The sequence below is a fragment of the Ochlerotatus camptorhynchus genome, unplaced genomic scaffold (assembly GCF_037179485.1).
Source record: "Ochlerotatus camptorhynchus isolate MF236.1 unplaced genomic scaffold, CSIRO-AGI_Acam_v1.1 ptg000263l, whole genome shotgun sequence".
Classification (NCBI taxonomy): Eukaryota; Metazoa; Arthropoda; class Insecta; order Diptera; family Culicidae; genus Ochlerotatus; species Ochlerotatus camptorhynchus.
The window spans coordinates 139,018-260,913 of NW_027040753.1; the positions used below are offsets into that span (position 1 = coordinate 139,018).

The 121,896-nt window shown below is 40.3% G+C and overlaps 7 protein-coding genes across 11 annotated transcripts; 4 read left to right on the plus strand and 3 right to left on the minus strand.

Annotated features, from left to right (window-relative positions):
* Nucleotides 1–5,130: 5,130 nt before the first annotated feature.
* Nucleotides 5,131–6,525, minus strand: LOC135705254 (chorion transcription factor Cf2-like). Of its 3 annotated transcripts, none has more exons than XM_065226874.1 (3): nucleotides 6,465–6,525; nucleotides 6,300–6,391; nucleotides 5,131–6,218 (listed from the first exon to the last, which is right to left on the minus strand). In XM_065226874.1, exons 2-3 carry the CDS (start codon nucleotides 6,320–6,322, stop codon nucleotides 5,255–5,257), a joined length of 987 nt encoding a protein of 328 aa, XP_065082946.1. In that variant the 5' UTR covers nucleotides 6,323–6,391; nucleotides 6,465–6,525; the 3' UTR covers nucleotides 5,131–5,254. The 3 variants fall into 3 exon arrangements, 2 of the variants coding, with proteins under 2 accessions (XP_065082946.1, XP_065082947.1); XM_065226875.1 differs by having other exon boundaries at nucleotides 6,449–6,467; XR_010517832.1 differs by lacking the exon at nucleotides 6,465–6,525 and having other exon boundaries at nucleotides 6,128–6,218; nucleotides 6,289–6,385.
* Nucleotides 6,526–13,803: 7,278 nt separating this feature from the next.
* Nucleotides 13,804–24,504, plus strand: LOC135705246 (anillin-like). 2 transcript variants are annotated; one of them, XM_065226857.1, is made up of 9 exons: nucleotides 13,804–14,083; nucleotides 14,152–14,481; nucleotides 14,541–16,195; nucleotides 21,761–21,905; nucleotides 22,036–22,176; nucleotides 22,389–22,953; nucleotides 23,018–23,316; nucleotides 23,401–24,026; nucleotides 24,090–24,504. In XM_065226857.1, exons 1-9 carry the CDS (start codon nucleotides 14,066–14,068, stop codon nucleotides 24,205–24,207), a joined length of 3,897 nt encoding a protein of 1,298 aa, XP_065082929.1. In that variant the 5' UTR covers nucleotides 13,804–14,065; the 3' UTR covers nucleotides 24,208–24,504. The 2 variants fall into 2 exon arrangements, with proteins under 2 accessions (XP_065082929.1, XP_065082931.1); XM_065226859.1 differs by lacking the exon at nucleotides 22,036–22,176 and having other exon boundaries at nucleotides 24,090–24,503.
* Nucleotides 24,505–37,246: 12,742 nt separating this feature from the next.
* On the plus strand, nucleotides 37,247–57,202 carry Sc2. Its single transcript, XM_065226872.1, has 5 exons — nucleotides 37,247–37,358; nucleotides 37,419–37,777; nucleotides 56,073–56,289; nucleotides 56,355–56,470; nucleotides 56,541–57,202. Exons 1-5 carry the CDS (start codon nucleotides 37,353–37,355, stop codon nucleotides 56,743–56,745), a joined length of 903 nt encoding a protein of 300 aa, XP_065082944.1. The 5' UTR covers nucleotides 37,247–37,352; the 3' UTR covers nucleotides 56,746–57,202.
* Nucleotides 57,203–65,505: 8,303 nt separating this feature from the next.
* Nucleotides 65,506–69,109, minus strand: Cse1 (chromosome segregation 1). The gene is made up of 6 exons (XM_065226860.1): nucleotides 68,826–69,109; nucleotides 66,956–68,759; nucleotides 66,802–66,893; nucleotides 66,431–66,737; nucleotides 66,198–66,365; nucleotides 65,506–66,134 (listed from the first exon to the last, which is right to left on the minus strand). Exons 1-6 carry the CDS (start codon nucleotides 68,908–68,910, stop codon nucleotides 65,672–65,674), a joined length of 2,919 nt encoding a protein of 972 aa, XP_065082932.1. The 5' UTR covers nucleotides 68,911–69,109; the 3' UTR covers nucleotides 65,506–65,671.
* A 3,477-nt stretch (nucleotides 69,110–72,586) lies between these two features.
* On the plus strand, nucleotides 72,587–84,119 carry Dcps (Decapping enzyme, scavenger). Its single transcript, XM_065226871.1, has 3 exons — nucleotides 72,587–73,351; nucleotides 73,447–73,592; nucleotides 83,499–84,119. Exons 1-3 carry the CDS (start codon nucleotides 72,778–72,780, stop codon nucleotides 84,027–84,029), a joined length of 1,251 nt encoding a protein of 416 aa, XP_065082943.1. The 5' UTR covers nucleotides 72,587–72,777; the 3' UTR covers nucleotides 84,030–84,119.
* Nucleotides 84,056–85,598, plus strand: LOC135705250 (uncharacterized). Its single transcript, XM_065226870.1, has 2 exons — nucleotides 84,056–84,902; nucleotides 84,973–85,598. Exons 1-2 carry the CDS (start codon nucleotides 84,141–84,143, stop codon nucleotides 85,555–85,557), a joined length of 1,347 nt encoding a protein of 448 aa, XP_065082942.1. The 5' UTR covers nucleotides 84,056–84,140; the 3' UTR covers nucleotides 85,558–85,598.
* A 9,437-nt stretch (nucleotides 85,599–95,035) lies between these two features.
* Nucleotides 95,036–121,018, minus strand: Shark (SH2 ankyrin repeat kinase). 2 transcript variants are annotated; one of them, XM_065226861.1, is made up of 7 exons: nucleotides 120,172–121,018; nucleotides 106,713–106,809; nucleotides 105,847–106,331; nucleotides 97,170–98,657; nucleotides 96,393–97,113; nucleotides 96,156–96,327; nucleotides 95,036–96,095 (listed from the first exon to the last, which is right to left on the minus strand). In XM_065226861.1, the coding sequence occupies exons 1-7, from the start codon at nucleotides 120,199–120,201 to the stop codon at nucleotides 95,759–95,761; spliced, it is 3,330 nt and encodes a 1,109-aa protein (XP_065082933.1). In that variant the 5' UTR covers nucleotides 120,202–121,018; the 3' UTR covers nucleotides 95,036–95,758. The 2 variants fall into 2 exon arrangements, with proteins under 2 accessions (XP_065082933.1, XP_065082934.1); XM_065226862.1 differs by lacking the exon at nucleotides 120,172–121,018 and adding an exon at nucleotides 107,164–107,368.
* Between the last annotated feature and the right edge of the window lie 878 nt (nucleotides 121,019–121,896).

Here is a 121,896-nt window from a genome sequence, read left to right on the forward strand (position 1 = left end):
AGAAATAGAAGGATTTTATCAGAAAGCGTTTGGTGTGAGAAATAATGAGAGTTATTAAACTTATCTGATAGTGTTAGTTCAATGATTTTATATTTTCAACGTTTTCTTTAAGACTAGCTTAATATTTAAAAGCAGTTTAAGTGAATTGTCTATTGGAAATGGATTGCAACTCAATCACCCCTATTCTGTATTTCGTTTCGAACGAAATTCTCATACAAAAAAATAGAATAGAATAGGGGTGAATAACTTGTTACATAAATACAGAAATTTTTATAATGCAGATAATCAAGAATAATATTTCTAGAAACATGAGATTCGCAAATAACTTTTAGCAATATGATAACATTTACTAGGATTTGTTCAACATTCAATTAAGACTTTGAACACGTAAATTATTATACATATGATACTTAAAGTTTAAACTACAAAGTGTTGTAAATTAAATCTACTTTTATCAAATTGTGAGCTGATTGCAATGATTAAGCAAAGTGAAATAATACTGTCGTATGTTTAGTCTGTTAATCTTTTAGCAAACAAACACTTATCACTTACCTATAAACAACTTAAATCCTAATCAGCTCATACATAGCACCGAAGTATGGCCCTAATCATGTTTTTTATTGAAGATGTATTCGTTCGCCATTGAATAGGCCAACCCCAGAGAAAGGGCGCCCACCACCGTACCCTGAGCTGCAACACGAAGTTGCATCAGGAACACCGACGTGGACATCCCTCCACGGTTTTTGTACTTGTACGCACCGATACCGCACACGACAGCTAGCCCAGCCAGACCAATCGGCATGAACGGGGATTCACGCGCCTTGCGAGCAAGTTTATCGCCACTGTCTTCCTCCAGGCCGGGATGGTTCACCATTGCCAAAGATCTCTGCATTTTGCAACGAAACGTTTCAGAGTAAGAACGAAATGAAACTGATCAGTTCGATGGGTAACTTATAATAGGTATGAAATACAAATAGTGATAAGAAAACTGAAATTCCATAAAAACGCGAACCTATGTATGCGTATCCCCACCACACTGACCAACAATAATTACGACAGGACGGGACGCATCGTCAGACACGTGTGACGTTTCGTTTCGTCTCCCCTATTCAAGGTCAAATCATAGTAGCTGACGGATCCAAATAAACTTTTAGTCTATTGGGTAGTTACGTCACGGTCTTTTCCCTGCTGCTGTACAGGAACTAGTTCTTTGAGGTCTTAAAACTTACCTGATAAACGGCACGTTCGTAGAAAAGATGCAACCTGCGGCTTCACTGCCGATGGGGGGGAGCTTCGGTGGGGATCGGTGCTTGCAAAAAACGGAGTGATGCAATTTAACCACTTTTGTTTAATGCTCGAACGTTGCCTCTCACGAAGGTGGCTCTCCTTTTCTTGGTTTGACAGGTGACAGCTGCTGGTTCAAAGTTGGTATCTCACTCTCGCATTAGGCATGGATTAAAAAGTAAACAAGTAACTCAGCTCGCACTCGCGGTTGAGACGGTAAAGATTTTTCTGATGTCTATAACACACACACTTGCGTAGTCCCATTTTCAAGTGAGAAGTTTGTTTTCCTCACTTTCGCTTCACCCAAAAATATTGTTTGTTTATTGTTATCCTCACTTTCGGACCATCCATAATCGCACATATAGAAAGGACTAACGAATGACATACAATTTTAGAATGTTTTATTTATAATATCGACTCGCATCTCACCTAAAATTGAGTTAAGTATACAGTGGCTGCCCGATTTTGGTAACACGACATTAGCTATTATATATTTTTATAGTCGCTATATTGAATAATAAATAAATTTTATAGTCTGGTGGATAGAATTTCGGGAACCAATTGAGGTGTCAAATAGGGGAATCAACCTAGCATATCACGACCAACAGCAGAAAGAAAAATATAAGATTTTACGCTTTTACGAACAAAACTTTGGAAACCGTTTTCTCGTGACCTAATACTAAGCTACGCAAACCAACACCATCATGAAAGTTTACCTTATCCGATGATAAATATAGCGAACAAAGTTATAATAGGGGAAATGAATGTAATGTCGGCCTAAATGCCCCTAATTTGGGCCCATACATAAATTCAGCAATCGACTAAATTTTCAATAGCGACCAAAAATATCCATTAGTACCGTCCCAATGACGCGTTTATCTAGATAAAATTGATAAATAGCAGATCTTGATCATGCCATGCCAATATCTTAAACAATTAATAACTATTATAATTACCGATTGGCTGAAAAACGATCTGCTGCAAAGTTGTAGCTGATAAAATGACTTATAATAATCGTTATTGAACTTTTCAACAGGGCAATATGGAAAATGGCAAGAAGACAATGAACACTTATTTTGGATTTCCCATAGTAATTCCCATATTAACTTCAAATGGTTTGTGCCAAGTCATTTTCTTACCAAATGAGTTCACATTTTGGAAAGCTAATGAGGACCCGATTTGGAACCATTTGAGCACTGTGGAGCGAAAATTTCAAATTTTGCATCAGTATAACCTACACACAGCATACGCATACTGGTGATCACAGATCGGTCATCTGGGAGATCCGGAACATCCGTAAAAGTCAGGGTAAAAGTGTTCAATTCGTAAAAATGATTCTAGAGCTCCACGAGTTTTTCTAACTCACTTGTTGTGCTATATTAATGAATTTATATTTAAGACCAGCATGTGCACTCTGCTGACCCCGAGACGGTCCGCTTTTTTTTACGACACTTGTTGTAATGCTGCATGAATGAATTTGGATTTAGAGCCATCATGTACACTTTTCCGGCTATGGAGTGGTTCTCTGGAATATTAAGAATATCCGTAATAGTGGTAAATTCATTTTAAAAAATCCAGAGCTCCGCGAATTTGTGGTGATCCGTTGTTGTGATGAATGAATTTGGATCGGAGACCAAAATGTGTGCTCTAGCGACCAAGGGTGGTCCTCCAGAAGATCCTATACTTACCAATCAGGCTAAGGGCTTGATGTCCTCTGCTGTTCGAAAGAGTCGTCTCCACTCTTCTCGATCGATGGCCACACGTCACCAACCTCGTAGTCGATCCACCTTGCCTGCTGCGCGCATCTTCTCCTTGTACCAGTTGGGCCACTTTCGAGAACCATTTTCACTTGTTCGTCGTTCGGCATTCTAACGACGTGCCCAGCCAACTGTAGTCACCTAATTAACGATAGTGGTTCTCCCAGCAGCTGGTACAATACGTTGTTCATTCGCCTCCTTCTCGTTCCGTCTTCGCAACACTTTCCGTTAAAAAACACCACCGATGATTCGCCGAGAGGCAGATTGTTTTATCCCACACTTGAATAGCAACCCATGGTGCGGTTGCTGCGTTATGGTGGAGGTTCCTAAAACAGCTTTAAGGGGGTTGTAGTGGATGTAATGTCGGCCTAAATGCCCCTAATTTTGGCCCATACATAAATTCAGTAATCGACTAAATTTTCAATAGCGACCAAAAATATCCATTAGTACCGTCGAAATGACGCGTTCATCTAGATAAAATTGATAAATAGCAGATTTTAAACGATGGGCCCAATCTTAGATCCATAGGCCAACATTGGAGCCATTTTCCCTAATACACTTTTTTTTTTAAACTTTATTATAGAAATTTTTAGCCGAAGGCTAGTTCATCTCTTCACATAAAACACAATTCTTCTTGAATTCTGAATATTTCAAAAGGTCATTGGGTATTGATCAATTCTATTCATCTACTTTTTCAATTTGATAACCACGGCTGTGCTAACACATTTCCTGCTATGTTTGCCACATAGGAAGTTTGATAATAGAGGTCCTTATCTAGCGTCTAAAAGGTCAACCAAAACAGAAAATGCTTTTTGCAGTTGAGTTATGAACGCAAGAGAAAAGTATGTGCATGGAAATAATTAGTTTTATGAAAACTATTCGGAGTTTTAAAACATTTCTCGATTACTTTTTCGAAGCGACGTATCAGCTTTTGTAAACAATGCATTTGATAATCGATTTTGCGTAACTGGTAGCTTGTGGTAGCATGCGTGGGCGTAAGTGGTAGCCAAATCGTCGATCAAATGAAACAACAAAAGCAGATACGTTCCTATGAAAAAGTAATCAAGATTTAAATTTTTCAACGTAGATTGATTTTTTTCTTCCTTTAGCTCTTGACTTTCGACGTTTCTTACGCGAGTATTTTACTATTTCTCAGCATACTATTCTTTGAAGCACTTAACCAGTTGTTAGTTGAAATATTTCTATGTCAACCAATGCAAGAATTTGTCGATTGTGTGGCAAGCACAATGATATTTACTCTGCCAGGGAAGTCGAGAAAATATATATTGGGCCTTATTTATCTAAGTCGAGTCGAGCGTCACTTCTGATCACTGGTGAATGTCTATTTTGGTATTACTTCTGTAATACCAAATTAGACCAGTGACCAGAAGCGACGCTCGAAACGACTTACATCATAGGGCCCATGATTTACCTAAAGGGGATTTCTTGCTATGTACAGTCAGGCATGGAAAATCATTTGCATTCATTTCGTGCATTCATTTGCCTCTAATTTTTTTTTTCTTCAACATCATTCCGCAAAATGATGTATAAAGCTTTTGTAGGTTTTGTTATTAGCTATAACTTTTGTTAACAAATCAAATCCTTATCTCTTATGCATGATGAACCAGAGCGAACAGAAGCCACTACTGTTTTCCAGTGAATGTATTTTACATTCACTGAAAAACAGTAATAAGTTATGTCCACTTTAATTCATGATGCATAAGAGATATAGATTTGAGTTATTAGCAAAAGTTGTAGCTTATAATAAAACCTACAAAAGCTCTATACATCATTTTGTGGAATGCTGTTGATGAAAAAAGTTAGAGGCAAATGAATGCACGAAATGAATGCAAATGATTTTCCATGCCTGTGCACAGTCTTTGAAATAGTAATCCGTTCCCATTCATAGCCTAATGTCTATTCTAATGAAAGGATTAACGACACCAACTTTGCCACTTAACCGTTTTTGTACGGTTGTCTACCTTTTTTCATAACTCCAGAATGTTTCGATCTGAGTCAATATGAACAACCATCAAGATGAACCAGGTTACCTATACTACATGACTTGAAAGGCATATTGGACAAAATCTTCAATCACTCCGAAATTTTGTTGATTTATTACACAATTGGTTGTACAGATATTTGTCTACATTTAATCATCTCGTTATTTAAATGTTTATTTTCCGAAGAGCTGTTCCGGCCACCGACTGTACTCACTTTGCATCCTCAGGAGGCTCGTGGAACAAACGTACATGCTTGGTCATGTCTCGTTGCCTGGTGAAAACTCTGGAACAAAACTCGCAATGGAAAATTTCAGACACCGAAGCGGTCGCATTCGGCCCATGGTATCGTTCCTGATGTTTCTGGAAATCTCTACGCTCGGAAAACTTCGCACCGCAATCATTGCACGTGAATGGCAGCGATAGTGTGTGCAGACGGAGATGCTTTTTGAGATTTTTATCCGTTGTGTAAGGCTTCTTGCATATTGGACACTTAACCCCGCCGGACTCAACTATCTTTTGATACTGACTGCTACGTTGTTTTGGAGCTCCATCAATACCTGTGCCATTAACTGCTACACTAGTATTTCCCTTCTTCGATGATGTAGCTGGTAAATCTAACATATTGACAAGCTCTTCCGGAAGTCGTTCCACTGGTAGCACATGTTTAAACTCAGTATCAATATCTATTCTCGATTCTGTTTTAGGCATGTGATTGGAAGAGGACGCTTGTGCTTCATGGTTGGCACGAACTAGCGATCGGGGATGTTCCAAAGGTGCTCGATCCCGCGGATCGTTAGGTAGACGAAACTCGTACCCTAAGGTAGGCTGCATCAATGGGTACATGTACCCAAACCGTCGGTCATCCATTTGGTTTCCGTTGTTTTCGTGGTGATCTGTTTTCTGAACGATTCTGTTTACGTCAGTACGTTTCTGCCTTACAACCCAATCGTTTTTCTTGCAACGATCACAAAAGCGCTGGAATTCTTCCAAAGTAACAGTGCATTTCCAGCAGATTGCACAGGTAAAATCTTCCTGATAGTTGATCTGAACGCCGGTCCACTGGTAGACCTGATTGATTAATTTCTGATTGTGGTTACTTCCTAAGGGGAAAATCGGCACTACTTTTGTCTGCGAAAAGCACAACCGGCAATATGTAGCTGGATTATTATTCGGTCTAGAATGACGAAAATGTCAAATTAATAAAAACCAAGTTCCATCCATTATGGTGATACTACATTGCGTACAGTTAACTTACACATCGCATACATTAACATTCATGCCGATGCGTTCCGGTGGCCGACGGTTATCCAATCAGAAGAATCCTTCGTGTTGATGCTTTTAAATTAACTAAAATTGATTGAAATGAAAATTTATATTGATTAATTTAACTTTTAGTAAACATACGCGAAGAAATATTAACTTTTGTAAACAGTAGCTTGGGTTTTCAGAATTCGAGCCAATGGCTAAATTCCGCTGTCAACCAGTTTGACATTTTATGAGATTTAGTTCGCACGCAGCCAGTTTTGATTGGGGAGGGACTACACGGTAACTTTTATCTGCTATAAATATATCAAGAACAGCGGCCGATAGGCTCCTTCCCGCATAGACGCAAACCATCACTTGACCTTACCGATAATGGTTATAAATTGTTTATAATCCCTCCTAAACTTTAACTGAAATGGTTTTGGAACCTTACATGAACGTTTGTGTGATAATGTTTTAACCTTATGTATTATGGTTTTTAGGAAGCGGACCTTACAAATAATGGGCCGTTAAGAACCATTACCATTCCAAATTCTTGTTTTCTCCATACATTTTCGGAAAGAGAACTATATTAGAACGTTTTTATTTATGGTTTGAAAACATTAATGATTATGGTTATGGTAGTCAGTAAGGTCCATTAATCGTTTTGTATTATCGCTCAACTTTACGTGGAATATATCGCGAACTGATAATTATTAATTTACAGGCAACCAATTGACCACTTTGTCAAGCAGTTTTGGCGTGACTTTCTACCAGCGATTTCACAAAACTGGACCAACTAATTTCTATTTTTTTGTGAAACGCACAAATGTTGGCTACTTTTCTCGAGGTTCTAGAAGAAAAAATCTTAAAATAATGTTTCATTTCAAAGTTCGAGTGGTAGTAAACGTCATTTCATCTGCTCGAATGAAGTGGTTAATTCGCGATATATTCCACATAAAGTTGATCGATGTTACAAAACCATTCATGGGCCTTCGGGAGTGGTCTTATTTTTGGATTATCTATATATCTGAACTGATTGACAGCTGAAATAATCACCCGTAAAAAAATCCAATAAAAATACAATGATTTTCATTGTCATTGTAACCATGTTATTCACTGTCAAAACATTGGACATTTTTGTCTATAACCATAAAATTATAACGAAATTCATGGTTCACATCAATGGAAATTATGGTATTTGAGAAACTTACAGTAAAAAAGGAGGGTTGTTAAGCATTTTAACAATATATAAAAGTGATTTTTCTCAAACAAATTTGATCTCATCACACTAATTTTCGTTGTTTGAGCATTGAATCGTTAAAAATCGAAATCTATTTTTCCTCCCGTACAATAATTTAACAATAATTTTTAATGTACTCGAAATTCAACATTGTAATTTCGTTGTTTAATTATAATTATTTGTTTCGGGCACGCGTTAAAAATCCGGAAGATCATAACCGCTGAGACAATTTTATAAATCTTAATTTTTCTCATCAAGCATATATGGAAGCACTGCAAACCTGATACAGAAAACAAAATATGCCAAGTGGATGATGATTTCAAGCACCTGCGGTGGATAAATTAATCAGGAAAGGTTAATATATTGTCCTCTCCCTACACACCAAAATTTTGATTCAAGTTCCAGCAAAATGAATTGCTGAACTGATCCCAGCAAAACCACATTTCACCGACCATCCCAGTAATTTGAGATATTTTGCTGGAATCTCAGTAAATTGTATTCGATCTGTCAAATTAAGCGTCAGTGCTAGAAAATTCAGTTTCCCTCGTATGTTTGATTCAAGACTGTAATATTCATAGTAAATTTGCTACATTCTAGCATCATTATTTCTTTAAAATGATGTTTACTTATACACCAACAAGTAAGTGCAACATTTTTAACGTTTAATCCTAAAAAAAAATCATGCTGAAATTATGAAAAAAAAAATATATAATTTATCTCTATGCTTGCAGCTCGAAACAAAACTACAACATGAATTGGTCAGAAGACGCGTTTACCTGTTTTATAGAAACCTTACAACAAAATGTATGTTCCAAACACCGTATGCATGATGCCAAATAAACAAGCCTAGAATAAATAACGATATTTAGAAAAAAAAAAGTTAAACGGTTGTGTCCTAGACACGACCGCAGTATGACGTAGAACCACACGAAATTGATATTTTTCATGCATTTTTGACTATTGTACTTTATCTTAAAATTTTCAAGTATTTCAATGTAACGGCGCCGGTGGTGTAGTGGTAAGCGTGATTACCTCTCACCCCAGCAGGCCTGGGTTCAATCCCAGTCGGCGCCGCTGGGATGTTCTGAGGCATAACATCTCTGATCACGCCTTCCTTCGGATGGGAAGTAAAGCCGTTGGTCCCCGGTTCATGAGTTGATGGGTCGATAGGTAGGGTCCAGGTGTGGGAGCTGCCTTCCTGGCACGTCGGTAGCATTGGTGCTCAGCACGGAAAACAAGATCGACGGAAAACCAAAGGAAAAAAAAAAAAGTATTTCAATGTTTCGGTTATGGTTCACTCAAAACAATTTAAACATTTTTCTTGACAAATATATTAATGTGAAATTCCACATGATTTTCATTTGACCACACATAAACAGAATCCACTCAGAAGTAAACATGAAATTTATACGCAAATGAATAGTATATGTGTGGTCACGCATGGTTTTTATATGTACATATATTAAGTATGTGGCCGACACATAGATATTGATTTGTTGATCACGTTGCAACAATTCATGTGTGGAACACATAAAAACTCCAGAACAAGATCCTTAGGATGATCCTCAACAGTCCAGGACCCGAAATTCTGAGGTTCACCGCCTGGCTGGCCTTCAGCCCCTCGAAGAGCGACGAACGGTCTCCTTGGAAAGGTTCAGAGACACCTGTCTGAGATCATACGTGATCTGGCACGTTAGTTAAGTTAGACTCGTAGTTAGGTAGGCTATCAAATTTTTCAATTAAAACAAAACACACCCTCCAAGGGGTATTCTGTAAACTAGATGAAATACGCAAATACTAAATTAGAATATCCAATGAACAAAGATGAAGAGCCAGATAGGCTAATCAATTGAAATGTAAAATCAATGTATACACCATAATCAACAGAAATAACCGAATTTTTACTACTACTACTTTTACAGTCAGTGGTGTGTAATTCATCAACATAATATCATCGAATATGTCTTTCAAGCAATTTTTTTTTCTCAAATTTGAAAGTAATGGTGCGGGAAGAAATTAAGGGAAAAACTTCTGTTTTTACTAATAATTGGGGTTTGTTTAAAATTTATTTCCCGGAAAAAAGTGATCGTCAAACTCCATGTCTTTTTCGGATTATTGTTGAGGGGGGGAGGTTGTTGTGAAGGGGGGAGGGGGTTTACAAACATTTTTTTTCCTCATTGTGTCGCATTCCTCATTGTGGTCACGCCGTGATCCACCTTTAGCCACTGACTTGGTCCTGCTTGCTGCAGGACCAAGTGGCACGCCGTCCGAGGCGACAATGAGCAAAAGCACGACAGCAGCACTGTTTTATATATCTTCAGAATCAAGCAGAACGATGTGCAACCGCACCTGACAGGATTTCACGCCGTTTTTTTTATGAATGGGGCGGAGCAAAAAGTTTCTTTTGTGCAGAATATGTAAAAAAGGATGGACTTTGGATGTTAATATAATTGCATACATAGAGGTACCAGATATGTTTTACAGTCAGTTGTTGGTAATCCATCGAGTGTATGTCTCCTGTTAAGAAATTGTTTTTTGAAAATGTTGGCTCTCCATTATAAAAATTAATTGTTTATACATAATTGTGGATTGTTTAAAATTTATTTCATAAAACAGTGATAAAATTATCATTTGGACATTTTCAAAAGTTTAGTTACTGAAAAATTGGAAAAATATTTATTTCAGAAGGTTCGTAATGTAATATGCTATCAATTGGTGTATTTGGATTTTAATTTAATCTATAAATGACAAAGTTACAAGCGTTCAAAACCTAACACTCCTTCGCCACACATATTTTTTTGATTTGCACCCCAGTATAGTCGACAAAGACGTAGTTCTACGTCAAAATTGTGCACACATTGAATTCCACACTTTTTACATTTTTCATTCCTTCATGCTGTAAAATAATTGCTCCTCCTATTTGCTGCAGCATCAGTAAAATTTTGCTGGTTTTTCAGCAATCTGCGGTCACTTTATTGACAGAACATTTTACTGGTAATCCAGCAAAATTATTTTGCTGAAAGGATTGCTGAACTTCCAGCTCGGCAAAATCCAGCAAAATTTTGCTGGTTTACGGCAACAAAAATTGGGTGTGTACGGAAAAATTTTGTCTTGTCATTAAAATACAATATATCGTATTGTATCTAATAGAGTCTACAGTATACGAATGGGTTATACAAAAAAAAGTAATGGTTTATTTTTATCCGGGTTGTCTTGCTTTTCTTGCAAGACATCTTTAGATTTATTCTGATGCTGCTTTCGTTTATCCTTACCGGTTTCGTATTTAATTTTCTTTGGATTGGTGGTTTTTTATATATTAGGCTTAAATTTAAAAGCACGCACAGTCAATTTCATTGCGTTTGACGTTTACACACTACCGCCATCTGTTTAGTATACTACCCACCACCGTGTACTCAACAGATGGTGGTAATGTTTTTACGACGATATTTTACAGTGAGAAATATTATCTGTTTCTTTGGTAACAAAACACGCCGAAAACGACGCAGAAATCATCGCCATACAAATTCCTATGACGACGATTTCTGCATCGTTTTCGGCGTGTTTTGTATCCAAAGAAACAGATAATATTCAATGTGCTATGTCTGTTTATCTGTGGAATAACAGTATGGAAATTGTATTTTTTTTAAAGTTTCAGGGGGTATAATTGAAGTTCTTTGGATTGGAGGTTTTTTAATACAGGTCCAGAATGTTTTTCTTTCCCGCCATGATGTTTTTTTGCTCGTTTTTTTTTTGTTTTCGAAAATAACAAGTATACACAGAAAAAAAAAGTTGTTGAATATTACATCCAAACTGCTGCAACCAGGTCAATCCATCGGTTGTGTAATATAACGTTGTACGATGTACATCGATTTTGCGAACAAAATTACATCCATTGATGTAATATTGTATCTACTTTTTGCTATTACATCATTATTTCATACATCAACTTGAATTACTTGATCGATATTACATTTTTTTTTGCTGTGTATCTTGTATCGTTCTGAGGTAATTCGCCCGGCTACGTTCACAGAAGCCATTTCGCCCCCATATTTCACCTGCTAGCTTTTGACATTGTCGGTTTCGCCTAAATGTTTACGTTCTTTTTCCTGGTGGTTTGTTACTATATTAACCTTTTGCACTTTTTTGAATTCCACATAAATTCATGTGCTGTGGTGTTTTCACTTATTTTTCATGTACACAGCAAAAAAAATGTAATATCGATCAATGTAATTCAAGCTGATTTATGAAATAATGATGTAATAGCAAAAAGCAGATACAATATTACATTAGTGGATGTAATTTTGTTCGCAAAATCGATGTACATCGTACAACGTTATATTACACAACCGATGGATTGACCTGGTTGCAACAGTTTGGATGTAATATTCAACAATTTTTTTTCTGTGTATTTCGATCAGATTAACAATGTTTGCTTTTGATTACCAACGGGTAATTGCAAGGAATAGTGAAAAGCTTCAAATTATATCTTTCGCCTTGTGTTGATAAAATATGTCTGTTTCGCCCCATCTATGTATATGGGATGAAACGGGCGTAAGAGACAACTCAATTTGTAATACTAAAAAAGTTGGTTTCGCCCTTATGTTTTTTTGCGTTTTTTTGAAGGATATACATTATTTTTCCCAAATGTTTTATCATCGTTTTGTACCATTTCAATAGTAGTAGAACGTAATGCATTAACCTCAGTTTGTTTACACTTGCGACATTCACCGTTATTCCAGCTCTATCTAGAATTTCTCTAAATAGGAAATACTCAATTCTAGTGGCGGGTACACGGTAACCAGCGTAAACACCTCGGTAAACACATAAATGAGTAAAAAATACACATTTTTTATATTCATATGCAGTTGTCAAAAAATGTGAAAATTTCGAGATTTTAAAATGTGTAAAAAAATACACATTTTAAGAATGTAGTATTAGTCAAAAAATTTGTATTTTTATACTCATTAATGGGTAAAAAAAACTTCTGTTTCGTTGATGGACACCATTTGCCTAAGCGAAAAACTTTCACCAATTTTAACAGAAAATGTAGAAACTACGGTCCAAACTGTAAAAGATCAACGGTGGACAAGCTAGAGGGTAAGTGATTTATATTATTTTCATAACTAAGCCCTAGAAAAATAATCATTATTATAGTTCCGGACATTCGTCGTCCGGATCAATCCGAGAATCCAATCAACCTTTATTTTATCATTGACACAAATAAGAAAACTCCGATATTAATAGAAAAAACCATGCGTCCTTATCATATTTAATTTCTTTGAATGATTACTTTTTACACATTTTGCAGTAAAAACCGTTCTTGAAAAATGTGTAAAAAATACACTTCTATTGACGTTTGATGAGTTGACACATAGATGTGTAAACGCAGTTTACACATTTTATGAGTAGACCCCTTTTTTCATGAAATGTGTGAAATTTTACACAATGTGTTTACGCTGGTTAAGCCTGGTACGCAGCTGAAAAGAAAACGGAAAAAGTAATTTTTGAGGATTTTTCCCAAAAGAAAATTTGACAGCTATAGTCTGCTAAATTTTGAGATTATAGCGAGATGTCGTCAAATTGTAAAATCAACACTTATTAGTGTTTATGTTGTTTAAATGCATCCAAAACATCAGTTTTGCAATAAACGCCAACATTACCTAACGGAATAATTGATCAGACCATTATTCCGTAAGGAAAGTGAAATTGCATTCAGAATGCGCCACCTTCATGTCGATCACGATACTAATGTAATCGATCTTTCCTTTACCGATTTCTTTTGAACTGCGTACTGGGTCAAGAAATGCTGAGGAAAAGTAATTTCTTTTGCATTCCGTGTCCTATTGACGAGTGCACGGATGGATTTGAGTTCACTCACTCGACAAAAAGTGACACAACAGCGGGGCCCTGTTTACTAAAAATGAACATATATGTGTTCATTTTTAGTAAACAGGGCCCCGCCGTTGTGTCACTTTTTGTCGAGTGAGTGAACTCAAATCCATCCGTGCACTCGTCAGATTGTCATTACTTTTCAGCTGCGTACCTGGCTTTACCGTGTACTATTCTCCACCTTCATGTTTTTGGACCCCTTGAATTTACGAATATCGCCTCGCATCTCTATTGCAAAAAGAAAATCTACGACCATGGCACTCACACTCTCAAACAATCCGTCGCACACTCATGGGACGAACTACTGCATCTTTTTCTTGCTTACGCTGATGTATATGCTGCGTTTCGTTCTCTCCTAAAAGTTTTTAAATTTTGTTACAAACAGGCAGCCAAATCGAAAGAGTCCGTTGGTGGTTCACGATCGTAGTTTGCTTTGTGGGCGCTGTTTATTAGTGATTTTATTGGAAATTTAGTTATTTTTCGTCTAAACAAAACGATCATTAATCGATCCCGACTGCAGTGAATGTGAAATCCGGGCAGGTGCTTATAAAAACTGTGGGATAGGCGGTATTTTTACGTTTTTGGTTGTAGGTAGAAAAGCGACCGTTGCCGTCTGACTGCATTGATTTGCAAATCTTTGGGGTACAATGGACCCGTTTACACAGGTAAAAATGACGGTTTTGGACTTCTTTTTCAGATTCTAATATGAAAAAGTTTTTTTTTTATTCATTAGAATATATTGGAGAGGGCTGAGAAACGCGCCGCTGCGTTGGGCATTACAAACACATCCAAGTTTCCGTTGTCGCAGCTCAACTACGACATCCCGAGTACATCGTCCTCTTCGGTGGTTCCGAAGTCACCGGGTAAGAAGGCTACTGCTGGCGCAGGAACATACACTAAAACACCGAAAAAGAATTCAACCGCAACAGACCGTAGTCCTAGTCGTCCAAAGGAGACTCCCAATGTTACAAGAGTAGAGACACAACGGAAGTCAAGTTCCGGATCCGGAAAGGATGTGGATGTAGCAGTGGAAATTAATATAACTACTGCCTCTAATGTTCAGGTGCGTATTCAATTGCGTTGAATTAGCGATTTTGATAAAAAGAAAATCGATTTTAACAGGTGGAGGTGGAAGTGGCGGAATGTGAAATAGATTCAAACGGAAAAATTACCCGGAAGGTGGAGGACAAATCAAGGGAAGCTGATGTTAAGAGTTTGATTCGGGACTCCTCCCGAAATCAACTTCAACGAATGGGAACGTTGTACTCGGAATCGCAGGACCTGTCTTCTCCGGTGCATCGCACCGAGGGTAAATTCCATGAAGAATATCCTGTGGGCAAAGAAAACTCCCGACCGAAACAGAAACTGGCAAAGTTAGCAATGCTTGCGGATACCATTAACAACTGGGAAGATGATACTTCCCACCCGGACATTCGACATCATAGAGAAACAGTCCACACGTCCAAGAAGGAAAAGAGTCCAGTTAGACAGAAGAGTCCTGTACAGGAGAGAAGCCCTAAACGGAAAGAGAACTTTCCCAAATTGGTTGGAACAACTCCTAAAAAGTATCCGGCTCCTATTGCCCCTAAATCGATCCTAAGTCCTGCAAAAGGGTCAGAAACAGATGGTGGGAAAGCTGGTACAAAAACTTTAAAGTGGGACCAGAAGGTTATGGATGCTTTGGAGTTACAAGGATTTCAAAGACGAGAATCGACTACCTCGAAGTTGGTGTACGAATACAGAGAGCGATCAAAGCAGGAAAAACAAGAAACTGAGTCAAATGAGAAGGCTCTGGTTCCTATAAAGAAATATAGAGCTCCTGAAGTGCCTGGGGCGGATTCCAGAGAACGTCAAGTCGTCCCGAAGGAACTGACAAAACTCCCGGCGAAGAAGCCTGAAATCAGCAAAGGACTCGTATCGGGGAGGGCAGCAATTTTTGAAAGCTCTAAATCACGCCAATCAATTCTTAGGAATCAAAAAGATCCCGCGGAAATGTCTCTCAAGGAACGCTTGGCTATCTTCGAGAAGAATAAAGGTCAAGCCTTAGTTCCGATCGCTGCCTTCGGAACCTCTCCCTCAATTCGACAGATAACTGGTGACAACTCCTGTGCTCCCAAACCTTCGTCTTCGTGTTTACCGATTCAGGGCGCAGGATTTGGCATCATCCCTAAAGATTCAACCGTGTATCAAAAGCAAAAAATCGACGCTTACAACAAACCGCCAACCACTGAATCTAACGCCACTGGTATGGCCATCAAAAACACCCTTGCGGCACTGATGTCCAACAACAGTACCATTTCGGAGTCCCAAATCGCGGAAGAAACCCGACGTCAACGTCAACAAGAAATGTCAATGCTGCTCAACCGCTTTACGAAACCCACGGATGCCGCCGAGCAGAAGCCAATTCCATGTGCTCCGCCAATGCCTCCAGAGGGTTATCTGACCCTGAGTGCGAAGAAACCATCGCAACGGGATTCGGCCGGCAACAAGAGACGCAGCGGCGAAGAGCACGTCAGTCCAGAGGTACGGTGCGCGTTGGATGATGTCAAGAGAATCCGGGTGGTGGCTCCGAAGGATGGCCGCTTATATCCAACGTTGAGTGATATAGAAAACGCGACGACGACTGAGTCGGAAGATGGGGAGGGTTACGTGACGGCTACCCTGGCAATGGGGGAGGAAGCTGAACGGAACGATAGTCACTATCAGGACTGCTACGGCGAAGAGCAGCAAGAGTACGAAGACGAAGAGGAGCATCCGGTGGATGAGGATGGCGATAGGTATGAAGGGGTTTATCTATTTTTTGGGGGGAAGCCACCGCCGTGTGACAACAATGTGACGTATAGGTCGCTATGGCCAATTTTCAATTTTTTGCATTTTGATATTCAGTACATCAAATAGTAGATATGACGCGGTGTAAAATTTTTTACCCACCGTATTCGGAGTGCTAATGCAGGATTCATTTGACCCATGTGATGTCATATCTATATTTCTACCCTGGTGCAGTATGACCAGTGGTTTTTCCACTGGAAACCTGGCCCTAATACGACCCCCTTCTGTGCTTGAAAATGAAAACGGAAATTCCAACCTCTGTTCCAACTGTCGTATATGATAATTCTGTTCAAGCTGACTAAGCTTAAAAGGACTTGGAATTAATTGGAGATATTTCTTCATATAATAAATCAACGCTATGTTTGTCTCCGTCTTTGTCAACGGCTCAAGTTCGACTAATCTGGTCTTTATTACCGATTGGGTTTTCAGTCTCTTTTCGCATCGTTTCAGGTAGGGTAGAGAACTACTTCGGCCTAATCGCCCATTTTGGGCCTAACGGGCAGAAAACTTCAAATAAATCCATGATTTCAGAGTTAACAAGTCAATTATGCGTTTGGTACGATACTTTAGTTAATTTTCTACCGAACGAAGTCAATGAGAACGCGTGATATGAAGGTTTGCACCCATTATTCCCAAAAACAAAAGAAGCGCTCCGACCGAATCAATTTTTATCTTCATCCGATAGGCCGAAGTGAATTCATAGGCGTTTCAATGCGTTAGGCCGAGTTTGGCTTCAAGAAGCAGTTTTAGACTTTTGACAATATCTCAACAATTAGTTTCTCTTTATCAAATCTTACAGTACGTACGGAAAGGTAAATAAATTTGAAAGTCATCAGTAATAATAACATTCCGTTTGGTGCTAAACTGAGCTAGATTAAGAAAGACTAAGTGCGGGTTGTGCTTAATAGGCCGGAAATGGGGTAGTTAACCCTATTACACATTAAACATACATTGTTCGTAGTAGGATGGATACCACAAGTCTCCCTTCTTGAGAATTTCTAACTTGAAAGTACAAAAGCATGATAATTTCAATAATTTAATACTTTTACTTAAAAAACATTCGAAATCAACCCAGTTGATATCAGCTCCAGCAGATTCCTGCCTAGCTAAGGTGTGTAGTTCTCGATCGTGTGTTGATAGGACTTCTTGCTCGTAACTCCCGACGTAACTTGATCTTCTTCCTCTCGGTTCTGTCATCTGATTTCGGAACGTCCGAGAACCCTTCGAAGCATTTCAGTGCAGTCAAGAAAAATTGCCGCAGCCTATTGAGTCTCATCCGGACCATTTCCGGACAGAATAGATCGAACAACCGCAGCATCCGTTTTCACGTGGCAAGTGCAGTTATCGACAGTTGCCTTCTATACGGGTTGGAGATGACCTGCATCGCAACGGATTAGCTTTTAGCTACGTTAGCACCAGTGTACAACACCTACGTCCGGATTATCTCTGGCCTGCTGCCATCCACGCCCGCTGACGCTGCACGCTGCATGCATAGACGCAGACATCCTGCCTTTCCGCTTCCGTATAACCGCAGCTATCGCAACCAAAACCGCTGCTTTCATCTCGAAGTCATCCAGAAATCAAGGGATCTTCCTCCTCGACGAGGGGAACAGACTCCTCCACATGGCTGCCAACGAAGATCTCCCCCCAGTGGCCAGGGTCCACTGGCATGGAGACAAATACTGGCAAACACCATTTCTGAAATGTTAGGAGAAAAATATCCCACGCACACTCACCGATACACGGACGGATCTCGCTCTCGGGCCGAGGTCGGTATCGGTCTAGCAGGAAACATCACACCAACCAGCTGCATCTTACCGCCGCAATGTTCTGTCTTCTCTGCTGACGCTGCTGCCATCTTCACCGCTGCTACAACGCTATCCGACCGACCGATCCTGGTCCTCGCGGATTTGCACAGCGTCATACAAGTCCTGACATCCGAGGCCCCGACTCATCCCTGGGTAAAGGCGACCATGAAGTCCGCGCCACCAAACACGGTATTCTGCTGGGTTCCGGGGCACTGCGGAATACCAGGCAAGCCTAAAACTGACTTACTGGCTGGAGCAGGACCATCTGCCCCTCGCTATACCAACGAAGTACCGTTACACGATGTCAAGCGCTGGATCGTGAGCAAATTACGGGAAGCTTGGGACGCAGAGTGGGCCCAAAACCGCTCTCTCTTCATCAGACGGATCCAAGGGATGACGAGGAAATGGACAGAACAGTTGAACCAGCGGGATCAGAAGATAGCGTCGCGTTTGAGGACCGGTCACACCAAGATCTCGCACAATTTCGGTGGAACGCCGTTCCACAGGACTTGCGTTGGTTGTAGAACTCCAGCCTCAATCGAGCACATTCTATGTGTATGCCCCCAGTATCAGAACCTATAAAATATTGTATATTTATATAAAATATAAAATATAATATATTATCTTATAGTCAGTTACTCCTGCCGGCCAAAAACAGAAGAAAACTTTCGACGAAGCGATGAAAGTCGAAAACATATGCAACTCTGTTGAATGTTCTCTGCAGTCCGCAAATCGCACCGTACGCTCCATAATTTGTGCGACGTAGAGGCAGTCTTAGCATAAGGTTATTACGAAGCGGTCGGGGTTGAACAATCAGGTTAATTTGCCTCAGGATAGCCTCGCAATCTGTCCTTCCTTGCAGGATATCGGCCACGGTTAGGAGTCCGGAGAAGTTCTAGGTCGATAAGTTGACAACGGCTTTCGTAACTGGGTAATCGAAACGGATCATTCCAAGGCAATCTACGCAACGCAAAACGAAGAAAGCGACGTTGAACAGATTCAATTCTCTCGGCACCGTTGTTGTAGTTTGGGTTCCAAACCGCTGAACAATACTCAAGCGTCGATTGAACAAGCGAAAAATAGAGAGATTTTAGACTGTAGATATCAGTGATGTTTTTAGCTATCCTAAAAATGAACCCTAAAGTTCCTGACGCCTTATCAACAACGTATGCAATGTGTTGCTTGAATGAATGCTGCGAATCCAAGATCACACCCAAGTCTTTCACCTGATTCACGCGATCGATTGTCGAGCCAAGCAGGTCATAGCTAAATATTATCGGTTGTTGTTTTCGTGAGAACGTAATAGCGGAGCATTTGGCTGGGTTCACTACCATTCTGTTTAACCTGCACCAACTAGCAAATACATTCAGTTGACGTTGAAGAAAGTGACAGTCAACAATGGAGCAGATTCTTAGGAAGATTTTGAGGTCATCTGCATATGACAACCGAGGAGCTTCGATGACCAGATGCACGTCGTTGAAATACAGTAAAAATTAACGGTCCCATGTGGCTTCCCTGAGGTATACTTGATGTGGCTGATCTGCAATCTCCTATGGCAACCTTTAGTTGCCGACCGGTAAGATATGATCGAAATCAACTCAGAAGATTACAAGCTGAACATTGCATTAGGTCCTAAGTAACATTGATCGATTCTCTTCGTCGACTTTCTATTTCGTTAATAACTTGAGCACAATTTCGTTTCTTGTTGCATTTGTCGTATTAGATGCTAGATAAAAGTATCATTTATCGTTATGTGTGCTGAAAATTCCTGGGAATGTTTTTACATAGCCGTGGGAATACAAAGAGAAAGTCGACGAAGAGAATCTGTCAATGTTACTTAGGACATAATGCAATGTTCAGCTTGATTATCGCATACACCGAGCCTGCCGAGTTTAGCAATCGCAATAGCATGGTTCAACTTGTCGAATGCTGCGGATATGTTTGAATTAATAACGTCCGTTTGAACCCGATCCGACATGCTTTCGGTTATATACGATGAGAGACAGCAGATTGGTGGTTGTAAAGCGGCCGACAGTAAACCCATGTTGATCAGCAATGGGACAGCAACGGTTCCATAATCACTAGCTCGAATAGCTTCGAAACGGCACTTAACGATGTAATTCCTCGATAGTTATCCACAGCTCGTTTCCTTCCTTTTTTGTGGACGGGAAACATGTGCGCAAATTTCCAGCAAGATGGAAATATGCCACTGGAGCGAGACATTCGGAACAGGCGAAGAAGCGGAATTAACAGCTAGCAATATGTTTCTTCAAAAATACAGATGGAACTCCATCAGGTCTGCATTAACATCAATTGCATCCAGCGTTTGATCATTTACTGGAACGTTCTGGCAGCCAGGTTAATATGGTCGTCAGTTAGTATCTCATTAGTGAATACACTGGCAAACTTTTCGGAAAAAGGTGGCATATATCCTGAACGGTGGCAGCAACTTCTCCGTTGAATTCCATAGACGATGGGAAGCCGGATTCCCTACGTTGCTCGTTCACGTAGTTCCAAAAGGATTTCGGGTGTAGCTTAAGTTTGCGCTGGATGCCTCGTTGGAAACTTGAAAAGCATTCACGACTGACTCGCTGGTACATGTGATTTAGCCTCACATAATGTAGTTTCAGAGGAAGCGTGCGATACTTCGTAAATCTTCTCAATGCTGCTCTCTTGATTGACTTCAACCTACGTAGCTCTCTCGTCTGCCAGGGAGGGTGAGACACTTTGTGGTGAGTTCTTTTCGGGACGTGTCTATCAATGACATATGTCAAGACATGTGAAAAGGTTTGCGCTGCAGCCTCAACGTCATCTGGATCAAGGATGTTCTCCCATACCATGCTAGACAATACATCTATGATGCTACGGTGGTCAGCTTTACGGAAGTCATAAGAAACCGTAGCATGCTGGGTGAAGATCCCTCCACACTGGCAGCAGTACTGCGCTTTTTAAAGGATGCTGCATTGTATTTTAAAGTTTAGTCTTTTTTAATTCCTTTCGGCTGTTGGGACATCTCTGCCTGGTGTGGGCCCTTCCCGGTTCCCCGGAGCTCTATCTTATTCAGATTTTAATGTTGTGTTTAATATGTAGTGTAGATGGACGATCGAGCCAGGAACCAATTTTCGGTTTCGGTCCACCTTTCATGGACGAGATGAACTAGCCTACGGCTAAAAATCTCAAAAATAAAGTTAAAAAAGAGAACCCTTCGAAATCGTCAACATCACCGAGAGATTCTCTTTTACGCTTGTTCGTCCTTGTGGTTGGAAGGTGTAGTACCGATTTATCCCGCGTGGATTTTCAGCTTCTTTGCGCATCGTTTCATGTATTACACACTAAATATAAATTGTTCGAAGTAGGATAGATACCACACCAACCTGGATCGGGTATCAAGATTGGCTCTGTCAATGTTTTTAAAACCAGCCTCACGATGAGGTTCGCACTGGTTCCAACCCGGATAGAAAACAAATTCGCTAGGCGGATTTTATTTTTCACTATGCGGATAGAAAGGCACTTTAGTTACGCATGTCGCCTGAGGGAGGCAACGTTCGCCGGAGGTTTCCGACAACGAATTACAATATTTACTCCGTTGAATGTTAAACGAAAAAAATAGTTATCTAATTTCCATATCAACTTTGACTAATGTTAGGTGGCACCGCAATTCATATCCATTGCAATCCCCTGATCACCTATTTCGTACATTTACAGTTACATGTACTCGGACGAAGAAGAGTCTGATTCCGACGCCAAGAACATCTGCGACGTAAGTCTCGGGCGGGAAATCATGCAGGCAGTGAAGCTGCAGGACCGTCACGCTAGTCACGGTGGAAGACGACAGAGCCAGGACAGAAGGGTATGTACATAAGAGATATTCATTCAAATAGTGTGTACTTCTTTGAGTTCAGTTGGATTTGGTAGTTTTTGGAGCACGTAGGATTGATTTTAACTTGTGCACCCCCCACAATCGATTAAAATTTTTATAGGTACATCCTGGCAACGTAAAGCGGCAGTCCGGATACAGCCAGAACAGCTCGAACAGTGAACTTTCCGGCGTGCTAGACGACATGGATCAGTATCTGGAGGAAGCACTTGACGAGGACGATGAGGGAGAATTCGATACACCAGTAAGGATCACTGATGATAGGATTTTTTCTTCTTATATGTCTGCATACTTTCGCTTTGGGCGCATGACTGTGTGAAACTATCATCCGAGTTTTAAGTGTAAACTCACGATCATTAATCATTGTGGAAACTAACCTATTTAACTGCGAGAATACTAAACCAATTGCATTTTATATTGGTCGAACCATATTCAAATTTTCCTGTTTCCTTTCAGAAAAAATCGTCAATCTCTTCCAATAGTTTCTCATATCAGAAAAATCCACGTCAAAATCAATGGCAGACTATCAATGAGGAAGAAACTGAGGAGAAAAAGGATTCGCAAAAACCATCTCCTCCTACTCAAAAGCAACAGCAGCAGCAGCAACAACAACGCACAGTTGACGAGGGCTTCAGCAGTCCCGTGAAATCCGAGCTCAAGATTAATCCATCAGATGACAACAATATGGTCACACTGGTGCACACAGTCAGCTTCTATCGACGTCAGCAAAATTCAAATAATCCAACACCGGTTAAGAAGACCCTTCGTACGCCAGTGCACACTCGACCAAGCGTAGATTCTACCACAGAGGACTCGGATGATGGCAATTCATGTGCCACTGCGACTGACAGTGAAAATGAATATCTTGTCCAGGAAAAGATCAAAAAGCTCCTGGATGAAGTGTGCAAACAGCAGACAATTATTTCCCAGACTAGCCAAGCGTTGAATCTGTGCGCGGCCACAATAGAGTTTTCTGGCTCAACGGAATCCGTCGAGGGCGAACGTCACCTGTTGGTAGCAAGTAAGTGCCGATTTTCTGTTATTAACGAACGAAATAAATTTAACATAAATTCCTAATTTGTCAGCCCATCGCCGGCAAGCGATCCTCGATGAGGTTCAGCGTCTTCGCGTAGAAGGTTGCATTAGACTACCGGGTGCACCGACGGAAAAGGGCCGGCTCACGGTTAAGGACATTACACTTCCACTGAAGCAGGACTACATTAGGAAACTTGCCTCCGATACCATCAGTGGTCACCATCTGGTTTGTCTCCTCAAGTACAATGATACCGTGTTGGCTACCCAATCCGTTCCTACCTTACCCGGATTGTTATCGGTTCGATTCCCCGATGTGCTACAGCTAGCGAATGTCTATGCTGATTTCAAGGTTCGTAATTATTGTTATAAAAGTATCTACATATGCAGGTCTATTTACTTATCATTGAATGTTTACTATCCCGCTTCGAAACAGATAACAATGGAAATCTACGGCATGACCGCCCAGAGGGAAGTCCTCCCGCACGAGATTAAATATCACATCGCAATGAACAAGAAAGGATCCAGCAAGCTCCATACGCCAAAGGGCGTAAAATCCAACTCACGATTGATAATGCCACCGGTTCAGTCACCAGCCGGTCCCCATGCGGTTCGCACTCCCGCGCTCGTCCAGTATGGTTTCATAATTTTCTCCCTCCGAGAAATTCAACGAACCAACTGGACCTTGAATCCCGTTTCCGGTGTAAGCCCACTTGAGGGAACCGTGCACATGAAAGTAAACTGTGAACTGACGGTCACCGTTGACCATCGAGGTTTCCTCACCATGTTCGAGGATGTGTCCGGATTTGGCGCTTGGCATAGGCGCTGGTGTCGCTTGTATGGTCATGTGCTCAGCTACTGGAAATATCCGGATGATGAGAAGCGTAAAGCTCCGATCGGGAGTATCGATTTGCAGAATTGCTGCACTCAAAAAGTATCAGTTGCACCACGAGATGTGTGCGCTCGATTGAATACCCTACTGTTAGAGTTCCGAAGGGCGGCACAACCTGATGACGTCGATTCATTGGTTTTGGTCAGGCAGGGAAATACTACAATTCAGCGGTAAGTGCAACATTTCTTTCCTATTGGAGCGATTATTGACAACACGATTATATTCTCCTACAGGCACTTGTTGTCAGCAGATACGAAGGAAGAACGAGAGGAATGGTGTGCGCATTTGAACAAAACCTTAGCTCTTCTGAAAGCATGGGGACACTCTAACAATCGGACCACAAGTTGTTGATGAAGGTATGCTCAGAGTTACGTGAGTTTTGTACAGTTCAGTAAATAAGTATTACAACAAGCAGTTTCACATGCCATGCCATGCCATGCATTCATATATATTTTTCGAAGCGATAACATATTCTTTATACTACTTATTAGATAGTATGCGAAATGGAACTTAAAGGAACGCGTTTTGACCGAGTGTGATTGGACCAAATAATAATAACAAATTCATATTACGTAAACATTCACTGACATATAAATATTTAGCCCCCTATTTTCGAAACAATTTACATTCGAACCAAGCAGTTTATTATTTGTTCGTAATTTCTTTTTGTTTACGGTTCTATTTAAACTTGAATATATGTATTTTGTATTGTACTCATTAAAAACGCATTTTTTTTTAAATAGAACAAAAGAAATAGATATTTGGTGGAAGGCGTCAACCGGTTCCGTTCTAATATCACATTAAGGAAGTAATCAATTTCAATTCAACTGAACCGGAAGTACCGGAAATTAACGGAGATCTTAAGAAAACAGCAATGCCCCAGAGTTTTGAAAAAGTTAAAGATCACGACAATTTTTGTAAATGATTCCAGTGAGAATTAAAAAAAGTTCTAAGTCTCAAAATTGACTTCGCCAAAGTTTGTTGTCGTTCAATGTCCAGCATTTTAAATATTTCTGTTAGTTTTAGATCCTAGACAACTTTTCATGTTATGCAATCAAGAAAATTTATCCAGGTTTGAGATCTCATTCTTTCAGGGCTGGTAGCGAGTCACTTTTTAGTGACTTGGTCACTTTTTTCAAGTCAGTCACTAAAAAGTCTCTTTTTTAAGGCCAAGTCACTAAAGTCACTTTTTCTTGTCACTATTTTAAACTTTTTTAAACGTGACTTTATTTCAAGATTGATCATTCTTCTGAATAGGCCTACATTTTATTCTATTTTTTGAACAATTCGAAGTTGACGACCTTGTATAGAGTTTTTTTTTACGTTTAATCGTTCTTCTCTATCTACAGGGTGTCCACTCATTTGGCTAAATAAAGTTCCCTGAGTTTTCCAGGTTTTTCCATAACTTTGGCGGATAATTTCCAGGTTTATAATAAGAATGCTATTTATGAAATGCTTTAAAAATATGTTTTTAACGCAAATGCTTTTAAGACATGACTGTAAATAAACAGCTCTACTATCAAATCCATTAAATGTTGAAGTTGAACACTTTAAAGAGCCTGATTTTATAAAAAAGGTGACATCTTATCCATTTGACAGGTCTTCTGCTCGATTGGAATGACTTTTCCTATGACTTTGACAGACAACACTCTTTTGAACACTTAATTCATTTTAGTAAGTCTAAGATCACAACATTTTTAATGTAGTGACGTTTCGTACTAACAAAAATGTGGAATCTTCAATGAAGTTTTATTGATCTAAAAAATGTTAGATCTAGAGATCTTTAAGGAATTCCAGAGATCTTAAGGGGAAGTCCCCTAAACTTTAGCCCAGACTATTGAATTGGTTTAAAAATCTATATGCGTGAGTTTAGACAAATTCAGAATAGTTCCATGATGTGCTGAAATAAAATCAAGAACCCATAAGATGTTCCGAAAGATTTAGTACAGAGTCCTTCAGAAAATTTATGAAAACTTCAGAAATATTTCTGAATAACTTCACAGGAATCCAGAGAATTCCATGGAAGTTTAAAGGTGTTTACGAGAATTCTATTTATTTTAAAGCAGAACCGAGATCTTCAGTAAAGTTGAGAGTTTTAGGGAAGCTCCGAGAACATCAAGACAAATCAACGAATTAAAGGGCAGTTCAAAAAAATTTCAAGCAAATTGCAGAAACCGGAATTTCCAGAAATTTCGGTTTGCTCAGAGAAAATTTCTGGAACGCAATAAAAATTATATGAACATCCGGAAATTGTGAGAGTATTTCAATTTCAATTTATATCATGGAAATTTCAAGAAATTAAAAAAATGTGAAAATGTAGCTAAGTTGATAAGAGAACATCAACGAAGTTCCATCAATAAAAAAAAATGAGAACTTTTAGCAACCACCGATATTTTTAGGAAATTTCAGAGAACGTCTAAGAAATTTAGATATTTTTAGATTGTTTCATTATATTCAGTGAAGTTCCGAGTACTTCGAGAACGATCAGATAACATAAGAAAAATCACATTAACTTAAGGAAATTTGCAGCGACTTACAAGGAGTTCCTTAGATTTATGGGATATTTCGAAAACTTTAGAAGCATCAGGGAATTATAAGTATATATATCAGAAAATTTACCGGAACATTTGATTAAAATAATTAAAATAAGCATAGAAAACTTCTGGGATGTCTAAGAATTCAGGAAAAATTAGTGATTTAAAGCAAAGTTCCGTAAGCTTTTATAAACTTTATAAAACGTAAGAAAAATTGTAGAACTTCAATCAGTAAATGGTCGTTTAAGGAAATCGAGAAATATTTTGGGCAGTTTTAAAAACATCAGGAAACTCTAGACTATTGAAAAAGTTATGAATTAGTTTCGATAAATTTAACTTCAGACAAACCTTGCGAAGAATTGAAGTATGTTAATTATTTCGCTGCGGAAGCTTAAAAAAGTTGCTGAAATTTCAGAATAACTTCGAAAACTTCAGAGAACTCAAAGAAGTACAGAGATCTTCAGAAACATTTCCAGAACTTCATAAAAGTCTATGGAACTTAAGAAAATATCCGAGAACTTCAGGAACTTTTATGGACATTTCGGGAGCATCTCAAATTAGTTTAGTAAAGCTCCAAAAACAAATCGGAATTTCAGAGGAGTTCAGTTCCATTAGTTTCACTAAATTAGCGGGAAATTTCAAGAAGCTCCCAGATTTTCAGATAACTTTGGAGATGTTAAGAAAATTGTTGAGTTTTTCACATAAGTCCAGAAGTTCACGCAAGCTTAAGCATTTTTAGAACAGTTCAACAAAATTCATAGTAGTACCACCGACGAACCGACGTGACAGCTCATACAAGCTACTTTCAAATTCGTGCCCAAGACGCCATATTTAAAATACGTTAAACACTACCGACATCTACTCATCCGATCGCGTCATACCATGAGCAAGGACACGAACCCACGTACAATTTATGTTGCCTTGGTTTGCGTCTCACCTCGTTTAACAGAACTGATCGCCCGTTTGAAAGTTCGAATCGCTCGTTTGACAATTCGAATTGTGGACAAACGAAATGCTCCTGTGGCATGTCGGTTCATCGGTTCATGAGAATTGCAAACAGTTAAGAGAAGTTTCGAGAACTTCGAGAAAGATATTGATCTCGCTAATAAAGCTCTAAACAACAACGAAATTCAAGAAAGAACAGATATCTCCAGAGCAGGGAAATTATATAAATTTTAAAAAAAGTTTCGAGAAATTAAGTGAATTTTAACACTTTCGAGAAGATTCATTATCGTAAGGAAAATTGTGGAAACCTTAGGAAGTCCGAAAAAGTTTAGAGAAGTTTAAAACAATGATGAGAAGTATTGCGAGCATCAGGCTAGTTTCTCAAACTACAAAAGAACTTCAAGGCAATTTAATTAACTTCAGGAATATTTTGGGAACTTTCAAGTAGTTCTGAAGACCTCAGAATAGTCCATTCCATATTCAACGTAGATTTCTCATGAACATTCGCTTGGAGTTTACTATCTTAGGCTTAGGCTTCACCTGAAGATTAATCCAGAGTTCAATGTGTGAATGAAAATAACTAGGAATATTATTTTATTTATCATTTTAAAATGCATTCTTAGAAAGAAAATGATTAAATTTCTTGAATAATGATAAGATTCCCTGACACTTCCCTTCCAGGTATTTTCAGTAAAAGGGGTTTTCCAGATAGTAGAAGCCATAAACTTTCTATTGAATCTTTCGCTTTAGTGGTTTCTATCTTACATATTTAGGTGTTTATGAGAATCTAATTGAATAAGTCTAAAACATCAAATATTTACATATATTGTATGCCATCAGGACGACTAATTTTCTACCCTTAGGTCACTTTTTTACAACTATAAGTCACTATTTGGTCACTTATTTCTTCAACATGGTCACTAAAATCACTATTTTTGACAGCATTGATCGCTACCAGCCCTGTTCTTTTTAAATTTTTGTCAATCGAAATCTCAGAATCTTATTTTTATTATTTTCTAAATTCTGGATCTTGCATTTCTGTGTAGAGAAGGGATCATGAAAATTGTGATTGCATTAACTTAACTATATTTGGAACTTGTCTCAGGATATCTTTGGCAATTTATCAATTACTTGTTTATTTGTTTCTACATCAACAGACTGGGCTTAGTCAAGAAGTAACAAGCTACAAAGGCCGTGAAGTCCAACTTAATTCCTAATGATTAAAAATATATCACGGAATCTCTGACGGCAGCATCTCGCGTGCCAAGTGAAAATCAAATAAGGAAGCAACACGATTGAAAACCCTTTGTAGCCCATTGATGGCACCATACGAACTATAGTTTGTATGACGAAAAGGTATCCTCAGCATTGCGTTGTTGCGGAGTGCTCGTGGTTGAACGTTAACGTCGATTTGTTGTAGAATAGAAGGACAATCGATTCTGCCCTGTAGAATGTCTGCCACAAACAGGGCCCTTGTCGTATCTATTCGACTCCACAAAGGATCCAGGTGAATTAACTGGCACCGACTTTCATAGCTTGGAAGGCGATGAGGATCCCTCCAGGGCAATCGTCGAAGGACAAACCAGATGAATCGTCGTTGAATAGACTCTACTCTTTGTACATTGGGATTCCATACAGGGCAGCAGTATTCTAACACCGACCGGACGAGGGAGCAGTAAAGCGACTTCAAACAGTAGATGTCCGTGAAACTTTTAGCTAACCTGGAAATGAAGCCGAGCGTTCTGGATGCCTTGTCGATCACGTACGAGATATGCTAACTGTATGTGAGTTGACAATCTAAGATGACTCCCAGATCCTTAATGTGATTCACACTATGTACGTCAACGCATTCTAGGATATAACTGAATGTAATTGGATGTTTCTTCCGTGAGAACGTGATTACTGAAAATTTTGTTGGATTTACAACCATGCGGCTCAGTTGGCACCAATTAGCAAAAGCGTTGAGTTGAAGTTGGAGAAGGTGGCAGTCAGCGATGGCTCGGATTCGGAGATAGATTTTCATGTCGTCTGCGAACGACAGTCGTGGACCGTCGAGGACGAAATTGACGTCGTTGAAATACACAAGATATATCAACGGGCCGAGGTGGCTACCTTGCGGAATACCCGAAGTGGCAGGGAACGAAGGAGATCGGCAGTCGTCGATTGTAACTTCCAACTGACGATCAGATAGATAGGATGCGAACCATCGTAGGAGACTGCCGTTTATACCGAACCTATCTAGTTTGGCGATCGCTATAGGATGGTTCAACTTGTCGAAGGCGGCCGATAAGTCAGTGTAGATGACATCTGTTTACACAGAAGGTTGAAAGCAGTCGACCGCCCTGCCATGAAACCATGCTGGTCTTCTCTCAAGTGCTGCTTGAAGTGAGAGACTGATGGTTCCATAACGACAACCAACTCGAACATTTAGATATGGCACACAACGATGTGATGCCGCGATAGTTGTCGATGTTTATTTTGAATCCCTTCTTATGCACTGGAAACATCTCAGCTGATTTCCAGCAGGAAGGAAACATCCCACTGGAGAGGGACATTTCGAACAGAAGGCAGAGAAGAGCCACCAGGCTATCGATGTGCTGTGTTGCTTGAGAAAGACGGAACGAACTCCGTCAGGTCCAGGCTTAAATGAAGACTTCAGTTGCGAAGCCGCCCTAGTTATCATAGCGAGGTCGATGTTGATAGCTGCCAAATATTGACCAGACATTGGAACATTACTGGCTGCTAGAGAAACGTGCTCGTCAGGTAGGTTATCATCTGAGAATACAGGGGATGAAGCTTCTTCGCCGTTCAGTACCATAGTCGATGGAAGGCCAGACTCCTTTCGTTGCTCATTCACAAAATTCCAAAAAGTTTTCGGGTGAGATCGAAGCTTCCGTTGAACATCTCGTTGATAACGCCGATAACATTGGCGACTGGTTCGTTGATACGCATGATTGAAGACTTTAACATACGGAGTTCACTTGTTTGCCAAGGATGATGATTACCTTGTTTAGGAACTTTTTTCGGAACGTGTCGCTCAATGACGTTAGCCCAAAATATGCGAGAGCGTTCGGGCAGCTGCATTGACATCGGCAGGGACGAGAATCCTGTGCCAGTCCAAATTCGAAAGAAGTTCCCCGATACTGTCGTGGTCAGCATTTCGGAAATCGTAGGAGACCTCTAGGGGGAGGGGGGTTATGGAATGACCTCAGGAATTTGGTTGCCTTCAACTGTAATAACTAAAGGAGGATTGAGTGGAACAGTCTTTATCAACGGAGAAACAGCCATAGACAAATGCGGAGCAGTATCCTGAGCGATGACGAAGCAAAGGTCTAAGCTACGATTGTTCTCATTAACCACGTAGTTGATTTGCTTCAGAGTGGCGATACTGTGATGATCCGAAAGGCTTAAAGCTCCAGAGTGAAATGTAGAACAGTCGTGGTCCGGATACAGGAATCGACCGTAAGATGATCGCCAAGAAATTGCCGGTAGATTGAAGTCGCCAAACTTCCTTGGAATCATCCCAAAATGTTTTCAGTTACTTCCACGGTTTGCCAAGAAATTTTCCCTTCAGAAAACTTGAAGTTCACTCTACAACTATCGTCGTATTCTCAAATTTCACACCATAATTTTCTTTAAAATTCCCTCGGTATATTCCTCTGTAATCTCTTGAAATCGAGAAATCTTCGATTTCTCCTCAAGATTCCTTTACAGTTCACCCTGAAATTGTCTTGAAATTCTTATCAGAATTGTCTTGGAGTCTAGGAAAATTCTTGAAATTCACGGCAAACGGTTTTCTTTTAAAAAATGCTCCCTTCACGTGCTGTCTTTTCCACATTTATATTCGAGGTAATGGCGTTCGGATAGTGACATTCGGATTTAGACTAATATCAAAATGGCGATTCAAATATGGGTCATTCCAGCTCAAGTGGGTACAGAATTTAAAAAAAGGGGTGGTAGATGTCACCGATTTGAGCCAAACTTGGCCAAAACGCTTATTTTAGAATTATGAACAAACGTCAAAAATTTCAACTTTCAGAAGAGATTACTCCACAACCAAATAAGCTATTCGTGATCTTAGAACGTCAATTTGAAGGTTTTTTAAATGTAGATTCTTATAAGTGTACACACATTTTGTTTTTGTTATAGTAACTAGAGTAAACAGACTGATTACCGGCAGGTATCCACATTGTCAAAAAATGGCCTATTTTCACCATGGGTGGGCATTTTTAATTTTTTAATATTTTGGGCTCAAATTTTCACCACACTTTTGGAAAACTCTTCTACTAGATGTGTTTCCAAGAGAAAATGATTTGGACGGAGGTTGGACATAACGATTTATTATCAGAACGTTGGCAGTATGAACGGCGTCGTCGAAGATTATCATCTGGCCGTCATGGATCACTGCTACGACATTTTAGTTTTGACCGAAACATGGCTCAATTATCGAACCATTTCGAACTATGTCTTTGGTGCTGGCTACGAAATATATCGCTGCGATCGAAACACGAATAATAGTAGGAAAACTACTGGGGGAGGCGTCCTTATCGCAGTTAATTCCAAGCTGAAAGCAGAAGTTATCGAGGACGATTCCTGGAACAGGGTTGAACAAGTGTGGGTGGCTATACAACTTGATGATCGTCAATTGCTTCTCTGTGCAGTGTACATTCCTCCAGATCGAACCCGCGACTAGGAGCTTATTGACGCACATTGTCGATCCGTCTTGGCCGCTTCAGACAAAGCAGGCCCTTCCGACGAAGTTATTGTTCTTGGCGATTTTAACCTACCGGACATTGCATGGAGTCCAACCCATAGTGGTTTCTTTTGTCCTGATTACGAGCGTTCATCTTTCCACGTAGGAACCATCCAGCTCCTGGACAGTTATAGTACCGCAATTCTGTCACAAATCAATGGCCTGTTGAATGAAAACAACCGCACCCTGGATCTCTGCTTTGTGAGTGCTCGTGATACAGCTCCTTTCCTCTCCACGGCACCCGAGCCTTTAGTCAAGGAAGTGCATCATCACCTTGCTTTAGTTATCGTGATCGAAAATAATATTGTCAATGATTTCACCAGCACTCCAAACGCTGTGTCATATGACTTTCGTAGAGCTGAGCATCGCAGTATCGTCCATGTGCTGTCTAACCTAGAATGGGAGCATATTCTAGATCCTGTAGACGTCAACATTACTGCACAAACCTTTTCTCACGTCTTGGCATATGTCATTGACAGACACGTTTCCAAAAAGAACATCCATATCGACTCTCGCGTCCCGTGGATGACGAAAGATCTTCGCTCATTGAAAAGAACTAAGAAGGCTGTTCTCAGACGATTTAAACTCCGCACACTGCCACTGAAATGCTACTATGTCAGACTCAACCACGAGTATAAGCGGTTAAGTCGTCTCTGTTTTCAACGCTATCAAAGAAGGATTCAACGGCGGCTAAAATCAAACCCGAAATCCTTCTGGAACTTCGTAAATGAGCAGCGCAGGGAAGTCGGCTTACCCTATTCCATGATTTTTAATGGTGAAACTGCTGGCAAAATCAACAAGACATTTGCAACCTGTTATGAGCCAAATTTGCTAGTGTGTTTGAAGACGACCAACTCTCCGCTAATATCATTACTTCCGCGGCCAGCAATGTTCCTTTGGTCAACCAAACGCTCAGCATGGTCGAAGCTACTACAGATACGATTTCTAGAGCAGCATCTAAACTTAAGACTTCAGCTAAGGCTGGACCCGATGGTGTTCCGTCGATTATTCTTAAAAAGAACATCACTTGTCTTTTAGATCCACTGCGCCGCATATTCCAGCGGCATCTTTCCGTCTTGCTGGAAGACTGCGAATATGTTTCCTGTTCATAAAAAGGGAAGCAAACGCGACGTAAACAACTACCGGGGAATCACGTAGCTGAGTGCTGTATCAAAACTTTTTGAATTGGTTGTCATAGAGTCCCTAAATGCGCATTGCAAGCAATATCTAAGTACAGATCAACACGGATTCATAACTGGGCGTTCCACAACTACGAACCTGCTGTGCCTAACGTCTTACATCACAGACAGTTTGATTGCTCGGACCCAAACGGACGATATCTACACAGATCTTACGGCAGCCTTCGATAAGCTGAACCACGAAATTGCGATCGCTAAGCTTGGTAGGCTAGGGATCGGTGGAAATCTTTTGAGATGGTTTCGTTCATACCTCACGGAGCGCCAATTGATAGTAACTTTGGGTACTTGTCGCTCAGCAAGCTTCTACGCAAAGTCCGGTATACCTCAGGGTAGCCATCTGGGACCATTGGTATTTCTCCTTTACTTCGACGACGTTCACCATGTTATCACAGGGCCACGATTATCGTTTGCAGACGATCTGATAGTTTTTCTGCGCATCCGCTCTCTCGCCGACTGCCGTTCTCTCCAAAATCAGATTGACATCTTGACTGACTGGTGTAGTCTAAACCGACTGGTGGTCAACCCAGCTAAGTGTACAGTTATTACTTTCTCACGCAAGAAACAACCGATTATTTTCAACTACAAACTACTAGACACGACTATCGAACGGGTGCATTGCGTGAAAGACTTAGGCGTTTTCCTAGACTCAAAGCTGACATACTCATGTCGTCGACAAAGCGTCCAGAACGCTTGGCTTTGTCTTCAAGATTACTAAGAACTTCACAGACATTTACTGCTTGGAATCGCTCTATTGCTCTCTCGTACGATCTACGTTGGAATACTGCTCTGCAGTCTGGAACCTGAACTACAATAATGGGGTCGAACGAATTAAATCTGTGCAACGACGTTTTCTTCGCTTCGCGCTCCGTAAGCTGCCTTGGAGATTTCGTCTTCCAAGCTACGAGAATCGCTGCCAATTGATCAATGTCGAGCCCTTACGTATCCGAAGAGATGTTTTCAGAGCCTCAACCGTCGCCGATACTCTGCAAGGAAGAGTCGACTGCGAAGCGATTCTGCAACAAGTGAACATTAATGTTCAACCTCGATCACTACGCAACAGTCTTATGCTGAGACTTCCACTTCTTTGAACTAATTATAGCTTAGGGAGCGCTAGTGTTCAACCGAGTAGCGTTGATGTTCGATTCCCACTTGACACGGAATATGGTTCGCCGAAGATTCTCTGCCTTTTTTGCAGCCCGGAAGCTCTTGACGCCCAACAGCTAAGTGTAAAATTTAAGACTTATACATTTTTGGTAACTTGACAATGCTTTCCTAGTTATTTTCGTTTGTAACTGTAGTAGGGAATTTACGTATTCTCGGCAACCTAAGCAGCGACCTTCTTTCTACAGCCTTTTTCTCTATGGAACGCACACATATGCAGTATTGGTTTGTTTACAATCTTTTGCTGCCAGCTGCTCTAACAATTTCATTCGAAAGAATTGTCAAAAACTGTTTTGAAACGCTTTTACAAAGCTCCAATCTTCTCTAGTGAGAGCGAGTATTGTCGGCAACCAGTTTTTCTTCGGCAACCGTTCCATTTGAACTGAATGTAAATCTGCTGTTCTATTATCGGCAACTCGAAATCAGCTACAATTTGTAGTGCGTGTGTTTTATTTCAAGAAAACCTTGCTAGATTGCTTTTTCTCAGTGGTAAAAATATAGTCAAATTAAAGCTGAAAGCATAAAGAATCGTTTGCATGCATTCAGCGAAGTGTTTTCGTAAGAAAATCCAGTGAAAATAGTGTTTCAATTTGGGTTGCCGAAAATAGTCCGTCATGCCGAAGCCGTCATTTCCCCTATATGTAGTCTGTATAATCTGTACTTTTTTTTTACAACACATCATTGGGACTATTTCTAGTCTGTTGATGCAAACATAACAAATAAACAAATAGATTTTGAGTATGACCAGATGAGTGAGTGGTAGTTTTGTGCTTTTCTAATGAAAAATCAATGCTATTTATTTTTTTCTTGAATTTCTTCACGCCGATGGCACAATAATTTTTTTATGTTATTTTTCACATGTTCTGGGCAGGATTCTCAATATATGAAATCATAACTACCTCATTTATTTACTTCTGTCCATAATGCAATTGTGGTCCTAAACGTGAAAATTTATGATTTTTCGTGATTTTCCAAAATCATGAAAGAAGAGCAGATGCTTTAAGGAGAAGTTAATATCACAAACATTTTTTTTAATCAATCGAAGGACCCACTTCAATTATAAGACCATCGGTTTTTCTTTTAAGATCTGGTCTAGTTGGTGCATGTACAAAAAGTGGGCTTCATTTAAAAGACCCCGGGTATTATTTGCGTTGGAAGACTCAAGCTCAAGGTCTATCTGAAGGTCAATTTTTGTGGGTGGTTTTCTGTCCAAATTTGTGTGATGATGTCAAAGATAAAATATTTTATTCCGTTATTTCCTTCATAAAGAACGCCTAATTCTCGATTACTTTTTCGAAGGGACGTATCAGCTTTTGTAAACAATGCATTTAATCGTTGATTTGGCGTAACTGGTAGCTCGCCCACGCAAGCTAACACTACCGTCAGATAGGGGAAATTTACCCCTACCTGATAGTGGTATTAGTATGCGTGGGCGAGCTATCAGTTACGCGAAACAGACGATCAAATGCTTTGTTTACAATCGTAAATTGAGAATTGCAGAAATCGAAACGATGTCTTTGATGTCGTCGTATTTCTCTAACAATTCCATCGTTGGAACCATTGTTAATCATTGAATTCGTCATTGAATAATTGAGTAATTCCAAAGTAATTCCTAAAATTATTCAAGTAATCGTAATCGTAATCGCCAACACTGGTGATACGCCTTGGAAATACACCCTCGGGATTTTTTATTTGTTGTTCCGCCTTGGTTCTTCGTTCGCAAATTTTGTGAGAGTGGGATTCCCAATAAAAGTAACCATAAAAGAGAGCAGCTTAACAACGACGTGTTCGGGGTATCATCCAAACCATTTGTGGGATAGTTTACCGATCCGGGACGCAGTTCATTTATGGTACTTGATTATTAGGGATTACGCCGTTTTTTGGTCTTCTTTTTGTTCGTTGTTTACACGTGAAATATCCATCGGATGCATTTCAAATAAATCAGGCGTGACTAGATACTATAGAATCAGTACGTTTGGCATATTAAAACAATATAATTCGTTGTTCTAGTGCAAGGCGTAACAACCAGATGCATCATAGAGTTGAAAGTTGGAAATACGACATGTAAAAGGAAACGTTTTTGATGATTTGAAATGATATTCACCCCTATTATGCATTTCTTTCGAAACGAAATTCTCACACAAAAAATAAAAAAAAATTGTATAGGAATTTCGTTTCGAACGAAATACAGAATAGGGGTGATTATCTTCTACTTTTTCGTGTTTATCGAGTAGTTTGTGAACTCAGGCATAACATTTGATAACGGCACAAGAGCATTTGTAAACAAACTTTCTAAGGCCCTTTACACGCGAACCAAAGTACGCCTACGCAAACCAATACCACTTTCGGAAAGGTGATGGTTGCCCCTATCCGATGATGTTGTTGGTTTGCGTGGGCGTACTTTGGTTCGCGTGTAAAGGGCCTTAGAAAGTTTGTTTACAAATGCTCTTGTGCCGTTATCAAATGTTATGCCTGAACTGTTCTCTCTATATGTGGCAAATATGGCTTGTTTACATTTTGGCTCTTCCGTCCCTTAGTCTGCTCTCATTGTTATGATTTCTAGCGTGCCGGACGTTGCGCAGGGGAATCTGGGGAATGGTTTCCGGGCAAATGACAACATACTGGTTTAGGACCTTTTGAAAAGTTACATACAAAATCCACTTGGACACTTTCATGCATACAGGGATGCATCCCTGATCAGCTCTGTTATCCGCCGTTAGTCGCTCAGCCACAACGGCCACAACTGACAATGACAAACGTAAGCAACCAGTTCGTTCACTTTCTCGTTCGTGCTCGACCAGAGAAGTCGTCTTTCGTGCGTCGTGTCAGTCATTAGTGTCTACAGGAGCAATCTACACTTTGGAGTGAAGTCTAAAAAAACAACTACCTACTTATACATTAATCATGGAGGTGAGGAAAGTGATTCCACTTTTACTATTGATAATAAATTATTCGGATTAATTTCCTCAGGTTGAAATTCTGGACGCGAAAAATTCCAAATCCCTCGGAAAGTGCCGTGTACAGGCTGAAACCACAATTAAAGCATTGAAAAATGAAGTTCAAAACCTGAAGCCATCAATGCCTGTTCACCGGCAAGCGCTGCGATCGGAACCCCGTGGAAAAACTTTGAAGGATTCCGATACTCTGCAATCGCTCGGCATTAGCACGGGAGGGAAAATCTACGTGAAAGATTTGGGTCCCCAAATCAGCTGGAAGGGAGTCTTCCTGGCGGAATATGCTGGTCCTATATTTGTGTACCTAATCTTCTACCAGAGACCGTCATTCATCTATGGAAGTGCCGCTGCGAATCCAGTTAGTCTGACCGCCAAGTAAGTAACATTACATACTTATCATAATTGAACGGTGGTAGGTAAAATGAAAAAAAAAACAAGCAGTGAAAACTACTAGCGACAGGAGGGAATTGATTATGCGCATATCATTATCAGTACTGCCTCCAAACGATGCAAAGTCGATTAAAAACGGAAACTCTTTGGCAGAGGTTACTACGGTCTTACAGGCTATCACGCAAACCTCAAGTAAAATGACGATTAAATTGAAGAAGAAGAAAAACATTTGTCTGATAAGATAAAAGTGTACTAAACCCGAAAATTGCAAACATGCATGAAATCCAAGCACTTATAGCGGAAGAAAGTTTTATGCCATCAATGCACTGCCGCTCTTCGCATGTCCGTCCCATAGCGAAAATCGGCAAGCCGAGTAAATTGCGTTTTAAGTTTGCTTCGTACCATTGCTTCTTATGTGATGGGACAACCAATGTGACTGTCTTTCCAAACTTTTTCAGAACAAAGTTGATGAGTTCATCCAGTATTATGAAAATATGGGTAATTAGCTACCATTTGCATTGAAAAACTTAGTTTTGACAAAAACGACTATGGGACTGACATGCGAAGAGCGGCAGTGCAGGTGTCCAATAAAAGTAACACCACAGACAATCAAACCGATCTTTGATCGGTTATATAAAATACAGTCTCTCGACTTAGCTGCCACTCTTTCGCATACAATCAAAACACAACTTTTACATTGGTGCGTGGAACTGATGGAAAACTTACTTTTGGCTACGTCATTCCACACATTTTCGTCAGAAAGCTATGGCTGAATTGAATTGTGGAAATTAGACAATCATCCGAATCAATACGACGTTATGGCAACCTTCGAAGGTATGCAAGAGAGAATTAGGAAGATACATATCGTAATAGCACATATCCTACGTCATATTTGCGTGTAAACAAAACAAAAAAAACTCTAGCACTGACTTGGAATGATGCATAAAAACGATTCTGTATGGCAACAACGAGTTTAGGTACCTGCTCTTTTTTTTTTTCCTGTGATAAATGTTTTACTCGTTGCTAGTTGTATGAGTTAACAGAAAACGTTATGTACGAAAATGCACATGTATCTTCTCACCATGGTTACAAACTGCTTGGCATTTCTTACGTTGAAAAAGGCGATTAAAATTTTTGCTGAAAGAGTCGCTGTTGGTTAAATACACTTATAAGTAGGGGAAATGGCTCTAAGATTGGCCTATGAATCTAAGATTGGGCCCATCGCTAAAAATCTGCTATTTATCAATTTTATCTAGATGAACGCGTCATTGGGACGGTAATAATGGATATTTTTGGTCGCTATTGAAAATTTAGTCAATTGCTGAATTTATGTATGGTCTCAAATTAGGGGCATTACATTACATCCATTTCCCCTATTTATATTATTTATCTTCTTCTTCTTCTTCGCATTTCAAGCTTATATCGCATATTAGCCTATTGCGTGCTCTCAACTTAGTGTTCTAGATGCACTTCCACAGTTATTAATTGAGAGCTTTCGATGCCTGTACCATTTTTGCATTGGTATAATTGTGTGGCAAGGTCCAATCATACTTCTATGCCCAGACCGGACCGGGAATTGAACCCAGCCACCTCCAGCATGGTCTTGCTTTGTAGCTGCACCTTTACCGACTGAGCTAAGGGAGACTATGGTTACATTATTTTAAAGAAATGGATGGATTGTTTTTGCTTCCAAGAGGATAGCTCGTAAAAATGCTTATTGTATAATTACAGTAATTCTACTACTGAAATGACAAGTTCAATTCCAAGATAACAAGTTCAGGGAAGGCCTGCCGAACCTCAGGAAAGTATTGCCAAAGTTCAGGGAAGTTCTGCCAATGTTCAGGGAAGGCCTGTCGATCTTCCGGAAAGTCCTGCCAAAGTTCAGTTAAGTCCTGCCGTAGTTCATGGAAGGCCTGCCGAAGTTCAGGGAAGTTCTGCCATTTCAATTTTTGGAAATCAGGGAAGTCCTGATGAAGTTCAGAATACCTCCATCAAAAAGACTGAAATTATCACAGAATATCCTCAAACACTTGTGAAAATAGAGGAACCTTTTGATTTTAACAATATTTCATCTAGCAATCCCTCCCCATGGACATGGAGGTTGACGGTACTGAAGCAAAGGGTTATGTTTAATTTCTTTATATTTGCAACGATGATGATTTCCCATAGTGACACATATCACCTTCTTAATGCTTCAGTATATCTCAAACGATTAATTCTTGGTTGTTAATAGAACTTCCTTGATGCAATCGGCTGCTTCATGCAGACTGAGCAATTCTGATTATAGTATCAGATTTGTTCTGTATACAGAGGAACTGGGAGGGCTTATTAGAAACTTCTCACCAATAAAGTAATGACCTCATAGTAAATTTTGCATATCAGTTTATTAATATTTTATTTTATTTAAGCATATTATTTTTGTTACAGTCAATTAGCATTAGCATACAATACAAGAGATTTAATATTACTTGCTCGGTTTTGCGTAAAATAATCAATATGTATTTTGCTTGTAATTACCTTTGATTTTTTTTTGTGATTTCAAAATTTTCCTAGTTTGGTTAGAAGTTTCGAAGCTAACACATGTCCACAGGCCTAATAGAAAGATAGACAGACAAAGCGTATCATGAAGAATAGTTGCATGCAGGGTTGCTTCCACTCACTTTCTATAGATAAGTGATTTTCGGAGTTTTGAATTCGTTAGATGTTGTAGTGGAGGTTTGTGTTGTTGGATGCGGGAGGAGATTGGGGGGCGGGTGTTTGACGCATAGAGCCTGTCAATTTCGCTTTCAGAGTGTCGCAGTCAGCGGTTTTATGATTCGTGAGCGCTCGCGATTCGTAGAATCGTTGATTGTGACTGCCAGTGGATTTGGCGGGTTTTGTGTGTCGGACGCTTGCTTTTTGGCCTTTTCTTGTGTCTAACATGTGCAGAGTATCATTATAGCGTTTAATGGTTTTTAGATTCCTGGTTGCGTGAAATATACTTGTGAGAATATCTTTTTGAGATTTTAGTAGTCACGTTTTGTTTGTAGTTTATATGTTATTTCTTTCATGTAATTATCGTAAATAATAGTTATTCAATAATAGATAATTCATCCATATATTCAATAATAAATTTACGAATGACTATAATTTGGATACCTAACAATTGGACAGAATCACTAGCAAGAATAGGTTGTGTTCGCCTTCGAAAATATCGATTCGTTTTTTCAGGGTTGTAGTTTTGGTTTTCATCAGTAGTGGATTTCCCAAGTAACATTGCAAGTTTTATCACGGTTTTAAAGCATGCTACAAGTCTGAATCATACACTCCAAAAAATATGCACGTCCGATCTACGTGAAAACATAGGTAGCTTTCGTCCATACTACTTTTCACGTAACATTTACGTTAATACCATGTAGCCAAAAATATTCCCATTTAGCGGTCAACGTGAACAGTAAGGTAAATATAACGTGATTTCCACTTAAGTTGGAAGCGGTTATCACGTAATGTTTACGTGATTTTGAAATGATATTTACTGGAAAATACTGTTCATCTTACGTTTACGTTCCGTGGTTTCCACTATAATTGGAATGGGTGTGCACGTAATGTTGACGTGATTTTGAAGTGATCTTTACCGGATCTAACAAATACTGTTTTCCAACTGTTGTCCAACTGTTTGTCCAAGAAAAGAATATTTAAACATTGTTAGCATTTTTTTATTAATACATTAAGTATGTCATTGAAACGTTACACGCAGAAAAATTTACCGTCGAAACAAAAATATTTGAGGTAAATTTAAACGTAAACTCAGTTTGTTCTGGCCACAAACATAAACTTGGTTCATTTCAAACGTATTCTATGTTTGAATTCATTGATAATAATGTTTAAAACAAAAATAATGTTACGTTTATTTTAAAAATATTCGTGTTGAAAATAAACGTGAATATTTTTGATTTATTTGGAAACTATATGCGATCAAAAATTAATATGTTTATTTTAAACGTGCTTTTCGAGTTTAAAATAAACAAACATATTTTGAAATTATTTTAGCATTTGAATGCTGCATAAATCAAAATAAAATGGATAGCAAATAAATGGAAATTTCAGCTATTATGGAAAGTCTGTGGATGTTTGGATCCGGGGAGCCGTCGGGGTGGGTGTCCGATCCGATCCAGTTCAGTAAAACCGGTGAAACTTTGTGATATTAGCGTCATTTTTCGTTTCTGACGCTGGTCCTCATACCGGCCTCTTTCTAAGTTTAGTGTTCGGGGATGATCTGTTTTTCTTTCGACGTCGGGTGGATGGTGAGGATGATATGGGGATCGGCATCAGAAACGACGGATTGACGTTAATATTGTGATGTTCCACCGGTTTTGTCGAGCCCTCTACTTTGGTTTCGCCGCTTGCAGGCCGTTTTCGGTTAAGTTTGCCGAATGTAAACAAGAAGGAAAAAAGGACACGCTAAAAATTGATTACCCAGATTATGTATTGTTGAAATAAACATGCTTTTGAATTTAATTTAAACATACATATTTTTGATGAAAACGTATTTTTAATTTACTTTGAACTATTCATATTTTTATTTAATAAACATATATATTTTTAACTTAAATGAACAAAATTTGGTTCCGTGTAATACTAACCATTTCGCTTTTCCAACTTTTAATTGATCATGACAATTCAGATCTCGATTCAGATGCAATATTCGTTTGCACTGTTTACTGTCGAGTCAGACATTTGGAAAATGCCCATAAATTGTATCTTGTAATCCAACCTCTGAAATCGAAATAAATTTAATTAGCAGTGTATGACGGATTTCAAATAAAGCGAAATAATATAAAAATACCTTTAAACAGTTGCAGTATGCAGTTAAGGAATCACTTCTTCCATTAATAAAATCGATGCCGCCATATTGAATCCCTTTTTCATACATGTAAACCACGTAAACTCATTTTACGCAAGCACACCACAATCACTCAACCGCACATAGAAGTTTGATGGGAAAATGTTGTCACATTCATCATCAGCTCCAGTGAACATGACATGATATATTTATCAATTTTACTACCATCATGTAACCATGAAAGTTGAACCATTCGAATGAACTACGTGATTTTTCACGTAGATTGAACGTGTATATGTTGTAGAGTGTACATGATTATCACTTACTTTTTACGTGAAATTCTCTTGGTATCAACGAACATGAATATCACGTAAATTTTATCAAAATGTAATTTAACATTAACGTGAGCCACGTGAAAATGATCGAAGTGGAGGGTTAAAGAGGTTACGTGATTTTTCACGTAGCATTAACGTGAAGATTTTTTAGAGTGTAGTCTGCAGAACCCTCATAAAACCTCAATTGCTACTTGGGTTAGGTAGTATTTTTAGGTCACTATTTAGCTTTTAGCACAACTTTGCTACTACGAATCCACAAAAGACATTAAATTGGAGGCGGATTCTGGTACGGAACTACAGGCTGCTATTCTGAGCAACTTATCTAAATAAAATTAAAAATTACATTCAGGTATTAGTTCGCAAATGTGGATAGTAAGTTAGATATGTTATGGTATGAACTTTTGCAACGTTTTTTTTTTTTTTCATCCAGTTCACTTTAAACAAACAAGTATGAAAGGAGATTGCTTAGAATAAAGATAAAAGTAATAAGCGCAATATTAAACGACATTAAATTTGAATCTGATACGGTAGGCCATATAACAGGGTCGATAACCATTGCAAATCAACCATCTCTACCTGCTTATTTTCCTAACTTTCACTATTATTGCTGTTACTCTGACTATCCCCTATGTTCAACAGCTTTCCTTACTATCCGGTATCGTAAACAGGATTCTTTTGACCCCTGTGGTTATTATTCTGTGATGCCAAATCTATACCTCTACCCTGGTGCAGTATGGACAGCGATTTTTCGCTGGTGACTTGGCCCTATGACCCCCTTCTGTGCTTGAAAATGAAAATGAAAATGAAACAATATTTCATCTAGCAATGGCAAAGATGGGAGATTTCTAAAAAAGTTCAATTCATCTAATTATCTTTAAAAATATCCAGATATATCAGAATACCTCCATCAAAAAGGCTGAAATTTTCACAGAATATCCTCAAATACTTGTGAATCAACTTGTAAAAAATGTGGAACGTTTTGATTTCACTGTAACTTGACTTCTTAATCAACGCTTATTTTTTTTAGTAATTATCTTACGCATACACACATTTGAATTGTTTTTTTTTTTTCACAAATACACGCGTATCCAACATGACTTAGAATTAGCGGTGTTGAGTACTTGGCACTGATGAAGTCTGCAAGTAGTAGACGAAATACGCGTATCTGTCAAAAAATAAGCAATTATAACGGAATTTAAAGGAAATAAACCAACCCACTCAAAGCTCTTCATGAAGGGATTCCGTTAAGAGGTTCGACAAATTTAAAGGATTAGGAATACTCTCAATTCTGCATTTTTTTTTATTTTTTTTTTCAAGCGCTTTCATCAAGGAGTTCTTGCGATAACGCATAGATGGCATTACTGAATAATTATTAAATCCGTTTTCAAGTATCGATAATTTTCGCAGAATATTTCGAATTGAAATACCAGAAAATATCTTATAATATTCATCAATTATTGCAAAGTCAAATATGACCTTTCATACTAAATACTTGTGTTATTGATGAGTAAAGTTAGGGGGTCACTATGATTGTGGTCCTAAAATTGAACTAAGAAAATGGTTTTCAGAATATTTAAACAGTAAACCAATTTTGTAAAAATTGCTAGAGATAGCAATTTTAATTCTTTAATTTTGGACGGAAAACTTTTTTGATTTAGCGTTGCATTATTTAAAAAAATTGATGAAGTGAGTCATTCTAAACCGATCCACTTTCACCTTAATGGGTATCCGTTAATAATTAATGAGTAATAGATCAGGGTGTCTACTCAATCCAAGGAATCAAATTCCCTGAGTTTTCCAGATTTTTCCACGTCGGATGAAAAAAATTCCAGGTGCATACAAATTATAAACATTATTTTTTTTTTCTATTTATCCATCTGGAATCCCTTTTATGTACTTATTGATTTATGTTATTTTCGATTGTTCAAACTTGGGCGTTGGTACTTATAAGTCGGCACAGTAAAAAAGTTATTGAATATTACAGCATAACAGATACACATAGGTTGTTTAATATTAATTTGTACAATTTATGTTTAGTAAATGCACCAATAGTGGAGGTACGTTAGTGCAATGCACAGTGGTACAGAATGCAGATTTAGCTGGAATGATATGTTTTGAGCCTGAAATTGAAACTTTAGACTAAAAGTCTCTTCTATAAAGTTGTTCCTTGTAGTTAGGCCCTCATTTTTATGACAATGAATTCTAGGGTGGTTCTTATTATCATTTAAATCAAATGTCTAACTTTTTTGTTTGAATAAATTAAGGTATACATTATGAAAGTTGAACCATTCGAATGAACTACGTGATTTTTCACGTAGATTGAACGTGTATATGTTGTAGAGTGTACATGATTATCACTTACTTTTTACGTGAAATTCTCTTGGTATCAACGAACATGAATATCACGTAAATTTTATCAAAATGTAATTTAACATTAACGTGAGCCACGTGAAAATGATCGAAGTGGAGGGTTAAAGAGGTTACGTGATTTTTCACGTAGCATTAACGTGAAGATTTTTTAGAGTGTAGTCTGCAGAACCCTCATAAAACCTCAATTGCTACTTGGGTTAGGTAGTATTTTTAGGTCACTATTTAGCTTTTAGCACAACTTTGCTACTACGAATCCACAAAAGACATTAAATTGGAGGCGGATTCTGGTACGGAACTACAGGCTGCTATTCTGAGCAACTTATCTAAATAAAATTAAAAATTACATTCAGGTATTAGTTCGCAAATGTGGATAGTAAGTTAGATATGTTATGGTATGAACTTTTGCAACGTTTTTTTTTTTTTTTCATCCAGTTCACTTTAAACAAACAAGTATGAAAGGAGATTGCTTAGAATAAAGATAAAAGTAATAAGCGCAATATTAAACGACATTAAATTTGAATCTGATACGGTAGGCCATATAACAGGGTCGATAACCATTGCAAATCAACCATCTCTACCTGCTTATTTTCCTAACTTTCACTATTATTGCTGTTACTCTGACTATCCCCTATGTTCAACAGCTTTCCTTACTATCCGGTATCGTAAACAGGATTCTTTTGACCCCTGTGGTTATTATTCTGTGATGCCAAATCTATACCTCTACCCTGGTGCAGTATGGACAGCGATTTTTCGCTGGTGACTTGGCCCTATGACCCCCTTCTGTGCTTGAAAATGAAAATGAAAATGAAACAATATTTCATCTAGCAATGGCAAAGATGGGAGATTTCTAAAAAAGTTCAATTCATCTAATTATCTTTAAAAATATCCAGATATATCAGAATACCTCCATCAAAAAGGCTGAAATTTTCACAGAATATCCTCAAATACTTGTGAATCAACTTGTAAAAAATGTGGAACGTTTTGATGACTTTTTTATTTGAAATTTATCATGAAAGTCATCTTCTAGAGACTTTTAAAACTCTTTAAGACGAATGTTTTATAGCTGAATTTGTTGCCTGTATCTCTTCTAATAAAAAAGATATACTCAAATATAGTAAAAAATATGAATAAATTCAAATTGATTTTATACGAGTTTAAAAAATAACATACCTCCAATTTTTTCATATTATGAAGAATAACATACGCCCTTTCAAATGCTGCAAAAAAACTTTTTTTTTGTTTGCCCCAACCAGAGATATTAACATTTGAAAAGTGTATATTTTTAGTATACAAACGTCAATAACTCTTGATCGGCGAAAGATATTGACAAGCTTTGTGCAGCAAAAAATTGCGCCTTCTTAAGATCTAAAAGTTATCTGAAAACACCTTTGCTGAGAAATTCGAAATAAGAAAAATAGAGCAAAAAAACTGTTTTTTTAAGAGTCACCCTAACTCAATTCAAGAAAATAGCTCTAAATCGGCCAATTTAAGAGATACAAAAAAATTGTTTTCAACGAAGTTGCTTGAAATTAGCTCAGCTATAACTTTGCCCAAGAATGTATACCTTAATTTATTCAAACAAAAAAGTTAGATATTTGATTTTAATGATAATAGGAACCACCCTAGAATTCATTGTCATAAAAATGAGGGCCTAACTATAAGGAACAACTTTGTAGAAGGGACTTTTAGTCTAAAGTTTCAATTTCAGGCTCAAAACATATCATTCCACCTAAATCTGCATTCTGGACCACTGTGCAATGGCGGCTTAGGGAGACTCTATAAGCCACCATAGGGACACATTGCACTAAGTACCTCCACTATTGGTGCATTTATCCTACACATAATTTGCGAAAAGAAATTATATCCATTGGTGTAATATTGTATTTGGTTTTTGCAATCACATTAGTTATTCATACAGTAGCATGCATTAAGTCAATCAATATTACATTCTTGTTTGGTATTTGTGTAGTATTTTTTTAATTCAAGAATATAAATACAAGTAAGAAACCTGTCTATACTATTTCGATAAAACGATATATCAAAATTTCGCTTATAGTTTTACAAATTGATTTGAAATTATTGTTGCTTGCTTGAAGTTTTGAAAATTTCTTTGAACATTTATCTGAAGATCTTGTGATTTCTGTTTTTATGAATTTCTGTTAATAACTTTTGATTTGTTTGTAGTTCCTTTCTCAAGATCTACGAACTACCCTGAAGCTCAAAAAATTTCTCAGTAGATCTCCGATCCTCTCTGAAGCTCAAAAAAAAAATCTATGTGGGCTCTCAGACCTGCTGTCTGGCATGCTTATTCTTATACAATACATACTTCGTATGCTTCCTTTTGACGGTTGCCAGTCTCTCTTTTTCGGCTGTTTCCTTTTTACGACGATTTTGATCCTCCACATACAAATCAGCGAAGAGCGAGCGTGACAAGACTCTCTGAATGAACTTGTTTCGTTCGCACACGTTGTCTTAGCTGTCAGATGCTTGTCAAGTTCAGTGTCCTTAAGAAACGTTTCGAGAAACTGAACGGAACACTTCTTTTGAATTACGAATGAAGTGATAATTGGAAAATTCTCTGAGTGAAACCAAAATTCCCTGAATATTCCAGGTTTTTCCAGAAAAAATAAAATTCCCTGTAAATTCCCGGTTTTCCAGGTTTTTTTCAGGTAGTAGACACCCTGTATATACTCATTAATAGGTAATAGATACTTATCAATGGGTAAAAAAGTTATTCATTAATAAGTTAAGCCACTTTTCTTCAAAATGGGTATTTTTACCCCATTAAGAAGTTCTTTCAAGTTAGCGTGTAGGGGATGGAACTCTCCGATTTGTTCGACACGGAAAATAGTTCGTTACTACTTCCCTGGCGCGAACACGCAATTTTTGTGTTACGTAATATATGAACGAGCCCAAAGTTGCGTGCATGATGTCTATCCTTGTTCTGTGAATCACGCCATCCAAGGCGGTATTAAACAGCAGACACAAAAGCCTCTCATCTTGCCGTAACCTTCTTCGAGAAAACACTCAAGAGTGTCCCGGAAACTCGGACAACACACATCACTCGATCCAGCATCCATTGACCAGTCGCGTCAATTTATCCCGGAATCCGTATTCGTGCATGATCAGCCATATCTGGTCTCAGGTCATGATTGTAGTAGTAATATTAAGTCGTTGCTGTTTCTGGGCTACGCTTTTTTTTGTGGTAATCACAGTGGCAGCAACTTGCTAAAACTCTACACTAGACCCCTTTTATTGATAAATTTTGCTTCTATGAGCCTCTATTTTAAATCAACACACAGACGTTCCTAGGCTATGGTGCCCGTTTGGTCAATGTTGTTTTTGTGCTGATCCAAATAGTTTTGATAATATAATTGCGCATTCTTGTTTTTTTAAAAGGTTGATTTTCGTCCCAGTCTTGTCTTCTGTCGTCACTTATTTTGTCATTTTGTCTTGTGTATTAACCCCCACTTGTCTTGTTTATTGTGTCAACTTGTGTCTATTGTCCTTCCCCATCTGTTACTCTGTCATGACTAATTTCATTGATATATAAAAATAGTAATATCAATTACGGGATAATATGGTTATTTCTCGATTACTTTTTCAAAGGGAAGCACCAGCTCCTGCAAACAATGCATCCGATCGTCGATCCGGCGCCACCGGCAGCTCGCACACGCTTATCAACACCACCAGCAGGTAGAGGAAAATTTCCCCTATCTGATGATAGTGCCAGCACGCGCGGGCGAGCCACCAGTTACGCCAAATCGACGACCAAACGCACCGCCTACAAAAGCCGATACGCTCCCTTGAAAAAGTTATCGAGATTTCTACTAATTAATGAATTATTGACAATTACCTCTCATGATCCTTGGCTCCACTATGATTTTAACTTACCATTTTTTGATTATTTATCAAATACCTCTCCGAGTATATAACGCCCCGATACCTTGTTGGTTTCTGGTCTCATTTGGATTGGTCCTGAATTTGTTTGATATCCTGTTCGAAGTAATTCTTTGAGTTCCAGCTTGTACGTGTCTCACGTCATATGATTCGCCATTCATAAAGATAATGGGTTAAAAGGGAGTAAAACATACATAAAGGTAGATTAGTATTACTTGTACTTGATCCAAACAATAGAAAGATCATTTTGGTGTTAGTAGTTATGTTAGTTTTGATCCGTATTCAGCCCTGCCGGCCCCTCCAGCACTATTTGCAGCAATTGTGATAAGATTATGCGACACTGCTACTACTACTATGTTAGATGTATGACTTGTCAATTCTCGCAACGCAATGTCTTTCAATAAATCACTCAATCAATATGATGTTTGAAAATTTGCTCAAAAGGGCTTTGTTGACACATCATACCTTACCGAAAACTAAAGCACAACAATCCTAATTCTTATTTCAAACCTATCAACATATTTAACACATCTTTCCTAAAACTTCACTTGTTCGTAAGCGCCTGGTTGAAGATATGACTTTCGCTATTGACATTGTCTGTAATTTACAAATACACTAAATAGGAAGATTTATTATACAACTTCATTGGCTAGTCGCCTCCCTAAGCGGACCCCCCGCGTCCTATCTCTTATGTTAATTAACTTTCTGAATTCTATAATTGAAGTTTATTTAATAAATAACTGAAATATCTAATCTACCTACATAACCCATGCTTTTAAACTACAATTTAACGTGTTTCAAGTACTTTTGGCTTTTACATATCTTATCTTATATCTTTGTTCGTCCCAGACAGGGGTTGAAACAGTTGACGTTTTTTACTACACTCGCTTCGTTGTCGTGCGCGACAGTCTGTTTGTATTCGAACACTCATGCTCTACCGTCGTCTCTCTCACACAACACGAGCGGTAGAATAACATTCGAGCTAAAAGAAAATTATCAAAATAGCTATCATATGACATGTGTGATTTCGTTGTAATTCCTCAATTTGGTGTAAATCAAACCATTTCTGATCAGAAATATTACTAATAGGACATCATTGCTTGCTATTTTCAGGATTCACACAAGCACACCATCAGCAGCTCTTATTATGAGAAAAACTAAAACACATACATTCGTGACGGTCTTCGGCGACAGTGTCGTATGACAGAGCCTGTCATACGACATTTTAGTTTGGTACTGTACTATGATAGCTTGCTTTGCAAGTGTCGGAGGCAAAGGCAGTCAATTATCACAGAAAATGTGTCGACTACCGTGACCGCTTACAAGACTGGTCCCAGATGACACCTTCAAGTGACTAAAATGCTTCACTTTGAAGTTAGTTTCCAAGCTAATTTTAAATTGTATATTGTATAGGGTAAATGTTCCAACTACGCTCTCACGCTTCCACTACGTGGCACCACAAAAATACATATGGGTATGTCACAATAGAAGCACACCACAGTGGAAATCCCGAGCCATAGTTCAAACACTTATCCCAAATCAAAATGAAGCACATATAAGATTAGTTACAATACCATGTACAAAAATGATGTTTAACATTGTTTTCTGAGTAATACTTCAATGAAAACAACAATGAAAGCTTGTCACGCAAATATAAGGAGCACTGTTGGGCACTTTCTGAAATATTTCAATAGTATAATTCCCTTGCAAACCCAAATAAATCTATCTGCGTAAAAAATAAATAAAATAAAATAAAAGAAGTAACAAGTGTGATACTATCACTGCTAGACTAGATCTTTGGTTCTCTCATGCAGCGGTTTATCAGAGAGGGGAGCTTAGTAATCCCCATCGCCTGCCCATGTCGCCATTCTATCGCGGCATGAGCCAGCAACGCCGACCATAAACCTACCGTCTCCAACACTCCACTATAAAGCATGAAATTAAGCCCGCCCACCAACAGCAAGGTGCAAAAACTAGCCAAGGGGAGGGTGGAACCAAAATTCCTTGAATATTCCAGGTTTTTCCAGAAAAATAAAATTCCCGGTTTTCCAGGTTTTTCAAGGTAGTAGACACCCTGTACATACTCATTAATGGGTAATAGATACTTATCAATGGGTAAAAAAGTTATTCATTAATAAGTTAAGCCACTTTTCTTCAAAATGGGTATTTTTACCCCATTAAGAAGTTCTTTCAAGTTAGCGTGTAGGGGACGGAACACTCCGATTTGTTCGACACGGAAAATAATTCGTTACTACTTCCCTGGCGCGAAAACGCAATTTTTTGTGTTACGTAATATATGAACGAGCCCAAAGTTGCGTGCATGATGTCTATCCTTGTTCTGTGAATCACGCCATCCTTTTTTTTTTTTTTTTCTTTATTATAGAGATTTTTAGCATGAGGCTAGTTCATCTCTTTTATCACGCCATCCGAGGCGGTATTAAACCGCAGATACAAAAGCCTCTCATCTTGCCGTAACCTTCTTCGAGAAAACACTCAAGAGTGTCCCCGAAACTCGGACAACACACATCACTCGATCCAGCATCCATTGACCAGTCGCGTCAATTTATCCCAAAATCCGTATTCGTGCATGATCAGCCATATCTGGTCTCAGGTCATGATTGTATTAGTAATATTAAGTCGTTGCTGTTTCTGGGCTACGCTTTTGCTTGTTTATTGCTCAAATCTGCATTATCGCGCATTTCAGTCGTTCGTTACATACCAAGTGAAAACGTAATCATGTTTTGTCGCGTAGCGTTATGACTCTGAGCTCGATGACCCTGGACGGAGCGTTTTTGCTTACTGAGCATAAAATTATGGGTTTAATCCCAAGCTCTTTGTCATGCCTCTTAAAATGCATAATCACTAAATAAAATGAATATTTTCTTTCGATAGTCGGCTATAAATAGAGGAAATGGATGTAATGTCGGCCTAAATGCCCCTAATTTGGGCCCATACATAAATTCAGCAATCGACTAAATTTTCAATAGCGCCCAAAACTATTCGTTAGTACCGTCCTAATGACGCGTTCATCTAGATAAAATTGATAAATAGCAGATTTTTAGCGATGGGCCCAATATTAGATCCATAGGCCAACAATAGAGCCTTACTTACCTTACCAATCAGGCTAAGGCCTTGTTGTCCTCTGCTGTCCGAAGAAGTCGTCTCCACTCTACTCGATCCATGGCCACAGTTCGTCAGCCTCGTAGTCTGCGAAGGGTCCGCAGGTCACCTTCTACTTGGTCGATCCACCTTGCCCGCTGCGCGCCTCTTCTTCTTGTTCCTGTTGGGTCGCTTTCTAGAACCATTTTCACTGGGTCGTCGTGCGGCATTCTTACGACGTGCCCAGCCCACCGTAGTCGCCCAATTTTTGCAATGTGGACGATGGATGGTTCTCCCAGCAGCTGGTGCAATTCGTGGTTCATTCGCCTCCTCCACGTTCCGTCATCCATCTGCACTCCACCGTAGATGGTACGCAACACCTTCCGTTCGAAAACACCAAGGGCGCGTTGGTCCTCCACGAGCATAGTCCAGGTCTCGTGGCCGTAAAGGACCACCGGTCTAATCAGCGTCTTGTAGACAGTCAACTTCGTGCGGCGGCGAATTTTATTCAACCGGAGCGTCCTCCGGAGTCCAAAGTAGGCACGATTCCCTGCCATAATGCGTCTTTGAATTTCTCTGCTGGTATCATTTTCGGCGGTCACCAGTGAGCCCAAATACACGAACTCATCGACCACCTCGATTTCGTCACCGTCAATCTGAACTCGGGGTGGGAGGCTAACATTGTCTTCCCTAGAACCTCTTGCTTTCATATATTTTGTCTTTGATGCGTTGATGGCAAGTCCAATCCGTCTAGCTTCAGCCTTCAGTCTGATGTACGTTTCCGCCATCATCTCAAAGTTCCGTGCCATAATGTCAATGTCATCGGCGAAACCAAGGAGCTGGATGGACTTCCTGAATATCGTGCCACTCGTGTCTATCCCAGCTCTTCTGATCACACCTTCTAACGCGATGTTGAACAGCAGACACGAAAGTCCATCACCCTGCCGTAACCCCCTTCGAGATTCAAAGGGACTCGAGAGTGTCCCCGATACTCGAACAACGCACGTCACTCGATCCATCATCGCCTTGACCAATCGCGTCAGTTTATCCGGAAATCCGTACTCGTGCATAATCTGCCATAGCTGATCTCGATCGATTGTGTCGTATGCGGATTTGAAATCGATGAACAAATGATGTGTGGGCACGTTGTATTCGCGGCATTTCTGCAGAACCTGCCGAATCGCGAAAATTTGGTCCGTGGTAGCGCGGGCACCCATGAATCCCGCCTGGTATTGCCCCACGAACTCTCTTGCATATGGTGACAGACGGCGGCATAGAATTTGGGAGAGTACCTTGTAGGCGGCGCTCAGCAGTGTGATCGCGCGGTAGTTGCAGCAATCCAACTTGTCGCCCTTTTTGTAGATTGGGCATACGACACCTTCCATCCACTCCTCCGGTAATATCTCCTCCTCCCAAATCTTGGCAATTACCCAGTGCAGCGCTCTAGCCAGTGCTTCACCACCGTATTTCAATAGCTCACTTGGTAGTTGATCTACACCAGTTGCTTTGTTGTTCTTCAGCCGACCGATCTCCTCCTCAACTTCTTGAAGATCAGGGGCCGGTAGCCTGTCGTCTTCTGCGCGTGCTCCAAGGTCTGTTGCCGTGCCACCTTCGTTTTCTGCTGCTTCACCGTTGAGGTGCTCGTCATAGTACTGCTTCCACCTCTCAATCACCTCACACTCGTTCGTGAGAAGGTTACCGTCCAAGTCCTTGCACATATCGGCTTGCGGCACGTAGCTTTTGCGCGAACTATTTAGCTTCTCGTAGAACTTCCGTGTGTCGTTTACGCGGTACAGATTTTCCATCGCCTCGCGATCTCGATCTTCCTGCTGACGCTTCTTCCTTCGGAAAACCGAGTTTTGTCTGTTCCGCGCTTGTCTGTATCGCTCCACATTCAATCTCGTGCGGTGTTGCAGCATTCTCGCCCGTGCTGCATTCTTCTCCTCTACTAACAGTTTGCATTCGCCATCAAACCAGTCATTTCTTCGGTCCGGGATTGCAGTACCTAGTGCCGCTACAGCAGTACTACCTATGGCTGAACGGATGTCCCTCCAGCCATCTTCAAGAGAAGCTGCGCCAAGCTGCTCTTCCGTGGGTAGTGCAACTTCCAGCTGCTGCGCGTAGTCCTGGGCAACTCCGGTGTCCCGTAGTTGCTCAATGTTGGGTCGTGGCGTTCGACTTCGACGTGTGTTATGCACCGTCGAGAGTTTTGAGCGCATGCATACTGCAACTAGGTAGTGGTCCGAATCTATGTTCGCACTGCGGTGCGTGCGGACGTTGATAATGTCGGAGAAGAATTTCCCGTCGATTAGAACGTGATCGATTTGGTTTTCTGTATGTTGGTCAGGTGATCTCCAGGTGGCTTTGTGGATATCCTTGCGGGGGAAAAAGGTACTTCGAACTACCATACCCCGGGAGGCTGCAAAGTTCACGCATCGTTGGCCGTTGTCGTTCGATACGGCATGCAGGCTGTTTGGCCCGATTGCCGGTCTATACATTGCCTCCCGTCCTACCTGAGCGTTCATGTCGCCGATGACGATTTTGACGTCCCGTTGCGAACAGCCGTCGTACACCTGCTCCAGCTGCGCATAGAACGCTTCTTTCTCGTCGTCGGGTCTCCCTTCGTGTGGGCAGTGCACGTTGATGATGCTGTAGTTGAAGAAACAATAGAGCCATTTCCGCTAATATATATTTAGATTGGAATCAATGTTTACTCCCCAGAATTATCCCTAAAAGTAGTCTGACTGAGATTTTCAAAAGAGTCGTGAGTGTCACTAGTATCCAATCTACGGGTTATTCCGAGATTCGAAGTGACTTTTGACATTAGTGAAGTGAGAAGAGTCACGTCGTGGTGCCACAGAGAAATGTGGCTTTGATTTTCAGCCCGGATGCACAATATAAGATATATTAGCCTTCCGAGGTAAGGAGGAAATGAAGCGTACACTGAGGCAAATAGACTTAAGAATTTCATAAGTTTCAACTTATGAACGACAAATTTGAATTTCATAAGCGTGACTTATGAAAGATTTTTGTCTAACATAGCGTAGCTCTTATAACCTTTTAGCCGTTCCAATTTCTTAAGCGTTAAAAGACGAGTGGTCAATACACGAGCTCCGTTATCTCAACGTCCATGGTTCGGTTCCAGTCTACTCTGGTTTATTATTTTTTTGTCAACATTATTTTTCATAAGGCAATTGAATGAAATTCATACTGATTTCTTGTGGCTAAAATTCATAAGTGTTTCTTATGGAATTCTTACGTTCTTTTGCCTGCGTGTAGGTGAAATTTCCTTCTCTAAATCCATATATAAGGTGTCGCACACCTCTGTACGGAAATTTTTACCGAATGATAAACTGAAATTGTTGTTACGCAGGCGACATGCGTACTTACTTCCAGTGACTACTCATCTGAATGATGTAAAATTGGACGTTCCGAGTTGTTCATGAATGCATCCTGCATACCTTTTTTCCGATTTGAACATAATGAAATGTGATTATACCTTCGAAATCCTGTAAGTTGCTTCCATCTTGACAGCATTCGCATCCAATACTTTCATAAAGTTGGCAATCTTAAACCAAACGAACCTTCCCATTGGGGAAATGGAAGCAAAGTGTGTTTTGTATTTCAACACTCATCACCAAAAAAGAACAAGTTGTACAACATGGCGCGCTCATGTTGGTCTACAGAAAAGCAAACAATTATGATTAAAGTAGATTCGAAACGATGTTACTTATTGATTGCATTATTATTACAGCATCGCTGCCGCTTGCTGGGTCGGTCATTACGCAAAACGGCTGCTCGAGACGGTGTTCGTACATCGGTTCTCCCATGCTACCATGCCGCTGATGAACCTGTTCAAGAACTGCACATACTACTGGGCTTTCGCTGGCTACGTGGCCTACCACGTGAATCACCCTCTGTTCACCGAACCGAACACTGTTGTCATGTACGCTGGCTTGGCCGGATTCATAGTAAGTCAATTATTCAATGCATCATATTCAATCAGGAACTCACCAAGCTATGCCCATTATTTTAGGTCAGTGAGCTAGGCAACTTCTCCATCCATATGCTGTTGAGAAACTTGAGACCAGCTGGCTCGACAGTTCGCAAAATCCCAAAACCAGACGCCAATCCATTGAGTCAACTGTTCAAGTAAGTATTAATTTGATATTTAGATGTAGCTGGAAACCAACCTAACGGTCACCTTATTATTCCCCATTAGTTTCGTGTCCTGCCCCAATTATACGTACGAATTCTTATCCTGGCTGTCGTTTTCGGTGATGACCACCTGTGTCCCAGCGCTGATTTTCACCGCTGCCGGAATGTACCAGATGACGGTGTGGGCCATCGGCAAGCACAAGAACTATAAGAAGGAATTCAAGGAGTACCCGAAGTGCAGAAAGGCTATTCTGCCGTTTGTCCTCTAAATTTACCTGGTTTGATATTAATTCAATTGAGAGAGCATTTATGCGGAACATTCTCTTTGCATTTTGGTGAACGGTTTGGTTTTTCTCTTAAGAATAGTGGCTAAGGCGAGTTTTAAGGTTTAGTGGAGAAATAATAACTGAAATAGGATATGGAAGCAAGGTATGAGAGGTAAATTAATTATTTGAACGAAGTTTCATAAATTATGAAATTCAACATAGTGCTACCATTCTTCATCTAATGGATAATTATCGTTTTTGTTAGTTTAAATTCTAAAAGCCACAAAGATCCTATGACCTAAGATACATCACATTGTAACAAAAAAGAGTGGTGGGTATTTTGTTTCTGCTTTGAAATGTAGAATATTATAGAACTAAGAAGACCTTTTCGTCGTTGGTGATTTTCATAAAATACAAGAATTGCATGACCGTAAAATAAAGCTCATTGGTTACTGTAGCAGATGACATTTGTTTTTATAGTTTGATTTATCACACTTCTCGTAAAGGCTTGTGTCAAAATAATATTTACGCGTAACTTTTCCATGTTCTATGCAATCCTTATGGACCGGGGGATACATAGGGGAACCAGGGGCATTATGAACACCCGGGCAGATTCGACACCCTCTATGTTTTCCAAAACATCAACATTTTTTTTCAATTCAAAGGCAACAGATATTTCATTCCTCTTCTGAATAAGTAATTTATAGAGTGAATTAATTTCAATATTGGAAAAAACGCACAGGCTGCTGTGTGCTGAAAATCATAATTCTCACGCGAGCAGATGACGGTAATTAGACTGCAGTTATCATTTGTTGTGGAATACTCAATTGTTTTTGTTGTTCCCACATATATCGTTGATTAATTTTCGGTAGGTACTTTAAAATAATCAAAAACTAACGATAAAATCTAGGGACACGCAATAACCTTTAACTCCAACGCAGGCAACGGCTGTAATAAAATTAATTCCATTAACTACTGCTTTAATTACATTAATTACACAATATAGAACATTAACTACTTTTTAACTCCATTAATTACAGTTGAAATTTCGTAGTTAATGTACATTAATTACATTTACATTAACACTTTTAATTAAATTAATAACGGATACATAATTTTAATTACCGTCAGTACTACTTCAAAACGCTTTATTTATTTGAAGTACTTTTGATTGCATTTTAACTTCAACGCACGGGTTCTTTGTATTGCGTGCCCCTCGGATAAAAGATCTTCTCCCGTTGGGGTAGACTTTAAGGTGTGTGTGTGTGTGTGTGTGTGTGGCTGTGTGTGTGTGTGTGTTTTTTTTTATAGTAAGGTTTAGGAAAGCTTCAAGAAGCCTGGCCTGTAGTGAAGGTGGCACGGTGTGGTATCCACTAGTTGCCTAGTGCAGCTCCACTAAAACCCATTCCTTACTCTCTCCTCTGCCTGGATCCCCCCGGGACCACTGTGAAGCGACTACTTCGGGGGGTGGCTGTGCTCATGCACTTGTCGTACTCTCAGCGCTAGATGGCGTTGCTAGATCGCTGCTCTTCTCTCCATTTACGCTGCAACTCTGACATAATCTGCGTGACTGCCCCCAAGAGTCCTCCTCTCGACACATTTCATCGACGACATTCTCCACGTTAATGACGGGCATCTCCGTTCGCACTGCCTCGAACCTTGGACAGTCGAAGACCACATGCTCCGGCGTTTCATCGACGTTGCCACACTCCGGACAGAGGGGTGATGCTGCGTGTCCGAACCGATGCAGGTATTTCCTGAAGCAGCCGTGGCCAGACAGGAACTGCGTTAGGTGGAAATTGACTTCTCCGTGTTTTCTGTTCACCCAGGTCGAAAGAATCGGTATTAGTCTATGTGTCCATCTACCGTTCTCCGTCGAGTTCCACTCCTGTTGCCACTTAGCCAATGACTCCACTCTCACAACTTTCCGTACTCTTCCGGCTTCTCTCTGCCTGTAGCACTCGCTGTCGTCCGCCAGGGTGATGCCGATAGGGATCATCCGGCGATAACGCATACTGCTTCCGGCGAGATGGTTCTGTACGCACTCACGACTCGCATGGCCATGAGCCGGAACGTACTGCTCAGTTTCCTTTGGTTCTGCTTCGTTTCCAGCGCTGGAACCCAGGCTGGACCTCCATATCTCAGTATCGATGATGACACGCTGGCCAGAAGACGCCTCTTGCTACTGCTGGGACCAGCGTTGTTCGGCATGATTCTAGCTATCGCGTTGATGGCCTTCGAAGCCTTCTCACAGGCATTTTCGACGTGGCTGTTGAAGTTTAGCCGGTCATCGATCATCACTCCCAGGTATTTTAACACACGCTTCGAGGCTATGGTGTGCTCCCCGACGGTGATTTCTGCCCGCTGTACCGCTTTACAGTTACTGACCAATAACACTTCCGTTTGGTGGTGGGCTATTTGCAGCTTCGCTCCTTTCATCCAGTTACCAATCATGTCGATTGCCTCGGTTGACAACACTTCCACCTCTTCCAGCGTCTCGCCTGTTACCGTCAAGACGACGTCGTCCGCAAAGCCAACGATCTCAACTCCTTTGGGCAGTTTCAGCGTTAGCACGCCGTTGTACATCCCGTTCCAGAGCGCTGGACCAAGGATGGAGCCTTGTGGAACTCCCGCTGTAATCCTAATCGATCTCTGTCCCATGTCTGTCTCGTAGACCAGAACCCGGTTCTGGAAATAACTCCTCAGGATCCTGCACAGGTAGTCAGGGACCCTCATTCTATGCAGTGCTTCGGCGATGGCATCCCAGCTGGCGCTGTTGAACGCATTCTTGACGTTGATCGTTATCACGGCGCAATATCGATCTTCTCTCCGCTTCTGTTTGGACGCCTTTTCAGCTCTCTCGACCACTGACCGAATTGCATCCACCGTCGATCTCCCTTTCCGGAATCCGAACTGCCTCTCCGACAATCCATGCTCACTCTCCGTGTATTTCGTCAGCCTGTTTAGGATGATCCTCTCCAAGAGTTTTCCGAGTGTATCCAGCAGGCATATAGGCCTGTATGATGCTGGATCCCTCGGCGGTTTTCCTGGTTTCGGCAGCAACACTAGCTTCTGTATCTTCCACCTGTCAGGGAAGTGACCCTCGTTCAGGCATTTCTGCAGCACCATCCTGAACATGTCCGGGGATGACTGGATCGCCGCTTTCAACGCTACGTTGGGGATTCCATCCGGACCGGGAGCTTTCTTCACCTTCAATCCTTTCGCCACTGCTACGAGCTCCTCGTTGGTGATTTCGACGTTATCTCCCTCTCCTTCTCCGTACGGTGTAGGTGGCCAGGTTGTTGGGTCGTGCTTCGGGAAAAGTCCTTCCACGATGACTTTCAGCTTCTCTGGGCACATTTCAGCGGGCATCGTTGGACCTCTGATCTTCGCCATCACGACTCGGTATGCGTCGCCCCATGGGTTGGCATCAGCGTCTCGACACAGCTCCTTAAAACAGTTCAACTTGATCTGCTTTATCACTCGTTTAAAAGCGGCCCTGGCCGCTCGAAACACTTCTCTTCGTTCCTCTCTGTCTGCTTTCGTTCTTGCTCTCTGAACACGTCTTCTGGCTCTGAGACAACTAGCGCGGAGAGTGCTAAGTGCCTCGTTCCACCAGTAGACTGGACGCCGTCTGTTATTTGGCTCCAGTTTCCTCGGCATGGTCGTGTCACATGCTCTCACTAACGTTTCTGTCAGCTCGTCCGCATTTAGATCTACGGGACTCCCGTCCACACGAAGTGCCTCAACGAACAAATCCTTGTCGAAAGCTTTCGTCTTCCACTTTCGGTCACAAGTTCTCGTCCTCCGTACTGCCACAGTATTCCGTTGGCCGATGCCATATCGTATCGCCTGATCGTCGCTATGGGTATATCCTTCGCACACTCTCCACTCCATGTTTGCCATCAGCGACGGACTGCAGAAAGTAACGTCGATAATGGATTCTCGGCCATCTCTGCGAAAAATGCTACTGGTGCCTTTATTGGCCAGCATAACTTCCAGTTTTGCCAGAGCTTCCAACAGACTGTGCCCTCTTGCATCGGAACACCTGCTTCACCACTCCACTGCCCAAGCATTGAAGTCTCCTCCGATGACTACCGGTAGTCGTCCGACCAGCTCTTCGGTAAGTCCATCCAGCATCTCGTGGAACTTCTCCATCGTCCATCTGGGGGGTGCGTAACAACTACACATGAAGATTCCGTTGATTTTGGCGATCATGAAGCCTTCGTATGAGCTCGCAACCACTTCTTGAATGGGGTATCTGCCCATAACTTGTATAGCAGCCATCCCAGCTCTATCCGCAACCCAGTTACCGTTATCGGGAGGGACTCGATACGGTTCCGCAATGATTGCAACGTCGCACTTTGTTTCTGTTGTCGACTGCCACAACAGTTGCTGAGCAATGTCGCAATGATTGAGGTTTATTTGGGTTACCTCCATTACTGTTGGCCTGCCATCGCCTTTTTGTATGCTAGGCATTTGAAGCCTCCCGTCGTATGATCGTTACCGTCCTCTTTTTTGCAGAGCATACACCTCGGATGCTTCGTGCAGCCTCTTGCAATATGGCCTTTCTCTCCGCATTTCCTGCACAGATCAGATCTGTCAGGGCCATTGCAGTTTCTCGCCTGGTGACCGAATCCCATACACTTGAAGCATCGCTCCAGTTGCTTGGTAACCCGAGGAGAGTTTTTTTTTTTTTTTTTTTTTTGGCAAGGAGGAAACCTTCAAAAAGGCCATCGTGCCACCGCTTGACGACTGGGCGCACAGTCGCGGTGACACGGTGTGTGGGATTCTTACCGCACTAAAACCTCCTTAGACGCCTTGCCCTTTTCCCCCGGAACCACTTGTCGTATTACTTCGGAGGGGGCCGTGCATTACGCACCTCACTTTACCTCAGCTAATTGGCGCTTCCAGTTCGCTGATCGTCTCGCCAATTTGTGAGCCATTTATCTCCCAGCGTCACGTTCTACTCGGTTATCCCTGGTGGTGGATACAGCCTACTCTGACGGAGAGTTCTCCCGGCTTCGGCTTTCAGTTCGCACTTGTGTGAGCACATTACTACTTTCTAGTTGGTCTTCCCGCCATTTTCGCTGCAGCGCTGACATGATCTGCGTTACTGCTCTGCTGACGGCGTTAAAGGTGCCCTCCTCTCGACACATTTCTTCGACGACATTCTCCGTGCTAAGGGCGAGCATATCCTCTCGCACATCATCAAATCTAGGAGAGTGTGTGTGTGTGTGTGTGTGTGTGTGTGTATTAGGGTGCTTCATTCTGAAAAAAGTGATGAATTTCTGATGGGCCACCCTCCAGTTCGATTCATAGCCCCAAAATATGAACCTGTGCAAAAATTGGTAAAGATTGATGAAGGTTTAGAGGTCGCGCCAATGATTTGAAATTTGTATGGGAATTACTATGGAAGAATTTAAAAAATCGCTTATATCGCTATAACTTTGCTTCTACTTGTCCAAATGTCTAAAAAATTTAGTATGTTATTGCTATGGCAATAAACAAAAAGCCTACAGTTGCTACGCTCAGTTTTGCAGCGTATCAAGAATTATAAAAATGTGAAAAAATGGCAAAATAGGGTAAATTGACAGATGAATATGTACAAGGCAACAACGCCAATTTCATCGCAACAACAACAGGCTTGTTGATCATTGTCATGACAACCACATATTTTTTTTTTTCAACGTTTGGACAACTACAACCAAAGTTAGAGCAATGTAAACGAAAATCAATAATTTCCCATACTAATTCACCAAAATCTCCATACAAAATCCAAATCATTGGCGCGACCTCTAAACCTTCATCAATCTTTACCATTTTTTGCACAGGTTCATATTTTGGGGCTATGAATCGAACTGGAGGGTGGCCTATCAAAAATTCATCACTTTTTTCAAAATGAAACACCCTAGTGTGTATTCCATCTAACCCCCCTTGGCCGGCAGTGTTATTATGCAAGAAATCTCTCTACAATGTCGCATTTATGGGCATTGTAGACAGCTTTAGTCCGTGAATTGCCATAGTGATCTAGGACGAGGCTCACGTCCAAAGTCCACCGAGCGCTCCGTGTGCGAAAAGAGAATGAAAGAAATACGGAAGGGATCAGTTTTTAAGAAGTGACAGTTTCATCAGATTCCTCAACTAACCATACTCAAGCAAAGTAAGAATATACAAGCTATATTGCGACTATATGGTTACTTGGGTACTCATATGGCCGTCAGAATGGTTGATCGGTTGCGAAGTGAAGTATTTCTGAAAGTGATGCGTTATATTTCTCAATGTTTTGATTTTTTTCATAACGTTACCTCAATGTTATATCACATACAAGCAGACACAACACATTGAACATTTATCATTGTAAATCCTACCGCCATCTGTCGTATATACTTTGATGAGCAATACACTCAACAGATGGTTGTAGTGTGTAAACGTCAAACGTTAGGGAATTGATTATGTGCACCACAAATGGCGGTACTAACATAGAGGTAACTCTAAGACCAGAAGGTCCCGAAGAAACGAGCTCAACTTTTTGGCTCAGCTCTGGTACTATCTTCGGTCCCAAGCTAATCGATGCACCCCTCGAAGCATAGGAAAATCCATGAACCCCTCATTTTATCTGTCAAACTTTCATAGCGAATCAAAACAAACATAGTGTAGTACTGGAATTTATACTAGAATGGGATACGTTAATCGTTTGCTTGGGACCAATAGGCTAGTCAAGTAGTGAACCAATTTCAAATCGATAGCTTCGTATTGATTGCTGGTACTACCAACAATCAATACGAAACTAACGATTTTAAATTGGCTCACCACTTTAGTAGCCTATTGGTCCCAAGCAAACGATTAACGTACCCTATTCTAGTTGAAATTCTATTACTACACTATGTTTGTTTTGATTCGCTATGAAAGTTTGACAGATAACATCAGGGGTGTGTGGATTCATGCAGAACATGCAGGGGTGAGTGAAATAGCTTGGGACTGCTTGGGACCGTTGTTCTGGTACTGAGTGAGCCAAAAATAATAATGATTTTCTTCGGGACCCAGTGGTCTTAGAGTTACCTCTATGGTAGGGCGTTGGGGTAGACTTTAAGGTGTGCTGCAAAATCTCGACAGAACATGGCGATATTCCAAATTCTGCTTTGGTCACTCATTTGAGCTAACAGTCATCGTCAAGGCAAACCATGTCAATTGTCAGTGACAATGCTGTAAGTGACGAACATGAGCAGATTTTTGTATTACTTAGCTAAATTTGAAAGGAAATTAAATTACTTGAGCAAAACAATTACATGGAGCCGTTAAAGTGCAGAAACATCTACGATCTACATCTTGTTCTTTTTTAGCTGAACTTATTTTACAATGACTGATTGTAAAAAAAAGTTGTTATTTGAAGGAAGGCATCCAGTCGTAGGTTTGGAAATTGCAGCTATTGTTTACCCCTACCAAGCTATGTGCTCCTGTCATCGTCGACTTGACGATCTCGAGGGGACACGGGTGGGGTAGGGCTACATCAGTTTAGAGCAAATTTTTCAAACATTATTTTTTCTGTTTTTTTTTATTGACTTAAAATTAATAATAACTTCTTTTTACATTGTCTAATATCACTCGAAACAGCAGTAAATATTTTTGGCCAGGTTTTGCCCAAGTTAGTTTTTTGTGCAACGCCAAAAAATCATTCCATCTTGAAACTTATAAAACCCGCTCAAACGTCAATTTATAGCATGCTTTTACATGCTCTGTTAATTTTCCATCCACCGATGCAAAAACAACAGTAATAACAATAAATAACGTCAAACTATAAAGCAATTAATTTTTGAATCTGAAAACTCATCTTAAAGGAGGAGGTGTTGGGAGCCCCCCCCCACGACTGCATCAATTTTGAAGTGTCCAAATCGGGGTGACCCCGGCGTAGTGGTTAACATCCATACCTCTCACGCCAAAGTCACGAGTTCAAATCTCACCCCCGGACAAGTCACGAATGACCCAAGAGTGTTAAAGTGACTATAATAAAAAAAAAAAAAAAGAAGTGTCCATTTCAGAAAAGAGATAGTTTAAAGCAAAAATGCTAACTTTTCTGAAATAAGTTTAAAAATCTTAAAAATGTACTTGCTTTGTTATTGAAGTTTTAACCAGTTAATTTTTTTAACGAGAATTTGTATTTTTTCATAGTTTTATTTTCTGCAAAGGCAATTCAATTTTCAACAACTTTGTCTCATACGTCATTTAGATTTTTTTTAATAATGCGTTTATTTTACCAGGCTCATTTGCTGTAGCTTTGCGGAGCCGATATTCATTGTTTAGATAACAAAATAACTAACGTCAGTAAAGCGGGGGCCGATTACTCGCGACTATCTCGAGGTTAGGTGTAACAAATTGTAACAAATGAATGGCAGGGTAGGGATTGAGAACAACCATTTAGATTAGATGACCCATTTTCTTGCTATGATTTATTGAAAAATATCTAACACGCTATTTTTAAAAATTAGCCATTGTTCAAAATGGCAGAATTTCAGCACAAATTTGATGCATTGCCCCTACACAGAAAGACGAAATAACTCAAAATCGCATTGAATAATACAAACATCATTAGTTAAAATATTTTGGTTTGTTGATTTGTTTGAGAATTGTGTGTACTACCTTCTCACAATACATCGCAACAGTAGCACAATCGCTGACTGAATATATCCAAAATAGTCTAGCTTTTTCACAATAGCCCGCACAAACAAGGAAACTTTCTTTCGGAAAGCCTTACACGTGTCCAGCTAAAAAGTAACACCTAGCATTTTTATTCAAACTCTCACTTACACGATAACACTGATGATACCCTACGGTTTAATGCAGTTGGCTTAAAATTTAGGTATAGGTGAAGAAGAGTGTATGTGGCAATAAACGAAAATCAAGCGCGCGTGAATTGATTGTGTGTTGAAATTCAGGCAATTTGCACCCCACTTTGTGCACAGTACTTTTGCAGCGCTTCCTGGTGTGCCACCGGCAGCGATGCCACCAGCACACCGATCTTACCTGGATTCGATTGGGCCAGCTTGCCGAGATTCTGCACCAGGAACTGACGGGCATTTGCCACTTCTGGCAGGGGATCGATGGGTTTCGCTTGAGCAAAGTTAAGCTGTGAATAGGCGGCCTGATAGCCGGGCACATCTTCGATCTCGATGAACGTATCCCCGTCGATGTTGGATTCGTCCGGTGGGAGTTCGAAGATCTGGATGACCGTCTGCAGCAACTGGGGCCAGAACTTTACGTATGCGTCGGAAAGCAGTTCCGGAGCTTCACACAGCAACTTGGTGATACCGACGGTAGCAATCTTCTGTTCCAGTTCGCCGGAAACTTTGTTGATGTCGGGAATGAAGATGCGTTCGATGACCATGCCAAACATTCTACAGAAAAAAATGTTTTAGTTTGTTATGAACTACATGCAAGGAACTTGAGTAAGGGCTTACGAAGCTTGAATGTTATCAATAAGCTGTACGAGAGCTTGTGCACCAACTCGGGCCGCATACAAACACAGGAAAACGATGAAACTTCGCACAAATTTGGTCGTTTTGGAGGAACTCAATCGTTGGAAGAGCAACGAGAATATCTGACGCATGCTTTGTCCTAGTTCCTCGCTGAAATGTGATGAAAGCAATATTCATTAGCACGAGTAATCGTTAGATTTATTTGAGCAACTTACGATGGATAGTGCAACAGGAGGTTTTGCATCAGGTAGAATCCCTCGTGGTCGTTGCTCTTGGAAGCGATCATCTTCTGGAATACGCCGAGCACACCGTTCAGCTTGCCTTCGGCGCTAATTTGTGGCGAAGCTTGACGAACGAAAGAACACAGTAGTCGGATCAAAGGTGTCACATTGCCTGGTCTCTCCCACAGGGCTGGCGCCAGCAGACATGGGAACAGCGACAGATACGTGTCCGGAATGGCGCTTTTACCCTCACGAATCTCCAGGAACAGCGACAGCATTTGGAATACGTAGGGCATGAATTCTGAATTTTCGGAAAGAAGAAATATATGATAAGCATATTTCGACCTAACTCAGCAGAAATTTACCGAGAACGTCTTGCTGCAGAATGCCTTGGAATACTGGAAACAGAGCCTCTTCGAACGAACTGACCGCATTGGGATCTGCTTTGCAAACGAGCCTGCGAAAAAAAAAAAAACCCTGGTTAAGGGACTAAAAGGTGCAACCATGACTAGAACCTACTTAACCGAGAGCGACAACGTTTCAAACAAATAATGGTTGAAGTGTGGCTTAGAAGGATTTCTGGAAACCACGGTCAGGATCTCCGTCAAACGCGGTAGCACTACAATCATAAACGGAAGCGAAGCTTCCTGTAGTGTATTCAACGTTCGCATAATACACTTCATGATGTATTCATTTTCGTTGGAACCCTGAACGGTGAAAGCAGCAAACAGACCAGTAATTAATTCAGCACTCAGCGGAGCTAGGATTTCCTTGGTAACAATTGGTTTATTGTCCGGTCCTTTCATGGTGAGGATTTTGTCGATTGCACAAGCGGCATAACTATGAACTACAACGTTCCCTGCGGCGAGGTGTTTCGCCACCAGTGGCAGCGTGGCCACAATGATTTGCGGTCCGAGAATCGTTCGGAAGGTCATAATAAATTTGAGAGCATCCGCCTTTAGTACCGGAAGTTCGTTCACGTCGGCTCGCTCCAATTCGGGAATTATTTGCTGTTGGGTGAATTGAGGTAGAGGAACCAGCTCCGATGTTTGAGTGACACCAAGCTTCTGCGTTTGACCTTTGGAAGCCATTGAAGTTACTAGGTAGATTGCGGTGTCCTTGGTCTTCCAATTATTGGCCGGATTTTCGGCGTACTTGGCCAGCAAGACTTGCAAATATTGCCCGAAAATTTCTATTATCTTAGATTCGAAGTTCTGAGAGAGGGTTTTCACCAAATCACATGCAGCTCGGCGTCTTGTTTCCACATCGGATCCCTCAATGTCTCGTCGGATGTACTCCTCGGGATTATCCTCAAACAATTCTTCATCCGACACCCGGAAGTCCATGTTGGGTATGATGACTTTCTCACAGATGCTTGCCAAAACGTTTGGGTCTTCAAACAGATGCCTGTAGTGATTCCTATCGGCAACCGTGCTCAGGAAATTCAACGCATTCGAGACCAACGTGTCGTATTTGGTTTGAATTCCGGTATTGACCAACAACTCCCACACGGCTGTCACAAACTGTGGCATGTAAGGACCGAATTCTTCGTCATATTTCTGAGCATACAGGCAAAGATTTTCGCAAATCTGCGATCGCAAATGCTCCAACACACCCGCATCTTCATCGTCCGATGTTTTCAAGCATGGAATGTCAATTGTTAGCATCCCGTGGAATGCCTTCATCCAGGTATCCATATTATCCTCGAAGAACTCCGGCAAATCTTGAGAGTTCAACGAATAGAACACCTTACACACCAGCACAAGCGACCCGTAGATAATCTTCAATGCTTCTTCATTGTTGGCATGAGCTTCAGCTAGGCCTAAAGTGGCTTGCAACAACTCCGTTAACGGTTTCGCCAGTTTATCTAGCACGAATTTGATTTCCTCCCAGAGTTCTTGCGATTTGAATTCGTACCGATAGCGCTTGAATAGGGAATGAGCCGTCTGGAGGACTCCATTGATAACGTTGAAGTCGCCGGTGGCAAACTTCTCGATCATCTCATCCATCAGCTGGGGCCACTTAAGCGGGAAATCGTACTTTCCTATAATACTCACGGCATCGCTGAGTTGCTTCTGGATAGACAACGGGGATTTCAACATCAGTGGAACGATCATTGTTTTAATACCGTTCCGATCGGATTCAGCCACCTTATCGGGCCCATCGTTCTCCAAGTGATACCCCCAGTTGCGCTTGACAAAATTCTTGAATGCAATTGCAGCTGCCACCCGGATGGTAATATCCACTTGGGAGCGATCGATCAGGTGCAAACAGAGGAGCGGATAATTTTGACTAATTTCGATGCTCTCGATAAAACGCTCCGCTAAAATCCAAAAACATCTTCAATAACAACTCATAAACATAACCTTTTCGAAATAATAGCACTTACCAGGCCGGCGCACTTCGGGATCGGGGCTCAATGTTTGCTGCAGATAGTTGGCGAGACGCTCGAAATTGTTCTCGGTGATTTCCATTGTTGGCGGCGCAGATTTCACCTCGTGGACACGGTTTTCGTGTGGACGAACCACTATAACCTTATTTGCGAAGGTAATTCCGAACGATTACTTTTATTTTAACTGCACAAAAATGCAATCGAATCAATGCTTAACCACAGAATGGCAGAAAATGCAAATTATTGCGTCTGCTGAATGCGATGGTTGCCTCTTTTCTCGGTCAGAACAAACCGGCCGTTGGTCGTGGAAACGAAAAATGACATTTTGCGAATTTACCGCCACTGTGGGTGTCACTGAATTTGCCGAATGCTGTTGTACCCACTGAATTCAGTTACATATGCACTGAAAAGTAAAAGCGAGTAGTTTCTACACTAAGATAAATTCAAGGTATACCTCAATATATCGTAACTGTCACTTTTGACTGCCATCGTCAATATCTACCTAATAACAGTTGAATCATACATAATAATATTACCAATAGATGGCAGATTATCTCATCTGTCCGATGGTGTTATTACTTCGCTTGTTTGAATGATTGTTTGCGAGAAATCGGCGATGGAAGTCAAAAGTGATAGTTACGTTATATCGAGGTATACCTATTATTTTTATGTGTCCCACACATGAATTTCTGCAATGTGATAAACAAATGATATATCTTTGTCGGACACATACACTCAACCTGGTCTATATAAAGTGAGAAATTGTAGGCCTGAATGTATTGGTGCACTTCGTTTTTCACTCGGCTTTCATTCAGCTTCGCACGATTCGATTCTTTCGTTCACTCAATCACTCTTGTAGTGACGTCATAATGTTTATTTCGATCGGCGCTTGTATAGAAATTTTCACGTACAGTTGTATTGGTGCGATATGTGAGAGCGTGTTATTAAATATCGGAGGAAAATACATACACACAAAAAACAAAAATTGTTGCTATAAAAATAATGCATATTCAAAATGAAAGTTTCCCAAATTTCGTTGTTTTAACTGGGAAAATTTTCAAAATGAAAGTTATATCTTTGGTTTGAAAGTTTTTCTTTTCACTTCTGACTTGTTATTTTAAAAGTGCATTATATTTATATAAAAGTTGTTCAGCTATCAAAAATACCTCTTCATAGTAATGTTTTTGGCAGCACTGAACCGATCTCTGAACCCCACTTCATTTGCCGCCAAAATTGAATTTTTGAAAAAAAAAATTGAAGTTTACGGTGGAATCGGTGTTCGAATGCTGCCTCCAGTGATGATAAGTGGCAATCGATGGTGATTCTGCCACTGCAACAGGAAATGATAGGTGAGTTGGAAATTCGTTTTTCTTAGGATCGAACGAGGGATCGATTAAATTTGTTTTTACATCGTAGGTACGTGGTCGGGTCGTTCGGATGGTGGTCAATTCCCGTGGTGGGTGGCGTTCCTTTACTGGTGCTGATGACAAGGATTTTCTGTCTTCACCATTCTGCTGGATATTTCTATGGTGAGTGTCCCACTTTTGTGGTATGCAATGGTTGTATTTCAAAGGCTGTATTTTTGTGTTTGTAGATTCTATATCGTCAGCTCATGGAGAATAAAGTAGCTCCAGCAGGAAGACCTCGTAATGAATGCCGTTTCCATGGAGTGGTATTGGGATTGCCTTGTCAAGGGAACGTTTCCCAAAGCACTCGTCGTCATAACCGCTTTCCTTTTCCTGATGAGTGTGGGCGTCTTAGTGGAATACCTGTATAATGAGAGAGAGAAGGATTAGTATTTTCCATTTAATTCCACTTTTGTTATCGTCGTTTTGAACGATAGAAGCAAGAGGAAAGTTCCGAAATTGCCGTCGACCCGAGGTTGGACCGAATACCTTCCTTTGATTCCTCGGACTAGGACAAAATTTGCAATGGTCATTTTAACTATGTATTGTTTTGTTTTGTTGTTTTTTTTATAAAATATACTCGAAAATATATGAATAAACATTATTTTTAAAAAATCATTCAAATATGAGTTTGGGTACTTTTTTAAATCTTGAAAACTATTAATCTGATAATATTTCAAATTTGAGATAAAAACATATATTGTCATAATAAAAACGACTCCTTTTGAACTGAAACAGTTCGTACTTCATTTTAAAAACATTGGTTTTCCTTTTGACAGTTCTACAATTTGATTCAAAAGCTTCAACTTTTGAATTTAACGAAGACTTAAACTTTTGATTTGACAGTTTACACATTTTTATGATGAATGCTTCGAACTTTCTACCAAAAAGAACCAACGAAAACTTTTAATTCTACCCATGGTATTTTTAATTTTAGTAACGATTATTTTTTGTGTGTAACAAATCGAGGTCAAACTCATTTTGACAGATCTACTTTCATACATTTTTTAGGTTAGTCAGAGGAAAATAATAAACAACTTTACACGGCATTGCTCTCGCTAGTGTGCGTGCGTTAAACGTCAATAATCTCTATAGGATTTTTTATAAGGAATATAGAATTTATGTATGTTACCAAAATTTTTGAATGGTCTACCACTAAATGTTGAGATAATTTATTGATTATTGAATTATCACACTTTATACCATGAAAAAGCAGCCTGTTTGTGAGTTTTTGTCTGTTTTCAAGTAAGGAGTTATGATAAAAAAAAAACAAATCACCAGCTGATATTTCCCGGCGACTTTACAAAATAATATAATCAAGCAAAATCATCATGCAAAATATCTAGGATTCGTTTTCCTTCTTATTTCGCAAATTTTCTTTCGAGTTTTATGACGTCGCCACCATCGTCTACCGCAAAGTTTACATTTTCCCATCTACCAACACATACGTTAGGGCTATAGACACTCAATGACGTTTATATAAGGTCTGGGCCAAAGGGCTTATTGGTGTTAGTGAAATGTGCAAATGCTTATACCATAGAGGTAACTCTAAGACTAGAAGGTCCCGAAATAACGTGCTCAACTTTTTTGCTCAGCTCTGGTACTCTCTTCGGTCCCAAGCTAATCGATTCACCCCTCGAAACATAGGAAAAACCAATAACCCCTCATTTTATCTGTCAAACTTTCATAGCGAATCAAAGCAAACATTGCGTAGTACTAGAATTTCGACTAGAATAGGGTACGTTAATCGTTTGCTTGGGACCAATAGGCTACTAAAGTGGTGAGCCAATTTAAAAGCGTTAGTTTCGTATTGATTGTTGGTATAAAGGCCGGCGCACAATAGATACGTTTTCGGGTTTTTTGACAGTTAGCCCATGCATTATCTGTCAAAAACCTGAAAACGTATCTATTGTGCGCTGGCCTTAACATGTTGCCTACACAGAAACAAAATCTATTGGCAAAAATACTATATTGATGGTTTAAATTAAATACTCCCACCAATAGATTTGTGCAGAAACGAAATTCATTTAATTTTACTATTTTTTCTATCAAAACTACTATGCCGTTTGAGTAAGCATAGTAGTTTTGACAGAATGGTAGTAAATTTGATTATATTTTTAGTCAACTATACTGAAATCATGGTAGATTTAACGGCATTAAGCGTAGTTATATTGAAAATAAGTGTTTTCTGCAAAATAGTATTCCTAACTATGGTCTTTGTTTCAGTGTACGCGCCTGCCACTGGGCTGGGTCCTTCTGCTCATAGGCTCTTTTCACATATTGCTCTAGAAATCTACTTGTACCCACTCACGTAGTTGTCAAATAAAATTGTCATTCGCTTGACAGCCGAGTCGAAGAAAATCCGAGCGTGCGATGCGAGTGACGACGACGGCAAAACGCGCTTTTTCTTGTGGTACCGTGTTTTATTGGATAATTTTGGCTTTAGTTTTGCTTAATTTCTTATAAAATCGCGAAAAAGTTGGTATTAAATTAAGATTGAAGAGTGTAAAAGTGTATTATCTTTGATACCCGTTGTGCTTATCATGCTAGAAGCTGCCAACAAACATCAGAAACCTGATAGCGTCGAAACGAACAATAGCAGCAAAAGCATCAGCCATGTCGAATCACAGCAGCAGCAATCGCGCCGTCAAGGTCAGTCAGCAGCAACAACAGCATCAGCAACAGTCACTTCGCAAGCTAACCCACCGTCGTCCGTAGTAGTGGTGGATGGAAGTAGTAGCAACAGTAATTACGATTTGGCACACTTTGAACCAGTTCGTATTCTGAACAACAACAGTACACACAAAACCGTATCGTTGTTGGGACATTTCGGTAATTTATCTCGCGACAGTTACGCGATCATTGTATTGGAAAAGACGGCCTTCACCGAGGCCCAACTACGAAATAACTCGTGTCGAGAAGTGACGACAGCAGGCACAGACGTCGAGAAATCGACGACGACGACGTCAAGAGAAAGTGAATCCAATAATTCATCCACGATTGCAGAAGAAGCAGCTGGTGAAAGAAGTTTTTTCACAGCCAAATCTCATCTTAGAACGGAATTTATCAACGATATCTACGGCAATTTTCTGTGCGTAACCGATCCGGAAGTAAATCGTAAGTTTCACGTGAGCAATGCAGCTTTATTTCGATGTGGCTCTAATAGTATATATTTGGTCTTTGTTCGGCCGTTCTTTGTTCCGTTTTGCTAGAGCTAAAGGTGACCATAATCTACCCAGCCAGCAAGCAACATATTTCGAAATATTCAGCACACGCGAGATATCTCGTAGAGGAGACGGTGCACGACTATCGAAGCGTGACGTTGCCCCACTTGGAGCAGGAACAGCTGAGCTTGGAGGTAAGTGCGGTATTGATGATAAGATGTGTTATGTAGGCTGATGACCTGCAGCTCTCGAGCTCTCGAGCGGTCAATGGTCATAGGGGAGAAGTCAATCATTCAGATGTTACTCATGAGAGGAAGGCAGTACGTAGGCAAATTACAGTAACCTTGAAGCTGGTATTTAGCAATGTGTATGAATCATACGCACGAGTTGGTTTTCGTGTAGGTACGAGCGAAGAGTTTAATTCGCACTAGCGTTGTTTCGTTCGGTGTTATGTGCTGTGAGGTAATGAAAATTGTCAATACGTGGGCAGATTGCGGCTAGTAGGAGGGAGTTGTCAGTCAATCGCGTTTCAGATAATTGTACTGCAAGCGGTTACTGGAATCATATAATGTTCAAAATACTTTATCATAGTCCCTTACATTAAGAAAAGTTTCTAAATTGATAGGTTCTCGTCGCGAATAAATAACAAATTACAAATTAAAAAAGTCTTACGCGAATATAGAATGTTATGGATCATCTTCGTAGAATTCATATAGGGAGGGGCTTCAGCACACCTTTGCCTTTTATCGTCAGGGAGATAGATGAAGTCCTTGAGCACTAATTTTTTTAATGTAGGTGCATCATATTCTAGAGCATTGCTTTGCAAAAAAATAATACTCTAATACTTCATTTAGTTCCCTGACTAATAGTAAGTGAAGAAATGCCGAAGCCATCATTTCCCTAGGGCCTAGGACAACTCTGAAGATGTCTTATGGGCACCTTCAAACCTTATAGATTAATTAAAGAGACCTTATAGGTCAGCTCCTGACACCTAATATAGGTCTTCTTATAGAATATAAAGGATAAAGGTTTTGGGGTGAGCTCAAATTACTTAAGAGTCAAGATTTGAAATCTTGCTTGCTGTTTTACCGTGACTTCGTGACTTATGTGAGTCGAATTTAGTGTGATTTTCCTGTTGCGAGGCGATTCAGTATTGCTTTTCTTGCATCATGTGGAGTTACAAGCCAGAAGGGCATAACTCGAAACGTAAACAATGACTTCAAACGTCATACCATTTCTCACGTGTCGTAGCACGCCTACGCAAACTAACTACACCGACTGATACAGTAAACTCCGCTCTACCAGATATGGCAGTTAGTTTGCGTGGGTGTATTGTTATTGATGGTTATCGACGTCATTGTTAACGGATTTGAGATAGGCTATTTTGACATGTTATTACTAGAGAGAGGGTCTAGGTTGTTACGCCAGGTATATTTAGAAAAAATCATCAACTAGATCGACGAAATGTCTTTACGTATCTTCACCACTAGTTGTTGAAGGGGATTGTTGTGTTAAATATTTGTGATTCATAAAACTGAATGACAGAACAGACTAGCTAAGGGAACATCATTTGATTTGATGAGAACTTCGTAAACGTTGAGGGAACGTTGTAGATCTTCAAGGAACATCAGGGACCTTTATAGACATTTAGAAAACCTCATAGACGAATTCAGGAAACTGCGTAGGAGTTCTGCAATTTTTTTTTTTATGAAAGTGCAGCGAATTTTGTTGAAGTTTTGCGAATTTGGTAGAAGTTCAGCCAATTTTGTAGAAGTTCACTGAACTTTGCAGAACATCATCGAACTTTGTAGAAATTTGGCGAATTTTAGAGAAATTGTGAATTTAGTAGGATTCTGGAAAGTGATGGAAATGAGAAACTTAGTAGAAACTCTGGGAACCTTGTAGCTTGCGGGAACTGTGTACAAGTTTGGGGAACTTCGTAAAAGTTAGGAAAACATTTTTAAATTAGATAGAACCTCATAAAAGTTCGAGGACCCTCTTTTAATTACAGGGCACTTCGTTGTTTGATGGACTTGATATAGTTCAAGGAATTCCGTAAAAGTTCTGGAACCTTCGTGAAACTTCGAAGCGCAGCGAACTTAGTTGCGAATTCCGAAGCAATTCGAGGAACTTCATAGAAGTGCAGCGATTTTTGAAAAAAAAAACTTCAGGGACCCCAGTAGAATCTCGGCAAACTTTGTAGAAGCTCAGGAAACTTTGTAAAAGTTCAGGGAATTTCGTAAAAGTTTATTTAACTTTTTAGAAGGTGGGTGTTCTGAGATCTTGGTAGAATTAATAGATATTGAAAAATAATAACAATTGAAATTGGAACAAGCTCAGGGATGTTCGTAGAAGTTGAGGAAATTCTCTAGAAGTTGAGGGAATTTTGTTAATGTTCAGGGAACATTTTTTTTAGACTTTATTTTTGAGATTTTGAGTCGTAGGCTAGTTCATCTCGTCCATGAAAGGTGGGGCCTCAGAAGGAGGACCCCCAACAGAGTAGTTTTTACAGTGTTCCTGAAAATTGGTTCCTGGCTCGATCGTACATTTACACAACATTAAAATCTGAATAAGACAGAGCTTCACACCGGGGGAACCGGGAGGGCCCCCACCAGGCAGAGATGTCCCAACAGCCGAAAGGAATTAAAAAAGACTAAACTTTAAAATACAATGCAGCATCCTTTAAAAAACGCATTACTGCTGCCAGTGTGGAGGGATTATCACCCAGCATGTCGCGTATGCTATTTGGAAGCCCGTGGAATTCCCGCAGGCTCTGATACTGAGGCTGAGTTCTACAACCGACGCAAGTCCTGTGGAACGGCGTTCCACCGAAATTGTGCGAGATCTTGGTGTGACCGGTCCTCAAACGCGACGCTATCTTCTGATCCCGCTGGTTCAACTGTTCTGTCCATTTCTTCGTCATTCCTTTGATCCGTCTGATGAAGAGAGAGCGGTTTTGGGCCCACTCTGCGTCCCAAGTTTCCCGTACTTTGCTCACGATCCAGCGCTTGACATCGTGTAACGGTACTTCGTTAGTATAGCGAGGGGCAGATGGTCCTGTCCCAGCCAGAAAGTCAGCTTCAGAGTTGCCTGGTATTACACAGTGCCTCGGAACCCAGCAGAATACCGTGTTTGGTGGCGCGGACTTCATGAGTCGGGGCCTCGGATGTCAGGGCTTGTATGACACTGTGCGAATCCGTGAGGACCAGGATCGGTCGGTTGGAGAGCGTTGTAGCAGTGATGAAGATGGCAGCAGCTTCAGCAGAGAAGACAACATTGCGGCGGTAAGCTGCAGCTGGTTGGTGTGATGTTTCCGGCTAGACCGACCCCGGCTCGAGAGCGAGATGCGTCCGTGTAACAGTGCGTGGGGTATTTTTCTCCTAAAATTTCAGCTACAGTCCTTTTCATAGCCACGGAATTGTCTCCGGCTTTGAACCTGCCCTTAATCCGGCTTTCGATTTTCGGTGATGGTGTTTGCCAGCATTTGTCTCCATGCCAGTTGACCCTGCCCACTGGGGAGAGATTTTCGTTGGCAACCGTGTGGAGGAGTCTGTTCCCCTCGTCGAGGAGGAAGATCCCTTGATTTCCGGGTGTCTTCGAGATGAAAACTTTGGTTGCGATAGTTGCGGTTATACGGAAGCGGAAATGCAGGATGCCTGCGTCGATGCATGCAATCTGGACGTAGGTGTTGTAGATTGGTGCTAACGTAGCTAAAAGCTTATCCGTTGCGATGCAGGTCATCGACTGTCGATAATTGCACTCGCCACGTGAAAACGGATGCTGCGGTTGTTCGATCTATTCTGTCGGGAAATGGTCCGGATGAGATTCACTCGGCTGCGGCAATTTTTCTTGACTGCACTGAAATGCTGTTCAAAGTTGAGGAATCGGTCAACGAGAACTCCCAGAACTCGGATGGTCTTCTTCAGCGGTATGGACTGGTCGTCGATTTTGATCGGTGGTCCGCTAATACTGTGTCGAGAAGGGCAGACATGGCACCTGATGCTTTTAGAGGCTGATAATTCAAAGCCTACTGAGTGGGCCCACCTGGCGACGGCGGAGATTGCCGCTTGGGCTCTCATCCTTGTACGTACTGGCGTGGGTCCGGTGGTGACGATGAGGATGTCGTCGGCGTTGACGAACACATATATCAAGTATAACTTTTCAAAAGGACGTATGTAACATTTGACAGGAAATGAGAAAAATGGGGTAGCAATATTCAGACTGTATTATTAAATCCTATTTAAAAGTTTTTGTTATTTTTCACGATCTGTTGCTGCCAAAAGTTACATACAGGATTGTAGTTTATGATTATTATGAACAATGCTGGGTTTTTGCATACATTAACAGCAAATTTGATAAAATTAAAAGATGCACCATTTTGGTTCTGAACTTCCCACATACACTTTGATTGATTCGTCGTTATAGTACCATGGTTGTTATAAACACCTTGTGAGATGCGTCGATTTGACAGATCGTTTTACACTTGCGTCAGATACACCAGTTTTTATTTGGAAGCAGAAATACGTCGGTCTGCTAACTCTCACAAAGAAATCCGTAATTTTGAGGTACGGAGAAGGAGATCCTTAGTCAGGAGCAGGTTATCTGGAACAAGAGGATAACTGAGGATTAAAATAACGGGATCCTGTATCAGGTAGTGAGTTGTTCGACTCACACAAAGAAGTCCCGGACAAGACAATTCTCGCGTCACTTTTCAAATAGACCAATGTAACATATCCACCATTTTGAGAAAATCGAAGTTGAAGTTCGACAGATTATTATTTTAACTGTTTAAAAACAATACATTTTGCAGTACTATTTTTAATGTAGTCAGTGTATAATAACGTTGAAAATTCAGAAGAAACGTTAAAAATCACAATTTTACTTTGAATTTCATGCTACAACATAGAAAAAACCACATAGGACGTTTTGACAAGTCGAGTTGTACATCGGACATGTTACATTGGACGATTTTTCTCACTGACATAATCAATCAGTGTTACATTGGACGTTTTGTCTACATGATACTAGATTCCCTTTCACAGATTTCAGAGTATAGTACCTAACTTTAGATTGGCCCCGCCTTTGGAAAATGAGCACCAATCATATTAGGCAGTCCGAATGACCGAAGTAACAATCATGTACCCATCATTTCAAACTGTACATTGGACAATTTTTGATCAATGATTATTTTAAATAAATGAAAGTAAATTAGGATGGATGTTTTTTTATCACATACAATGATAGAAGAGCAATAGTTTGTATCGCTTAACTCGATTTGTTTACATTTGTTACATTGGTCTATTTGAAAAGTGACGCGAGAATTTTCCTGTCACCTCAGAAAGTCATGTCAGAAACAAACAAGCAGAGCAGAAATGGGTTTCCTTCCGCTGCTGGAAGCGGAACAGCGAGCGCTGGTGTACGTGTATTCGAAGCTGTTTGAGACGGCTGCCACGAAGACAACGACCGGCGAGACGAAAGATTTTTTGGCGACCATCCACCCCTATTCTCGTTTTCGAACGAATCGAAACGTTCATACAATTCGATTCGTTCGAAAACGAGAATAGGGGTGATCATCTTGGCGTGCGCACCGGTTCGAATTATACCTTTCAGGATAGTCTAAGGGAAATTATGCTGAATCACCATGGTCAATTGACAATTATCATGGAATTCCTATCACGACGGTTTGGGCGCGTTTTGCGTTCAATGAAACGGATGATGTTGAATAGATTTGAACTGCTAACGGAAATTTTCTCCGCAGGAAAAGTCAACCAACGAGAAGCATCATTGTGTATGTTCAGATCCTGTTCTGGAGGCATTTCATTTGCCGGCGAGTTTAGCGAAACGGTTTCAACTTCTTCGTAGTACCCGACGCTGGGAAATTGGGCCATAATCGCCGAAGAAACAGCAAACTGTTGTGACCCTGGTTGTGGATCGTCAAGTTGAGTGGCTGCGTTCAACTACGTTTTTATCATGAATATTAACAAAAACATACCTAGCAGCAGCTGTTTTGCATCAAAATCCATTTTGAATTTATTTGGAAGCAGCACGACGCAACTGCTGATTCAAATTTTCGATTTTCATTTGCGTGTTATTTTCAATTTTTGACAGTTGCGTCATATTGACGGCAATAGGGTGTATCTAAACCTTTTTCAAAACATTGAACACACTCCTTCAAAGTTACTCAAAAGTGAGTAAAAATTTACTCTCTTTCGGTAAAAGTGGAACTACTTTAAAGTGAGTAAACCTATAGTTACTCACTATTGAGTAATGCTAGCATTTGTCAAAATCAGAGTAACTTGTATTCAGTTCTGATATGCGGTAAAACAGCATATCTGAGTAAATGTTACTCAGTTCATGTAAAATTTACCGTTTTCAAAATGAGTAATAAATTGTTATGATATTAATAATATTTATATGAAAAATCAAAACGATAGAACAAATAATTTTATTAAAAGACAAAAGAATCTGCATTTCAATTATGTCCACGACGTCCGATGTATCATCCCATCACATTTTCTAGATAACCCTCTTGTTCCAGTTCCAATTCCGGAGGATGGTTCATAATGATGTGCCGCTTCAATGTTTTGAACCGGGTGTGTAAAGATCCACATTTGGAGTATTGGAACGGTGGTAAATCAGCACTGCTGGTATTGAAATAATGATCATGTTGATTGTGGGATTTTAGTTCTGCTACATATCCTGGAACAAATCTTTGATTCACGGGGAGATGGCAACCAAAACCTTCTAAAAGGATTTAATTAGGTGCTTTAATGTTCAAGTTGATTTATTTTTTTACCTTTTTAACTTAGAGAACGAATCCTAACCTGCAGCCATTTGATCCATTTCTTTCTCCTAAATTTACAAACATGAATGGGAAATCGGAAGTTCCATCACCGACGAGATTTTTCACTTTTGTCCAAGCTTTTGTCACAAGCATTTGACATAAGCACAGTGAGTAAAATTTGTGCAGGATTACTCAAAAGTGAGTAAACATTGTTTTTAAACAAACATAGTAGTAGTTACTCACTTTGCTAAATCAATGTTACTCAGATTTTGACATTTTGTACTAAAATACCAAATTGAGTAGAAGTTACTCACTTTTGAGTAACATTGAGCGAGCGTGAAAGAAGAACACATAGGGCGGTAATTAAATTTATTTTTTCTTAGATGATTAAGTTTTTAAACTTTGTTTCGCAATTACTATAGAGTAAAGCATGAAATTTACAATTGGATAGAGGGAACAACTCGATTTGTTTATTTTTGTGACTTACGTCCTTTTGAAAAGTTATGCTTGATATGTTCTTCGGTAGTTGACTGAAGACTCCGTTCATCGCCACGAGGAACAGGGTAACGGCGATAACCGATCCTTGTGGGACACCCGCGACTCGGAAGTTCTGGATGAAGTGAACGATGGGTTCGTTAAGACCCCAGTCGATTAGTTGCTTAAGGACGAGGGGCGTCCACGTTCTGTTGAAGGCCTTCGATATGTCGAGCGATAGCACTGTCGTAGGCGTTCTTGAGAACTTCCCCTAGGGTTGCGAAATAGGTGGACGTTCCGAAACCTTGTCGGAAAGCGTGCTGTCGGTGATCAAGGAAATTTCCAGCTTCGAGGTGTTGCACCAGTCTTCGATTGACTATACGCTCTAGGACTTTGGTCATACAACATGTTAGCGCTATTGGACGGAACTTGCTGACTTCACGGGTGGCTATCCCGGCTATCCCGGGTGCTATCCCGGCTGACTTCACGGGTGGCTATCCCGGGTGGCTATCCCGGATGGGAACTACCAAGCTTTCCTTCCATACTGCTGGGTACCCGTTAGTGAGCCAGAGCTTGTTGAAGTAGCTGTCCTGGTACCGGTAGCATCTTGAGTAGGGAATATCCGATTTTGTCGGGTCCCGCCGACTTCCCGTAGCTGCAGCGAAGGGCATGCTGCAGTTCCTGCCAAGAGAAAGCTTGGTTTATACCGGTACTGGCGGTGTCGGGGGGTACTATGAAGTCTGCGATGGATGCGGTCGATGGCTTGGTTTTCTGCTTGAATTTGTTGTCATACTTGTCAATGGTTGCGAGCTCGGCGAAGTAGGTAACCGTGGAACCATTAACTTGGACGTGAAGTGGTGTCGTGCGTCGTTTTCCACTAAGGGCGTTGATTCGCTGCCAGAGATCGGCCGAGGATTGCGATGCGTTCATCCCTTCCAGGAACTCCATCCAGCTGGATCGCTTGGCATCACGGATTTCTTGTGGGCTTTGACTGCCTTCTTCGTATCTACATTCCACCAGCGGAGCGCTTTTCTCCCCGTTACGCTGCTGGTCTTGGGGATGGTGGCCGTTGCTGCTTCGTATATGGCGTCCGAGAGGTCCTCGATACTGCCCGGGTTCCACTGTAGTAGTAGAGTCTCCAGAGTGGCCCCGTAGTTTTCCCAATCCGCTTGTTTAATACCGCCATCGCGGCCTCCGTGGTACCGCCGGGACGACATTTTATAATTTATTGGAAATTCGTTCAAGTTTAGTAAACTTGGTAGAACTTTAGTGAATTTCTTTAAAGTTTAGGCAAGTTTTAATTAGGCATGGATAAATCGTAGAAGTTCATTGAGCTTCGTAGAGTAGACAGAATTTTCTACACATTTTCTAAATAATCCACAAGTTCAGAGAACTTTATATAAATTAAAGAAACTACGGATAAGTTAAAGTGATTGGAAAGCAGTTCATGAAATCGAGTATAAGTTCATGAAGCTTTGTGGAAGTATAGGAACCTTCATATAATGTTAGGAAACTTCGTAGAATTTTAGATAATTACGTTGACTCTAGGATTTTCGATAATATATCATTAAAGTCATCTAAATATTTTTCAAGACTGTTCAACGAGTCGTTATCGTTTGCTGCGATACAGCAAATATAGTGATTCAAATTTAACGCCTGAAATCGCAATAGTGTCCGAGATTAACTCTCTGAAAAACTCGAAGTGGCAGTGCAAGTGCCTATGATTTGTGGACGCTGGAAAGTATCACTTTAATATTGTCCTGAGAATTCAATTCCTTTGAAAATATTCTCATAATTTTAATCAAATCTTTCCTCGGGATTCCTAGTATCGTAGAATAGACTAGACTAGATTAGAAAACTCTCTTCAGGAATCCTCCTGAGTCTTTTTCGTTTGAAATTATCCTCAGAAAACCCTATAAATTCTGTTAACAATTATCTATGAATTCTCGCGAAAATTCTCTTGGGATTATTATTAAAATTCACTTGCTATTCTCCTCACGGTCCCCATAAAATTTTACTCAGAATCACGTAGGAATTCTCTTGATGTTGTTTTCACAATTCCCATGGAATTATTCTAAGAATTACCCGGGAATTCAATTCAAAACTTTCTTTCTTCTCCCCATAAATTCCCATATTTTGGAAGAAATCCAATTCTTTTTTTACTAAGTCTGAGACCTTAAAGTTTATATAAATATTTAACTAATTAAAAAAAATGATGCCTAACGCTCCTAACAAATCTCAACGCTCCAGAATCTTAAAAAAATTCTTAATTCATTTTTTTAAATTTTGTTAGTGCAGATTACGGAGTGTTCAAACATTTTCTTACTCCGTGATCTCCATTAATTTGTTCCTAGATCTCATTTAAATCAAGTGAAAAATTTATTATACAATTTCTTAATTTAATCGCTCACTCTTTACCATTCGTTCTAATGAAATGCAGCTCAATAGCGTTCGGCCTAGTGGCCTTAAGGGACTTAGTGGCATTGGTTGACCAAAAGTAAATGATACTTTTGAGATAGGTACTAAGACCAATCAATTTGCATCACTTTTCTGAGCTTGAGAGCCTGAAAATTTACTAAGCAGCTGAGTCATGGGATATTTTTATGGTCACTAGGCGGAACGCTATTGAGCTGTATGGGTCATTAGACCAAATTTTAAAGAGTGAGATCTTAATTAAGAAATTGTTTAAGAAAGCTTCAACGTTGATGTATTCCTTACCATCATTTGAGGATCACTTCCAGTTGACTTACACGCTGCACTGACAGGTTCATAATTATGATTAGCTGATCCAAAATTGCATTTATATCGATTTTAATCTCTGCTATTTCCATTCCATCCATAGTGGTTGTACAACATCCTAGAGCACCGCAAGGAAACGGACCGCATCGTATACGAGGATCCCTCGGAGGAGACCGGTTTCATCCTGCTGCCGGATCTGAAATGGGACGGTAAAACCGTAGAACAACTGTATCTTCTAGCATTGGTTCACCCGAAGGGAATCAAATCGTTGCGTGATCTCACCGCTGACCATTTACCACTGTTGAGAAATCTCAAGGACAGCGGAACCCGAGCAATCAAACAACGGTACGGAATCGACTCCGACCATTTGAGAATCTACGTTCATTATCAACCATCGTTCTATCACTTGCACGTGCATTTCACCTATCTGAAGCACGATCCTCCGGGGATTCACTGCGAGAAGAGTCACCTGCTGACGACAATTATCGAAAATTTAGAGCTCGTGTCGGATTACTACCAGAAAGTAACTCTCTCCTGCGTGCTTAGTGAAACTGATAAACTGTATGTAAAATTGAAGGCAGCTAAGAAGACGGCTGACGAGCAACCCGAAGCCAAACGTGCAAAATTAGAATAGTTATCAATATCAATCGACCGTATTTATAGCCGCATTTCTTAGACATAACAATCATAACCAATCAATCAATCACTCAATCAGTAAACCGTAACTACACCAAGCAGTATAAAAATGCCTGTAGGGAACATTGACCGCCTGCTGATCGAGCTGCGACCGCGGTTGCAAAGTGCCAATTTTTTCATCTGCTTCAGCCGACGCTTCGCGGAGATCAAATCGACCAAAATCGATCTCGACTCGGACCGAATCACCATCAGTACGGAAAACAATGACGAACGGTACGAAATAAGACTGGGAGATTATTTTAAGCTGCATACCCAAACGCTGAGCTCGCTTCTTATCAAGAATAACTATATTTGCTTTCGGATTAACACCAACGAAAACAAGTTCCACTCGGAAGTGCTGGAAATCAATGAGTACAATGCCTGTACGAACCTAAAGCTGGAATGTGCCCTGCAAGTAGCGGTGGATTATAAAATAACTTGTAGCAATTGCGGGAATCCTCTACGGGAGGAATCGATTAGCTTTAAACGCATACTCGAGTTGCCTTCGGACCACATGGACAGTAATGATTGGTACTGTCATCTCCATTCGCACGGTGAAGGGGACACGCAAACTCATGCACACCCAGCTGGTGAAGATTGTTCCTCATCATCAAAGGCGGCACCTCACCCGAACAAGTTTACCCCGTCAGAGACGGATCTGTTATATGGCCCATTCTACGCTTTGTTAGATAGAAAACATTTGGAGCAGGTTCACCTACGAGCGGAACGATTCCTGTATTGCAAACGATGTCTGCAGTTTTTGGGAACGATGAAGCGGAGTGGCTGTGCCAAATTATGGTACGAAAACTTGCGATTCCAGCAGCAGAAGGAGGTGAGTTATTTTTCCGCGGTGTCATATTCTTCCTTTATCTCAAGGTCTTGTTTTTTTCCCCTCAAAACAGGAAGAGCCAAACGAGCCCAAACCTGTACCGCATGGTTTGTTCCGAGTAGATCAATCGTTACCACAATTCCAATATCTAGTCCGCAAAACGGTCAATGACTTCAACTTCATCTCGCACTTGGGGCTTCCGCCCATCTTCAAGCTTATCTTCGAAATGCGGCGCCCCGGACGGGATGGCGAAGTGTTTTTCCTGTTGATGCAAATCATGGACGCCAATTTGAATGTGTTCAAAATACGTAAGAGCGTGGATGCGGATTCGTCCGCATCCGATGAGCAAGCTGATGATCAAGAAGTTAACGAGAAAGTCGAGGACGAGGATGATGAGGTATTTACTCCTATCAGAAAGACTCATCGCAATATACACTTGGACCGGCACAGGGTGATGAAGGTGATGTACAGGTATGAAAAGTACGAACAGCAGCCCATAATCAACTTTTGGCTGCAGGATTATAACGTAGTTAATGTCGAAATATCGGAGCAAATGTTCAAAACAGCCATCCGATACTTAGACAGCAATTCGGACTATGTGCCCGAGTGTTATCGGAATAACTTGGGATTCAATTTGAGCTACTTGGATATTACATAAGGTACATTTTTCGTCTTGAATAGAAAATCCTGATCGTCAAACTGATGTGCGTGCGTGTGTGTGTGTTATCGGTAGAGCTTGAAAGAACGCCCGTTTAGAAGTCGATGGCATTGAACTTTTTTTTCTATCTCATTGAAGGGTCTATTTAAGTAATATTCTTAATTTGGCAATGCGATAGCAACTGTTTAATTGAGCAACCATTCAAGCACCATATACTGGAACACCTTGATTCTATACACATGACACTTTTCACTTTCATCACCGTTTTCTATCAAATTATGACATCTCAATCACGCAAATCAACAACACACCATCGGACAGAGCACAGATTCCCATCTATCTCCGAGAAATCAGCGATGGAAGTGAAATAGGTAGGGGAAATAGATGTAATGTCGGCCTAAATGCCCCTAATATGGGACCATACATAAATTCAGCAATCGACTAAATTTTCAATAGCGACCAAAAATATCAATTAGTACCGTCCCTAGATAAAATTGATAAATAACAGATTTTTAGCGATAGGTCCAATCTTAGGTCCATAGGCCAACATTAGAGCCATTTTCCCTATTTCCAGTATTCAACAATGTTTTCACGTTGGACAGTTTGATTACAATGAATACATTATCAGTTGATACAGCATTGCATCAGCTTGATTCAATCCAGTAAACTTTATGACCAGTCCTGTTTTAAAGCTGTGGTACCTTCGGTTAAAATATGGTGTAATCGATTCAGGATCGAAAACGGGATTACTACGAAAGGCCGAATCACGAAAGACCGATTCACAAAAGGCTGAGTCGGCCGCTCTGCCAAATTTTTCGGCCTTTATTGTTTTTTTTATGGAAAAGAACACTAATAGCCGTTAATGGTGTTTGATGTAATAAATTGCCCTATGCGGCATAACATTATCATTTTTGGCAAAAATGAGTTATACATTGGAATCGATTGTCAAGTGCCATAACTTCATAATAAACAGGAAAAGTTTCCTACTTTGGTCAGAAAATGTCGCGAAAAATAACAAAACTATGTTGTCCCATCCATAAGAGTCAATGTAGAAAAAAAAACTTTAACAGCGTTTTTCTCAGCTTGCTGTTTTCACGAATGGGACAACTATGCTGAAAAGGGCAGTAATCTAATATTTAGAAAATAGTTAAGAAATCTTAGAAATTTGAGATGACTCATAGTTGTTTTACACTCAGGATTTCACAATATACATGCATAGATCTTGACATGTTCGAAAACCCAATCCTAGTTTTTTTTTTTAAATTATTGTTTAATTCATAATCCATCTCAACCTTCTTAAGATGTTGAGACTCCATTAAGAACTTTGAATTAAATCAAAACCCTTCATTTGAACACAATTTCAGGACCGGTCTAGGAATTTTTCGGGTTGGAAAATTTCTCGACTTCCCTGGGCATAGAGTATGATTGTACTTGCCACACAATAATATTTATGCAAAAATGGTACAGGCATCGAAAGCTTTCAATTAAAAACTGTGGAAGTGCATCTAGAATACTAAGTTGAGAGCACACAACAATCTAATATGTGATAAGCAATAAGCTTGAAATGGGAAGAAGACCTAGTGGCGATCGTTTTTGATTACCGAGAAGAAGATCGTGGGTTCTATCCCAGGCAGTGTTCGGAAAATCATTCTCAAATCTCATCATTGAGCCTCCCTGCGAGAATAAACTCGCGTGCGAATGCGGCAAACAAAATTCACACTTGAGATTCTCATGCATATTCACGCACTCACACTCACAACGCCGAAAAATCATTCCAGCTTCAAACTAATAAAAACCAATCAAATGTCAATTGATAGCATGCTTATACATAAAGGGTGTATTCGATAAAAATGACACACCGAAAATCTTCTGTAACTTTTGAACCGTATGAGTAAAAATACCTGAAAATTTGAGTAAATCTTATTCATAGTGTATTTTTTTTACATCTGTCCAGTTTCATAGTTATTCACTAAGAGAAGAGGTGACAATGGGCCGTATGAATAAAAAGAGTTTACTTTACTTTCCCATGCTTTTCTTACGGGAAAAGTAAAGTAAACGCTTTTATTCATACGACCTAATACGGGGGCGAAAATGAACCACTTTTCTGTCAAACGTGAACCAGCTCCTGATTGGCCGATTTCATGTGCGTAAGATAGAGATAGAGATAGATAAAGATAGAGATAGAGAAAGAAATAAAAGAGGAAGAAGCCAATTGTCACCTCTTCCTCTTAGGTTATTCATACAGTAGTTCCAGTCATGTCGTCAAAACAAGAAATTGTCGATGAAAAAAAAATGTGCAATTACAATCAAAACCCAGAGACCTCTCACCGATGGATCACTAAAAAGCTTGGAATTGTAAATACAACTGTGTCTCGTGTGATAAGATCCTTCAAGGAGCGTCTCAGTGTCATTTTCCTGGGCAAGAATATTTCATTGCCAAGTCTAAGTTCGATGTTCTGGAGGATGTCCGAAAGAAGAAATTATCGAAATTTGCAAAGAAGTTCCTGATCTGGCAGGGGATTTGCGTGTGTGGTGAAATAAGCGCTCCCTTCATCACTTCCAGAACAACATGTGAAAAGGGCATACAAGCTTTTTGTAAACAAACCTTTGTAGGCCCTTTTCTCACCAACCGAGGGTCGCCCACGCAAACCAGCAATATCATCGGGAAGGGGAAAGTGTCCTCTACCCGGTGATGTTAAAGGTTTGCGTTGGTGTCATATGGGTGGCGAGAAAAGGGCATAAGAAGGTTTGTTTACAAAAAGCATGTATGCCCTTTTCACATGTTGTTCTGGACTTTCGGAACAATCAACGGTGCTATTTACACGGAAGAGTGCCTTAAGAAGCGTCTCTTGCCATTCATAAGGAAGCATAAAGGATCAACTCTGTTTTGGTCTGATCTAGCATCCTGCCACTACGCTCGAAACATGGTACCGAGCCAACAGAGTCAATTTTGTGCCAAAAGATATGAACCCACCAAATTCACCGGAACTTCGCCCAATTGAAAAATTCTATGCAATTATAAAGACGGAACTTTGCAAACACCCTAAAACTATTAAAACAGAGCTGGAGTTGAAGAACATTTAGGTAAACTGGGAAACACTGGGAAAACCGGTTGTACAACATTTGATGGGTGGAGTGAAAAGGAAGATGCGGGCATTCGGGATGAAACTCATTAGTAGTTTTTCATTCCCTGAAAATTTCAAGAAAATCCGATAATCAGTTTAATTTTGGTGAGTAAATATGTGTGCCATTTTTATCGAACACACCCTTTAGCATTGACATTGTTGAGAACTATTACAAAGGTATTCCTCAAGGGGATATTTAATAGGAACGCTGTTCCAGTGGTAGTGGTTGTTGCTAACTTTGGTTCCTATAATAGTGGAAAGCATTGCTTTCTAATGGGTTCCACTATTATAGGAACACTCAAAGAAGTCAAAATCTGAAGGGAAATCAATCGTTTTCCGTCATTTTTGGGCTAATTTTAAGTTTTAAATATGCAAATTTTTCTATATTTTAGGAGAGCTTCCGGTTTTCGCTCATTATTCCGACACAACCCCCATGCCGCAACTATAGGTACATCACTATTACTGGAACATTTACCCTAAATTACTATGATTTTTCAAATATTTACATGGGAATTGCACTTCGTAACTTCAACTGCCATTTTCTCAATGCCTACTTTTTCCATATGGGACTGATATGGGATTATTTATGGCAGTATAAATCTTCTCGAAAACTATAGCGCCGCAACGCTTTCTCGAATTAATCATGTAGTTAACGAAAACAAGCGTAATTTGAACCTCTACTTCGTGAGCACGCAGGTCAACGCTCCATTCCACGGCTCCTTGTCCACTAATGAAGTCAGTTCCGCACCACGAATCGACGAATATCGTGCTGTGGTTTTTTATGACTTCCGTAATACTGACCACTGCAGCATTATAGATGTGTTGTATGTATCCTGATGAATGTGGGCGTCTTAGTGGAATACCTGTATAATGAGAGAGAGAAGGATTAGTATTTTCCATTTAATTCCACTACTTTATTTGCTTATCCTTGACAGATACGCGTATTTCGTCTACAATGTGCAGACTTCTTCAGTGTCTTGTACCGGGAGTCGAGTATTAGTACAAGACACTGAAGAAGTCTGCACATTGTAGACGAAATACGCGTATCTGTCAAGGATAAGCAAATAAAGTAGTGGAATTAAATGGAAAATACTAATCCTTCTCTCTCTCATTATTGTGTTGTATGTGTTGACAGACACTTCCCGAAAAGAACTCATCGCAACGTTTCTCACCCTTCCTGACAGACGAGTTAGCTACGTAGGTTGAAGTCAATCAAGAAAGCATCATTGAGAAGATTCACGAAATATCGCACGCTTTCTCTAAAACTTCACTATGTGAGGCTGAATCACGTGTGACCAGCAAGTCAGTCGTCAATGCTTTTCAAGTTTCCAACTTGGCATCCAGCGCAAACTTAAGCTACATCCGAAATCATTTTGGAACTACGTGAACGAGCAACCCAGGGAGTCCAGCTTCCCATCGTCTATGGAATTCAACGGAGGAGATGCTTCCACCCCTGAGGGTATATGCCGCCTTTTTTCCGACAAGGTTGCGAGTGTATTCACCAATGAGATATTAAGTAACGACCATGTTACCCAGGCGACCAGGAACGTTCCAGTAAATGGTCAAACGTTTGATGTTAACATTGAGATAATTTCCAATGCCGTGACTCTGCTCAAATTGTCCTTCAACCCTGATGGAGCTCCATCTGTATTTTTGAAGAAACACATTGCTAGCTTGTTAATTCCGCTTCATCGCCTAGGTATTCTGCATGTCTCTCTCTCTAGTGGCATATTTTCATCTTGCTGGAAATTTGCGCACATAGGGTAGAGAACTACTTCGGCCTAATCGCCCATTTTGGGCCTAACGAGCAGAAAACTTCAAATAAATCCATGATTTCAGAGTTAACAAATCAATTATGCGTTTGGTACGATACTTTAGCTAATAAGCTACCGAAAAAAGTCAATGAGAACGCGTGATATGAAGGTTTGCACCGATATTTCCCAAAAACAAAAGGACCGCTCCGACCGAATCAATTTTTATCTTCATCCGATAGGCCGAGGTGAATTCATTGTCGTTTCAATGGCCAATGGCGTTTCAATGCGTTAGGCCGAGTTTGGTTTCACTTTATCAAATGTACAGAAAGGTAAATAAATTTGGAAGCCATCAGTAAAAATAACATTCTGTTTCGTGCTAAACTGCGCTAGATTAAGAAATACTAAATGCGGGTTGTAGTTAATAGGCCGGAAATGGGGCCTCCCTTAGCTTAGTCGGTAAAGGCGCAGCTACAAAGCAAGACCATGCTGGAGGTGGCTGGGTTCAATTCCCGGTCCGGTCTAGGAATTTTTCGGGTTGGAAAATTTCTCGACTTCCCTGGGCATAGAAGTATGATTGGACTTGCCACACAATTATACCAATGCAAAAATGGTACAGGCATCGAAAGCTCTCAATTAATAACTGTGGAAGTGCATCTAGAACACTAAGTTGAGAGCACGCAATAAGCTAATATGCGATATGCAATAAGCTTGAAATGCGAAGAAGAAGAAAGAAGAATGGGGTAGTTAACCCTATATCCTGTCCACAGAAAGTTAGGCACACTGAGGCAAACAGACTTAAGAATTTCATAAGGCTCGACTTATGAACGACACATATGAATTTCATAAGTGCGACATATGAAAGATTTTCGTCTAACATAACCCTAATAAAAAATAACCATAAACGAACGCTAACCCTAATCATTGAAATATTCCACAAATGGTTTGGATGATACCCAGAACACGTCGTTAAGCAAATTAACCATACAATTTTTATTAGGGAAGGTTGCTCTTATACGCCTTTAGCCATTTCATTCACCCAAGCGTCGACAGACGAGTGGTCCAGACATAGGACCCGTAATCTCAACGTCCATGGTTCGGTTCCAGTCTGCTCCGTTTTATTACTTTTTTGTCGACATTATTTTTCATAAGGCAAATCTATGAAATTCATATCGATTTCTTGTGACTAAAATTCATAAGTGGTTCTTAAGTAATTCTTACGTTCTTTTGCCTCGGTGCAAACGAGCCATGGATAACTTTCAAGGAATTATCAGTGCTGCTAAATGCTGAATTTACCTAGCCACCTGATGTCAGTATCAGTTCAAACAGTTAGAATATCAATATCATTCGCCTCAATGTCAGTGTGCAAATGACATTGAAATCGTAAAGGAACCACTGATATTCAAAGTTCTGCCGCATTTTTTCTTATATACGCCTGCTAATCGAGTACCGATCTTTAGAAAACTAATCAGAAATCTAGTCAGTAATATTAAAACTATGCAACGGATATACAAAAAAGTTGATTTTTTGAAATAAAAGTAAGATTTTCATCTTTTCCCTAGTGATATTCATATGGATAACAATATCAAAGCCTGATATTATGCTTACCAAGAATATCAGTGTCAAACATGCTTGCAAATGCTCATTACAGCTAAAATGCTATTTTTCGGATTTATGATGCTATGAAATATTTTAATGATAATTATTATTTACAAGATGCAAGAAGAGAAGGTAAAGTGTGTGTATGACACAAAAAACCTGTCAATTTAGCTTTTAGAGGGTCACAATAGCTATTAGCTGTAATTATGAGCAAACGCAGGACATCTTAAAATTTTACCGACATCTACTGTCTAAAGTCTCTCTATTGTTCCCTTGTACGATTGACGCTTGAGTATTGTTCTGCGGTTTTCACACTAGAAAACGGTACCGAGAGAAACGATTCTGTTCAACGTCACTTTTTTCGTTCGCTTGGAATGATCCGTTTTGGCTACCCAGCTACGAAAGCCGTTGTCAACTTAGATCCATTCCGGACTAGAATGGACACTTGCCGAGCCTTGACCATCGCCGATATCCTACAGGGAAGGATAGATTACGAAGCTATCCTGAGGCAAATCGACCTGTATGTTTAATCCCAACCACTTCGTAACAACTTCATGCTAAGGCAACCTTTGCGTCGCACGAACGATTTGCGGGCTACAACGAGTGTTCAACAGAGTCGCATCTGTCTTCGACTTTAATTTCACCCGTGATGCGCAACGTCGAAAAAAAAAATCCGTTTTTGCTGGCAGGAGTTACTGACTATAAGATTAATGTTTTTATGTTATTACCATGCTTTAATAAACTTTCTTTTTTGACGTAGGAGTACGTCTGTGATTTCTATATGGGGGTACACTTTGTGAAAACCAAAAATGGAACATGTAACAAAATTATGAAAGATTTTGAACGTTAATAGCTCAACTGCCCCTGGACCAATTTCAATAATTTTATCACCAATCGATCAGATATGTTTCTACGCATCTGTTAAATTTAAGATTTTATCATTTTTCAAAACTGTTGCTTTGATAATTAAAAATTATCACCGATTGCCTGCGAAAAGCGATTTCCCTAACACAGATTTCAAAGTTGAATTCCATCCGGTATCTCCAAACGGTGTTTATTCAATCACCGCGTGGTGAGTGGTGGTGTTCTCCAGTATACAACGAAAGGCTGCCTGCAAATAGCGAACTGCAGCCCACATGAGCATCCATAGAAGGAGGAAGAAGCCGTACCGCTATTAATCGGAATCAGTAGCTCTTCGTGAGTTGCTGTGGGCCATCTATGTCAAGCGCGTCATAGTAAAGAGTATAAACAGAGAGAACCCCGCCTAAATTCCTGTTCCTACACAAAAGACAAGCTCCTGCTGCAGTTAACTAATAAGAATTATTATATAAGACCACGTAGTCCTACGTCACCATTGCGTACAACCCCATAGGGCTGTCCCTTGTAGTTTCTTTTTTAAATTTTATTTGAATGTATTTGACATGTATATGATTCCCTTGCGCTGAACTGGCTGGCTTGACCTACCGCAAGGGCTCAGTAAGGGTTCCTACTTGTAGCGACCTGAAGCTAAGTGCTAGTTCCACAGTGACAATATCACATCATTAAGTTTTACTAAATTGTTGTACTAACCCTTCATTTCGATGATTGTATGATTGCCGAAATGGGTTAGTGATGTGATATTGTTTATACAAGCTGAGCAGTGCGTGGGGCTATGCAGTGTTCAGCTTGTATTATTTTCTTTGTTTTATTGCAAGTATAACGGTTTTCTCTTTTTGTTGTTTTCTATGTCACATTACAAACCATATCAAATGTATTACGGACCGAGCGCTCTTTCGGATGCTGAGCGGACTGTCATCTGCACGAGGAGCGATTTTAATCCGCCCAGTTTTGAAGACATTCCGGAGCGAGGATCCATTGATGGACGTTGCATATCCAGAAACATATTACAACAAGAGAAGGAAGTAGGATTGAAGGTAAACAAGGAGTACATAGGAACGTCGAAAACTGTAAGTATACTCCGATCTATTCTAGTACTCTTGTATAAAACCTATTGTAAACTGGCTAGATCGTAGTCGTCGTCGCCGGTCATGTGAGGATTGGCAGATCCGTGATCACAAATGATAAAGCACACAAGGTTCTCAAATTAAATATATTGCACGGGTTGGGTCGCACAGAGGGTTGATTAGATTTAAATTGCTTTGAAATACCCGCATGAACGATAACTATAAGGAGTGCATACAACCTATTCGGGTTATCATCCCAACAATATTCGGTACGGTGGCACGATTTTTTGGTATCGTTCATGTATGGTGCTCGTTTATTAAGGCAGCTATAAACCCAAAGCTGGTTCACACAATTCGTCATAAGGGTCGCTGACGCTCATTGCACGCTCTTTCGTTCTCCGGCTGATTGAATGGATGACGGAGTTTGACAGCGGGAGGGCGAGAGGGATGACGGGTTCACTGGGTCTTACATATTTACATCTCATTGATGGCTATTCAGTACACGGTGTCCCTTTTACAAATTTATTTCTGATAGGTAAATCACAGTTTAAAACTCACTAATAATCTCCTTCAATCTCTTTTAATTTCTTTTTCATTGACGGTGTGATGTAATCGATGCGCTATGTGACGAGAGCGCAAACAAGACGAGGCCATTGATCAACGATACGATAATAACTTATGCGCTTTTCACACAAAACCTACCCAACCCTTTTCCTTTCTACAATCCCTGAGCAGCTTGTTCACCATAAGTGTACCTCGCAGAACTTTTTTAACCCCCATGGGTAAAGATGCTGTGTTGCTAACTCCTGTCCCCTTCCCTGGTGTATTTTGGATGGTGTGAATATTCATATCGGTGACATGGCCCTTGACCCCCTTGTACATCATAAAATGAAAATAAAAATGAAATATAGTTGACATGTATATGATTAACATCATTGGGACTACAGCCAGCCTGTTAAATACGAATTGAAACAAAAATGTTTGCAGTTGCTTTCGACTGGTAAATAATTTGGAAGGGATTATTTCAAATTGGCTGTGATATCTGCGAAATTAACGCCGATTAACTTTTTCCTGTTATTATTATATGAATAGATACAATACATTTTCTTTCTTTCTTGACTACAAAACATCATTTCCTCTGGTTAGGTATGGAAATCCTACTGGTCTCTTTAAAAAGCATTCATCCTACATATAGCCTACAATATAGCACTTTCAGAGAAATCTCATCCAAATCATTAAAATCATATCCGGTTACTTTCCACGACACTCAATTAAAAGAAGGCACATAAAACAAGAAACAAGACTCCGAATAGAATAAATATAATGCTTGTAATGGCTTGGAGCGAGTTCGCGACTGTTGGAATATTTTGTTTGTAGCTAGGTAGATAGCTGGGTCGATTTCCGTTCTTTTAGAATAAAAGGAATGGTGTGTTAGTATCGGTAGAGGTATTCTATCTGATTCTTTCGATTTTATATCGGAGTATGAACCATGAGCAATTATTAATGGTTGGTTGTTTGATGTAATGGCAAATAAATACGCTTCGACTAAGACAATAATTAACGTGTTCAACAGACAATCAAAACAACAATTGACACTTTCCAGCTCGGCTTCTGTCTTTGTCAGAGTGTTAATGGTTTCCCTTGAAATGTTAGAGAAGGAGGTAATATCTTGACCTCAGTACGTACATTGTAACATGCATGCAAATAACTGTAATACTTTAAAACTGCCTGTCCAAAAACAATAGCAATACGTCCGTTTAGCACACGTAGTGTATACTAGCAGTTAATAGTTGGCATTGATTTCTTTTCCGCTCTGAACCAGTTCCTGGATGTTCTGGTACTCAATATCGTCGGTGAAGAATCGGGTCAGAAATTTAAATGTCGGCCTGCTCTTCGGATTGTAGTTCCAGCAGTTTTTCATGATGTCGAACACCTTATCCGGGCATATGTCCGGTTGAGAGAGCCGTTGACCGTTCTCAATCAGTTTGATCACGTCCACTCCCTTCATGTCGTGGTACGGTGGGGCACCGAGCGAATACATTTCCCACAGCGTAACCCCGAAGGACCAAACATCGCTAGCGTGGGAAAAGGTTCCAAAATTGAAACTTTCCGGTGCATACCTGGAGAAAAAAGAATCCGTCAGGATTTTGAAGTTGGCTGCATACTGGCAAAGCACTTACCATTTGATGGGCCACTTTCCGCCCTGGCTAGCATGATAGTAATCGTTCCCGGCACCAATTGCCCGCGACAGGCCAAAGTCGGATATCTTGGCCTGGTAGCGAGACGCTAGCAAAATGTTTCGAGCTGCCATGTCCCGATGAACAAAGTGGTGCTGTTCGAGATATTGCATTCCTGAAGAAAAAGAAACGGATACGATAATGTATTGCAATGATCGGTAGTGCGGAGCAGTTACTCACCACATGCAATCTGCGCAGCCCAGATGATCAATTCATGCTTCGGACTAATCGTATTCTTGTTGGCAATGATGTAGTCCAACATCGAACCCTGCGGTACCAACTCCTCGACCATCATCAGCGGTGGTCCCTTGCAAATACCGATCAGCTTCACAATGCAGTGGTGTCTAAGTCGGATCATAACGCTAGCCTCTCGCAGGAAATCCGCCCGATTTCGTTTACCCTGGCTCTCGACCAGCTGTTTGATGGCAATTGACGTAAACTCGGACGGTTCTTGTCCTCCCGGGATGAGTTGGTCCGTGCCGGGTTCCAGCTGACACGGTCTCAGCAAGCCCTGATAAACATATCCGAATTCACCACGTCCCAGTATTTTCTGAGTCAGGATACACTCCTTGGGAATGAAGTAGTTGGGTCGATTGGATATACTGCGGTTCAGTCGCATATGCAGTCGGTCATCTTCGTCCTGTTGCTGTTGGATAATGGAAAGGAATTCGGAATCGCCACTTTGAATGCTGTCGCGACTGACTGTAGACATGTTGGAATCCAACCGGTCGAAAGCACCACCCGAACGGAATGCTGCTAGCAAAGCAGGAGGTGGACTGATCGGTGATGTACATTCTACCGTTGAAATGCTAGTGGCAAAGACCGGAACGTTCCGAGTGGCGATGTAGTTAGTTGCCGTAGGTGGTTTCATCGGTGTGCTGTTGGAGTCTATCGGGGGGAGCTGTGGATAAACCCATGGTTATTTGTGTTATTATTATTGTTAATAGAATAATGTACCTGAACAGGAGGATTCGGAGCCGGGGTCGCTGGCGGTGCATCGATGAAATAAATTTCCTCATTACTATTGTCCAGCTGACTTTCGCCGTAGATGTTCTTATCGCTTTCGACGAAATAATCTATCGAAGGGTTCATATCATTCGCAGTTGCTTCTGAAGATCTTCTCGAACCGAGTGCACTGTGCAACGGAGGGCTCCCGACGGGTTGTACGTTATTGTTATTGATACTGTCGACGTTACGGCTGGACGGAACGGCGGGTGGTTCGCCAAAGTCGATATCCACGATGGCACAATTATTGGGCGGGGATTGGTACACTGCATCGGATTGGTCTGAATGACTTGCTGGAAGGGCGAAATCCGACGAAAATGATAATTGTTGCAAGACTTTGTCCGAACTGATTTGTTCAATCAGACTATCTCGGTTCAGTTGGCTGTCGGGTTCTACCGGAAGCTTTTGTTTGATTTTACTTTTCCTCAAGCTTTTCATACCATCGATGATGATATTTTTCTTTTTCTTCAGAGTCGAACTATTGGATTTGGATTTGTTTTCGTCAATGTTCGGTGAAGACTTGGGTGTGGAAGTTCTTTCGGGACTGCGATCAAAAAGCCCAACCTTGTTCATCTGCTGCAGGATACTGTCATTTGGCACCGAAAGATTCCGAGCTGGCACTGCCGGATGCGCTGGTTTGTGGAGACTGTTGTCGCTTAACTTGCGGAAATATGACGTGGTTCCATTGTTGCCTGAGTTGGCTAGCTGAACTGGAGTTGAGCTAGCTCCCGGGCTAGTTGTTGCTTTATGTTTTGTTTTTGGTATCGTAGAAAACAGAGGAATGGGTGGTTTGGGCTTCGGAGGAACCGGATGTTTGAGGTTGGTTTGAAGTCCATCTGAAAACCTACTGTAGTGTTCAATCAGATGTTCCAAAGAGGGCATGTAAGGTCCATCGTCTATGTAGAGGTAATTTTGATTCCTTCGGATGATGAAATGCTTCGCTTCGTTCTCGTATAGCAACGTGAGAACATCAACGCCATGCTTGGTTGAGTATCGCACTAGATACACTCCAGACGGGTCATGTTGTTCGCTTTCATCAGGTCTCGGGTCGTTTTCCTTGTTTTCCTTTCCCGGGGAAGAAGGCGTTAGTTTCTTGGTATGCTCCTTCAGGCTCTCCATCGCAATCTGCCTCTCCAAGGTGCCATGGTACCACTGGCTTTTGTGGGTGCTTGCCGGCGGAGGTGCATAGTTTGTCAAGAAGTCTACCACCGCAGCATGACCTTTCTCTTTGGCCAAATCCACCGGCAGTTCTCCGTAGCTGGTTCGAGGCATATGAGGAACGCGCAGTGCTAGCAGTTCCTGAACGGTTTCCAAGTTGCCATTGGCAGCTGCTTCATGTAGTGGCACCCATCCGGTTTCTTTGTTCCGTGCTTGCACGTTGGTTCCCGCGTTTATCAACAGGCGAGCCATCTCCAATCCTGTCGATTTGCGGCAGGCGTACTGGAACGGAAGAAGGTGATGACGATTATATTTGGGGTTGTTGGAAAACATGGAGCGAAATTGCCGAGTGGGTAGGCTTAGAAAGCTCTCAATTACAGGGCTGTTACAATAAGTGCGAATTGCGCGATATTCGCGGATTTGAACTTTCATTCGTGAAAATCGTGGAAACATTAAATGATGTGCTATCATAAAAATTACGGAATTAATTTTAATGGCGCGAATCGTGTATGGCAATTTTTAGGAAAAATTATCACGATTTTCTTCACGATATTATGATGTACAGAGTAGTGATACCAACATTCCAGTTTAAACTGAATTCTTCCAGTTTTTTTGGACGCATCCAGCCAAACAGTTAAAGTTTAAAATCTTCCAGTTTTTTGAGAATTTATCCATTATTAATAGCAAAATATTTTGAAGTATGATTATTAGTAAGATGCTTACACTTTAAATATTTATATTGGAATTTAAATCTGGAAATGTAGTATCTAATTCAAATGCAATATTGCAATTGAAATCTGAAAAATGCGTGGTAATGCTAATGGTGACGATCAAGCTCACTTCATGGCAACGGGTAAGGCGTGCTATGTCACAGCATCGACACGCATATTTTGCATATTATGTCAAAGTTAACCTAATTTTATGTTGAGAACTTTTTTTTTTGCTAGTTCGTTTATTTACTAGGCTCAGTCGTGTGTGACATTTTGCGGAGCTAAAATCAGTAATGTTTGAATTTACATTTTAAATAGCAGTAGTTCTAGGTTAGTATTGGGTACCAATTACTCGTGGCGGGCTCGAGGTTAATGGGTAACAATTTCGATTGGAAGGAGCTAGGTAGGAAGCTGGTTTCTGAAGCCTCCTTCAGATACTACTCTCGGACGGTTGACCAAATCCTGGCTGGGCAAGGGCAAGTAGCACAGGAACAGGAGGATAATAAGACTGGGACACAATGGCGGGAAATTGTTTGGAAAGGAGGGGATGGTCACATCAAACTCTAACATCAGACAAACAAAGGAATTCGTAGATCGCTTGCATGTAGGGAAGATCACGTGTTCCCAATACATCTCTTACTTCACGGAAGGGTTGTCTACCTCGGGCCACTAGGGTATCCAACAGTCGTGCTCTGGAGGCGTCATTACTCGGGCAATACCAAACTGGGTGATCGATGTCATCATAACCGGTTCTGCACCTACATATATTGCTGTCAACGAGGTTTATTTTATAGAGATGTGCGTCTAGCGAGTAGTGGTTGGACATAAGTCTTGACATCACTCGAATGAATCCCCGACTTACATCCAGACCTTTGAACCACGCTTTCGAAGAAACATTTGGAATAATGGAATGTAACCACCGCCCAAGAGAATTACTTGTCCAATTGTTTTGCCAACTTAAAAGAGAACTCTGACGTACTAATGGGAAAAATTCATCATGTGAAATTCTTCTATCATAAATCTCGCCTTGTTGTGCGCCCACCTTTGCGAGAGAGTCTGCCTTCTCATTGCCTGGGATTGAGCAATGTGAGGGGACCCATACAAAGGTAATCATATATGATCTTTCGACCAAACCAAACCAGCAAACTCATCTGCTCCCTTACTTTTGAAAGGAAATAAGATGAATGCCTACCTTGTTTCATCGACCGAATAGCCTCAATCGAACTGAGACTATCCGAGAAGATGAAGTAATGGTCTATGGGCATATCGGAAATCATCCCCAATGCGAAGTTGATTGCTGCTAGCTCAGCAACATAAACGGAACAAGGTTCCTGAAGTTTCCGAAAGGCGGTTGAGTATTCATTGAATACGCCGAAGCCAGTGGTTCTATCAATGCGTGATCCATCAGTGAAAAATCTTCTATTGCAATTGACTTGTTGGTACTTTTCAGCAAAAATGCGGGGAATTGAGATAGGTCGAAGTTGATCTGGAACTCCTTGAATAGCCTGTTTCGTGGAGAGATCATAGTCAATGGGGGAACTGTAGTTAGTAAAGCATACACGAGAGGGGTTATAGCAAGGAAGGCTAATATCCGATGACATATAATTAAGATAGATTCGCACGAACCTAGACTGGATGCTCAATTCGAGCATTTCTTCGAAGTTTTCAATCACAAGGTTGTTACTGACACTAAATTTTATTAATATTCTTAATGAGAGCTCCCAGAAACGGTTCTGCAGGGGTTTTACGCCCGCTAGGATCTCTAGGCTCATATTGTGAGAACTTGTAACAAATGAGTATGTTTCAGAACAGTGAAACCATCTAAAATCTTGCCGTCAATAATGTATCTCTGTTCTTTATCTTTTAATATTATTTGAAATTATCGGAGCTTCTTATGCCTTCGTTATTTTCTCTTGTGAATTTATTTAATGAAATCGAAGTAATATTTTAGCAGATTCGTATGCAGGATGTTTACTCATTCTGCTAAATGTCGCTAACCGCTGACAACTAGTAGAGCTGTAAAAACGAAGAAAAGAAACGCGTTGATTGAGTGTGACCTCGTATTATTTTTCGTCTACGTAAATTGTTAAAAATTCATAATTGTTTGATTTTACTTTGAACTTTGATGATCTCAATCATTCAAATCATATGTTATTTACTATTAATAACTTCAATGGGACACATAATTCCCAACTACATAACCTCACTCTCTTGAGGCCTGCTAAGTGGATAAGGCCCACTGTTTTGTAAGATTTGCATTTCAAATACATTTTGCAATATATTAAACTAAACATTGTAACATTTTAGCTTTGAAGCGTAATAAGTAGCTCTCAAACATCAGTGGATGCATTTTCTTTGGCCTCCGGCGAAAACAACTATATTTCCAAAAACGATTTCATGACAATCAGTTTTGCAATCAAAACCATTCAATGTTTTTTCCTTGATTTGTTTTCCGTCGATCTTGTTTTCTGTGCTGAGCACCAATGCTACCGACGCCAGGGAGGCAGCTCCCACACCTGGACCCTACCTATTGACCCATCAACTCATGAACCGGGGACCAACGAGTTTACTTCCCTTAACATCATCAGAGATGTTATGCCTCAGAACATCCCGGCGGCGCCGACTGGGATTGAACCCAGGCCTGCTGAGGTGAGAGGTAATCACGCTTACCACTACACCACCGGTGCCGCTAACCTTTCAAAGTTGAAGTTTAACATTTACGTTTCATAAAATATCAAAGCCTTAAAGTTTCGAACTTTAAGTCCGGTCTCTAGAAACTTTTCAAAGTGCCAAAATCTCAGAATTATAACAATGAAATATCAGATTAATTTAGCTCGCAACCTAAAATTTAAAAATTCGGCATTTCAAATATGTTTGTTAATTTTGGAACTTAAAAAGTTCACGTTCCCTATCCGAGCCCTAATCTTCTCTCTAAGGGGGGCTCCATGTTTGGAATATTTAATTTTAAATAAAACACCCTGAACCCGAGGGACGATCAACTTCATTCAGCTGAATTGTAAATAAAGGGTGTCCACGATGAAATTGCCACACACAAAATTGATTCGCAAAATTCGAGTTTTCATCCGATTGCCATCAAATTTTCAGGGATTGAGAAATAACTATTAAACTTCATTTTACCATTTTACTCGTATTTTATTTACAGTCCATACGCAAATGCCCGCACCTTGGCCTTAACCCCGGCCATAAGATTCTGCACAACCTGTGAATCAACCGTTTTTTGCATGTAAACCCATACTTTCTTCAGTTCCTCGACTGTCTTCACTACCTTAGGTCGTTTAAGAAGGTGCTGCTTCATAATCGCCCAGTACTTCTCGATGGGGCGGAGCTCCGGAGTGTTGGGAGGGTTGAACATTTTCGGCACGAAATTGACCTTATTGTCCGCATACCACTTCAGCACGTCCTTGGAGTAGTGGCATGAGGCCAAATCCGGCCAGAAGATTGTTGGGACGTTGTGGGCCTTCAGGAGAGGAAGCAGCCGCTTCTGGAGGCACTCTTTTATGTACACCTGTCCGTTAATCGTGTCCTGGGTCACGAAAGGTGCACTCCGCTTCCCGCACGTGCAGATGGCTTGCCAAACCAGGAATTTCTTCGCAAATTTGGACATCTTCTGAGTGCGGACATGCTCCGGAACGCTGAACTTATCCTTGGCCGTGAAAAACAGGTTGCCGGGGATCTGTTTGAAGTCGGCCTTCACATATGTTTCGTCGTCCATGATGCAGCATTCAACTTTCGTCAGCATGTTGAGGTACAACTTCCTGGCACGGGTTTTGGCGGACTTGTTCTGCTTCTCGTCGCGATTAGGGGCCTTTTGTACCTTGAACGTTCGAAGCCCAGCCTTAGTTTTGGCCTTCTGGACAAAACTTCGGCTTAGGTGCAGCTTCTTAGCCACATCCCTAACGGAGGCGTTCGGATTTCGGTTGAAGGCCCCAACTACGCGGTTGTGATTTTTGGTGTTGTACGGAATACTTTTTCCTTCACTTCTGGGCTTCCGATCGGTGGTCAACCGTTCCTCGAACCGCTTAATCACTCGCGACACCGTGGAATTCGCGATTCCCAACGTTTTAGCGATGGAACGATGCGAGAGATCCTTGTTCTCGTGATGAATGCGCAAGATTTTATCACGCACGAGCTGTTCTTTCGACTCCATTTCCGCGAGTTTTGATCACAGGACTTTAAAACTTGCAGGATGTAAATAATGCACTATGAACTAGATCCACCCAAATTTTCATTAAATTATACCCAACGGTTAAAAAGTTAGAGCAATTTCATAGTGTGGCAATTTCATCGTGGACACCCTTTATAGGGTGTCCCACATCAAATTGTATCACCGAAAAAACGCTGTAGAAAATTAACCGTTGCCTATTTTCTCTTGAAAATTTGGGTAGAAGTCGTTTAGAGTGTATTGTTTACACTGTATTTTTATCGCTGTCAGTTTTTCGAAAGTTGGAAAAAATGGCGTCACCCGAAAAGCAACGTCACGAATTGATTTTGCGCAAGTACCTGGAAAATCCTCAACTCTCTCATCGGGACATCGGAAAACAACTCGGAGTCCTGCAGTCAACGGTGAGTCGTATGATTAAACATTACTACGAAACTCTGAGCATCGAACGGAAGGAAAAATGCGGTCAGAATGGATGTTCTAATAGTGATCAGGATCACAAACGTGTCGTGAAAGCGTTTAAGCGGAATCCCAATGTTTCGGTAAGGGATGTGGCCAAAAAGTTGCGTTCAGAGAGCCAAGGACTGGGAGGGACTCGAGGGGGGCGACACATCTAAATCTCAATTCTAGATGCTCAAAAAATCTCACACTAGCGAATCAATCTTCGAAAAATCATCTTTCAATTCTCGCATCTACTTGCATCGTGCTTCATCTTTTTGCAGGAAATCTTCAAAATCGACATAAATCTTCGTTTTATCTACTCAGCGTACGTGCAGCTAGCCACAGCAAAACAATCTTTTCTGCATCGTAGATAGAGTCGCCCCCCTCGGAGGGACTGCATACGTACAAAGTGCAGAAGGCTCCAAATCGTGACGAACGGGAAATTACGGTGGGAAAGTCACGGGCCCGGAAACGTACACCCAGATGCTGACGAAGCCTTACTATCTCATCATGGATGATGCAGGCCAATGACAAGGTCTATACCAACAGCAGCGTTTGACAGTAGGCAGCATGTCCAGGGCTCAAATCGTTTATTTTGCTGTGCTGGGCCCGCTGTAACGGTATAATATGTTGCCTACGCGCCTGCCACTGGGCTGGGATGATGAGACTTACGTCATGGCGGACTTCCGGCAGCTTCCGTACTGTTCTTCTCCGCCCAGCACAGTTTTGATGTTCCGGAGGAAGTAAGGAAGCAGAAACTTTCAAAGTTTGCCCAGAAATACATGATTTGGCAAGTGATCTGCTCATGTGGCAAACGGAGTGCGCCGTTCGTGACTACCGGGACTGTAAACGGGGAGATCTACCTCAAGGACTGTCTACAGAAGCGTCTGCTTCCTCTGTTGAAGCAACACGAGCGCCCTACGATCTTCTGGCCGGATCTAGCTTCGTGTCACTATTCAAATGTTGTCCTGTGTACGAAGCCAACAGGGTCGCTTTCGTATCCAAGGATAATAGGCTTAACTGATTCAATTGAAGGTAATTTCTGTAGTTTTCATTAAAAAATATTGATTCTGTTGAAATGGGAACAATGCACTAACTTATTTTAACGTATATTTCTTTCAATTGGGTTCTTTAATTTTGAAAAATGTATAGTTTTTTAGACATCATCTGAAAGAGCTTCGTTTTCGGAGCACAGCGATATTTTTTTCGAACCCACACACGTTTATCTCGATTTTTAAATCAAGATTTAAAGCAAAATAATAACTTCGCTATTTGACACTAAACTAACAAACTGAAAGCTCGCTTCCATACAAAGTGACACCGAGGGGCGCTAATAAGGTGATTTTTTGCAAATGTAATCGTACTTATTTAAAATAGTTCCAGTGTACCAAAATTGATGAAATTTTGGGTTTGGGTTTCATTTTTAATGCAGATTACGAATATGCATTTACCTCAATACCCTTAAAGAACCCAATTAGTAGAAATGATTCGAAACATTATTCGTGATTTTCTCAGATTCAACTTTTAGAACATGGGACAGATATGCGTAGAACGGCAGTATACATAACCGTTGTAAACTCACATTGATAAACTTGCGATGTTTGCAGTTAATTTTATCAATAAAAAAACGTAAAAAATGCTTTTATTCGGAGTAAGATTGCCACTAAACTTGAGAAAAATCTAACCTGAAAATTCGCTCCTAAGTTCTGTTAAAAACGTAAACAAAGTTCCTGCTTAGTGCGCTTAGAGATATTTAGCAACTATAAACGAGTTTCTGGCCGTAAGAGCTGGACCAAAGAGAACTTGGCTGCGGCCCTAAAAGCAGTGGATACCGTAACATCTTTAAAACGAGCTGCTACCGTGCACGGAATTTCACAGAACACGTTAAAGCGGCATCACATGCTTGTTATGCCAATCAGGGCCGCATGTAGCCTAGTCGGTATTATAAAGCCGGACCGGTCGAGGAAAATCTCTCTACTTTCCTGGGCGTAGAGTATAATTGTGCTTGCCACACAATATACAAATTCATGCATTGGTTGGCATATAAAACTGGTGCATCTAGAACACTAAGTTGAGAGCCGACAAAACGCTCGCTACATAAGCGTAAAAGCCCAGAGAAAAAAGGATGGTTTCTACTCACATGCAGTGGTGTATTTCCTTGCGTATCTCTGTTGTTGATGTTGGCTCCTCCCTCGATCAGCTTTTCCAAAATGTTCGCCTCGGCATAAAGACATGCTAGGTGGACAGCCGTTTGACCGTGTTCATTTTTTGAATCGATGTTCTTATATCCACACTTGATCATTTCCGATACCACCGTGTAATTGCTTTTTTCCGTAGCCCTGTGTAGTAGGTTCTCTTTCCCGTGGCTCCGGACATCGTGCGGTGGGGGACCACTTTGGCAAACCGTCTGCAGCCTTGTCACCAGTCCGTTGGAAGACTCCCGATAGTGTTCGATCAGCGAATCTAATCCATGGATCGGCATGTGATCGTCGATCGAAAAGAAAGCATCGTCCCCGTGACGGCGGATCTGGTAGTGGACTACCTCGTCTTGGAATAGCACCGACAGGACAAAATCCCCCTCGGACGAGGTACTTTCTCGCACCATGAACACACCATCGCTACCTTCTGTATGTGGTAGGAAAAAGAAGTTAATAATTTAGGTTAGTGGATTGCGGAATGTTGTGATTTAGTTTTATTACGATCGTGCAAATAAATGCTCACAGCTTACAAGGTAGTCAAGTGCATTTTGCTGACAAGAGAAAAGAATGCTAAACCCGTTATGTTTTCAATAACAATAGGTCAATTGCATCACAATTAAATATGATTTCAAACAAATTCCGTTATAAAATATAATTTTAAATCCCGGGCGGAATTAAATATTATCTGCAAATTTAAAGTCCAGTAAATTTGCTTCCACTTAAAAACGCAAAGTGAATGATCACTCGTTATCACTTTCTACCTTTGTGTAAGATATCGTAGCAGTAGGTTATAAGTGTGTGTGGTTACCTTGTCTTAGTATCTCCTCTGCCCGTTCACGTGAAATCTTCCCGTGGAACCAGCACAGGTTTTCTTCCCGGTTCATTCTGATGATGTACGATTTAGTCTGCAATATTCATAACAAAGAGAAAAAAAATGAATAAAGAACAACGATGTACATGCAACAGATCTGATCTTAGCCTAATTCAGCTGTAATTACTAATCGCCACCTTCCGAAGGTCAATGCTGCACAACATATACGCGGAATCAATCCATTTCGATTATCAATTCTTGGGAATCGTGATACTGCTAATCCACGTTCCAGAAATCGTCAAATTCTTGCAATGCTATTTATAGCATCTGATATGATCCACGTACAACGCTGCATGGCACTGCACACATAGTTTTCCAGATTCCATTTTATCAATCAGCAGTTTTGTCATCTTTTGGGGTAAGACTAAGGCAAAAATAAGATTCTTACCAGAACTTTAACTTGCACGGGCCGTACAAATTCGAAACACCTTACACAAAATATAATTCTAATAGCACACACATACTACTTCCACCAAACCAATCAAAATAGTTTGAATATATTTAAAATAAATAAAATAAAATAAAATAGGATATTTAAAACAGAAAAGTTTCTCCAACACTTGACACCACAGATGTATACTCTTTTGCTGCTACGAAACTAAAACTTTCATTATACGGGGAGTAGATATAGCACTGTACTCTGGAGATTTTGATTGACGTCTTCGACTGTTGCTGGTCTGCTCTCGCACGTTGGTGTTGTCAAGAACCAGGGTAAGGGGTGAACGAGGCAAATATATGTTACTACCCGTATCTGGTTGTACGTCAGACCGAACAAAAGGGGGAAAAAGCATGAATGAAAACCCTGGTGGTGATTTGCAGTGCGTTGCAGCTTAACATAGGAGTTTGAAATAGTTGAGATATTACTGGACATAGTTCAAAATAAGACAAAAACAAAAATTGCGAATTATTTGCAAAATATTTGTTATTTCAATGCTTGAAATTTTCTGAAAAAAAAGACTTTCTATGTCACGCGATTAGTAATCCGGGGGCAAATTGATCACCAGGGTGAAATTGATCAAAATGCCTTGCATTTTTAGCTATCCCATATAAAACTTTCCGTTAAAGATTTCAAGAGGCATTTTTATAGTAATTCATCAAGGGACTGTATTGTTTTGATGAATTTTCTGAACAAAAAGGTATATTTTGGTTGTTTAACTTCGAAAAATATACCGATTTTATACATCATTTGATAAAGCTTCTTTTGATTTCAACATTCATCTCGATTTTTAAATCAAGATTTAAATTTTTGATCGTTTACACTAAATCTAGTCGTTGAGAGCTTGCTCCTTACAAAGATCCACCAAGGGGCGCTAAGATGGTGATTTTTGCTAATGTAATCGTACTTATTTAAAATAGTTCCAGTGCACCAAAATTGATGAAATGTTGCATTTCGGTTCCATTTTTAATGCAAATACCGAATATGTATTTACCTCAATACCCCTAAACAACCCTAATAAAATTGTTATGGTTACTTTGCTTAACGACGTGTTCGGGGTATCATCCAAACCATTTGTGGAATAGTTCTATTATTTGGGTTATCGTTCGTTTATGGTAATTTTTTATTAGGGAACCCAATTAAAATTTTATTTTACTGCCATTCAATCCCTAATAAAAATAACCATAAAAGAGAACTTAACGACGTGTTCAGGGTATCCTCCAAACCATTTGTGGGATAGTTTACCCATTCGGGATACAGTTCGTTTATGGTATTTGTTTATTAGGGATAGCAATGATGATATTCATCATTCAAACCAACCATTATAGGCCTTCAACAACTGTTTTTGTTAGCATGCACTAAGGTGTCAAAGGTGTCCCACACATGATTTTTTGTAATTTAACCAACAAATGATATCTATGTGTCGGACACATACTTAATATGTGTACACTACACGAAACGAAAATCAATTACTTTATTCATGTGTTTCACTTATACATTGTTGCCAAAACATCAGCCTAAGACAAACCACATAGGTCCTATAAAATGCATAAAAGGTATGTGTGACCGCTTATACATTTCATTTGACACATGATCTTCATTACCTTTTTGCAAGGTGTCTGCTTATTAGTTGACTTATACATGTTATGAATAATCAGCAATAGAAATTTGCGAAAAGGTATAAGGAGATTTCTATCCGTGTAAAGTGTTTCAGCGTTATATGGAAAAAGTCTACGTCTAGAACTTCCAACGCTACCCCATGGAATGGTAATATGGGGGGTCAGAAACACCCTGCCAAAATTTTGAACTTATTTGGTTCACGGGTCTAACAGCTTGAAATTTGTAGGGGGAAATCGACAAAATTCCTGGGTTCAATCCCAGGCGCCGCCGGGATGTTCTGAGGCATAACATCTAGATGAAACATCAGAAAACGTTTACATTTAAAAACATCCGAACAACGTTTAGTTCTAACGTTTTGTACATCCGAAAACATCCTTAAAACGTTTGGTTCTAATGTCAATAGATTGAAATTTTTGACGTCAGACCGACATTAGAATGGCAAAATTTTGTTCCAAAATTTCTGATGTATACACCATGTTACGTTGCTTAAATACAACTAAATCATAATGTTTTCTAATGTTTGACATCAGGCATACATTTGATTTCGATGCTGATGTAGACATCAGAATCAAACGTTGGGCTAATGTAAATTTCTATTCGGGCTCTGATCACGTCTTCCTTCGGAAGGGAAGTAAAGCTGTTGGTTTCCGGTTCATGAGTTGGTGGGTCGATAGTTAGGGTCCAGGTATGGGAGCTGCCTCCCTGGCATCGGTAGCATTGGTGCTCAGCACGGAAATCAAGATCGACGGAAAACAAATCAAGGAAAAAAAATCGACAAAATGTATGGGGGAGCGAGCTACTTTCACTTTCACGGCGCTAGGTTGCGCTGTAGTGAGTCGATTTTCACCGTGTACAAAATATACAGCTTTCTCCCGAAGAACGCGTTACCCACTGAGTTGCACCCACCGCTTTATCTCGGTGGATTTAAACAAAGCGCTCTGAATTTCTGCGAATGATTAGTTCTCCATTGACCCTACTCACATACAAAAAATCAGATCCACTGGAAACCCCGCCGAGAAAAAGCGGTGGGTGCAACTCAGTGGTTAACGCATTCTTCTGGGGATAGCTGTATAACCTTTGTATAAGCGTTGCAAAGGAACATCACCTGCATTACTTATGGGGAGGGCCTAACGCGGTTTGTGCGGTTTTTATTTTTACGAACATACGAATAGCAATGTTAGTATGAGTATAACTTTTTTGTTTCACCATGAAATTGACTGAAATTTTCACAATGAGTAGAAAAATGTTCGAAATTATGGTCTACTAAAAATTGGAGCAGATTGGCCAAGTTGTTCTGGTTTTATTCCTAGTTTCCGAGTGGCCATCGGGGTTTGAAAGGTACCAGTCCTCTAGAACAAATTAACTAAACCAACCCACAACCTGGTTCTAAATACTGAGTGTCCAGCGGAAGGCCATCTTGTGACCGGTGACCCGTATTAACCTTAATCTTGATTATTATGTATTTTTGATCAAATTAGGCCTTGATTATTCACTGCAACTATATGAAATGAGCAGCGCCGGTTGTGTAGTGATAACTCAACAAACAATCGTCTATTGAAGAAACGACTTCTTGATGATTTTATTGAATACTTGCATTATTTTAATAATAACTTCTGTTCAGGCTTTGTTCACACAAATCTGGAGAATTTATTCAACCACAACACATTGAACTATTGGTGTTGTATAAGGTATGTCGAGATGCTGTTATTCGACTTATATGAGTGGTAACAGAGCTAATTCCATAACATTTTTGATTATTCAGCGTTTATTAGACATTACTGCTTCCCCTTAATTAAAACAGTGATGCTCTGTATACGCTTGATTCTCATGTGAAGTAACGTTTAATAAGACATTATTATACATTTATTAACCGATTATTCAACTGTGGAAAATTAACCCGAAAATAAGACAGGGGGACAGGGATTTGGTTGTTAGTTATTCTTTAGAGGTGATTGTTTTCATTATTTCTAACGTTGCACGACCACACAGATATTACAAAATAAATGTCCTTGCATGGGATTCAAACCATGGACCTTCCGATCATCAGCCGTTTGCCTTGTCATCTGAGCTAACCTAGAATTCATCATGAGGGCAGCTCAATAACCAATAAAAGCTTGCTTGAAAGTGAATACCCGATCCCGATCGCAACTCTAGCTCCTTAAAGGCCCTGTGGGAATGATTAATTCATTCTTCGTTGTTTTACATGAGACCAATGTTACCTCTTCACCTCTTCAATTCCAAGGAATGGATGCTCGGTTATTTTTTAAGCTAGATCAATGCATTCATTACGACGAGTCATGTGATCGATGATTACTATTTAAATTAATTAGCGTAGAACACAAATAAAAAAAGGTTGAACTTGGGATTGAACTCACGACCTTCTACTTGGAAAGCGGAAACGGTAACTATACTGATTTCGTCTTGTTGTTAGACTGAACTAGTGTTGTGGAATAATGAATCTAATGCGTCGTTTATAAAGCATTTACAAGGCATGCGATTAAAACATGGACGCATAGTGGTATAAGAGCTATTATGCTGACTGTATCCACCTTTATTCAGCAATATTGTAAAGCAATGCAATGAAATCTAATAATGGAGCTAGAAAACACAGTCGAATTAAAGCGTCAATGTATGTACAAATTACACTTATTCAGTTTGTTATTAGATCAAACTTCTGGCGTTGAACTGGAAGACAGTCAATGTTTATACAACTTTTAATAATAAAATTAATCAGATCAGAGCAAACAGTGGAATAAATGTGCATCTATCGATCTCAATGAGCTTTTTTCAGCACATAATTCGACAACTCGTTTTATTCAGCATTGTACACTGTAATACAGCATTTATTCAATATATATATATGCTTATGTGTGACTCTGAATTGTTTGTTGGGAACTGTGGAAGTGTATCTAGTACACTAAGTTGAGATCATGCAATAAGCTAATATGCGATAAGAAATAAGCTTGAAATGCGAAGAAGCAGAAGAAGACATAACATCTTGGTTTCTTGCGCCCGTCTTGAAAAAAAAACGTCTTGATGCTACAGATGGTGCACGACAAGGTATAAAAGTGAAATCTTAAAAGGGCTATTTTTCGCTGATTCTACGGGTGATAAAAACTCAAGAACTACTCAGTGGACGTATTATATTAAATATAAGAATTTAAAAAAATATATACTTAAGTGGTTCAGAATTGTAGATTCGATTCGACTTTTTATCCCCCACAGTCAAATCAATTTAAAGTACTTAATTCGAAAAACATAAGCGTTTAAAAACTTCTCTCCCATCACCATGCCGTGCAAAATTTTAAAATCTTCATCCTTAAGACGTTTGCAAAGATGGCCGCAAGAGGCCAAGTTTTATACGCATATTGATTTCCGGGAAAGTTTTCTCAAGCTCGTTGTACGCATAGGGCAAAAGAAATCAGCCAAAAAGCGCGAAGGAAATTGCCATAAGCGAATCAAATATTTATTATGCAATTTATTTTGATGATTTTCCAAGCTGGCCGGCAGTGGGACATGAGGGAGAAAATTGTATCGAAATTCAAACACACCGCTTATGGCATTTCTATGTACGCACTACATAAAAGCATAAAGCGTAATCCGTGTCACATAACGTTCATCTATATGACAGGCAGACCTCTTACGCACACTGGAAGATGATGGGATCAGGATTCGAGTGTGGTATGGGAAATTGTCTGGGAAAAATCTGTGCGATCTGTGTGATACATAATAATCAATCGGAAAAATGAGGAGCGCAAATATTCACATATGTATTACGGTCTACAGCGTTCATGATTAATTCTGTCAGATGGGTGGAAATTATCATATTTTTTATTTATTTATAGATATGTTTATATCGGAGAGATAGCAAATATGATGAGTGTACTAGCTTCGGTTTAATGAACCAATCCAATTAGTGACAACCCATTAAGTATGTCCGGATCTAAGGACGAACGAGGGTTGATGTTTTCTGAATTTCGCGTTACTTACTAGAAAAGTTGCAATATATCAATTAAATTGCGTTCCAAAATAATTGTTTTGCTAATGAAAGATCATACATATTCTATACTCAATTGAAAAGGTGTAATGTAATTTTTTGGACTGTAAATTCCCGACAGGTTATTTTCGGAAATATAACATTTGTCAGAATTGTCTATTTCCCGGAATAACAGTTTTTCGGAAAATCATTTAAGAGAATATATCATTTCCGGAATATTTCTTTCTTAGAATATTGTAATAAAGAGGGGACTTTTTCCGGGTTCACAATTTAGAAATTTTAGACCCTCAATTTAGAATTTTTTTCCTCTTCTTAGCGTGTTTTACTATTCATAATATATGGCCGGTCAAAAATCCTGAAATAACCCCCTTTCCTGGCCCTTCAACGCTACGTCATTTATGAATGATCCCTTTTAGTTTTGATATGAGCAATTTACAGTGGTGGGAAACCGTTAATCAAAAAGTTAGCGTCGTTAACCGTTAATAAGCATATTAGCGAATTTATGACGTTAAGGACATGGTTAATAAAATCCACAAATAGCCATTATTATGGTTGACTTACCTTGTACAATTTCGAATTTTTGATGGCACGAATCTTAAGTCAGAATTATGTGTCATGTCGGTTTGTCGGTGCTGTAACTACCGCGCGATCACACTGCTGAACGCCGCCTGCAAGGTACACGGCGAATGAGAACGACTCAAATTTGAGTTTAGTTCATTCATAATCGCCAAAAGTGCAGGAACTCAGCGATGAGTAAAATTTTTCCCAAGGTTTCCTGTGGAAAACCTAAAAAATCTGCCGGAAAATGAGGAAATTGACGAAAATTTTATTCAGTCTCGGAGTAGTACCAATAGACTGAGTGAATCCAATTTTTACTTTTCTCAAATTCGGGAATTTTTCGATGGAAAATCCTGGAAAAACCTGGGAAAACATGAGGCAAATTAACTCATCGCTGAGTTCCTGCACTTTTGGCGATTATGAGTGAACTAAACTCAAATTTGAGTCGTTCTCATTCGCCGTGTACTCTACCAAATTCTACACTCAAAAAATTTCACACGTTTGATCGAAGTGTTTAAACACTTGATTTTCTAAATGCACAATCACATTTGCTTTAAGTGTATTTCACCTTGGTTCAATGTGTTATACACGTTAATTTATAGTGTTTCAAACTTTGAAATGTTGAAAATCTTTCACTATCTATTCAAGTGTATTGCACATTGAATCACGCTACTGTTCAAAACAGATGGATTTAAAGTGTTTTGCATTTCAATACGATGTGAATTGCTTGCTCAGAAAGGTAAACATTGATGACAAGAGTTGTGACTTTATCCTATCAACCTGCCTCATATATGAGAACAACCGTGGCACCGTGAGATCGAACGAAGACTCCGGCAGCAGCATACCCCTACAGTCCATGATCGAATCCCAAATCAGACCCATTAAAAATATATGTGAAAGCTCTGGCCTCTGGCAGTTTTGTTTATAATTTGTCGATTCATTTTTAGAGTCGGTAAAGTAGAATTCGATAAAGTAGAATATTGAACTATGGTGTGCAAAGCTATTGATATCACCATATGAGGCACATAGAATCCAAGTGTGTCACAATTCAAATCCATAGTGTTCAAACATGGTTCATAGCATAAGATTCACACATGAAATGGATGTGTTTCACAATATGCCCAAAATTAAGTGTGAGACACATGATGATGCCATGTGGAATTTTTTGAGTGTATGCCGCCGCCTATCACAATTTTCAAGAGAGTTGGTGGGGCAATACCAGGCGGGATTCATGGGTGCCCGCGCTACCACCAGTGCGCAAAACAGTCAGGTTCATTGAGTAATTTTAATATGAATATGAACTGCCATCTGCCTCATCATTCACTGCTTCATGAGAGTTTGAATGATTGAGAGGTAAACGAGTCACTGACAGCCGAGCACTCAGTCAGTAGCTCAGTCAACACGTTTATTCTGCCGTGATGGTACCCAATATTTGTTTTGAATGACTGAGCGTACATTTTCTATAGAAAAATGACTCAATTACATGCTGTGTGAGCGAAGGCAAGCGGTGTGAGTCGCCTGTTCGTGAGTGGCTGAATGTTTTTGTTGGCTCTTTCATTGCCTCGTCATTTACCGTTTTGTACAAACGGTCTGCACAGAGCAATGGATTGAATAGTGCAGTGTTTTCACACTCAGTCTAGTCATTCAATAATTTTACGCTCTGGCTACCACTGACCTAATTTTCGCGATTCTGCAGGTTCTGCCGTGCCCACATATCATTTGTTCATCGATTTCAAATCCGCATACGACACAATCGATCGAGATCAGCTGTGGCAGATTATGCACGAGTACGGATTTCCAGATAAACTGTCGTGATTGGTCAACGCGACGATGGATCGAGTGATGTGCATTGTTCAAGTATCGGGGACACTATCGAGTCCCTTTGAATCTCGAAGGGGGTTACGGCAAGGTGATGGACTTCCGTGTCTGCTATTCAACTTCGTGTTAGAAGGTGTGATCAGAAGAGCTGGGATAAACACAAGTGGCACGATCTTCAGGAAATCCATCCTGCTTCTTGACTTTGCCAATGACATCGACATCATGGAACGGAACTTTGAGACGATAGCGGAAACGTACATCAGATTGAAGGTTGAAGCTAGGCGGATTGGACTTGCCATCAACGCATAGAACACGAAATACTAGGGAAGACAATGTTAGCCTCCCACCTCGAGTTCAGATTGACGGTGACGAAATCGAGGTGGTCGACGAGTTCGTGTATTGGGGTTCACTGGTGAACGCCGAAGATGGTACCAGCAGAGAAATTCAAAGACGCATTATGGCAGAGAATCGTGCCTACCTTGGACTCCGGAGGACGCTTCGTTCGAATAAAATTCGCCGCCGCCTGAAGGTGACTGTCTACAAGCCGCTGATTAGACCGGTGGTCTACTACGGCCACGAGATCTGGACTATGCTCGTGGAGGACCAACGCGCCCTTGGTATTTTCGAACGGAATGTATTGCGTACCATCTACGGTGGAGTGCAGATGGATGACGGAACGTGGATAAGGCGAATGAACCACGAATTGCAGCAGCTGCTGGGAGAACTATCCATCGTCCACATTGCAACAATTGGGCGACTACGGTGGGCTGGGTACGTTGAAAATGGTTCTTGAAAGAGATCCAACAGGAGCAAGAAGAAGAGGCGCGCAGCGGGAAAGGTGGATAGGCCAAGTAGAAGGCGACCTGCGGACTCATCACAGACTACGAGGCAGGCGAAGTGTGGCCATGGATCGAGTAGAGTGGAGACGGAGGTCATGGATCGAGTAGAGTGGACAGTAGAGGACAACAAGGCCTTAGCTTGATTGGTAACGCAAATGTTGACATAATTTCGTACACAATATCATTGTAGCTTCTGAGATTCGGTCCATCAAAAATTTCAAGTGGCAAGGTACCCGAAGAAAGGGTTATACCAAATTGATAACAAGTTCTGATACCCGGTTATCAAGATTTGATAACTGAACATGTTATCATTGTGGTTGAATAAACAGCCAACGTAACACAAATTTTATCAAAATAATACTCCTTGAATATCACAAAAATAACTGATTCAGTTATCATTGAAAACATCTTGATAACAAATCCTGTGGTCCATGCAATTTTATTCAACAAATTTCAAATAATTTTATCGATTTGGTATTAAAGGCTTACACTGATAACTGTAATGTGATTGGCAATTTTTTTTTTCTTTTCATGCGGAAAATATTTGAAGCTTCTTGCATCATTTAATACTCTTTCACAACTGATAACAAAATTAGTCAAGGTTGATAACTAAATTAGTTATGCGATAACAACTGAAAACAATATGATATCTGGAATAACAAGACTTGTTTTCAAGATGTTATCAGGTTGTTATTTTACTTTGCTCGGGTAAGTCATCCATAATAACGGTCATTTGTGGATTCTATCAACCTTGCCCTCATCGTTAAATGTATGAATATTGTTTTCAGGTTTTCAGTAACCTTTAAAAATCTATAACCGAGCGAAATTTTTATCCAGAAGACCAGCACTTATAGCTTTGACTATGTCGATCAACGCTGCACATAACGGGATCGGAGAGTTGATTTATTTGAAAACGTCGTTGACAACTTTTACATCCATAAAATCTGCATCATTCAATTCAGCTTTGGATCCCAGAATGTTTATAGATACAATTTAAGTGAGCGTTCAGCTGTGCCGGTGGTGTAGTGGTAAGCGTGATTACCTCTTACCCAAAAATGTCTGGGTTCAATCCCAGTCAGCGCCGCGGGGATTTTATGAGGCATAACATCTCTGATCACGCCTTCCTTCGGGGGGGAAGTAAAGTCGTTGGTCCCCGGTCTATGGAGTTAATAGGTCGATCGGTAGGGTCTAGGTGTGGTAGCTGCCTCCCTGGCGTTGGTAGCATTGGTGCTCAGTACGGAAAGCAAGATCGACGGAAAACAAATCGAGGAAAAAAACATTAATTTTAATGATTTAACGAACCACAATTTAACGATCGTTGATCAATCCGTTAACGGGGTTTATGTTTAACGGAAACGTTAATCCGTTAACATATAATTAACTGTATTGATCAACGGCTAACGACTTAACAAAAATGTGTCCACCACTGGCAATTTATTTTCATATGCGTTATTTGGACAAATTACATTATTTTGTCAGCCACTCCTAACATGGAGAACAGACACCGTTTTAAGCCGCACCTCCATAGTGAACAGACACTCGGATGAAAGTGGAAGCTAAACTCAAGTCGCCTCCAAGGAAGAGTAAGAAGAACTCATAAACGCCCCTCATTAATATTTTAGTGTAATTATTAAATTATTGAATGAGTCTCGGCTTCGTGAAGTCCTGTTGGCAGGGCTGGTAGCAGATCACTTTTTAGAGACTTTGTCACTATTTTGAAGTCAGTCACTAAAAAGTCACTTTTCAAACCAAAAAGTCACTAAAGTCACTACTTCCCTAAAAATAGTCACTAAAGTCACTTCTCACAAGTAAAATAGAGTGAAATGGAAAAAATATCAAGAACATTTTTAAATTGAGTACTTGACACTAAGGAAATTATAAATGAATTCTGGGATGATTTCTGAGGATACTTTCAAGGGAACTCTAAAGAGTTCGAAATAAATTCCAAGAAGAATTTCAATCGGCTTTTGAGGATTCATTCTCAAAGGAATTCTTCGAAGAGTTTCAAGGGTATTCTGAGATGGATTTTTGTTTTGAGAATTCTGAGAAAATACCATGGGAATTCTGAGGAGAATACGAGTTGAATTTCCAATATAATTCAGGGGAGAAGTTCAAGATTATTCTAAGCAGAAATTTATGATATTTCTTATGTTAATTTCATGGACATTCTAAGGAGAATTCAAGTAAATTTAAAATGGATTTATGCGAAGAACCTTCATGGAAATCCTGGAAGATTAATTAAAAAATCAAATATAATCTATTCTAACTAATTATGATTTATGCATGAAGTTATCGATTTAAATAGTTGGAGATGCTTAACGTCAAATATCAGACTTAAAGTGAACATTTTATACGATAGATTAGGAGATGAAAGTATAGAGTTGAGTACGGTAGTGTGAAAATTGTATATAGAAAGTAGAAGTAGCAAGCGAGCAAAGGACATTTTTTAGGAAGTTACGAATCAGGTATAGCAATCAGGTAGATGCTTACGTCAGATGGCGATTTGAGTGTGAAACAATTGATAGAACTGTTTCCGCACATCGGAGGTATATGAACAAATCGGCGATCATCCCTTTTGCCAGTGTGGCGGGGTAAAACACCCCTTACTATTTCTCATCAACGGATGAGTTTGGTGAAAGGGATGCTCTACCCGATTCGTACCTTCCTCTAAATTGTTTTAAGCTCGCTTTTTTACTTTCTATATTCAATTTTATCACTGCCGTAGTACAACGGAACTATCAACTCTATACTCAATTAAAATGTCCACGTTCAGCATCTCCAACTACGAAAATAATCTATTTCCAAGCATGTTGTCCATTGTTCTGCGAAGAATTTCCAGAATGCAATATTATTTTTGTTAAGCTTGTTTTAGAAGCAAAGTTAAAGAGGAGTGGAATAGTTCTAAAAAAGTTCTTGAGATCATTCTGAATTTTTTATTATTAAATATTCTTAGTTATATCAAAATTTTAAAGATTTCAATGGCAGAATCAAATTCAAAATCTTCGATAAAAAAATGCTGTCGTTGTAATGATCTATTTAACCCTATTTAACAGTAACATTTAAAAAAATCTTTGGGAAAATCTGGAAATTGCACTTCAAATGCTCTTAATAGGAGATTCCGTTGAGAGTTTCGATATAATTAGAGGAATTCAAAAACAGTTTATTTCAATATTAAACCTTATTTGAGTTTCTGAGTCATCATATTAATGCAACTATTGGTTACTTATGTATTATTCAAAAGTCATTATTTGGTCACTATTTCCGTAATTTTAGTCACTAAAGTCACTTCTATTATATCACATAAGCGCTACCAGCCCTGTTTTGGACATTTGAGCCTAACGAACAAACCAATTGAAAAATAAGAATTGCTCAGTCTGCATTAAGCAGCTGGGAGTTCTATTAACAACAAAGAATTAATCGTTGAAAAGGGTTATGTTTAGTATCTTTATATTTGTAACAATGATGATTTTCCATAGTGAAACATATCAAATTCATAATGCATCAGTATGCATTATAAATGTGTTATGTTTCACTATGGAAAATCATCATTGTTACAAATACAAAGATACTAAACATAACCCTTTTCAATCAGGCTCAAATGACGGTTAAATATATTGTCTCTTTGACTTTATTACGTTCCCACTGGAACTTTACGCTGGCCCTCAACTTAGTGTTCTTTTAACACTTCCACAGTTGTTAATTGATAGTTAGAATGGCTGCCATGGTTTGCATTGTGTAGCAAGTAGCAAGCACAATCATACTCTAACTCTATGCGTAGGGAAGTCGAAACAGCCGCCTCCAACATGGTCTTGCTTTATAGCTAAGGGTGGTTAAGACTATTGTCTAACAGTCAAATTTGCCGCGACAGATCATATCAAGATCCATTGTTCGTGGCGCTAAACAACGCAAACGGAGTTATAGGGGAAGACTGTCCAAATTGCACCCGTGTATTAAACAGGTCAACACAGTGGAATGGTTTTCCATCGCTTTCTTATCTTTTATTCACGGTCAAACTTCTGACAAGCTCCGCATAAATAGTCCAATAATTAACGGCCATTAGCACGGGTACAAATTGGACTGCTTTTCTACTGTTGTTTTAAATTGTGAGTAATGGAAAAAGAAACATACCTTTATGATCACATAATCACTCATCGGCATTTTAATTGTTGGTGTAATCAAATGTGTACTTTTATAACGATAAGACGCCTAAATCCTTTCCAGCTAGTGTGCTTCTACAATATCGGTCGTCAATCAAGTATTCACGCTATGAACACAGATAGCGTGTTTACTAGTTGCTAATTGAATCACAATCACCACTTCTGCTGCTGTGAAATTTTCTTCACTCTACAAATTAATCACGGTCACTGAGCATAGCAGGGAGAGATCTCCGTAAACGCACAATCCGTAGACGGAGGAAAAAATCGTTCCTACACGACAAACCACTAGCGAACGGACACTCTGTAGAACGGACGTTTTTCACAGGTCATGACTCATCCTCACTTTTCGCTAGCTAACACTCATTATCCGCATGATGAAGTTACATCAGCTCGTTTATGAACTGTATCCAACTATTGTGCTTCCGTACACATCGTTATCGTCCATCGGGAATCCAATTTTCATGCAAATGACCTCCCGCCAGGTCAAACAAAAGGCCGAAAGGGATGCACTCTAATGCACCCACGCAAAACGGAACGGCATGAGCCGCGGTAAACCATTGTTCCTGTACCGACCGTCACCGCTGCCGTTCTTCATGCTCCAGTTGATAACAGATTCATGCTATCCGTGATTACAACCGAAATCAGTATATTGGATGCTGTCCACTGTACGCACACTCTCGGCTCGCCGGCGGAAGATGTTATAGGAGATGTTTGTTCTCAGCTGTGGTACATAACACAGCTGGCTGAGTCTAGACAGCTCACACGCGGGATGCTGCTACTGCACCGAACCGATTTTGCATCTGCATACTGAGCAAGTCAAGTGTTGTTTCGCGACGCGGTAGTCGTACCTATCCCGATCTACGGACAGCAAGCCACTGACTCACGCCTGGAATGAATGAATGATCCAAAGCTCGATGCCGGCCGAGTTCGTGTGCTCCGGTTCGTGCAATATCGTGAGAATCACGCGCGTGATTATGTACCGATTTTCAGCGTTGTAGTCAGTTAGGGTTTGAAGTGGAAGAGTTGTTGTCTTTATTTAGAACCACCACTTTTCATTTCAGTGCCATTTATAAGGATGGATTACCAGAATGAACCTAACGTAAATGCACTACCAAATCTAAGATAGTTGCCATTAGTACAACAGTAACCCTCGGATACGCCACTTGATATCACTGTGTAAACCGTCAGAACCCGAGCGCAGTATACAGTATATAATGTGGTTTGGTGTATTTTGGGGAGGCAAGTCTGGGTGGGTCCGGGTGGTGTTATTTTGCCAATCCGGGATGGCATCCTTTTCCCGGGGGTTGTTTTTGTTTTCTACATCGTCGTCTTCTGCCTACCTACCTACTTTTGCATGCCAAAAGAACCGAGCGAGGTGGTGCGTGTGAACTTGATGTCAACGCTGTTGTTGATACCAGAAATGGGTTGGGGGAATAGAAGGAGGGCGATAGTATGAATCATCGCTTGCCCTTTGCTTGGATTATGGAAGCGAGAATGTGGATAGTCTAGCTAGTAGGTTGTATCAGGTATCCAAGTTCGAAATAGTGCCTCGGCTACCTGTTACAGTAAAGCTGGAGTGTTTAGTAAGGCTTCAAAGAAAACGGCTTCTTGTGGCGTAGAAAATCAATTTCCGACGCTACTAAACCTAAACCGACAATCAGGTAGACAATGGACAGCCGGGTGTTTCCTATCGTTT

Bases quoted from the DNA above. Each gene is read 5' to 3' on its own strand.
- LOC135705254 (XM_065226874.1), bottom strand. From the start codon at position 6,322: ATGAATGTTAATGTATGCGATGT. The intron at 6,219-6,299 runs GTAAGTTAACTG...TCGTCATTCTAG, and splicing joins AATGTTAATGTATGCGATGT to ACCGAATAATAATCCAGCTA.
- LOC135705246 (XM_065226857.1), top strand. The intron at 21,906-22,035 runs GTATGTACATAA...AAATTTTTATAG, and splicing joins GACAGAGCCAGGACAGAAGG to GTACATCCTGGCAACGTAAA. The intron at 22,954-23,017 runs GTAAGTGCCGAT...CTAATTTGTCAG, and splicing joins ACGTCACCTGTTGGTAGCAA to CCCATCGCCGGCAAGCGATC.
- Sc2 (XM_065226872.1), top strand. The intron at 37,778-56,072 runs GTAAGTAACATT...TTATTATTACAG, and splicing joins CCAGTTAGTCTGACCGCCAA to CATCGCTGCCGCTTGCTGGG. The intron at 56,471-56,540 runs GTAAGTATTAAT...ATTCCCCATTAG, and splicing joins CCATTGAGTCAACTGTTCAA to TTTCGTGTCCTGCCCCAATT.
- Cse1 (XM_065226860.1), bottom strand. From the start codon at position 68,910: ATGGAAATCACCGAGAACAATTTCGAGCGTCTCGCCAACTATCTGCAG. The intron at 66,894-66,955 runs GTAGGTTCTAGT...TTTTTTTCGCAG, and splicing joins ACGTTGTCGCTCTCGGTTAA to GCTCGTTTGCAAAGCAGATC. The intron at 66,135-66,197 runs GTAAGCCCTTAC...TTTTTTCTGTAG, and splicing joins ATTGATAACATTCAAGCTTC to AATGTTTGGCATGGTCATCG.
- Dcps (XM_065226871.1), top strand. From the start codon at position 72,778: ATGCTAGAAGCTGCCAACAAACATCAGAAACCTGATAGCGTCGAAACG. The intron at 73,352-73,446 runs GTAAGTTTCACG...CCGTTTTGCTAG, and splicing joins AACCGATCCGGAAGTAAATC to AGCTAAAGGTGACCATAATC. The intron at 73,593-83,498 runs GTAAGTGCGGTA...TTCCATCCATAG, and splicing joins AGGAACAGCTGAGCTTGGAG to TGGTTGTACAACATCCTAGA.
- LOC135705250 (XM_065226870.1), top strand. From the start codon at position 84,141: ATGCCTGTAGGGAACATTGACCGCCTGCTGATCGAGCTGCGACCGCGG. The intron at 84,903-84,972 runs GTGAGTTATTTT...CCCTCAAAACAG, and splicing joins GATTCCAGCAGCAGAAGGAG to GAAGAGCCAAACGAGCCCAA.
- Shark (XM_065226861.1), bottom strand. From the start codon at position 120,201: ATGCCGATGAGTGATTATGTGATCATAAAG. The intron at 106,332-106,712 runs GTAACCACACAC...TACCACATACAG, and splicing joins AGAGGAGATACTAAGACAAG to AAGGTAGCGATGGTGTGTTC. The intron at 97,114-97,169 runs GTACATTATTCT...GTTTATCCACAG, and splicing joins CTCCGAATCCTCCTGTTCAG to CTCCCCCCGATAGACTCCAA.